The 142,952-nt window shown below is 47.5% G+C and overlaps 9 protein-coding genes and 1 pseudogene across 18 annotated transcripts in view; 4 read left to right on the forward strand and 6 right to left on the reverse strand.

Annotated features, from left to right (window-relative positions):
- The first annotated feature begins 16,016 nt into the window (after positions 1-16,016).
- On the forward strand, positions 16,017-22,822 carry LOC123120844 (receptor-like protein EIX2). Its single transcript, XM_044540831.1, has 3 exons — positions 16,017-19,116; positions 19,916-20,022; positions 22,771-22,822. The coding sequence occupies exons 1-3, from the start codon at positions 16,273-16,275 to the stop codon at positions 22,820-22,822; spliced, it is 3,003 nt and encodes a 1,000-aa protein (XP_044396766.1). The 5' UTR covers positions 16,017-16,272.
- On the reverse strand, positions 22,369-27,049 carry LOC123122472 (disease resistance protein RGA4). 2 transcript variants are annotated; one of them, XM_044542674.1, is made up of 3 exons: positions 26,111-27,049; positions 23,052-25,858; positions 22,369-22,938 (listed from the first exon to the last, which is right to left on the reverse strand). In XM_044542674.1, exons 1-2 carry the CDS (start codon positions 26,968-26,970, stop codon positions 23,722-23,724), a joined length of 2,997 nt encoding a protein of 998 aa, XP_044398609.1. In that variant the 5' UTR covers positions 26,971-27,049; the 3' UTR covers positions 22,369-22,938; positions 23,052-23,721. The 2 variants fall into 2 exon arrangements, with proteins under 2 accessions (XP_044398609.1, XP_044398608.1); XM_044542673.1 differs by having other exon boundaries at positions 22,369-22,944.
- Positions 22,975-92,800, forward strand: LOC123120845 (auxin-responsive protein SAUR36-like). Its single transcript, XM_044540832.1, has 3 exons — positions 22,975-23,166; positions 92,365-92,598; positions 92,795-92,800. The coding sequence occupies exons 1-3, from the start codon at positions 22,975-22,977 to the stop codon at positions 92,798-92,800; spliced, it is 432 nt and encodes a 143-aa protein (XP_044396767.1).
- LOC123122471 (disease resistance protein RGA5) lies at positions 81,283-87,702 on the forward strand. Of its 2 annotated transcripts, XM_044542671.1 has the most exons (6): positions 81,283-82,823; positions 82,987-85,233; positions 85,695-85,820; positions 85,922-86,146; positions 86,544-86,663; positions 86,778-87,702. In XM_044542671.1, exons 1-6 carry the CDS (start codon positions 81,319-81,321, stop codon positions 87,268-87,270), a joined length of 4,716 nt encoding a protein of 1,571 aa, XP_044398606.1. In that variant the 5' UTR covers positions 81,283-81,318; the 3' UTR covers positions 87,271-87,702. The 2 variants fall into 2 exon arrangements, with proteins under 2 accessions (XP_044398606.1, XP_044398607.1); XM_044542672.1 differs by lacking the exon at positions 85,922-86,146.
- Positions 89,128-89,940, reverse strand: LOC123122474 (auxin-responsive protein SAUR36). Its single transcript, XM_044542675.1, has one exon. The coding sequence runs from the start codon at positions 89,781-89,783 to the stop codon at positions 89,310-89,312; it is 474 nt and encodes a 157-aa protein (XP_044398610.1). The 5' UTR covers positions 89,784-89,940; the 3' UTR covers positions 89,128-89,309.
- A 610-nt stretch (positions 92,801-93,410) lies between the features above and the next one.
- Positions 93,411-95,885, reverse strand: LOC123122477 (uncharacterized). 5 transcript variants are annotated; one of them, XR_006460231.1, is made up of 5 exons: positions 95,756-95,885; positions 95,557-95,677; positions 95,123-95,248; positions 93,983-94,213; positions 93,411-93,854 (listed from the first exon to the last, which is right to left on the reverse strand). XR_006460231.1 is itself a non-coding variant. In XM_044542678.1 (3 exons), the coding sequence occupies exon 3, from the start codon at positions 95,201-95,203 to the stop codon at positions 94,628-94,630; it is 576 nt and encodes a 191-aa protein (XP_044398613.1). In that variant the 5' UTR covers positions 95,204-95,248; positions 95,557-95,677; positions 95,756-95,885; the 3' UTR covers positions 94,341-94,627. The 5 variants fall into 5 exon arrangements, 2 of the variants coding, with proteins under 2 accessions (XP_044398613.1, XP_044398612.1); XR_006460229.1 differs by lacking the exon at positions 95,557-95,677 and having other exon boundaries at positions 95,732-95,874; XR_006460230.1 differs by lacking the exons at positions 95,123-95,248; positions 95,557-95,677 and having other exon boundaries at positions 95,732-95,867.
- Positions 95,886-107,391: 11,506 nt separating this feature from the next.
- LOC123122478 (auxin-responsive protein SAUR36) lies at positions 107,392-110,198 on the reverse strand. The gene is made up of 2 exons (XM_044542679.1): positions 109,634-110,198; positions 107,392-109,539 (listed from the first exon to the last, which is right to left on the reverse strand). Exon 2 carries the CDS (start codon positions 107,966-107,968, stop codon positions 107,516-107,518), a length of 453 nt encoding a protein of 150 aa, XP_044398614.1. The 5' UTR covers positions 107,969-109,539; positions 109,634-110,198; the 3' UTR covers positions 107,392-107,515.
- A 51-nt stretch (positions 110,199-110,249) lies between these two features.
- LOC123122481 (auxin-responsive protein SAUR36-like) lies at positions 110,250-110,676 on the forward strand (annotated as a pseudogene).
- A 7,517-nt stretch (positions 110,677-118,193) lies between these two features.
- On the reverse strand, positions 118,194-120,840 carry LOC123122475 (uncharacterized). The gene is made up of 2 exons (XM_044542676.1): positions 119,652-120,840; positions 118,194-119,049 (listed from the first exon to the last, which is right to left on the reverse strand). The coding sequence occupies exons 1-2, from the start codon at positions 119,785-119,787 to the stop codon at positions 118,472-118,474; spliced, it is 714 nt and encodes a 237-aa protein (XP_044398611.1). The 5' UTR covers positions 119,788-120,840; the 3' UTR covers positions 118,194-118,471.
- A 17,690-nt stretch (positions 120,841-138,530) lies between these two features.
- LOC123122479 (auxin-responsive protein SAUR36) overlaps positions 138,531-142,952 on the reverse strand; it is a 10,331-nt gene continuing 5,909 nt past the window's right edge. For 2 of the 4 annotated variants that reach the window (XM_044542681.1, XM_044542680.1), the window contains 2 exons: positions 142,077-142,162; positions 138,531-141,389 (listed from right to left, as the gene is read on the reverse strand). In XM_044542681.1, the coding sequence (XP_044398616.1) occupies positions 140,842-141,294 (453 nt within the window). In that variant the 5' untranslated portion in view covers positions 141,295-141,389; positions 142,077-142,162 and the 3' untranslated portion in view covers positions 138,531-140,841. Of the gene's footprint in view, positions 142,163-142,952 lie in introns of all 4 variants that reach the window. The other 2 variants (XR_006460232.1, XR_006460233.1) reach the window with 1 other exon arrangement.

Here is a 142,952-nt window from a genome sequence, read left to right on the forward strand (position 1 = left end):
GAATTTGAGATGTCAAATGTGTGGAAGAGGTGTTGGACAACAGGACTGACTGGCTGCTCCAACTTCTGGGCAACAATGACGAGAGGGCCCTGATGATGACGCTTTGAAATAACGCACCACAAGAAAGTGTCACACCTGCATTACCAGTGGATGATGCGGTGGACGCATGATGGTGTGGACCCCCTCTGCCATGTGGCATGGACCCACCTGTAAGTCATCAGGACAAGTGGAGCGTTGGGTATTTAGCCAGCTGTAGCCAGTGGGCAGGCAATGCGAGTCTTGTATCGAATCTGAACTCCTCACCTAATCTGTACCTCTCCTTCCTTGCCAAGAAAACTCTCTTCCAAGTCTCGATCTCATCCCCTTCCCCTCTCCGATCCGATCCTGAGAATCCGGGTATGTGACAGTTGGTAATCAGAGCCTCCATTTCCCCACCAAATTTTTTCGCTGCCACTCATGCTCTCTCGATCGAGCCGTAACATCCACCGCTGTGGGTGTGGATCTTGCCTCGGCGAGATCCACTCGAAATCCCTAGCGGGGTTGGCCTGATTTGGAGCGAGTGCGACGGCGCCGCCGAGCAGACCCTCTGCTCAAACTCGTCAGATCATCGCCGCCATGTCGGAGTCCACGGGAGAGCTCAAATCGATGCTTCAGGCGCTCATGGCTCGGTTCGACGAGACCAAGCTCGCGGGCAACAAGCACCGCGAGGCCCAGATCGCGTTCAACACGCAAGTGTCCTCCAATCTGGCGCACCTCCGCAAGCAGCTGGACCTCACACAAGCCGACGTCGACGAGGTGCGACAGCAACGCGACCCACCACCATCGCCGACCGCCGTCGAGCGCCACCGACAAAACGACGCCGACAACCACGATGGCGAGACCCAAGCTTCTACAGTAACGTCCTTGGAGCACGCTCGCAGCCCTCGTCCTCAGGGCCCCGCCGTTTGCCTCGCCAACAACGGGTCGCCCTTGCTTCTCACGCGGCCCTCTCTGCAGTTCGCGGGCGCCGGTCAGACAACCGCGTTCATGGCGGGCCACAGCACACACCACGGGTCGCACGAGGAGTACACGGTCAAGCCACCCAAGCACGATTTTCCCCACTTCGACGGGAACGTGCCCAACCTCTGGATCGACCGCTGCATCGCCTACTTCGACCTGTACCGCATCCCATCGCGCAGCTGGGTGACCACGGCCTCGCTCTACATCGACGGGCACGCGGCGCACTGGTTCCAGGCGTATCGCCAGACGCACCTATCGCCAACCTGGGAAGAGTTCACCGTGGCCATCATCAATGAGTTCGGGCCGGACGAGTTTGAAGTGGAGATGCATAAGCTGCTACAGCTCCGTCAAACTGGCACCGTCTCTGAGTACAGGACGGCGTTCGAGGCCCACACGTATCACCTGCTCGCCCTGGACGCGACGCTCAACCCCAAGTTCTTCATCACCCGGTTCTTGCTGGGCTTGCGCGACGATCTGCGGGCCGCTGTCCGTCTCCAGGAGCCGTCCAGCATCACGCGCGCCGCGGTGTTAGCAAGGATCGTGGAAGAGGAGGCAGGCACGCAACGTGCTCGACCGCAGATCATTCCTGCGGGTCGACCACCACCACCACCTCCCCCTCTCCGATATCATCCCCTTCCCCTCTCCGAACCGATCCTGAGCATCCGGGTCTGTGACAGAAAGCCGCCGCCGATGGAAGCATCAAAGCGGTTTCTGTGTGGCTACATCAATTCCCTTTTATGCCTGGAACAATATCCAACGGGAGATGTTGGCCATGGCTGCTGGGACGAACCCTCCGGTGACACACGCCAAACCAGCCTCCGGCGACTCGAACACTGAACGGAAGAGACGAACTCTAGCACACAAGTTTTTGCGGCGACATACGCCCTGGATCGATCTCTCATGCTCACGAACGTGAGACGGAGCTCAAGCACACTGCAGAGACAAGTTATTTCTGGCAACGAATGCCGCGGCGCGCAAACGCCTATATCTTGGCTCTTATTGCTGGACTCGACTCACACAAACATACATGGGAGACAAGACAACACAGGCCCGAAGACTAACTCCGGCTACATCCTTCTCCTCTATCCTCTGGCTCTCACTTCTCTCCACACCGGAGACTCCTTAAAATAGGACACGGGCATCACTGGTAGAAAAAAGCCCTTTAGTCCCGATTCGCAACAGCCTTTAGTCCCGGCTGTGCAACCGGGACTAAATATGCGCGACTAAAGACCCTCCTTTAGTCGCGTCTCTTACGGACCGCGACTAAAGGCTTTAGTCCCGGTTCTTGTGGCTGACCGGGACTAAAGGCCCGTCCACGTGGGCGCCCGTGGTCCGTCGGGGCGGAGGACCTTTAGTCCCGGTTCTCGTGGCCAACCGGGACTAAAGGGCTCCTCCGCAGGTTTAGGGTTTTAGCCCCCCTAAACCTGGTTTCTTTTTAGTTTGGAGTGTTTTATTTCTTTTATATTATATTTTGTGTTTTATTTTAATTTTGATAAAGTTTCAGTACACATATTTTACGCTACTATATACATGCATATGAAATTTCAAACAAGAAGAATTCAAGAGGAATATATAATATATATTCAATCTCGGGTGACCATATACAACTTCGAACAAGTTTCCATACACAATTAGGATGGATGACCATATACAACTTCGAACAAGTTTCAATCTCGGGTATGCATATAAATTTCTTCGTCCTCGGTATAGTGTTCTCCTTTAGGATTGATGACTTCCCTCATGAAAAATCCTGCTAATTCTTCTTGAATTGGTCGAAAGCGAGCTTCTGGACTAAGCCTCCTCCGCACGTTATCCGTCGCGTTCCGCACGCTATCCGATGCCTTCCGCTCAGAGGTGTGTCACCGGATGTTCTCACAAACATAGTATCCACATAGATTGGTCCCCGGTGGCTGCTTATCCACATTAACTAACCTTCTGAAATCTAGCTCATGTTTGAATTCACCGACAATTTCTTCTGAGAACCGTCTCCAAACCCTACAGGGCAAAGAAAATTATATGAACAAGGGAGTTATTAGTTACTTGATATTAGGAAATGAACGAAAGAGACCGATCGATATAGAGCTCAAATGATTGAAAATAATTACTTTTGCAGCATTTTTCTCATGTCGGCCCAACGCTTTGGATCCGAATCCATAGAGTCCATGATTAGAACTCTGGAGGTGTGAAGTTCAATATTTAGCAGAATCCAGTGGAACCTGCGGACACGTTACATGCACAGTCATGCATAACTCATCGATTAGACATACCATGCATGGAGTAAACAAAAGAGAATGGGCACAAGAGAGAAACACTCACCCAAAATGGTAAGGAAATAGAATATGACTTTTGAGTTGATGCTTTCTAAGAAACTTGTACAGGTCTTTCTCCACTTCGGGGTGATGTTGTAACACATGTCCATTAACGATATGTGGGTCAATGAACCCAACATCATGGATGTTTCTTATTTTGCATTCCCAAATCTTCAATCTGCATAATAGCGTACGCAACAATATAGTTAGGACAATATATATATATATATATATATATATATATATATATATATATATATATATATATATATATATATATATATATAGTGCAGGCAATGAAGAACGAGATGAGGTAGAAATAAATCACTTACAGAACGTAGCAACTCAGCATAGATTTGTCGAGGTCGCGCAGATTGAACAGCTGGAACAATTCACTCATATGAACTTCTACAGAGTACCGTTTGGTGTGATGCTCATCTGTAACATCCGCATAAACATATTCTTTGTCGGCCCATGTTATGAATTGCTTGTACCAACGTAGCAGATTTCGCATTTGTGGTGGTAGACTCTTTTCCCGCGCAGGCTCGACGAGAGGCCCATTCCGCACATATTGTAATGCTATCTCACATACTGGCGCATCCTCAAGGCCTAAGAAGGCACGAAGAGTCAAACCCATCTCGGACGCTTGTTTCATGGCACCCGCTACAGTCAATCCAAGTGCTGCCGCAGCTGCTATGATCTCGGGGTCCTCTTCCGGACCGGCTTTCACTATGAGCGGGGGGATCGATTGTTTCTTCTGCATCCCGAGCTGGTCAACTTGTTTCCCGCTTTTTTTACTTTCTTCTTTCTCCTCCTTCAATATTTTTGCTTGCCTACGAAGTTCATGTCCATAGTCGTCAGGCATATTCAGCTCGGCTTGGGACGGTGTCGTCAAAAAATCCTTAGCCCACTTCTTTTGCTTCTCAGTGAATACTTGCTTGGGCTCAGGCTCTTTTTTCGCCTTCATATCCGCCTTCCATTTCTCATAATCAGCAGACGCGGCCAATTTGGTTTCAGCTTCACTAAGTTCCCCAGGCCTTGGGAGGAGAGGCTTCAGTGATGGCTCCGGTACCCTTGTGGTCTTAGGTACATAAGGGTCCGGGTTAATAGTCCAGGAGCGGGTTTCCTTGCTGTCCGCCTGCTTCTGCTTCTTCGCCGGAGGTGGATTGGGGGGCGTCGTACCCGCCGGAGGTTGTGGATCGGGGGACGGCGTCGAATGGCGTGAAGGAGGTGTAGGTGAACCACCACGACCACCACCACCGCCACCACCACCACCACCATCGGAGGGGGGTGGACTTGCTAGCCTTGGCGCCTCGCCTGGAAACACTATGTACTTCTTTTTCCATAGAATGAACTGGCGCTTGACATCTCCAAGTCTTCTCTCCCCTTCGGGTGTAGGTTTGTCAATCTCCAGGTCCTCAAACCCTTGGACTATGTCTTCCACCGTGACACGAGCATAGCCATATGCAATGGGGTTGTTGTGGTGGAGTGCTCCAGGTGTACAGGGTAAAGCACTGCCGCTAGCTACCTTCGTGGAAACGTTCCCCACGGGATAATGCAGATCACATTCTTTCATCTCCTTTACATCATCCACGGGGTAGTGAGGCTCCGGTGCACGAATCTCGATCATCGGTGCACTAGCACCAGGCGGGGCATCCGTGGAAGCCACGCTGCTTCTCCGCTGCTGGCTTCCGCGATCCGCTTCATGATCTTCATGCGGCCCTGCAGCCGATTTTTCTTTCACTAGTTCATGCACGGTCTGCTTCAACTCATGGAGTTCCGATGCAAACTTCGTCATAAGATCTGCATCCCGGTCCGTTTTCTCTTACGGCTTCTGTAACAGTACGGGTCATTGTCCTGGGAAAACCCTACTTTCCACGGAACTTTGCCTTTGCCTCGTACACGTCCTCCGTGTTCATCATTCCCGAGGGCTGTTGTCAGTGCGTCTTTCTCTCTGTTGAACTTGATCAAGCCCTCTTGAGCTTGGGTCATTGCGTCAATAAGGGCTTGGGTGGGAGCAAACTGTCTCTGCCGGTGAACACACTCCCCTGTCTCCGGGTCTAGCGATCCCCCATGCCCGTACCACCAGCTTTTGGCCCTTGGGTCCCATCCCTCTGTACCTAGAGGGATTCCTCGCACCCTCGGGTCCTCCTCCATCTTCTGCCACCTAGGCTCCGAAAGGCGGTATCCTCCTGGCCCCATAATATGATGGAACTTTTTCTTACTCGCATTATCCTTATTTTTTTTCGATATTTCCTTGAAATGCTCCGATTGCTTTGGCCTCACAAATTCTGGCCAATCATCTTTCAGTTTCTCACGTTGTCCATTGAAATCCGGAGTCTTGCCCTTGTTGACATAGTCACGGGTTAAATTTTTCTTGAAGTTCCGGAATGCTTCGCCCATCTTCTGAAGAGCGAACTCTTTAACTAGCCTCCTCCTCTGACGTCCACCCGGAACCTCGTTACCGAATTCATCGACTTTGTTGTATTCCGGAGGTAGAATGAAATGTTCCATAAGCTTTCTCCAGCAATCCTTTTTCGTTCTCTTGTCGACAAAACTGAAACCAAGACGTGCCTTCTTTGGCTCCTTCCATTCCTGGACGGTGATCGGGACGTTGTCTCTAACAACGACTCCGCATTGGTTGATAAACTTTGAGGTGTGCTGTAGGGGCTTGCCGGTTTCACTGACAAACTCAATGGCATATGTTTCTCCTGTTTTCATCGCCTTGGATTTGCCACGCTTTGTCGTACTCGATTCGGAGGGCTAAAAAAAGAAAGAGAGTCGCGCGCGTTAATACATATGTATTCACATTTCAGTAAGTTTGTATCACGAGAGGCTCTCAATGTATATATATACCTCGCCGGAGGTGGTTGCTACTTGCAATTCGAGATCGTCGGTTGTTGACGGTTGACCTCCGTCGACAATGTCCGTTCCTTCACCTTCTTGATCATCGACAATCTCTGTTCCACCGTCAAGGTTCAGATAAGAAGAGACTACATCCTCTTGTTGCTCATATTCTGAGCCCGGCACATAAGGAATCTCGTTGTTGATGATGCCCATTAAATAACGTTCAGCCTCCGGATCCCAAAGCGGCTCGGTTCTATCGTCCGCCATATGTCACTCCTGCATGTAGTAAAAATTCTTTAAGTATAAAGGAATTAAAAAATAAGATTAAGGGGACATAGAGGAGGAGGAATTAAAAAATAAGATTCTTTAAGTAAAAATTCTTTTTTCTTCTTCTTCCTTTCTTCTTCCTCTTTCTTCTTTCTTTCTTCTTCTTCCTTTCTTCTTCCTCTTTCTTCTTCTTCCTTTCTTCTTCTTCCTTTTTCCTTTCTTCTTCCTCTTTCTTCTTCTTCCTTTCTTCTTCTTCCTTTTTCCTTTCTTCTTCTTTCTTTCTTCTTCTTCCTTTCTTCTTCTTCCTTTCTTCTTTCTTTCTTCTTCTTCCTTCTTCTTTTTTCTTTCTTTCTTCTTCTTCCTTTCTTCTTCCTTTCTTCTTCTTTTTTCTTCTTCCTTTTCTTTCTTCTTTCTTTTGTTTTTCATTTGGTTTTCATTTTTTTCTTCCTTTTCTTCTTTTTCTTCTTCCTTTTCTTCTTCTTTCTTTCTTCTTTCTTTTTTTCTTCTTCCTTTTTCTTCTTTCTTTTTTTCTTCTCCCTTTGTTTTTCTTCTTCCTTTCTTTTTCTTCTTCCTTTTTCTTTCTTGTTTTTTCTTCTTCCTTTTCTTTCTTCTTTCTTTCTTCTTTCTTTTTTTCTTCTTCCTTTTTTTCTTCTTTTTTTCTTCTTCCTTTTTTTTTCTTCTTTCTTTTTTTCTTCTTCCTTTGTTTTTCTTCTTCCTTTTTTTTCTTCCTCCTTTGTTTTTCTTCTTTCTTTTTTTCTTCTTCCTTTGTTTTTCTTCCTCCTTTTTTTTGTTTTTTTGTTTTCTTTTGTTTTTTTCTTCTTCCTTTGTTTTTCTTCTTTTTTTTTGTTTTCTTTTGTTTTTTTCTTCTGTTTGTTTTTCTTGTGTTTTCCTTTTTTTCTTCCTTTGTTTTTCTTCTGTTGTTTTCTTCCTTTTTCTTTTTTTCTTCCTTTTTCCTTTTTTCTTCCTTTTTCTTGTTTTTCTTCTGTTTTTCTTTTGTTTTCTTCTTCCTTCTTTCTTCTTCTTCCTTTTTCCTTTTTCTTTCTTCTTCTTCTTCCTTTTTCTTCTTCCTTCTTCTTCTTCTGCCGGCGCGCGGAGGACGGCAGGCAGGGCCAGCGGGCGGCGGGCGGCGGGCGGCGGGCAAGGGCGCAGGGCACGGGCGGCGGGCAAGGGCAGGGCACGGGCGGAGGCGGCGCTCACTGGGGACGGGGACGGCGGCGCGCAGGGCTTCGGCGTCGGCGTCGGGGCAGGGCTTCGGCGTCGGCGTCGGCGTCGGGGCAGCGCTTCGGCGTCGAGAGAGAGGAGAATGGGAAGTGGCGAAACTGCTAAGTGCAGTATTTATAGACGCACCTTTAGTCGCGGTTGGGGAGGCGGACCGCGACTAAAGGTACCCTTTAGTCGCGGCTGGCCACACCAACCGCGACTAAAGGGTACCCTTTAGTCGCGGTCCGCCTCCCCAACCGGGACTAAAGGGTTTTGGCGCCGCTTTCGCTCCCGCGCAGAAAGACCCTTTAGTCGCGGTTGGGGACAACAACCGCGACTAAAGGGTACCCTTTAGTCGCGGTCCGCCTCCCCAACCGGGACTAAAGGGTCTGTGCTGGAACTGGCGCGGTGCGGTGGGATGTTTAGTCCCACCTCGCTAGCCGAGAGGCTTCGACAGTGGTTTATAAGCGCGGCTGCGCTCACCACTTCGAGCTCCTCTCAAATGCAGGCTTACGGGCCTATTCTGTCACTGTGTGCCTGTGGGCCTACTGGGCCTTCTGCGGGCCTGAATCCTGGCCCATTAATGGGTTTCTAGTCGTTTTCAGGCCGTGGTGGCCCAGTAGGTGGCATATTTTTTATTTTTTGCCTGTTTTTTGTTTTATTTATTTTGTTTTGTTTTTCTTCCTTTTTTCCTTTTTCCTTTTTTCTTCTGTTTTTTCTTCTGTTTTTTTCTTCTGTTTGTTTTTTCTTCTGTTTTTTTCTTATGTTTTCTTCTGTTTGTTTTTCTTCTGTTTTTTCTTCCTTTTTCCTTCTTTCTTTTTGCTTTATTTATTTTGTTTTTTTTTCTTCTTTTTTTTCTTCCTTTTTTCCTTTTTCCTTTTTTGTTCTGTTTTTTCTTCTGTTTTTTTCTTCTGTTTGTTTTTTTCTTCTGTTTTTTTCTTATGTTTTTCTTCTGTTTGTTTTTTTCTTCTGTTTTTTTCTTCCTTTTTCCTTCTTTCTTCTTCTTCCTTTTTCCTTTTAAAATCAGAAAAATAAAACTAATTCATTTTAAAATCTTAAAAATACAATTCATTCTTGTGTTGCTCGAAGTACGGAGCCACCAAGCTGGAATTTTGCAGAACTGTGTGGTGTGCTTCAGTCATAGAATGACCGTCCATACATATCGTGGATTCCCTTCCGATCTTGCCTTTTCCACTTAGTCTCCCCTCGTGCCGCGATTGAGGAATACCAATCGGCTTAAGGTCAGGAACATAGTCAATACAGAACTCAATTACCTCCTCATTTCCATAGCCCTTGACGATGCTTCCTTCTGGCCTAGCACGGTTACGAACATATTTCTTTAATACTCCCATGAACCTCTCAAAGGGGAACATATTGTGTAGAAATACAGGACCGAGAATGGAAATCTCTTCGACTAGGTGGACCAGGAGGTGCGTCATAATATCGAAGAAGGATGGTGGGAACACCAACTCGAAACTGACAAGGCATTGGACCACATCGTTCTGTAACCGTGGTAGATCTTCTGGATTGATTACCTTCTGAGAGATTGCATTGAGGAATGCACATAGCTTCACAATGGCTACTCGAACATTTTCCGGTAGGAGCCCCCTCAAAGCAATCGGAAGCAATTGCGTCATAATCACGTGGCAGTCGTGAGACTTCAGGTTTTGGAACTTTTTCTCCGCCATGTTTATTATTCCCTTTATATTCGACGAGAAGCCAGACGGGACCTTCATACTGCTCAGGCATTCAAAAAATGACCTTCTCTTCTTTGGTAAGAGCGTAGCTGGCACGACCTTGAAACCATTCCGGATGCCGGTCATCTGGGTCTTTCAAAAGTTGCTGGTCCTGCCGTGCTTCCTTTGTATCATTTGTCTTCCCATACACGCCCAAGAAGCTTAGCAGGTTCACGCAAATATTCTTCGTAACATGCATCACGTCGATTGCAGAGCGGACATCTAGGACTTTCCAATATTCTAGCTCCCAAAATATAGATTTCTTCTTCCACATGGGTGCGTGCCCGTCAACTCCCCGCGGAACTGATTGTCCGCCAGGACCCTTTCCAAAGATGACTTTCAAATCCTTGACCATATCAAATATCTCAGCACCAGTACGTTCCGCAGGCTTCGGCCGGTGATCTGCCTTGCCGTTGAAATGCTTGCCTTTCTTTCTTACGTTATGATTTCGGGGAAGAAATCGACGATGACCCAGGTACACGTTCTTCTTACAATTAACCAAACGTACACTTTCAGTCTCATGTAAGCAGTGCGTGCATGCATTGTATCCATTATTTGTCTGTCCCGAAAGGTTACTGAGAGCAGGCCAATCGTTGATGGTTACAAAAAGCAACGCTCGTAGGTCAAATTCCTCTCCTTTGTGCTCATCCCAGACACGTACACCAGGTCTGGCCCACAACTGTAAAAGTTCTTCAACTAATGGCCTTAGGTACACATCGATGTCGTTGCCGGGTTGCTTAGGGCCTTGGATGAGAATTGGCATCATAATGAACTTCCGCTTCATGCACAACCAAGGAGGAAGGTTGTAGATGCATAGAGTCACGGGCCAGGTGCTATGGCTGGAGCTCTGCTCGCCAAAAGGATTAATGCCATCAGTATTTAGACCAAATCTTATGTTCCTTGCGTCAGCTGCAAAATCTTTAAACACTCTGTCGATCTTTCTCCATTGCGTTCCATCAGCGGTGTGTCTCAACTCCCCGTCGGACTTACGGTCCTCTTTGTGCCATCGCAACGACTTGGCATGCTTTTTGTACATGAACAGACGTTTCAACCGTGGTATTATAGGAGCATACCACATCACCTTGGCGGGAACCCTCTTCCTGGGTTTCTCGCCCTCAACATCGTCACCAGGGTCATCGCCTCTGATCTTATAACGCAATGCAGTGCATACAGGGCATTCATTCAAATTCTCGTATTCACCGCGGTAGAGGATGCAGTCGTTAATGCATGCATGTATCTTCAGAACCTCTAAACCTAGAGGGCAGACAGCCTTCTTTGCTTCGTACGTACTGGCGGGCAACTCGTTATTCTTCGGGAACATATTCTTCAACATTTTCAGCAAATTTTCAAATGATGAGTCACCTACACCTTCCTATGCCTTCCATTTTAGCAAATCCAGTGTGCAGCCCAGCTTTTTCAGACTATTATCGCATCCTGGATACAACGACTTTTTGTGATCCTCTAACATGCGATCCAAATTCTCCCTATCCTTGTCAGTTTCGCAGCGTCTCCGTGCATCAGCAATGGTCCGACCAAGATCATCAGCGGGCTCATCATGTGCCTCTTCTTCACCTTCACCTAACCCTTCCCCACCTTCAGCATCATCCTCCATGAAAGTATCACCGAAATGATCATGATAGTTGTCATCGATATCATCCCCTTCTTCATCTTCTTCCATTCTAACCCATCTTTCTCCATGCTTGGTCCAACAATTATAGCTTCGCATGAAACCGTGCCGAAGCAGGTGCATGTGAACGTCTCTTGAGGAGGAGTAACCCTTCTGATTCTTACAGACAGCACATGGACAGATAATAAAACCTTGCTGCTTGTTCGCATTTGCCACTACGAGGAAATCTTTCAAACCCGTAGTGAACTCGCCGGAGAGTCGGGGACCGTACATCCATTGCCGATTCATCTGCATTATTATTATATAAAGTATATAATTAACCATCATGCATTTGTTAAACTAACTAGCTAGAAATAATACAAATTAAACAATGAACTACACACATGCATATTTTATCAATGACACATGAAAGGTTCAAGTTGCTAACCGCGATCGCGGAGGAAAAATAAATGAGAAAGCTCAAGTGTGGCTCGGACACTTCATATCATGTTTGTTTCAGGCTCTCGGGCATTTCATCGAACACCTTGTGTGCATAGGAGGAACCAAAAGCAAACCCACCACCCCCTTCTGAAAATTGTGAAGTGAGCTGAGTGAAGTGAAGTGAGCTGAGTCCTATATATAGGGATGGGCCTTTAGTCGCGGTTGGCCAGGCCAACCGGGACTAAAGCCCCTCCCGTCCGCCAGCTGGATGGGCCTTTAGTCCCGGTTGGCCTTGCCAACCGCGACTAAAGGCCTTCGGGGACCTCCAACCGGGACTAAAGCCCCTCCCGTCCGCCAGCTGTCGACCGAGCGCGCTGGGCCCAGATAGTTGGTCGCGGGTCTTCTCCCGAACCGCGACTAAAAACCCCTTTGGTCGCGGTTCGATTGTTTTGGGGACTAATGGGGGCGTATGGAAGCCTCTTTTTCTACCAGTGCATGCAGCCCACAACTGCCTGGCCGCATGTCCGGCTCCGCTCAACACGGCATGCACCAGCCCACAGGGCTTGAGAATCGGCCGACGCAGAGCTGCTACTAACAAACTTACTCCCTCCGTCCCATAATATAAGAACGTTCTATGCACACATGCAGGACCGGTTAGAACTCACACAACACGTACACATGCATGTGTATATCTAATGCCAAGATTATGGCTAACAATGGCAACATGGTCCTCACACGTGATATAATGGAGTAAAGAAGAAGAAAAGGAAGGTGAAGAGAGATGCAGGGTTAATGGAGCATTCAACGCCGAGTTGAGTACAGGGGGAGGTGACTCGGCCCTTCGCCACGAGCAGGACGCGATCGTGTTGTCCTCCTGCAGATACCTGCACATTTGTAGCGGTCCGGTGGAGGCTGAGTTAGTTGCATGCAGGGTGGGCAGCGAGCTAGCAGCTTTGGAGTGGAGCCTGAAGCCGTTCATCGTCGAGACAGATTCTCAAGTTGACACGAAGGCGATCATGCAAAAAGAAATAAAACGCTAATGCAAGATCATAAACGACACACCGAGGCATGATATTTGTTAACGAGGTTCACCGATATGGCTACATCCCCGAGGCATGACTACGGACGCTCCTCCCCAAGATACCGCAACATCGGCCGCCCAGGCGCCGGCACAAGCCGTCGGCTCCCCTGCGTACCTGTTGCTATCAAGTCGTCATGGGTTACAACATGTGGTGCCCCTCCATATATAAGTGGCCTAGGATACAAGTGTTCGACTCCTACACAACTCGTACCTAACCACACCAATTACAACTCTAAGTCCACGTAACCCTTTACGTACAGAATATTCGACACAAATATAACAAACTCCACCTTGGCGAATATTCTCCACCACCTAGAAGTCGTCCATGCTCGAACCTCCATGTACTCCGGACTTGGGTTGTCTCCTTTGTAGCTTACTGAGAGCTACCCGACGGGCCAGACCCGCCGCCACCGTGGGACTCCACTGCTACTCCTGCAGCTCCACTCTCCATGGCTCCACCTGCAATAGTGCTCCCTTGCAACTTGTAAAGATGGGAAGCCGTTCTCTCTCCTATCATCACAGTCATCCCATCTTCCATAATTTTCATGGTCTTCTTATCCCGATCAGACCAGAATTCCATATACCACCATCATGAAGAACACCAAGCGAAATTAGATTCCTCCTTAACCCTGACACATGCCTGACTCCTCGAAGATCCGCTCAACTTCGTCGACCATCTTGATTTTGATATCACCTACTCCAGCAACACGATAACCTGTGTCATCGCCCACATAGGCTAAATCAAACTCACCAGACTTGTACGAAGAGAACCACTGGACGTCGCATGAAAAGAGCAAGCTGAATCCAACATCCACGCTTCAGTTTTTGTTGACCGCCTGTTTTATACTACGAGAACATCACTATCACTGTCCGAGCCATCACCATGAGTAGCCGCATTAGCACTTGCACCACCCTTCAGTTCTGAGCATTCCCTCTTTATATGTCCCCAGTCCTTGCACCTGTAGCACTGCATCTTTTTCTTCTCCGCCTCTTGTCCCTTCCTGAGCTGATAACCTTTAACTGCCAACTCCAAACCTTGAGGTACTCTCCCTTTCTGCAGCATTTTTTTTGCTTCATCAACTCATGTCCAAGCAACGCTGCAGTGACTTCCTCATTATTGATGATTGTCTTTCCATGTGTCAATGTAATGACCAAATGCTCATAGGACGGTGGCAACGAAACAAGAAGAAGTAGTGCCTTATCCTCGTCCTCAATCTTCACATCCAGACACGCTAGATCCGTGACCAATTGATTAAAAGCATTCACATGCTCCACAAGATCCGACCCCTCCTGCATCTTTAGCCATAGAACTTTTGCTTCAAATACAGCATGTTGGTCGCCGACTTGAACATATAACGATTTGCCAACTTGTCCCAAATTCCCTTTGGAGTATCTTCGTCCATGACATGATACATGACCTGATCCGCAAGACAAAGCCGTATGGTAGCGGCCGCCTGCACTTGCATATCCTCCCACGCAGCGTTGTCAACCTTGGCTGGCTTCGTCTCCTGCAAACCCTTCAAGATTCCCTGCTGCGCCAGAATATCCTTAACTCTTGTCTGCCATAGACCGAAGTTACCCGTGCCATCGAATTTCTCCACATCAAATTTGGTGAACCCTGGCGCCATGTCGAGCCACAATCTAACCGACCTGTTGCCGCCGGTCTTACCGCCCTTGTTTTCCTCTACGACCTCCTCACGAAAAAGATCACTAAGCCCGTATTCCTCGTCTGAAGCCACGCCCCAGTCCGCGATCTACCAAAAAATATGACCCACACAACCTTTCTGTCTGCCCTTCAGAAAATCACTTGAAGCCTCTTGCCGCAACGCGCAGATTAATTCCGCCCACAGCAACTCGTCCGCTCCACTTTCCCCTGAACTCGCAAACAATTTCTGTTGTGCCTGCTAGCCTCCGTCGCCAGCCTTTTATTTCCGCTGGATCACCCGGGCGCTACTTTTCCTTGCCTGATACGGAAATCGAGTCTGAAATGTCACCGTTTACCAGGAATCTCCAAAAGTCCAAGCAAGTCCACCAGACCAGCACAGACCCGAACACGTATGCGCACATACTTCCAGATTTTAATCATAACTCTCGTGTAGGTAGGCTTGTCCCCTGGCCACACATATCTTTCCTTTTTTTTAACCGCTCATGCATGTATCCCCTGGACTCCTGCGCTAACACGTACTGCTGATTATCTCCTTCCTTGCGCGATGCATGCCATCCACGGAGACCTGCTGCTGCACGCAACCATGGCGCGTCTCTCGTATGCAGCACAGTAACTTTCCTTTTCTTGATCCGTTCACCTCGGAAAAAACTCGCCGTAAATTCCGACGAACAGCTCATGTCTTATCTCTGATCTTGATTCTTCGCCAGCAATCTGTTCAGCCCTGTCGCACGTACTCACCGACACCAACCCTGCCATAACAGTCGCCACCTCGCGCATCGTCCATGCACGAGCCGTGTCGTACCTTGGCCACCCGCGTCGCCGACACAATCCGTCCGCAGTGCCGCGCCGTCGCCCTTGTACAACACAGAGCGCATCATCTCGATGCTCTCACACTCCGATCTATCCGGCCATCCCCCACGTCTGGTCGCCGGTCCGATCGCAAGCCGAATCCGCCGCCTCCGCAACGTCTTTAACAGCCACTACGCCGGTCCGATCGCCACGTCTAGCCGATCCTTACCGACCGCAGCCCATCGAACGGTCCAGGCCTCCTGCCCAAAGTGTCCGACACCACCGACCGCCTCCGCGATCGCCGCCATGCTCCACCTTGCGCCAATCGGACGTTCCATGGCACCCTCGAGCATGATCCTCGTACCTCCGGATGATCTTCCGCATAGCCTTCTCGCAACCTTGCTCTGATACCATTTGTTAGAATAAAACGCTAATGCAAGATCATAGACGACACATCGAGGCACGATATTTGTTAACGAGGTTCATCGATATGGCTACATCCCCGGAGCATGACTACGGGTGCTCCTCCCCAAGATACCGCAACACCGGCCGCCCGGGCGCCGGCGCAAGCCGTCGGCTCCCCTGCGTACCTGTTGCTATCAAGTCGTCATGTGTTACAACATGTGGTGCCCCTCCGGATATAAGAGGCCTAAGATATAAGTGCCCGACTCCTACACAACTCGTACCTAACCACACCAATTACAGCTCCAAGTCCACGTAACCCCTTACATACAGAATAATATACGTGTTGCTGTACGATTAAGGTCTGGGCCGGAAGAGATTCAGCTCGTGTATCTATCATGATGATTTATGCCCCATGATGAAAATCTGTTCTTTCGCAAAAAGAATGGTGGCAGAGGTGCCGCTTGGTAGTATTTTATAGGAATTGCAGGCGTGGAATAAGTTGTAAATTACCTGCAGCTCAGGGGTGAGCCTTGAAATGTACAGTGTTGATGCTCCAAATTCCATCGTGATCCATAGAGACCTAACGATCCATTGAAATGTAGTACGAAGAGTGGCAGCGAGTGCTCTCCTGCAGTCACATCAAAGCCCAATTAGTGACTCGGAATTTGTGGTAACCGTTGGTCCAACAGAGACACTGCGTACCTTCCTCCGTTCTTCCACACCAGCACCAGCAGACTAATCTTTCAAACAGTAAAACTGATTGCTACCTACAGTAGTCTAGGCCCCAGCCTTCTTGACTGTTGATTTTTTCCAATGACAACAATTAAGGGAAGCACGGTGGAAATTTCCTCCCCTGCTAGTGTTGGAATATAGGTTGCCTCAGCTTGGCGCCCACACACACACACCAGGCAGAACAGAACAATACAATGGCCACAACTACGCGCCCCTCCTCGCACAGCTGCCTCTTCCTCATCCTAGCTGCAGCCTCCACCATATTCACCGTGCTCTCTGTCCATGCGAGCGATATACCCAACGGAGGGTGCATCGCCGCCGAGAGGGCCGCGCTGCTCTCCTTCAAAGCCGGCGTCACTAGCGACCCAGCTAATCGCCTCGTCTCATGGCACGGCCATAACTGCTGCCACTGGAGCGGCGTCAGGTGCGACAACTGGACTGGCCACGTCACCAAGCTGGACCTGCGCAACGATCTCTCCATGAAGGATTTGTATGGTTTTCCCAAAGCTCCTTCTCGTTCGCTGCGGGGGCAGGTATCTTCTTCATTGCTTGCTCTCCGACACCTCAAGCATCTAGATCTTAGCGGGAACTTTCTCGGCGGTGAAAATATGCCCATACCAGGTTTCATGGGTTCTCTTGACAGATTGGCATATCTCAACCTCTCCAACATGAATTTCTATGGCAGAGTGCCTCCTCAGCTAGGCAACCTCTCCAAATTGGTACACCTTGACATAAGCCCGGGCGATTCTTATCTATACAGCCTCCACTCCATGGATATATCTTGGTTAGCACGTCTCTACTCACTGGAGCATCTTGACATGGGCTCCGTGGACCTTAAAGGAGCGACTGACTGGGTCCATTCGCTGAACGCTCTTCCCAGTTTGGTTGTACTGAATCTCGATTGGTGTAACCTTCAAAATAATACTCCGTCACTTGTACACTACAACCTTACAGTTCTTGAGGAACTTGACCTTTCCTATAACTCTTTAGATAGCCTTGCTGCATCAAACTGGTTTTGGGGTGTAACTAGCCTCAAAAGGCTAATCCTATTAGAATGTGGATTATCAGGTTCATTTCCTGACGTGTTGGGAAACTTGACCTTGTTAGAGACCCTTGACCTGGGATTTAATAATATCAACGGGATGATACCGGGAACGCTGAAAAATATGTGTAAATTGAAGTCTCTAGTCCTCAGCTACAATAACATTGGTGGGGACATATCAGACTTAGTGGAGAGGCTACCGAATTGTTCTTTGAAGATTTTGCAAGAGTTTTGTTTGTCGGAGGCAAACGTCACCGGCACGACATTAAATTCTTTGCTAAACCTAACCAGCATAAGAATAATTCATGCCGGTTATAACCACTTGAGCGGTCCCTTGCCTGTGGAGATTGCCACACTGACAAATTTGACAGAAATGTTGCTTGGTGGCAACAACTTGAGTGGTGTGATATCAGAAGATCATTTCGCTGGTCTTACAAACTTGAAGATACTTGACTTGTCTTGCCCTAATTTGGAGGTCACCGTGGACTCAGGCTGGGTAACACCATTCAGGTTGGATACTGCACAGTTCGGGTCTTGTCAGTTGGGTCCCGAATTTCCTAAATGGCTTCGAGGGCAAAATGGCATTTCAGACCTTGACATTTCAAACACGGGTCTAATTACTAGGATTCCACATTGGTTTTGGACAACCTTTTCTGGCGCAGAACATTTGGACATGTCCTCAAACCAACTTAGCGGCAACTTACCCATCAACTTGGAGTTCATGTCAGTGATAACACTTTATCTGCACTCAAATTGTCTAACTGGTTTGGTACCAAAATTGCCAAGAACAATTGAAGTATTGGACATCTCTAGAAACTCTTTAAATGGGTTTGTGTCGTCAAATTTGGAAGCTCCACATTTACAGGTTGCGGTTGTCTTTTCAAATTCTATGACCGGCACTATTCCAACCTCGATTTGTCAATGGCCACAACTGCGGATCTTAGATCTTTCAAACAATCAGCTTGTAGGGGAACTTCCTGATTGTGGCAGAAAGGAGCTAAAGCAATGTAAAGCATCTAGCAAGAACTCTTCAAATGTCAGTTCCACATGTTCATCTAGTTTGGGAATAACTATCCTCCTTGTAAGCAACAACAGTCTTTCAGGTGGATTTCCTTTATTCCTGAGGAAATGCCGAGGTTTGCGTTTCCTCGATCTAAGTCGAAACAAATTCAGTGGAAACTTACCTACACGGATTGGTGAAGACATGCCTTTGTTGGTAATGCTACGGTTAAGATCAAACAACTTTTCTGGTCACATTCCATATCAGATAACGGAACTTCCTGCTCTTCGTATTTTAGATCTATCTAACAACAACTTTTCTGGTGCAATACCACAATCTCTGGATGACCTCAAAGCTTTGAGTGGCACTGCTAAGGCCTTAGATCCAGATTGGGACAGTCCTTTCGATGAAATATCTGAAAACGAGGGTGTGTCCAAACTTGAGAGACAGTCCGATGATAGCTTATCAGTGGTAATAAAAGGGCAAGTCCTTGACTACAAGGAGAATACCGTATATCTGATGAGCATTGATTTATCATGCAACAGTTTAACTGGAGAGATTCCAGAGGAACTAAGCTCTCTTATTGGTCTCATAAATCTGAATTTATCATCAAACTTGTTGAGTGGAATTATCCCCGATAAGATTGGTGATCTTCAATCGCTTGAGTCTCTTGACCTTTCGAAGAATAAGCTTGCTGGTGAAATTCCTTGGGGCTTATCAGATTTGACATATTTGAGCTATCTAAATTTGTCATATAATAATCTCTCAGGAAGAGTGCCCACGGGGCATCAACTTGACATCCTCAATGCAGATGATCCAACTTCTATGTACATTGGCAATCCTGGTCTTTGTGGATATCCGACTCCAAGGCAATGTCCTGGCCCTCCTGAAGACGAACCAACCCACGGAGATTCAGTAAGATGGCACAAAGAGGGTCTATCTCCAACGGATTTACTTCTTGGGTTAATTGTGGGATTTGTGGCAGGAGTTTGGATGGTATTTTGTGGACTTCTGTTCATGAAGAGATGGAGGCATGCTTATTTCATGCTATTTGACGAGCTATATGACAAGGTGTATGTCAACTTTGTTGTTACTTGGGGAAAATGGTTCAGAAACACGGGTGAAGAATAAGCAAGAACCGGAAAGGATGTTGTGCCATACAAAGATACTGTTACCCGGATATGGGGGTGAAGGACTTGATGCTATATTTTTTTTATCCAGACTTGCACCTTATGTATGTACTATCTGCTATCACTTTGTCATTTAGAATAGTAAAGTGTAAAGTTAATGTATCTCGTTGTTCCATACCCCTAGTGGAATGCTGCTTTTCATATTATTAGTTACAGAATTATTTAAATTTCTTATGTGAAACAGTAAATGCATGAGGTTACGCCTAAGTACATGTTTGGATCATGAGATATATGAATCAATTTGTGAACATGTTTTTATTACTTTCACTAAAATAGATTTTGTTCGCACGCGAACCCGTCATGTGTACCCTCGACACCGGGGATGATGCACCTCAGCTCACGTCGAAAGAGATCTGACCGGCAGCATGATAGGCAGGACAGCCGGCGGATGCTTTTGCAGACATGAAAACCCGCACACCCGGGAAGGACCCCGTCAGGGAGTGCGACGGCTATGGGCTGCACTTGGTCGAGTCGCTCGCCCCTAGAGCCTCAGGATTCGCGGCTCTCTAACACAAGGAACAACGAAGATCGGGAGAGAAAAATGATGGAGAGATAAAACATAGACGAAAAGTAGTATATTGATGTTTCAATTGTGTGTTGTTCAGTCGAACATCACCTCCAACATATATAAAAGGCGGCTGAACTTCCCTTACAAGAAAAGGACTCCAAATCTCATCCAAAATCTTTCAAACTTAACCGAACTCGGATTCAGGTATGCCTGAGACAACAGTTCGGTTTTTGGTTTTTACAGGCCATACTACCTCGGAAGGGGACATGCCCAAAAGCAAATTTAACCGTTTCGACGAGACGAACAACTTCCATGTTGAACACTTTTTAATTCGGGGCTATCTGGATGACTTTACGGGTCCATCTTCAACTTCTGGTCAGATTCGCTCACAGTAGTAGGATTTAGAATCCCACACCTCGGATTTTGACACCTCAGATTTTAACACCTCGCATTTCGATACCTCGGATTTCAACACCTCGAAATTTTGTGACCTTGGATCTTATATGACCTCAGATTGCATCCTAGAATTGCATAGGACCTCGGATTGCAAGGGACCTCAGATTGCCCGATGGAAATTTTCAGCCTGATCTTCGCATACGACTTTGGATTGAGATGATTTACATATCAAAATCAATCAGCTCGACGAGACGAAGGCATTTCATGCATAAAACTCTTTCAGCCAAGGTCATCTTGAAGGGGTAATCGGCCAAACAGTACTCCAAAACCCTGAATCTCAATACTCTGAGCTCAGGTTCGGCCCCTAAGATATGGTCGGATAACCATGACCTAAACATAAAAGTTGTTCACTTCAACAACACGGAACTTTTTCATGTTGAAAAATCTTTCATTCGAGACCATGTTAATTACGTTTACTGTTGTGCCAAAAACTGGCGTCAACAGGTTCTAAAGTTTCCAATTTGGTTATATCATAAATTAGTGAATGTTTTTTGGATAAACAAGACTAGGTGTGTGTATGTGTTGTAGCCATTCTTGCCTTCTACAATCCATTTTGTTTCCTTCGTTACTCCCCGTATGTGTATGTGTTATAGACATCCCTGCCTTCTCCAATCCATTTGGTTTCCTTTGTTAGATCCCTGTCTAGTTCATAGCTAACGAACACATAGTAAAAGAAGTTCTTATGGCTGAAGGATTGTGCTTTTGTGTGCTGCATCACATTGTCAGAATAATGTTTGTTGTGTCAGGATTTTGTACCTCCCAATCTCATATTAGTCAAGTGGTTAGAGCTATATGAGTAATTACAAAGGTATGTGAGTTATGTCTTCAGTGAATTTCCTCAGAAGCATGTAAGGTGTTTGATGAACCGGCCCAAAATATCTTTACTTCAGAAAGTAAAGAACATGCTAGCACGGAGCTGTGTGTGCCGAAGTCATGGCACACAGTTCTATTGATACAATCCGTGTGTGTGCAATGGCTAACTCATCACGCACGAGTCAGAAAAGTAAAACCGATGTCTTGCACAGGTTCACCAGACCTACGTTGTGCGATGAAGGGAACCATCGCACACAATTTGATTTACTAAATCGTGCACGGTTTAACAAAACAATTAAGAGATACACCGAATAACCATGAAAACCATAATGCCTACCTAGAGGAGACCAAGGGAGAGGAGTAGTTATATTGTACCTATGGCTGTGGAGTTTGGACCGAATTGCTTAGGGGTTCACCCTATCAAATTAACACATGAACCACCACCCCAAGCAATTGAACCACCAATTCTATCATTTTTGCCTCAAAAAGATCATAAAAACCAATTATATCATTTGCTTGCCCCTTGCATAGCCAGGCTTCTCTCGGTGTCCACCTTCTTGGGCCTTAGCAATCAATTTGCTTAGATCCCCTACAAAGTGGGGAATCTTCACTGCCTAAAAAATACTAAAGCAATGAGATATGTTTTACGGACAGATAAGTAACAATTTGGACGAATGTACTTCTATATGTCATTTGACCAGTACGGGCAAGGGTACTGCAGTAATGTTACAACTGAGATTGCTAAACCAAAATCATTGTTGGCCAGCTGGAGACGCACCCGTGACAACGACCTCCGTATATGCACCCAAACCGAAATCCATAAAAAACTGCATACCAGTTCACATTGCCCATGCCCAAGAGAAATCGGGTGTGGACCAACAGCAACCTCGGTAAATATTGATTTTATGTAAGTTTTCTTTAGTGATGCAGAGGGACATTTGTTTCGTCAGGCAGTGGGTTGTCAGTGTCTCTGATTCGTTTCGTGTCACTGTTTGGTTATACACTTAGACATAACAATTCAGAAGAACTATAAGATCAAATGATTCAGAAAAGGAATTACCTCTGTCCAAGAATGCTGGGCCACATGTATTAGTTCCTTCGGATATGTTCTTGTTGAGCTTTCTGCATATCATCCCTCCTGTTCTAGGCAGTCAAAACTTCAAAATATAAAACTGTAAGAAAATTCCTAACTTGTCATTACCAGTTCACTGATCATCATCTAGTCAATACTCAGTAATAATTAGTTGCATTGGATATCACTAATCAAGGAGACCATCAAATAAAGGAAGATTTTCGATCAAGCAAGTTGCTCAACAATGATTTGTGATGGGAATGAAGTCATGAACAACTGTCAGACTAGATATCTCCATCTCAGGGGCCACTCTATATAGGACTTCTTTTAAGGGACCGCTAAATATTGTACTTCTTATCATTATGATATTACCAAGCACCCAAAAAAATTAGTTGGTATCTCATTGCACAATCACAAACAGAACTGGACACAATCTACACATGGTCCCCACATTCCATTATATGCTTCTTATGCTTGCCACTAAATCAGGTGAATATGGCAGCATACTGTATTGTCCAAGCATAGCCAAAAGCATCGTTCACAACAAGTGGCAAACAGATGGCCCCAGAGAAATCTAATCAAGATCACACTACTTGCCCTTGCACTTACAGCATTGCATTTTCTGAGCTCATGGCTCTGTACCTTCCCAACTTGTCATGGTAGCTGGACCTAAACTGCATTGTTCTCCCTCGCCTATAAATTCATCAGCTTAGCACCACGGCACCACCATCACTTCATCACTTCAGTTCATCCAGAAAGCACAAGCTAAAGCGGCACCACTACATCTAGCCAAGAAAGGAGGAGCAAAACAAAACATGGTTAGTGCCAAGAGACTTTCAAAGATGGCAAAGAAGTGGCAGAAAATAGCGGCCATCCAGAGGAAGAGGCTCACCCGGACCACGACAGTGGCGAAAGGAGCAGCCAATGACGAGTACTGCGCCACATCGCCATCAGTGGCAATGAAGGACCACTGTGTTGTGTACACCGCTGACAGGGTGTGGTTCGAGGTGCCGCTAGCATACCTTGGGACATTGATCTTCTGCGAGCTGCTGACGATGTCCGAGGAGGAGTTCGGCTTTGCAGGCGGCGATGACAGGAGGATCATGCTGCCCTGCAATGCCGCTGTCATGGAATACACCGTGTGCTTGCTCCAGAGAGATGCCTCCACGGAAGTCGTGAAGGCATTCATGAGCTCTGTCGCAAAGCCGTGCAGTTGGTGCTTTGGAATACAAAGCGGGGGGAAACCCTTTTTCGGTAAGGCAGTGTAGTGGGCGTAGGACTTAACCAGCAAGTAGCTGTTTGTTAGTTTCTGAAGAACAGACGCTATAATGCTAGCTTTTGCCCTGTTCTGTTTCTTGCAAGTTGTGGATATACAGTTGCAAGTGGTGGATCAGACATGGAAACAAAGATTATGTTACAATTTGCAGCATGGTGAACTTTGTAACAATAGAAAACCACACAATACACCGGCAGCTCATCATCTATTCTGTTTCTGATTTGTGTGTCCAGACTGAATCATCACTGTAGCAGTTTGCTTCACTGAAGTAGCACTGCCATCTGCCTCAGTGACCAGATGAGGAAGTGGACTGAACAATCACTTGAAGCCGCGAAGAAGAATCTGATGAAAGTCTCATCTTCTTGAGACTGGAATCCAGTCCCTCATCCGAACTTGGTTGGACTACACATATTTTCCGCTTCTCCCTCACAGCCGAAGCTTCTTCATTCCCCGGGCCTTCGGTTTCCACTCGAACACCACTTTTGTGCAACACGAGTCTCGGCCTATTTGGGTGGTTCTTTGTTGCTTGCTCCCAGTCTTGTCGTGTTTGATCAGGCACTCCAGAGTCAACCATGACCTCCTTGAGATGTCTGAGGTGTCTGATTTGGATGCCGGAAAGACCAACTAGACCTGGGCAGAGCAGATGGAGTGAGACAAGGTTCGGCAGAGCTCCTTGTTCGATTGCTGGCAGAGATGAAGCGAAACTTTGCACTGCAAAGCACAGACGCCGCAGGCTTGGGAATGCCCCTGATTTCATTTCAAATTTCTCAAGCTCACTTGCGATCAACTTGAGATAAAGCAAGTTTCTCAAATTGATCAGAGACGATAGAAGATTCCGTGTCAGAGTAGCTGATGAAATACACAGTTCAGTGAGACCTGACAGCAAGGTAACAAATGGGGGTAACTGGAGTAGCTTGCCACGTAGCTTCAGTGACCTTACATCATATTTGGAATCTTCAGGGCATGGCTCAAAAGCAAGCGAACTCAGCAAGTCTTGAGAACATTCTTCTGAATCAAGTGATAGAGAACGGGCACCCACATTGTCCATGGGGACCTTGGTGAATTCCTGAATGGCCTTGGAAAGATCACTGGCGTAGTTACTTCCATTTGCAACTGGCCCACACCATATCTTGACCTTCCTCAGATTTCTCATGTGAACCATCAGTTGAAGAAGCCCTCGCATCTCTTTTGCGACAAATCCAGCTAAAGTTTTCAGGTTGCTCTTGTTTCCGGACAAGAACTTCATTGCTTTGCTCATCTTGTTTGCATTGTTCAGATCATCTTTGTCAACTGTAAACTTTCCGAACAGATGAGCTAAGTGGTACAGAATAATGGCCTCTATGGGCAATGTCTTTATCTTGGTTCTCCTTAAATCCAGGGTCTCTAAGCAATGCAGTCCATCGATGCTGCTCGGAAGCTTCGCAATACTGCCCCCAACACTTAGATATTTTAGATGCCATAGCTTGCCTATGTGTTTGAGGTGACTATCTTCCAGATCATTGCATTCTTCCAGATCCAAGACTCGTAGCAGTTTGCACTTACGAACATAAGAAATAGCATCACCTGCTTTTCCAAAGACTGTCAGAGACCGAACACGAGATAAATCCTCGTCGGAGGCCTCACTATCTGTCACATTGCCACCATGGATAGAAAGGTGGCAGGCATTATTAACATAGGCATGGGGTCTTGGATGATCACGAGACGATGTCGCGATGAACCCCTGTGACACGGACTTGTGCAGCACGAACTCGTGCATGATGCCATGAGTCATGCACGTCTTCACTTGCGCATTATTCCTTGTATCAATGGACTGTATGATATTCCGGTCGACAAGTGCCTTGAAAGTCTCGTCCGCAATGTCGTCCTCGCTACGAAGAGAATCACTCCGTGCATATCCTTCGGCTAACCACCTCCTGATAACAACTTTCCTTTTGAGGGGACGGTTGTTTGGGAATACACCAAGATATAGCAAGCAGGTCATAGCATGCACAGACAAACTGTCATAGTTATGCATCAGCACCTTTCTTAGCTCCGCGAAATTGTCATGGCCATACTTCTCTCTCAGATGAGAACCCAGGTTACGGCATAGCTCTGCGCATCGCTCCCCCGTAGGCTCACCTGAGCATTTCAGGAAATCGGAGACACTGACGAGAGCAAGTGGAAGACCACCACATTTCTGCAGCAGCGTCATGGACCCCTGCTCCAGCTCAGGTGACCGTACCTCCTGAAGAGCAATTTTCTTGGAGTCCTCTTCACCAAGTGTGTTCATTTGGTACACATAACCGTTGCCATGGCTGCAGATATTAGCTGTTGACTGAATAGTTGTGGTCAGTAGGATTCTGCTGCTTTTGCTATTGTTTTCAAAGATGGAATTTATAGTGCTCCATTGCTCCCTCCCAATGTCATCTATGACAATTAAATACCTAGAAATAAAATTGGGAGATGAAAAACAGAGGTTAGAAGATGAGTAGTGCATATGCAATTCAGAAGAAATTTCAAAGAAATTAGATCCCCAAATTATGATATTACTAAGAACAATCTAAAATTATTTGGGAGTAGCATATGAAATTCAATAGTGAAGATCCCCAAAATTCACTAGATCCCCAAATTCAGATTTCACTAAGAACAATCTAAATTATTTGGGAGTCGAAGTAAAGAGTAGGAAAGATGCACACCTCTTATCCGTGAGGTATTCCTTGAGCAAGGCTTCAATACGTTGGCCATCATCAGCAACAACAACATCCATGGCGTCTTTGGGGCGAACTTGCTGGAGTACATCGCGCAGGATCTCAGTGACCCCGTCGCCGGTGACCTCCGGCGACCACCGACCGGCGGCAACCCAAGCACGGCAATGGAATTTCTCCACGGCGTGAGGGTCCTCGTACACCGCCCTCGCGAGGGTGGTCTTCCCCAGGCCGCCGAACCCCACCACGGAAATCACCCTCAGCTGCTCCGGCTCGCCCTCCACCTCGTCCAGCATCGACAGGAGCTCCTCCACGGGCCTCTCGATGCCCACCGGATTGCGCGCGAAGCGACACGAGGGCGCCGCCGCGGCAATTTCGTGGCAGCAGCTGGCGGCGGTGATGGGGATGCCGACGACGCGCTCGTGCGCCAGCTTGAGGCGGGCCTTGAGCTTGCGGATCTCGTCGGCGAAGCCCGAGCGGCTCTGGACCTTCCTCAGCTCGTGGGCGACGGCGGCGACCCGGCGGATCAGCGCCGCTCCTCCTCCGCCTCCGCCGCCGCCAACGCGGGGCCTGCAGGTGAGGCGGTGGACGATGCGGTCGATGCAGTCCTGGGCGTCGTGCGCCAGGCCGAGCATCTCCTCGCTGTAGAGCCTGGCGACGGCGGTGCGGCGCTCGCCACGACCCAGGGCGTGGAGGCGGTCGTCCATGGCGGCGGCGATCATGCGGACGTCCTGCTGGATGGAGAGAGTGTCCTGCCTGAGGCCCTTCTGCTTGTTGTACTCCTTCTCCAGCACCTGGAACAGCCGCCCCATCACGCTCTTCAGGAAGGCGCTCGCCACCGCAGACTCCATGGTTCTGGTTCCAAAGCTGGATCCGCTCTGCTCCACCACCGTTGACTCAGTGACTGACGGCTTTGTGGAGGGGAGAGAGTGATGGTACGGACAGATTAGAGCATCTCCAGCCGATCTTTCTTTTAGTATTATAGTGGAGTAAAATTTTCAAGCTTACTTCAGTGAACCGCATCTAATCGATCCCCTAAATTCTACACTACACTAATGTAAAAAACGTTCTTATATTATGGGACGGAGGGAGTAGATAAGTGAGCAAAATTTTACTCCTCTACCGCAATCCCCCATCACATCACCTCCACGCACGGCCGAAAACTCGTCCGGACTCTTTTTGCCGCACGCGCGGCTACTTCCTTCCCGCTGATGTCACCCCATGTGTCGCCGTCGCCACCGATGACATTCCCGGTCACCGCAATGTGTAGACAAGACCCTTCCGACACCCCGCCAACAACTCTGTCATCTTCATCAACACCTGCAGGCAATGTCCTATGGTAATTGGTGAATTACTACGATTGGTTTAAATTGCATGTGGTTATGTTGTTATTCTTTGGTGTACATCTATGAGCGCGCGTGTGGATCACACCTAGGGTTAGTTGTATGTTGACTATGCATTAGAGGACAAGAGTGATAGAAGTTTCTTCCTAACATAGAAATTGATTCATACGGGATTGAAGGGGGGCCAATATATCTTAATGCTATGGTTTGTTTTACCTTAATGAATGTTAGTAGTTGCAGATGCTTGCTAATATTTCCAATCATAAGTGAATAGAATTTCAAGTAAGGGATGGCATGCTAGCAGTGGCCTCTCCCATATAAAATCTTGCTACCGGTCTAGTAAACTTAGCCAATTTCTTAGGGACAATTCCACAAATCATACCACCACTTTTCCACACTTGCTATACTAACCTAGTTGTACTTTTATTAGAACAACACCTAATTTTTATTTTCATGTTCTTTATTATCTTGCAAACTTATCCCTTTACACCTATAAAGTACTTTTAGTTTTATTCTTGTTCTAGGTAAAGCAAATGTTACGTGTGCGCAGAGTTGTATCGGTGGTCGATAGAACTTGAAGGAAATATAAATTCTACCTTTAGCTCCTCGTTGGGTTCGACACTCTTACTTATCAAAAAAGGCTACAAACGATCCCCTATACTTCTGGGTTATCAGCCACTTACTCACAAACGGCTCGTTTTCTAGGCTTGCTATATATATACCCCTCTACCAATCCGGTAGAGGGTTGACCACTCAATCCAAAAAACCCTAGAACACCCAAGTGGCTCCCTCTCACTTCTCCTACACCAAACTTTAGATCCCGGAGAGATTCGTGAGAGTTCTTGAGATACTTTCCAATCAAGTGATAGATCCACTCCCTCTCCCTCTTGTGACTAAAGGAATTCGTGATTTGAGCAAGTCTTGAACATTTCCCCCTCGATCGTATTACTCTTGAAGGTTGGAGACTCCTAGGCAGTAGGAGTACTCCGGTGAGGAATCAACTTGTGATTTATCCCTCGGAAAGTTTGTGAAGGTTTGGAGGCCGCCTCAAGGTCTACCACTAGTGGTTGGGAATCGCCTTTGTGGTGTTACCTCAAGGAGAATATGATGAGCCTTCATAGCGTTGGTGTGCCTTCATGGTAACATCCACCTCTCCAAACGGTGACTAGATTCCCTTCAAGGAAGTGAACCTCGGGATACATCCTCGTCTCCGTGACTTCGGTTATCCCTAACCCTATCTCCTTACTTGTGGTTTACTTTGGTCACTTGACCTTGCATTCACTATACCTTGATGTCCTCATTATATTGTGTTGGCTATTTCTTTGTAGAGATTACTTAGGCCTACACTTTATATTCCGCAATTCATACTTGGTACTATTGATACATCTTATGATTGGTGTGAATCGCTAACTTGTATCATACGCTTTCATATCTTGTGATATTGCTCAAATAAGATTGTGTGACTTACTTGTGCTAGTTAGTATCCTTGTTGTGCTCATCTTGTTTAGATTAGGTTGTTGGTGCACTTAGTCGAGCCTAATATATTTAGGATCTGTGCTTGAAAAGTATCCTCTTAGTTTATTTCCGTATTAGGATTAATCCAATTTCGTAGAAGTTTTTAAAACGCCTATTCACCCCTGCTCTAGGCGGTATCTGTTGGAAATATGCCCTAGAAGCAATAATAAATCGGTTATTATTATATTTCCTTGTTCATGATAATCGTTTATTATCCATGCTAGAATTGTATTGATAGGAAACTCAGATACATGTGTGGATACATAGACAACAACATGTCCCTAGTAAGCCTCTAGTTGACTAGCTCGTTGATCAATAGATGATTACGGTTTCCTGACCATGGACATTGGATGTCGTTGATAACGGGATCACATCATTAGGAGAATGATGTGATGGACAAGACCCAATCCTAAGCCTAGCACAAGATCGTGTAGTTCGTTTGCTAAGAGCTTTTCTAATGTCAAATATCATTTCCTTAGACCATGAGATTGTGCAACTCCCGGATACCGTAGGAATGCTTTGGGTGTACCAAACGTCACAACGTAACTGGGTGGCTATAAAGGTGCACTACAGGTATCTCCGAAAGTGTCTGTTGGGTTGGCACGAATCGAGACTGGGATTTGTCACTCCGTGTAAACGGAGAGGTATCTCTGGGCCCACTCGGTAGGACATCATCATAATGTGCACAATGTGACCAAGGAGTTGATCACGGGATGATGTGTTGCGGAACGAGTAAAGAGACTTGCCGGTAACGAGATTGAACAAGGTATCGGGATACCGACGATCGAATCTCGGGCAAGTAACATACCGATAGACAAAGGGAATTGAATACGGGATTGATTGAATCCCCGACATCGTGGTTCATCCGATGAGATCATCGTGGAACATGTGGGAGCCAACATGGGTATCCAGATCCCGCTGTTGGTTATTGACCGGAGAACGTCTCGGTCATGTCTGCATGGTTCCCGAACCCGTAGGGTCTACACACTTAAGGTTCGATGACGCTAGGGTTATAGGGAATAGATATACGTGGTTACCAAATGTTGTTCGGAGTCCCGGATGAGATCCCGGACGTCACGAGGAGTTCCGGAATGGTCCGGAGGTAAAGATTTATATATGGGAAGTCCTGTTCTGGTCACCGAAAAAGTTTCGGGTGCTATCGGTAACGTACCGGGACCACCGGGAGGGTCCCGGGGGACCACCAGGTGGGGCCACCGGCCCCAGAGGGCTGCGTGGGCCAAGTGTGGGAAGGGACCACCCCCTAGGTGGGCTGGTGCGCCTCCCACAAGGGGCCCAGGGCGCAGGAAGGGGGGAAGGGGGAAACCCTAGGCTAAGATGGGCCTAAGGCCCACCTAGTGGTGCGCCCCCCTCTCTCCCCCCCTTGGCCGCCCCCCAAGTCCCATCTAGGGCTGGCCGCACCCCTTGGGGGGGGAACCCTAGATGGGGGCGCAGCCCCTCCCCCTCCCCTATAAATAGTGGGGGTTTTGGGGCTGCCATACACATGAGACTTCCTCTCTCTTGGCACAGCCCTACCCCTCTCCCTCCTCCTCCTCTCCCGCGGTGCTTGGTGAAGCCCTGTAGGATTGCCATGCTCCTCCATCACCACCACGCCGTCGTGCTGCTGCTGGACGGAGTCTTCCCCAACCTCTCCCTCTCTCCTTGCTGGATCAAGGCGTGGGAGACGTCACCGGGCTGCACGTGTGTTGAACGCGGAGGCGCCGTGGTTCGGCGCTTAGATCGGAATCAACCGCGATCTGAATCGCTACGAGTACGACTCCTTCATCCGCGTTCTTGCAACGCTTCCGCATCGCGATCTACAAGGGTATGTAGATGCACTCCCCTTCCCTTCGTTGCTATATTACTCCATAGATTGATCTTGGTGATGCGTAGAAAATTTTGAATTTCTGCTACGTTCCCCAACAGTATCATGGTCATTTCAGCGATGTTGCCTGAACTGCAGGCACCCCAATAGTAATAGTTAGTAGCTAGTAGCTAGATGGCTTCTTCTTTCTCTTCGATCTTCAATACAAAGTTCTGCATGATCTCCATCGAGTTTTATCCGATGTAATTTTTTTGCCATGTGTTTGTTTGGATCTGATGAAATGTGAGTTTATGATTAGGTTATTCATTGAAAGCAATTAAGTCTTTTTTGAACTTTATTATGCATGATTGTTATAGCTTTGTATTTCTCTTTGGTCTATCCGTTTAGTTTTGCCAACTAGATTAACTTATCTTCAGTGGGAGGGATACTTTGTAATGGGTTCAATCTTGTGGTGTCCTCAACCAGTGATAGAAATGATAGTGAGGCACGTATTTTTATTATTGCCATTAAGGGTAAAATGTTGGGGTTTAATCACATTGCTTTGTTTTATTCTGTCTACATCATGTCATCATACTTCATGCATTACTCTGTTTGTTATGAACTGAAGGAAATATGCCCTAGAGGCAATAATAAAGTTATTATTTATTTCCTTATATCATGATAAATGTTTATTATTCATGCTAGAATTGTATTAACCGGAAACATGATACATGTGTGAATACATAGACAAACAGAGTGTCAGTAGTATGCCTCTACTTGACTAGCTCGTTGATCAAAGATGGTTATGTTTCCTAGCCATAGACATGAGTTGTCATTTGATTAACGGGATCATATCATTAGGAGAATGATGTGATTGACTTGACCCATTCCGTTAGCTTAGCACACGATCATTTAGTATTCTGCTATTGCTTTCTTCATGACTTATACATGTTCCTATGACTATGAGATTATGCAACTCCCGTTTACCGGAGGAACACTTTGTGTGCTACCAAACGTCACAACGTAACTGGGTGATTATAAAGGTGCTCTACAGGTGTCTCCGAAGGTACTTGTTGGGTTGGCGTATTTCAAGATTAGGATTTGTCACTCCGATTGTCGGAGAGGTATCTCTGGGCCCACTCGGTAATGAACATCACTTAAGCCTTGCAAGCATTGCAACTAATGAGTTAGTTGCGGGATGATGTATTACGGAACGAGTAAAGAGACTTGCCGGTAACGAGATTGAACTAGGTATTGAGATACCGACGATCGAATCTCAAGCAAGTAACATACCGATGACAAAGGGAACAACGTATGTTGTTATGCGGTCTGACCGAAAAAGATCTTCGTAGAATATGTGGGAGCCAATATGAGCATCCAGGTTCCGCTATTGGTTATTGACCGGAGACGTGTCTCGGTCATGTCTACATAGTTCTCGAACCCGTAGGGTCCGCACGCTTAAAGTTCGATGACGGTTATATTATGAGTTTATGTGTTTTTATGTACCGAAGGTAGTTCGGAGTCCCGGATGAGATCGGGGACATCACGAGGAGTCTCGAAATGGCCGAGACGTAAAGATCGATATATTGGACGACTATATTCCGACTTCGGAAAGGTTCCGAGTGATTCGGGTATTTATTGGAGTACCGGAGAGTTACGGGAATTCGTATTGGGCCTTAATGGGCCATACGGGAAAGGAGAAAAAGGCCCCAAAGGGTGGCCGCACCCCTCCCCATGGACTAGTCCGAATTGGACTAGGGAGGGGGGCGCCCCCTTCCTTCCTTCTCCTTCTCCCTTCCCTTCTCCTACTCCAACAAGGAAAGGAGGAGTCCTTCTCCTGGTGGGAGTAGGACTCCCCCCTTGGCGTGCCCTCCTCCTAGGCCGGCCGCCTCCCCCCTTGCTCCTTTATATACGGGGGCAGGGGGCACCCCAAAGTGACAACAATTGATCGTTTGATCTTTTAGCCGTGTGCGGTGCCCCCCTCCACCATAGTCCACCTCGATAATACTGTAGCGGTGCTTAGGCGAGGCCCTGCGTCGGTAGAACATCGTCGTCGTCACCACGCCATCGTGCTGACGAAACTCTCCCTCAACACTCGGCTGGATCGGAGTTCGAGGGACGTCATCGAGTTGAACGTGTGCAGAACTCGGAGGTGCCGTGCGTTCGGTACTTGATCGGTCGGATCGTGAAGACGTACGACTACATCAACCGTGTTGTGCTAACGCTTCCGTTTTGGTCTACGAGGGTACGTGGACACACTCTCCCCTCTCGTTGCTATGCATCACCATGATCTTGCGTGTGCGTAGGAAATTTTGAAATTACTACGTTCCCCAACAGTGGCATCCGAGCCTGGTTTTATGCGTTGATGTTATATGCACGAGTAGAACACAAGTGAGTTGTGGGCGATACAAGTCATACTGCTTACCAGCATGTCATACTTTGGTTCGGCGGTATTGTTGGATGAAGCGGCCCGGACCGACATTACACGTACGCTTACGCGAGACTGGTTCTTCCGACGTGCTTTGCACAGAGGTGGCTGGCGGGTGTCAGTTTCTCCAGCTTTAGTTGAACCGAGTGTGGCTACGCCCGGTCCTTGCGAAGGTTAAAACAGCACCAACTTGACAAACTATCGTTGTGGTTTTGATGCGTAGGTGAGAACGGTTCTTGCTAAGCCCGTAGCAGCCACGTAAAACTTGCAACAACAAAGTAGAGGACGTCTAACTTGTTTTTGCAGGGCATGTTGTGATGTTATATGGTCAAGACATGACTAAATTTTATTGTATGAGATGATCATGTTTTGTAACCGAGTTATCGGCAACTGGCAGGAGCCATATGGTTGTCGCTTTATTGTATGCAATGCAATCGCCCTGTAATGCTTTACTTTATCACTAAGCGGTAGCGATAGTCGTAGAAGCATAGATTGGCGAGACGACAATGATGCTACGATGGAGATCAAGGTGTCGCGCCGGTGACGATGGTGATCATGACGGTGCTTCGGAGATGGAGATCACAAGCACAAGATGATGATGGCCATATCATATCACTTATATTGATTGCATGTGATGTTTATCTTTTATGCATCTTATCTTGCTTTGATTGACGGTAGCATTATAAGATGATCCCTCACTAAATTATCAAAGTATAAGTGTTCTTCCTGAGTATGCACCGTTGCGAAAGTTCTTCGTGCTGAGACACCACGTGATGATCGGGTGTGATAGGCTCTACGTTCAAATACAACGGGTGCAAAACAGTTGCACACGTGGAATACTCAGGTTAAGCTTGACGAGCCTAGCATATAACAGATATGGCCTCGGAACACGGAGACCGAAAGGTCGAGCGTGAATCATATAGTAGATATGATCAACATAGTGACGTTCACCGTTGAAACTACTCCATCTCACGTGATGATCGGACATGGTTTAGTTGATATGGATCACGTGATCACTTAGAGGATTAGAGGGATGTCTATCTAAGTGGGAGTTCTTAAGTAATATGATTAATTGAACTTTAATTTATCATGAACTTAGTCCTGGTAGTATTAGCATATCTATGTTGTAGATCAATAGCTCGCGATGTTGCTCCCCGTTTAATTTTTATATGTTCCTAGAGAAAACTAAGTTGAAAGATGTTAGTAGCAATGATGCGGATTGGATCCGTGATCTGAGGTTTATCCTCATTGCTGCACAGAAGAATTATGTCCTTGATGCACCACTAGGTGACAGACCTATTGCAGGAGCAGATACAGACGTTATGAACATTTTGACAAAAGCTCGGTATGATGACTACTTGATAGTTAAGTGCACCATGCTTTACGGCTTAGAACCGGGACTTCAAAAATGTTTTAAACGCCACGGAGCATATAAGATGTTCCAAGAGTTGAAATTGGTATTTCATACTCATGCCCGTGTCGAGAGGTATGAGGCCTCTACTTTGCCTACAAGATGGAGGAGAATAGCTCAACCAATGAGCATGTGCTCAGATTGTCTGAGTACTACAATTGCTTGAATCAAGTGGGAGTTAATCTTCCAGATAAGATAGTGATTGACAAAGTTCTCTAGTCACTATCACCAAGTTACTAGAACTTCGTGATGAACTATAATATGCAAGGGATGATGAAAACAATTCCCAAGCTCTTAGCGATGCTAAAATCGGCGAAGGTGGAAATCAAAGAAAAACATCAAAGTGTTGATGGTTGACAATATCACTAGTTTCAAGAAAAAGGGCAAAGGGAAGATGGGGAACTTCAAGAAGAACGGCAGGCAAGTTGCTGCTCAAGTGAAAAAACCCAAGTCTGGACCTAAGCCTGAGACTAAGTGCTTCTACTACAAAGGGACTGGTCACTGGAAGCGGGACTGCCCCAAGTATTTGGCGGATAAGAAGGATGGCAATGTGAACAAAAGTATATTTGATATACATGTTATTGATGTGTACTTTACTAGTGTTTATAGCAACCCCTCGGTATTTGATACTGGTTCAGTTCCTAAGAGTAGTAACTCGAAACGGGAGTTGCAGAATGAACAGAAACTAGTTAAGGGTGAAGTGACGATGTGTGTTGAAAGCAGTTCCAAGATTGATATGATCATCATCGCACACTCCCTATACTTTCGGGATTAGTGTTGAACCTAAATAAATGTTATTTGGTGTTTGCGTTGAGCATGAATATGATTTGATCATGTTTATTGCAATACGGTTATTCATGTAAGTTAGAGAATAATTGTTGTTCTGTTTACATGAATAAAACCTTCTATGGTTACACACCCAATGAAAATGGTTCGTTGGATCTCGATCGTAGTGATACACATATTCATACACTAGTAGGAAATGGGGCTTTTACCCCGGTTTGTAAGGGCCTTTTGTCCCGGTTTTCAAACCGGGACTAAAGGGTCGTTACTAAAGCCCTAACCCTTTAGTCCCGGTTCTTACACGAACCGGGACAGAAGGTCCTCCACGTGGCCGCTGCTGCCAGCCCAGGCAGGGGGGCCTTTGGTCCCGGTTGGTGCCACCAACCGGGACCAATAGGCAGGGCCTTTTGTCCCGGTTGGTGTCACCAACCGGGACCAATAGGCATCCACGCGTCAGCATTTCAAGGGCTGGGGTTTTTGTTTTTTTAAAGGGGGGGGGGTTGGGGGGTTTTGGGGGGTTAATTTAGGTGTTTCATATATTGTGTTAGCTACCTAATTAATAGAGAGAAGTGTCCTCTCTTATCTCCGTGCTTGGTCGACGCTACATACTATATACGTATGGAGAGGACTAGACACGCTAGCTAGTAATCAAATGAAGGAAACGGAAGATCGTCATGAACATATGCATACAGAGAGAAGTGATATCGACCACCTCTCCTTCTCCGAGAGATTGGTCGAACAACAAGTTCTCGTTTATCTATCCGACACTACCGGCTACATATATATAATAATTATCTCTTACAATACAATCTCCTAATTAAATTGTAAGAACACAGGGTCCACATAGTATTCTCCGTTTTCATCGATCACGTGGTCAAGGAAGAATGCCGCCAATTCCTCTTGAATTGCTCGCATACGATCTGGTTCTAGGAGTTCATCCCGCTTCCGAAACATGTAATTTGAAGAAGGGGGTCAATACATATATATATGAATAAACGAAACTCAACAGAAATGACGGTAATAAAATAAAATTGTGAATATTATTGCTTACGCACTTCATATTGTTCGTCAGAGTAGCCTCGCTCACAGGTCGTGTAGCGGATGGACTCGCAAACGTAGTATCCACAGTAATTATTCCCGGCTTCCTGCCACAACCACTTTACAAGAAATAGAGGTCAATCAAACTAATAAGCAAGCATGCTAAATGGTATTGATGAAACTAGCGCTTGAATCACTAGGAGATGCGCGGAACATGCTACTATAGTACTTACTTTCGGGTGTTTAAATTGCAGCTTCTTCGGCAGTCCGGGAGCTTTTGTGGTGAATTTTCTCCAAACCCTGCCAGACAAAGAAAACAATTACTTGATATCAGGAAATGAACAAAGTTGCTGATATGGTGGATAATGATCGATTTAACTTACTTCTCGAGCATTTGAGTCATGTTCGCATAGTCTTGGGGATCTTTTTGTCTCGAGTCTAAGACGGTTACTACTCCCTGCTCAAGCTTAATCTCTAGGAGAATATAGTGGAAGCTGTGCATGCATGCATAAGTCATCAATTACATTACCATAACCTGGACTAATAAGGGAAACCGAATATGCACAAGACAGTAACACTCACTTGAAGTTGTAAGGAAAGAGTATTATATCTTTGTTTTGATTTAATACCAAGGATCGTAGCAAGTTGGCCTCGGCTTCTTTGGGATGTTTTTCAACCGTATATGCATCTATGAGATTTGTGTTAATGAACCCAATATCACCGATTTGTCTTTTCTTCAATTCGGCGATCTTCAATCTGCATAATATAGTGAGGATAATTATAAATACATGCAATGAAAGAGCTGACCTATATAGAGAGACTTAATGACAGAAGTAGTACTACTTACAGACAATAGCAAGTGATCGTTGTTTTATCGAGGGCCTTTTGATTGTAAAACTGGAAGAAATCCTCAAATAGAACATTCAACAGATCAATTCCAACGAGGTCATGCTCCGGTTTAACTCTCAGCGTCAAAGTACTCATCCCATCAGACTCTCTGCAGGTTTTCATGTACCAATCATGTAGTCTTCGCATCATCGTTGTTAGAGATGTTTCATCTTTGACGAGAGGCTTCCCGTAATGGTATTTGTGTTCATCGACCTCCATGATTTCATAATGTACATCGTCGGGCAGGTAATCTCCAAGATTGCTATAACCGGGCACCATCCTCGGATCATTAGCGACGATGTCTTTTGGCACCTTGAGCGGGGGGCACGATTGGTTCGCTTGTTCGCCGAGCTGGGCAATTTTTTCCCAGCTCGTCGTTCTTTTAACCTTTGATCACCAACAGTACTTCCCGACCGCTCCGCTTCGGCATATGTCTTTGCAAGAATGCGCTCATAGTTGCCTCTCGGCGGAGACTTTGGTGGTTTTGTCAGGGCAGCCAGAGTGCGCTTTGCTTTCACCGGATCTACCTTCTCCTCCGGAGGTGGATGTTTCTTTGCTTTCACCCCTTCAAAGAAGTTTGTCACTTCGGCTCGCACGATCTTCCTGGTTTCCTCCTCGGTCCTCTCGTATGGTAACTTCTCTGGAGTCTTCAGAGAAGGACCGAATCTGTATTGCCTCCCGCCTCTGGCAGCTGTACTGCTAGACGCCGGCAGAGCAGACGGAGCGGCTGCGGTTGTCTTCTTTCCTTGCTTACGAGGTGGAGGAGAAGGACTACGACGCGCCGGAGCAGCCGCAGCGGCGGCGGGTCTCTTCCGCCCTTGCTGACGAGGCGGAGAAGGAGGAGGCTGGTTGCTCTGGCGCGCCGGTGCAGGCGGAGAAGGAGGCGGAGTGCTGCCATGCGCCGGAGAAGGAGGCTGAGTGCCCTGATCACTCGCCGGAGGAGGAGGCGGAGTGCCCTTACTCGCCGGAGCCGTCCAGTTCGGAAGCTTGATGAGCTCCTTCCGCCATAGGCATGGAGTCTTCAGAGCTAAACCCAGCCGAGTCTCCCCTTCACCGGTAGGGTGGTCAAGCTGGAGGTCCTCAAATCCCTCCGTTATTTCATCCACCATCACCCTAGCATATCCTTCTGGAATCGGCCGACAGTGGTAGGTTGCGCCGGGTTCAGGAGGTAAAACAGAGCCAACAACCGCCTTGACTTTGAAGTTCTGCCATTCCGCCATAAGGTGGCAATGTTGAGACTCCGTGATAGCATCCACGGGGTAGCTAGAAGGAGCCGTCAAGACATGCTCCAGCTGAAGCAGCTCGGTGGAAGCCACGCTGCTTCTCCGCTGAGATGGTGTGGTAGCTTCGGGGGTAGTTTCGGCATGTCGATTGCCGTCTCGTTCCTCTAGCGCTTGAACCCTTTCGTGCAGCTTCTGAATTTGGATCTGCTCCACTTTTTTCCTCCTCTCCTGGCTTTTGTAACCGCCCGCGTCCGGAAAACCAGCCTTCCACGGAATGGAGCCTGGCGTGCCTCGTGTCCGTCCAGGGTGCTCAGGATTCCCGAGGGCCATTGTGAGCTCGTCGTTCTCTCTGCCTGGAACAAACGTCCCTTCCTGCGCTGCATCGATATATTGCTGAATCTTCTTGACTGGTATTCTCAAAAGCTTGTTCGTCCAAACGCACCTCCCTGATACAGGGTCCAAGGTTCCGCCAGCCCCGAAGAACCAAGTCCGGCAACGGTCTGTCCAGTTCATTGTCTGTGGTTCGATCCCTTTTTCAAGCTGATCATTCTCAGCCTTGGCCCACTTAGGCCGGGCTTTGAGGTAGCCACCTGACCCCGTGCGATGGTGAAGCTTCTTCTTCGCAGCATTCTTCTTGTTTGTCGCTGACATCTTCTTACTCTTTTCCGATGTCTTGTGGGCCACAAATGCGGGCCAGTGATCTCTGATCTTCTCATACCGGCCGATGAATTATGGTGTCTCTTCTTTGTCGACAAACGTTTTCAGCTCATTCTTCCACCTCCTGAATAGGTCTGCCATCTTCTTAAGAGCATGAGACTTGATTAATTGCTCTTTAACTGGCTTCTCCGGATCCTCCTCTGGCGGTAGGGTGAAATTTGCCTTCAGCTCAGTCCAAAGATCATCTTTCTGCATATCATTGACATAAGACACCTCAGGGTCTTCCTTCTTAGGCTTATACCATTGGTGGATGCTGATCGGGATCTTGTCCCTAACTAGAACCCCGCACTGAGCAGCAAATGCATCCTTTGTCCGGATGGGTTCAATCGGTTGGCGTCGCGCGCGATTGCTGTGATCTCAAACCTTTCATCCGAGCGCAACTTTCTCTTCGGGCCTCGTCTCTTTACCGCAGTTGTGCTCGATCCGGAGGGCTAGAAAAAAGAAGAAAGACGAGTGTTAATTAATATGTGTACATACCAAAACAATGAATGCATCAATTAGCTAGTCAGCACAGGCTTAACTAATATATTTACATGGCCGGACTCTGTTCGGTCACCGGAGCCGTCACCACGGGCTCCTTCTTGCACCAGCATTGGGTCACCGGAGCCATCATAATCATGTCTTTCCTCCTCCACTCTTCGATCACCGTAGCCTGCTTCTTCACCCTGTTCTTCCAGACCATCATTGTCGTTAAGATACGACAAGATATCACCTCCGGCTAAGATTATGTCCCCCAACACCTCTTCTGCTTGCTCGTCTCGTCCGTGCTCCATTGTTTCTGCAAATATTACAACATGGCAATTATTACACAAACATGACAGCAGGTGGTTAGTGCAAACGTAGACCTAGCTTATTCCGGGTTTGGGGTGGCCTCAGCAACGCTTCAAGGGTAGGGGCGCGGCGGGAGGGGGTAGGAGACCGACATCGTTTTTTTCTACGGTTTGGGTGTCCTCGAGAGTTTTGGTCGAGCGAGAGGGCCGGGGGGTGCTCCCGTGGTATAAGTTATCACAGTCGAGAGGGGGTATAAATATCGACCGTCCATCATGTCGAAGTTATCTGGGAGGGAGTTATATATATCAACAACGACGACATACATACATGGGAAAATAATGTTATCGGGGAGGGGGTATATCGACCCCCCCCCACGTGTTGAAGTTATCGGGAGGGGGTTATATCGACAACGACAATGAACGTACATGGGAAAATAATATTATCGGGGAGGGGGTATATCGACCCCCCCCTCGTGTTGAAGTTATCGGGAGAGGGGTATATCGACGACGACAGACCCGATAAAACATAAGAAAACGAAGAAGAAACAAAAAGAGAAGAAGAAGAAGAATAAGAAAGGAATAGAGGAGAAGATCGAAGAAAAAAAGAAGAAAAAAAGAGGAGAAGAAGAAAGGAATAGAGGAGAGAAGAAGAAAAAATAGAATTTTTTCTATTTTTTCTTCTTCTCTTCTATTCCTTTCTTCTTCTCCTCTTCTTTTTCTTCTTTTTTCCTCTTCTTATTTATTTCTCCTCTTCTTCTCCTTTCTTCCTCTTCTTATTTTCCTTTTTCCTCTCATTCATAAAAAAATGTTCAAATAGAAAATTTCGGAAAAAAGTAAAGGTTTTGCCTAATGCATTGTTCATATGAATATACAAACATTGCATATGCTACAATAATTAATATCACCAAAAAAATCTATGAACATAAAAAAATCCTAACTTTTCTAAAAATCTATCTTTTGCATATATACATGAACATATATATACACAGAGAACATATATACATACATATACACAGAGAAAATGCAAAAAAAGATCTAAAAAAAGGACATATAAACAGATATACACACATACATATACTCATACATATACATATAAGCATATAAATGTGCAGAAAAAACAGGGAGGAAGGGGGCAGTGCCGGCCCTGACCAAGGCGACGGCGGCGCGTCGGGGCAGAGGCGACGGCGGCGTGGTCGGGGCAGGGGCAGAGGCGTCGACGGCGAAGGGCGGGGCAGGGCGACAGCTACGACGGGGACGGGCCGGGGCGGCGCTCGTTGGGGCAGGGGCGCGGCTGACAGCTAGGGCGCGGGCAACAGCGACGGCGACGACGGGCACGGGCGACGGCGAAGGCGGGGGCGGCGGGCGGCGTCGGGGCAGCCTGGCGGCGTCGGGGCGGCAGGCGGCGTCGGGGCAGCCTAGCGGCGTCGGCGTCGTCGGGGCGGCAACTGCTAGGTAACTCTGAAAAATTCCTAAGTGTGAACTTATATAGCAAAGCCTTTAGTCCCGGTTCGTGGCACCAACCGGGACTAAAGGTAGGCATTAGTCCCGGTTGGTGCCACCAACCGGGACCAAAGCCCTCTTTTCAGCAGCGCAAAGGGCGGGAAGCGGCGGCCTTTGGTCCCGGTTGGTGGCACCAACCGGGACCAAAGGCCTCTTGCTGCCCGCGTCGCGGCCAAAAGTTTAGTCCCACCTCGCTAGTTGAGAGGGGCTCGGAGTGGTTTGTAAGCCCCGCTGCGGCTGCTGTCTCGAACTCCTCTCTATAGCAGGCTTCTGGGCCTAATTTTGGCGCGCTGCCCGTTGAGCCCTTTAGCCCTTCTGGGCCTATATTTGCAAACCCGAGGGTTGGAGGTCCCAGCGGGCAGTGCCCCAACAAATTTTTTGCTGTATTTAGTTTTTTTGTTTTCTTTTTTGATTTATTTATTTTGTTTTGTTTCTACTTACAACAAAAAACTTATTTTTTTTTTCTAATTACTTATTTATTTTACTTTATGATAATTCTTTTTGCTATTGAAGTTTCTATCAAAAAAAGTTCTTTATGAAAATTCTTTTTGCTGTATTTAGTTTTTTGTTTTCTTTTTTGCTTTATTTATTTTGTTTTGTTTCTACTTACAACAAAAAACTTATTTAGTTTATTTTATTTTGTTTCTAATTACTTATTTATTTTACTTTATGATAATCCTTTTTGCTATTAAAGTTTCTATCAAAAAAAGTTCTTTATGAAAATTCTTTTTGCTGTATTTAGTTTTTTTGTTTTCTTTTTTGCTTTATTTATTTTGTTTTGTTTCTACTTACAACAAAAAACTTATTTATTTTATTTTATTTTGTTTCTAATTACTTATTTATTTTACTTTATGATAATTCTTTTGCTATTAAAGTTTCTATCAAAAAAAGTTCTTTATGAAAATTCTTTTTGCTGTATTTAGTTTTTTTGTTTTATTTATTTTGTTTTGTTTCTACTTACAACAAAAAACTTATTTATTTTATTTTATTTTGTTTCTAATTACTTATTTATTTTACTTTATGATAATTCTTTTTGCTATTAAAGTTTCTATCAAAAAAAGTTCTTTATGAAAATTCTTTTTGCTTTTAATGATTTTGAACAGAAAATACTTCGATAATTTTAGTTGCATCAATTTTATATGATTTTAGTTTCAATAATAATAGAGGTTTCTTGTAATGTTTTGAACAGAAAATACTTTGTTAATTTTAGTTTCATAAATTTTAATAAAGTTTATTTTATTTTGTCGGAACACAAGAAGTCCGGAGTTGTAATAAGTTATTAAAAATAAAAAAGAGGCGCAATGCTCGTTGATTTGCTTCAAGCCTTTCGGAATAGTGTAGACTGCACTGCACATAGCTCCATGCAGTCTACCTTATTCCTCAAGGCTTGAAGCTAAGCAACGTGAGCATTGCGCCTCTTCTTCATCGTCTCTGCACTCAGGGCTTATAAACCGCTCCTAGTGCCTCTCAGCTAGCGAGGTGGGACTAAAAAACTGCTTAGTAAGAAACTCTAGTACCGGTTCGTGCCACGAACCGGTACTAAAGGTGCTCGTGGGGCCACAGCCTCATTAGTACCGGTTCGTGGCACCAACCGGGACCAAAGGACGGAATTGGTCCCGGTTCGTGCCACCAACCGGGACCAATGGCCTTGCACAGCGGCGTGGTGGTGAGTTTAGTCCCACCTCGCTAGCTGAGAGAGAGCCGCACCTGTTTATAAGGTGCGGTGCGCCTGAGCTGTCGAGCTCCTCTCTAAAGCAGGCTTACGGGCCTAACCTCTCTGTACATGCCTGTGGGCCTACTGGGCCTTCTGCGGTCCTGAATCCTGGCCCATGGATGGGTTTCTAATCGTATTCAGGCCGTGGTGGCCCAGTAGGTGGCATAATTTTTAATTTTTGGCTTGTTATTTTTCATGCATTTACTAATTATTTTGAGCTATAAGACCCTAAAATTGAAAAGCATTTCAAATGAACTCTGAAAAGGTTGAAAGTTGGCATGGTATCATCATTTCATCCACATAGCATGTGCAAGAAAGTTGAGAGGGTTACGGCAAAAACTAGATGCACTTCTTGTACAAAACGGACAATGGTATCATACTCGTCTGTTACAAAGTTGGCATGGTATCATCATAATAGTTGCGGGAGAAAGTCTTCACTTTTTCTTCGCTTGTGTCATTTGCTTATTGCGCCGTAACCATGGATAATCTTCATCGTTTATCAGGATGCTTGGGTCAGCCTTGACTTTGAAGGGAGGAATTTCATGAAACTTTTCATAATCTTCAGACATGTCTGTCTTGCCCTCCACTCCCACAATGTCCCTTTTTCCTGAAAGAACTATGTGGCGCTTTGGCTCATCGTATGATGTATTCGCTTCCTTATCTTTTCTTTTCCTTGGTCTGGTAGACATGTCCTTCACATAGATAACCTGTGCCACATCATTGGCTAGGACGAACGGTTCGTCAGTGTACCCAAGATTGTCCAGATCCACTGTTGTCATTCCGTACTGTGGGTCTACCTGTACCCCGCCTCCTGACAGATTGACCCATTTGCACTTAAACAAAGGGACCTTAAAATCATGTCCGTAGTCAAGTTCCCATATGTCCATTATGTAACCATAATATGTGTCCTTTTCCCTCTCGGTTGCTGTATCAAAGCGGACACCGCTGTTTTGGTTGGTGCTCTTTTAATCTTGGGTGATCGTGTAAAATGTATTCCCATTTATCTCGTATCCTTTGTAAGTCAATACAGTCGAAGATGGTCCCCTGGACAACGAGTACAACTCATCACAAACAGTGGTGTCACCTCTGAGACGTGTTTCCAACCAACTGCTGAAAGTCCTGATGTGTTCACATGTAATCCAGTCGTCACACTGCTCCGGGTGTTTGGAGCGCAGACTGTTCTTGTGTTCATCGACATACAAGGTCACCAAGGTAGAGTTCTGTAGAACTGTGTAGTGTGCTTGAGACCAAGAATATCCGTCCCTGCATATTATTGAGTCCCCTCCAAGCGTGCCTTTTCCAGTCAGTCTCCCCTCATACCGCGATTTAGGGAGACCTATCTTCTTAAGGCCAGGAATGAAGTCAACACAAAACCCAATGACATCCTCTGTTTGATGGCCCATGGAGATGCTTCCTTCTGGCCTAGCGCGGTTACGGACATATTTCTTTAGGACTCCCATGAACCTCTCAAAGGGGAACATATTGTGTAGAAATACGGGCCCCATAATGACAATCTCGTCGACTAGATGAACTAGGACGTGCGTCATGATATTGAAGAAGGATGGTGGGAACACCAGCTTGAAACTGACAAGACATTGCGCCACATCACTCCTTAGCCTTGTTATGATTTCTGGATCGATCACCTTCTGAGAGATTGCATTGAGGAATGCACATAGCTTCACAATGGCTAATCGAACGTTTTCCGGTAGAAGCCCCCTCAATGCAACCGAAAGCAGTTGCGTCATAATCACGTGGCAGTCATGAGACTTTAGGTTCTGGAACTTTTTCTCTGGCATATTTATTATTCCCTTTATATTCGACGAGAAGCCAGTCGGGACCTTCATACTGAGCAGGCATTCAAAGAAGATTTCTTTCTCTTCTTTCGTAAGAGCGTAGCTGGCAGGACCTTCATACTGCTTCGGAGGCATGCCGTCCTTTTCGTGCAAACGTTGCAGGTCCTCCCATGCCTCAGGTGTATCTTTTGTCTTCCCATACACGCCCAAGAAGCCTAGCAGGTTCATGCAAAGGTTCTTCGTCACGTGCATCACGTCGATTGAAGAGCGGACCTGTAGCTCTTTCAAGTAGGGTAGGTCCCAAAATATAGATTTCTTCTTCCACATGGGTGCGTGTCCCTCAGCGTCATTCGGAACAGCTAGTCCGCCGGGACCCTTTCCAAAGATTACGTGTAAATCATTGACCATAGCAAGTACGTGATCACCGGTACGCATGGCGGGCTTCTTCCGGTGATCTGCCTCGCCTTTGAAATGCTTGCCTTTCTTTCGACATTGATGGTTGGTCGGAAGAAATCGACGATGGCCCAGGTACACATTCTTCCTGCTTTTGTCCAGGTATATACTTTCAGTGTCATCTAAACAGTGCGTGCATGCGTGGTATCCCTTGTTTGTCTGTCCTGGAAGGTTACTGAGAGCGGGCCAATCGTTGATGGTTACAAACAGCAACGCGTGCAGGTTAAATTCCTCCTGTTTGTGCTCATCCCACGTACGTACACCGTTTCCATTCCACAGCTGTAAAATTTCTTCAACTAATGGCCTTAGGTACACATCAATGTCGTTGCCGGGTTGCTTAGGGCCTTGGATGAGAACTGGCATCATAATGAACTTCTGCTTCATGCACATCCTAGGAGGAAGGTTATACATACATAGAGTCACGGGCCAGGTGCTGTGATTGCTGCTTTGCTCCCCGAAAGGATTAATGCCATCCGCGCTTAAACCAAACCATACGTTCCTTGGGTCAGCTGCAAACTCAGCCCAGTACTTTCTCTCGATTTTTCTCCACTGCGACCCATCAGCGGGTGCTCTCAACTTCCCGTCTTTCTTACGGTCCTCACTGTGCCATCGCATCAACTTGGCATGCTCTTCGTTTCTGAACAGACGTTTCAACCGTGGTATTATAGGAGCATACCACATCACCTTCGCAGGAACCCTCTTCCTGGGGGGCTCGCCGTCAACATCACCAGGGTCATCTCGTCTAATCTTATACCGCAATGCACCGCATACCGGGCATGCGTTCAGATCCTTGTATGCACCGCGGTAGAGGATGCAGTCATTAGGGCATGCATGTATCTTCTGCACCTCCAATCCTAGAGGGCATACGACCTTCTTTGGTGCGTATGTACTGTCGGGCAATTCGTTATCCTTTGGAAGCTTCTTCTTCAATATTTTCAATAGCTTCTCAAATCCTTTGTCAGGCACAGCATTCTCTGCCTTCCACTGCAGCAATTCCAGTACGGTACTGAGCTTTGTGTTGCCATCTTCGCAATTGGGGTACAACCCTTTTTTGTGATCCTCTAACATGCGATCGAACTTCAGCTTCTCCTTTTGAATTTCGCATTGCGTCCTTGCATCGACAATGACCCGGCGGAGATCATCATCATCGGGCACTGGTTCCTCTTGATCTTCAGCAGCTTCCCCCTTTGCAGCATCATTGGGCACATCGTCTCGTTCCTCTTGATCTTCAGCAGCTTCCCCCGTTGCAGCATCACCGTATTCAGGGGGCACATAGTTGTCATCGTCCTCTTCTTCTTCGCCGTCTTCCATCATCACCCCTATTTCTCCGTGCCTCGTCCAAACATTATAGTGTGGCATGAAACCCTTGTAAAGCAGGTGGGTGTGAAGGATTTTCCGGTCAGAGTAAGACTTCGTATTCCCACATATAGGGCATGGACAACACATAAAACCATTCTGCTTGTTTGCCTCAGCCACTTCGAGAAAATCATGCACACCCTTAATGTACTCCGAGGTGTGTTTGTCACCGTACATCCATTGCCGGTTCATCTGCGTGCATTATATATAATTAAGTGTGTCAAAAACCATTACAGAACATCATGAATAGATAATTAAGTGACCAAATTAATAGAAGTTCATCATCACATTAAAACCAAAGTACATACATAGTTCTCATCTAACAACATATATGTAGCTCTCCAGAGCATCTAATTAATTAAACCATACATTGAAACTATGTAAAACATTTCAATGCAAAAACAAATGCGATCATAATCGCAACCAAGGTAACAATTGATCCAACGGCATAATGATAGCAAGCCTCGGTATGAATGGCATATTTTCTAATCTTTCTAATCTTCAAGCGCATTGCATCCATCTTGATCTTGTGATCATCAACGACATCCGCAACATGCAACTCCAATATCATCTTCTCCTCCTCAATTTGTTTATTTTTTCCTTCAAGTAATTGTTTTCTTCTTCAACTAAATTTAACCTCTCGACAATAGGGTCGGTTAGAATTTCCGGTTCAACCACCTCCTAGATAAATAAAATCTATGTCACGTTGGTCGGTATATTTATCATAAACAATAAATGAACCAAATAGTTATAAAAAGATAATGTATACCACATCCGAATCATAGACAGGACGAGGGCCGACGGGGGCGGATACCAAAACCATCACACTATGTAATAAGAAGGAATAATAAAAGTAACAAAATTAGACAAGTAACTATCTAAAGTAAGAATTTTTTCCTTTCAGAAAGAAGATAAGAACAAGAGGCTCACCACGGTGGTGCTGGCGACGAGATCGGCGCGGGCGATCGACGGCGGTGAAGACGGGGACGGGACGTGACGGACCGCTAAACCTAGACAAATCTCAGGGGAAATGGAGCTCGGAGGTCGAGTTTCGAGAGGAAAAAGATTAACTAGTGTGGCTCAGACATTTCATCGAACACCTCATGTGCATAGGAGGTGAGCTAGAGCACCCAAATGCCCTCCCCTCGCCGGCCAGAAAAAATAGAGCACTGTGGAGTGCTCTGCTGTGGCGATGGGGTATATATAGGGAACTCTTTGGTCCCGGTTCGTGGCACCAACCGGGACTAAAGGCCTTTGGCCCCGGTTTGTGGCACCAACCGGGACCAATGCCCCCTTTAGTCCCGGTTGGTGCCACGAACCGGGACCAAAGGCCTTGTGCTGCCCCGCGTCAAAAGTTTAGTCCCACCTCGCTAGTTGAGAGGGCTCGAGAGTGGTTTATAAGCGCTGCTGCGCCCACCCTCTCGACCTCCTCTCAACTGCAGGCTTTTGGGCCTAACCGTTCTCTTTGCCTGTGGGGCCTACTGGGCCTTCTGCGGGCCCGAATCCTGGCCCACAGACGGGTTTCAAGTCGTATTCACGCCGTGGTGGCCCAGTAGGTGGCATAATTTTTTTTCTCTGTTTTTTGTTTTCTCTTTTGCTTTATTTGTTTTGTTTTGTTTCTACTTACAACAAAAAACTTATTTATTTTATTTCTAATTACTTATGTATTTTACTTTAATTATTTTATTTTTATGAATTTTACTGCTGCTTTTTGTATTTAATTTATTAAGATTTATTTATTTTAGTTACTATAGTTTATTTTATTTTACTTTATTAAGGTTTATTTATTTTTATTTATTTTATTTACTATAAAAACCTATGGCCGAGGCATAGGGAATGACTTTCATTCTCTTTCTATCTTTTGCCGTGGTCGGGCTTTGAGTCTTACTTAATTTCACACCTTGTAACATAGCAAGAACTCTTTCTTTGACTGTTCCATTTTTAACTACTTCAAAATCTCGTTAAGGTATGTACTCATTGAAAAAACTTATAAAGCGTCTTGATCTATCTCTATAGATCTTGATGCTCAATATGTAAGCAGCTTCACCGAGGTCTTTCTTTGAAAAACTCCTTTCAAACACTCATTTATGCTTTGCAGAATAATTCTACATTATTTCCGATCAACAATATGTCATTCACATATACTTATCAGAAATGATGTAGTGCTCCCACTCACTTTCTTGTAAATACAGGCTTCACCGCAAGTCTGTATAAAACTATATCCTTTGATCAACTTATCAAAGCGTATATTCCAACTCCGAGATGCTTGCACCAGTCCATAGATGGATCGCTGGAGCTTGCATATTTTGTTAGCACCTTTAGGATTAGGAATGCAGTTTTGTTTATCCATTTGCCAGATTTCATAAAATGCGGCAATTGATAACATGATTCGGACAGACTTAAGCATAGATACGAGTGAGAAACTCTCATCGTAGTCAACACCTTGAACTTGTCGAAAACCTTTTTGCGACAATTCTAGCTTTGTAGATAGTAACACTACTATCAGCGTCCGTCTTCCTCTTGAAGATCCATTTATTTTCTGTGGCTTGCCGATCACCGGGCAAGTCAACCAAAGTCCACACTTTGTTCTCATACATGGATCCCATCTCAGATTTCATGGCCTCAAGCCATTTTGCGGAATCTAGGCTCATCATCGCTTCCTCATAGTTCATAGGTTCGTCATGGTCTAGTAACATGACCTACAGAACTGGATTACCGTACCACTCTGGTGCGAATTTCATTCTGGTTGACCTACGAGGTTCGGTAGTAACTTGATCTGAAGTTACATGATCATCATCATTAGCTTCCTCACTAATTGGTGTAGGAGTCACAGGAACAGATTTCTGTGATGAACTACTTTCCAATAAGAGAGCAGGTACAGTTACCTCATCAAGTTCTACTTTCCTCCCACTCACTTCTTTCAAGAGAAACTCCTTCTCTAGAAAGGATGCATTCTTAGCAACGAATATCTTGCCTTCGGATCTGTGATAGAAGGTGTACCCAACTGTCTCCTTTGGGTATCCTGTGAAGACACATTTCTCCGATTTGGGTTTGAGCTTATCAGGATGAAACTTTTTCACATAAGCATCGCAACCCCAAACTTTAAGAAACGACAGCGTAGGTTTCTCGCCAAACCACAGTTCATATGGTGTCATCTCCACGGATTTAGATGGTGCCCTATTTAACGTGAACATAGCTGTCTCTAATGCATAACCCCAAAACGATAGTGGTAGATCGGTAGGAGACATCATAGATCGCACCATATCTAATAAAGTACGGTTACGATGTTCTGACACACCATTACACTGTGGTGTTCCACGTGGCGTGAGTAGTGAAACTATTTCACATTGTTTTAACTGAAGGCCAAACTCGTTAACTCAAATATTTTACCTCTGCGATCATATCGTAGAAACTTTTATTTTCTTGTTACGATGATTCTCCACTTCACTCTGAAATTCTTTGAACTTTTCAAATGTTTCAGACTTCTGTTTCATCAAGTAGATATACCTATATCTGCTCAAATCACCTATGAAGGTCAGAAAATAACGATACTTGCCGCGAGCCTTAACACTCATCGGACTGCATACATCAGTATGTATTATTTCCAATAAGTCAGTTGCTCGCTCCATTGTTCCGGAGAATGGCGTTTTAGTCATCTTGCCCATGAGGCATGGTTCGTAAGCATCAAGTGATTCCAAAAATCCATGAGCATGGAGTTTCTTCACGCGCTTTACACCAATATGACCTAAACGACAGTGCCACAAACAAGTTGCACTATCATTATTAACTTTGCATCTTTTGGCTTCAATATTATCACTAGTAGAAAACTAGGCTTTGGTCACAGGGCAATATTCACATTAGTCCCGGTTCAGTCACGAGCCGGGACTAATGTGAGCATTGGTCCCGGTTCGTGCGGCCAGGGGCCTGCCGGGCCTCGTGGGGGCATTGGTCCCGGTTCGTCCGGACCCTTTGGTCCCGGTTCGTGGGACAAACCGGACCAATGGGCCACGCTCCTGGCCCACCACCCTTTAGTCCCGGTTCATACCACAAACCGGGACTAAAGGGCTGGTCCTAGTTGCGGCCAGTGTTTAGTCCCACCTCGCCAACCGAAGGGCGCTCACACCAGTTTATAAGCCCGTCCCTCTCTGCCTTGTTGAGCTCCTCTTAAAGTGAAAATAGATGCCCTTATACAAGAAATTTGACCTAAATTCACAGTAAATTTCATAGAATATTATGAATTTAGGTTGGATTTCCTCTATAAGCGCATCTATGTTCATTTTTTTATAAAGTATGCCATGCTGTGTACCAGATCTATTGTATACCCTACACTGATTTTGGCAAGGGAGTACAATAGTGATCTAGGAGTAGATCACTGGATAGCGGTCAAAATTATCCTTAGTGGAATAAGGATATGTTTCTTGATTATGGAAGTGACAAAAGGTTCGTCGTAAAGGGTTACGTCGATGCAAGTTTTGACACTAATCTAGATGACTCTAAGTCTCGGTCTAGATACATATTGAAAGTGGGAGCAATTAGCTAGAGTAGCTCCGTGCAGAGCATTGTAGACATAGAAATTTGCAAAATACTTACGGATCTGAATGTGACAGACCCGTTGACTAAAATTATCTCACAAGCAAAACATGATCACACCTTAGTACTCTTTGGGTGTTAATCACATAGCGATGTGAACTAGATTATTGACTCTAGTAAACCCTTTGGGTGTTGGTCACATGACGATGTGAACTATGGGTGTTAATCACATGGTGATGTGAACTATTGATGTTAAATCACATGACGATGTGAACTAGATTATTGACTCTAGTGCAAGTGGGAGACTGAAGGAAATATGCCCTAGAGGCAATAATAAAGTTATTATTTATTTCCTTATATCATGATAAATGTTTATTATTCATGCTAGAATTGTATTAACCGGAAACATGATACATGTGTGAATACATAGACAAACAGAGTGTCACTAGTATGCCTCTACTTGACTAGCTCGTTGATCAAAGATGGTTATGTTTCCTAGCCATAGACATGAGTTGTCATTTGATTAACGGGATCATATCATTAGCAGAATGATGTGATTGACTTGACCCATTCCGTTAGCTTAGCACACGATCGTTTAGTATTCTGCCATTGCTTTCTTCATGACTTATACATTTTCCTATGACTATGAGATTATGCAACTCCCGTTTACCGGAGGAACACTTTGTGTGCTACCAAACGTCACAACGTAACTGGGTGATTATAAAGGTGCTCTACAGGTGTCTCCGAAGGTACTTATTGGGTTGGCGTATTTCAAGATTAGGATTTGTCACTCCGATTGTCGGAGAGGTATCTCTGGGCCCACTCGGTAATGCACATCACTTAAGCCTTGCAAGCATTGTAACTAATGAGTTAGTTGCAGGATGATGTATTACGGAACGAGTAAAGAGACTTGCCGGTAACGAGATTGAACTAAGTATTGAGATACCGACGATCGAATCTCGGGCAAGTAACATACCGATGACAAAGGGAACAACGTATGTTGTTATGCGGTCTGACCGATAAAGATCTTCATAGAATATGTGGGAGCCAATATGAGCATCCAGGTTCCGCTATTGGTTATTGACTGGAGACGTGTCTCCGTCATGTCTACATAGTTCTCGAACCCGTAGGGTCCGCACGCTTAAAGTTCGATGATGGTTATATTATGAGTTTATGTGTTTTTATGTACCGAAGGTAGTTCGGAGTCCCGGATGAGATCGGGGACATCACGAGGAGTCTCGAAATGGCCGAGACGTAAAGATCGATATATTGGACGACTATATTCCGACTTCGGAAAGGTTCCGAGTGATTCGGGTATTTATTGGAGTACCGGAGAGTTACGGGAATTCGTATTGGGCCTTAATGGGCCATACGGGAAAGGAGAGAAAGGCCCCAAAGGGTGGCTGCACCCCTCCCCATGGACTAGTCCGAATTGGACTAGGGAGGGGGCGCCCCCTTCCTTCCTTCTCCTTCTCCCTTCCCTTCTCCTACTCCAACAAGGAAAGGAGGAGTCCTTCTCCCGGTGGGAGTAGGACTCCCCCCTTGGCGCGCCCTCCTCCTAGGCCGGCCGCCTCCCCCCTTGCTCCTTTATATACGGGGGCAGGGGCACCCCAAAGTGACAACAATTGATCGTTTGATCTTTTAGCCGTGTGCGGTGCCCCCCTCCACCATAGTCCACCTCGATAATACTGTAGCGGTGCTTAGGCAAGGCCCTGCGTCGGTAGAACATCATCGTCGCCACCACGCCTGCTGACGAAACTCTCCCTCAACACTCGGCTGGATCGGAGTTCGAGGGACGTCATCGAGTTGAACGTGTGCAGAACTCGGAGGTGCCGTGCGTTCGGTACTTGATCGGTCGGATCGTGAAGACGTACGACTACATCAACCGCGTTGTGCTAACGCTTCCTCTTTCGGTCTACGAGGGTACGTGGACACACTCTCCCATCTCGTTGCTATGCATCACCATGATCTTGCGTGTGCGTAGGAAATTTTGAAATTACTACGTTCCCCAACATGAACCTCATACGTAGAGAGGCAAGCATAGAAGCGCTCCCGAAGTGGAGTAATAGTAGTAGATGCGGAATCATTTTGGTCTACTTGTCACGGATGTGATGCTTACATACATGACCATTACCATAATAATGTCATAACTATGCGATTTTCTATCAATTGCCCAACAATAATTTTTCTACCCATCGTATGATATTTATTCGAGAGAGAAGCCTCTATTGAAAACTATGGCCTCCGGGTATATTTTTATCATATTATTAAAACCAAAAATATCTTGCTGCAATTTATTTACTTTTCTTTTGTTTTGCAATTTATCTATCTATCACTACAAGATTTGATCCTTGCAAGTAACGAGTTCAAGGGGATTGACAATCATCTTGCCCGTGTTGGGTGCAAGTATTTGCTGTTGTGTGTGTAGGTATTGTTCACTAGGATTTGCGTGGTTCTCCTTTTGATTCGATAAACCTTTGTTCTCACTAAGGGAAATACTTATCAGCTACTATATTGCTTGAAGGAAATATGCCCTAGAGGCAATAATAAAGTTATTATTTATTTCCTTATATCATGATAAATGTTTATTATTCATGCTAGAATTGTATTAACCGGAAACATAATACTTGTGTGAATACATAGACAAACAGAGTGTCACTAGTATGCCTCTACTTGACTAGCTCGTTAATCAAAGATGGTTATGTTTCCTAGCCATGGACATGAGTTGTCATTTGATTAACGGGATCACATCATTAGGAGAATGATGTGATTGACTTAACCCATTCCGTTAGCTTAGCACTTGATCGTTTAGTATTCTATTATTGCTTTCTTCATGACTTATACATTTTCCTATGACTATGAGATTATGCAACTCCCGTTTACCGGAGGAACACTTTGTGTGCTACCAAACGTCACAACGTAACTGGGTGACCATAAAGGTGCTCTACAAGTGTCTCCAAAGGTACTTGTTGGGTTGGTGTATTTCGAGATTAGGATTTGTCACTCCGATTGTCGGAGAGGTATCTCTGGGCCCTCTCGGTAATGCACATCACTATAAGCCTTGCAAGCAATGTGACTAATGAGTTAGTTGTGGGATGATGTATTACGGAACGAGTAAAGAGACTTGCCGGTCACGAGATTGAACTAGGTATTGAGATACCGACGATCGAATCTCGGGCAAGCAACATACCGATGACAAAGGGAACAACGTATGTTGTTATGCGGTTTGACCGATAAAGATCTTCGTAGAATATGTAGGAGGCAATATGAGCATCCAGGTTCCGCTATTGGTTATTGACCGGAGACGTGTCTCGGTCATGTCTACATAGTTCTTGAACCTGTAGGGTCCGCACGCTTAAAGTTCGATGATGGTTATATTATGAGTTTATGTGTTTTGATGTACCGAAGGTAGTTCGGAGTCCCGGATGTGATCACGGACATGACGAGGAGTCTCGAAATGGTCGAGACGTAAAGATCGATATATTGGACGACTATATTTGATACCGGAATGGTTCCGGGTGAGATCGGGATAATACCGGAGCACCGGGAGGTTATCGGAACCCCCCGGGAGGTATATGGGCCTTAATGGGCTTTAGTGGAAAGGAGGGGAAAGGAGCAAGGGAGGGGGCGTGCCCCCAAGCCCGATTCGAATTGGGAGGGGGGCCGGCCCCCCCTTTCCTTTCTCCCTCCTTCCTCTTCCTTCCCTCTCCCTCTCCAAATAGGAAAAGGAGGAGTCCTACTCCCGGTGGGAGTAGGACTCCCCCCTTGGGCGCGCCTCCTCCCCTTGGCCGGCCCTCTCCTCCCCCCTTTATATACGGAGGAGAGGGGCACCCGATAGACACAACAATTGATCTCCTGGATCTTTTAGCCGTGTGCGGTGCCCCTCTCCACCATAGTCCACCTCGATAATATCGTAGCAGTGCTTAGGCGAAGCCCTGCGTCGGTAGCAACATCATCATCGTCACCACGCCGTTATGCTGACGGAACTCTCCCTCAAAGCTCGGCTGAATCGGAGTTCGAGGGACGTCATCGAGTTGAACGTGTGCAGAACTCAGAGGTGCCGTGCGTTCGGTACTTGATCGGTCGGATCGTGAAGACGTACGACTACATCAACCGCGTTGTGCTAATGCTTCCGCTTTCGGTCTACGAGGGTACGTGGACACACTCTCCCCTCTCGTTGCTATGCATCACCATGATCCTGTGTGTGCGTAGGATTTTTTTTGAAATTACTACGTTCCCCAACAGTGGTATCAGAGCCAGGTTTTATGCGTAGATGTTATATGCACGAGTAGAACACAAGTGAGTTGTGGGCGATACAAGTCATACTGCTTACCAACATGTCATACTTTGGTTCGGCGGTATTGTTGGATGAAGCGGCCCGGACCGACATTACGTGTACGCTTACGCGAGACTGATTCTACCAACGTGATTTGCACACAGGTGGCTGGCGGGTGTCAATTTCTCCAACTTTAGTTGAACCGAGTGTGGCTACGCCCGGTCCTTGAGAAGATTAAAACAGCACTAACTTGACGAACTATCGTTGTGGTTTTGATGCGTAGGTAAGAACGGTTCTTGCTCAGCCCGTAGCAGCCACGTAAAACTTGCAACAACAAAGTAGAGGACGTCTAACTTGTTTTTGCAGGGCATGTTGTGATGTGATATGGTCAAGGCATGATGCTAAATTTTATTGTATGAGATGATCATGTTTTGTAACCGAGTTATCGGCAACTGGCAGGAGCCATATGGTTGTCACTTTATTGTATGCAATGCAATCGCCCTGTAATGCTTTACTTTATCACTAAGCGGTAGCGATAGTCGTAGAAGCATAAGTTGGCGAGACGACAATGATGCTACGATGGAGATCAAGGTGTCGCGCCGGTGACGATGGTGGTCATGACGGTGCTTCGGAGATGGAGATCACAAGCACAAGATAATGATGGCCATATCATATCACTTATATTGATTGCATGTGATGTTTATCTTTTATGCATCTTATCTTGCTTTGATTGACGGTAGCATTATAAGATGATCTCTCACTAAATTTCAAGATAAAAGTGTTCTCCCTGAGTATGCACCATTGTGAAAGTTCTTCGTGCTGAGACACCACGTGATGATCGGGTGTGATAGGCTCTACGTTCAAATACAACGGGTGCAAAACAGTTGCGCACGCGGAATACTCAGGTTAAACTTGACGAGCCTAGCATATGCAGATATGGCCTCGGAACACTGAGACCGAAAGGTCGAGCGTGAATCATATAGTAGATATGATCAACATAGTGATGTTCACCATTGAAACTGCTCCATCTCACGTGATGATCGGACATGGTTTAGTTGACTTGGATCACGTGATCACTTAGATGATTAGAGGGATGTCTATCTAAGTGGGAGTTCTTAAGTAATATGATTAATTGAACTTAAATTTATCATGAACTTAGTACCTGATAGTATTTTGCTTTTCTATGTTGATTGTAGATAGATGGCCCATGCTGTTGTTCCGTTGAATTTTAATGCGTTCCTTGAGAAAGCAAAGTTGAAAGATGATGGTAGCAATTACACGGACTGGGTCCATAACTTGAGGATTATCCTCATTGCTGCACAGAAGAATTACGTCCTGGAAGCAGCGCTAGGTGCCAGACCTGCTGCAGGAGCAACACCATATGTTATGAACGTCTGGCAGAGCAAAGCTGATGACTACTCGATAGTTCAGTGTGCCATGCTTTACGGCTTAGAACCGGGACTTCAACGACGTTTTGAACGTCATGGAGCATATGAGATGTTCCAGGAGTTGAAGTTAATATTTCAAGCAAATGCCCGGATTGAGAGATATGAAGTCTCCAATAAGTTCTACAGTTGCAAGATGGAGGAGAATAGTTCTGTCAGTGAGCATATACTCAAAATGTCTGGGTATAACAATCACTTGATTCAACTGGGAGTTAATCTTCCGGATGATAGCATCATTGACAGAATTCTTCAATCACTGCCACCAAGCTACAAGAGCTTAGTGATGAACTATAACATGCAAGAGATGGATAAGACGATTCCCGAGCTCTTCGCAATGCTAAAGGCTGCGGAGGTAGAAATCAAAAAGGAGCATCAAGTGTTGATGGTCAACAAGACCACCAGTTTCAAGAAAAAGGGCAAAGGGAAGAAGAAGGGGAACTTCAAGAAGAACAGCAAGCAAGTTGCTGCTCAGGAGAAGAAACCCAAGTCTGGACCTAAGCCTGAGACTGAGTGCTTCTACTGCAAACAGACTGGTCACTGGAAGTGGAACTGCCCCAAGTATTTGGCGGATAAGAAGGATGGTGTTGAGGAGATAAACCTTAGAGTCACCCGCCAGGAGGGGCCGGGTTACTCCTAAGAGTCATCACCTGAAGCCCGGCGCCAAGCTTGAAGACGGTGGGCTTAAGACCCGGATATGGCTTAAGGCCTGTAGTTGTAACCGTCATTATGGTAGAACTTGTAGTATAAGGAAAGAATAGTTGAGAGTCCGAGCCGGACACTCTTATGAGCCGGCCGGGACTCTGAGAGCTGCTGGGCGTCAACCTCTCTATATAAAGGGGCGACCCGGCGGCGGTTTAAAAAAAAAGAAAGATCTCATCGAGAGCCAGGCATAGCGGTTAAGCTTCCTGGTCATCGAAACCCTAATCAATACCACCTCAACTGGACGTAGGCTTTTACCTTCACCGTAAGGGGCCGAACCAGTATAAACCCTTGTGTTCCTTGTCCCGTTTAACCCCTTCAAGCTTCCTAGCAGCGATGACTCCACGACTAAGTCCTAGCTTGAGGACATCTGCCGTGACAATTCCACGACAGTTGGCGCCCACCGTGGGGCTGGCGCACGGTGGATTTGAGTTCTTGAAGGGCAGCTTCGAAGGGCTCAAGGGATACGCTGTGGGCCGGATGACCAAGAGTCGTCGCGGCAAGCTCTACATCGACGATGCAAACTGGGGCCCCGATGCCGGCTCAATTGAGTACAGATACCGGGTCCCCTTCGGCGGAATTCATGTTTTCATTGGCAAGATCGGTGAGTCGGGCCCTGAACCGGATCTCTGCGCCGATCTCATCGAAACGGCTCAGCGCGCACGACCCGCCCGGGCCCTGCCTGCCTTGAAGCATGCTTTTGTGGGATATATCCATGGAGGGCTCTCTCATGGATCTGGATCTGGTGATGAGGCGGCCGCCGGCTCTGACGGCGAGTCGTCCACAGATGAGTCAAACTCGTTGTATCAACTTCAAGATGGCAGGCTCATGGGTTGTTCCGATGGTGACAGTATTCCGGACCCGTTTGAGCCGCCGAGCCGGGTTGGAATCTTCATGGCCGGTGCGCAGCCTGTTCAGAACCCTGCTGCTGGGGCAGGAAACCCGGTGCCCTCGCCGGCTCAGGTGCTGATGGATCTCACGGACAAGATGACGGCCCTGTTAACCGCCACGGTTGACCCGGCGGATCAAGCCCAGCATGACGCGGAGGTGGCACAGTTAAAGTTAGATCTAGCGAAAGCCAAGGAGGATCTAGCAGCGGAAGGGATCAGGATGGCCGCGGAGAGGGCGGCTCTCGACGCCCAGACCGATTCAGGCGCAGTCCTTCCAGCTCACGATGGATCAGAACGCGTCCAATGAGGTCATGAGAAGGAGGCATCAAAAGGCCCAATCTCGACTCCCTCCGGTCTACGATCCTCGGAACCTCTTCAACACGCCGGGTGCAGGGACTAGTAACCCGCCGGGAGTCGTAGTGCCCGGGTCTGGGACCCCTGTTATGGGGCCTCCCCGGGTGAACCCTGCCCCGCCTTAGTATGTGCCAATACCACCGGGTCATTATGCTAACCCGCTGGAAAACATGGTCGCCGCAGCAGCACGGCTGGCAGCTCTCCCAATCGACAGCGACTCTCCAACGGCTATTGAAACCCGCCGGGTCAGAGAACTCCTTCAGACAGCGCTGGCGCAGCAAGAGGCGTACTCTTACAGCCGGGACAGGATCCACTCGACCCCTCGTCCAGGCCGGAGCCCGAGTTATAGCAGGCACATGGTCTCAGCGACCGGCTCAAGTAACATCTGACGCCATGACCCGCCCCCTGGCCATGGCCCGGTTCATAACGGAGCTTTTCACGCAGCAGACCAAGACAGAGCGCGGCAAGAGGCGGAGCAGGTGCCTCAGTTGACGGCTTACCAGACTCCCCCGGCTTATCCGACGACTTCCGTCGACGTGGGTATCCCTACCAGGACTGGAGGTGTCCCTTGTTTAGTGCCAGCTCTCCGCAATGAGCGTCTACCCAAGGATTTCAAAGGCCCTAGGAAGGTGCCTAATTACACGGCTGACTTACAACCCGCAGCCTGGATCGAAAGTTACGAGATGGCCATGGAACTGCTGGAGGTCAGTGAAGCGGCGATGGCCAAGTACTTCACCATGATGCTAGATGGGACTGCCCGCACTTGGTTGAAAGGGCTACCGCCGAATTCCATCGGGTCTTGGGCTGAGCTAAAGGCCCGATTCATACAAAACTTCAAAGACACCTGTAGGCAGTCTATGTCCATTGTGGATTTGACTAACTGCAAGTAGCAGGAGGGTGAGTCTACGACATATTGGGTTCACCGGGTTAAGGAGATAATACATTCATCTGATAAGATGGATGCCGGCTCTGCAGTCTTAATGTTGGAGCAAAATTGTCGCTTCGTGCCCTTGAAGATGAAACTCGGGCGGCTTAAGCGCGACTGCAATGATATGGGTACGCGATGGCGGCTCTTGTCAAGTATGCCGACTCTGATGGTACCAAGGACCCCGCTTCAGATGATGAAAGGACAGGGAAGGGAAAGAAGAACGGCAATGGCAAGGGTCCTCAGCATAACCCGGGAAGCCAAGGAGGTGGCAAGCGTAAGGCGGACGGCAGCCTAGAGTTCGTGGCCAACACCAGCTCACAGGGGAATAATCAGCGACGCAAGGGGAGGCCACCTCCCCGAGCCAGCGGGTCAGGCCCGACGCTGGAGCAGCTGTTGAATGAGCCTTGTCCAAGGCATGGCTCTAGGGAGAAGCCAGCTACTCATCTTTGGAAGGATTGCGCAATCATGAAAGCCTTTAAGAATTCTAATGCTTTTAATGGCAACCATGGCCCGGGCGGCGGCTCGGGCGCTGGCGGTTTTCATGGCCCGGGCGGCGGCTCAAGTTCTAATCCGCAGAATGGTCAAGGGGGCTTTAATCAGCAATCTGGCCAAGGTCATCAACAGCAGCAGGGGGGTTATCAGACCAATCCAAAGCAGCTTAACGGTGGCCAGTATCATGTGTTTACCACCAGTCTGTGTAAGCAAGATCAGAAGCTTCATAAGAGGGCTGTAAACGCTGTTGAGCCGATGGTTCCACGTTATTTAAGATGGTCTGAACAGCCTGTCGTGTGGAGTAGGGAGGATCACCCTCCCCGGGTTGACAACCCGGGTCATTTGGCCTTGGTGGTGGCTCCTCAAGTGGGAGGATATAAGTTCACTAAGGTGCTTATGGATGGAGGCACCAGTATTAACATCCTCTATTATGAGACTTTCCGTCGTATGGGGTTGATTGATAAGGACCTCCGCCAGTCAAACACTGTTTTCCACGGTGTGGTGCCTGGTAAATCGGCTTATCCAGTTGGCAAAATCGAGTTGGAAGTGGCCTTCGGCGACGAGTACAACTACAGGGTAGAAAAATTGACCTTTGAGGTGGTCAAGATAAGAAGTCCGTATCATGCCATATTTGGGCGGCCGGCTTACGCCAAGTTCATGGCACGGCCGTGTTACGTGTATTTACAGCTCAAGATGCCGGGTCACAATCGGACCATTACGGTTCACGGCAGCCGGAAGGTGGCTTTGGAGTGTGAGGAAGGCGATGCGGCTTACGCAGAATCTGTTTGTGCAGCAGAGGAGTTGAAATTCTACAAGGACAATGTTGACCCAACAGACATGACCTCTCTGAAAAAGCCGACTACGGAGCATGAGCCGGCAGTGAAATTTAAGTCGGCGGATGAGACTAAACTTGTTGATTTCGTTCCAGGTGTTTCATCTCAGCAGTTTAGCATCAGTGCCAATCTGGATCCAAAATAGGAAAGCGCGCTCATCGAGTTCATCCATGAGAATAGGGACATTTTTGCATGGAAACCTTCTGACATGCCAGGTGTACCTAGAGAACTCGCTGAGCACACTCTCAATGTTGATCCGAAATTTAAGCCGGTCAGGCAATTCCTTCGGCGGTTTAATGAAGAGAGGCGGAAAGCTATTGGTGAAGAGGTGGCCCGGCTCTTGGCGGCCGGGTTTATTGTTGAAGTCTTTCACCCAGAGTGGTTAGCTAACCCGGTGCTCGTACTCAAGAAGAACGGCACCTGGCGGATGTGTGTGGACTACACGGATTTGAACAAGGCGTGTCCGGCTGATCCTTTCGCCCTTCCCCGTATTGATCAAATCATAGATGCTACGGCGGGTTGTGAGCGACTAAGTTTCTTGGATGCTTATTCCGGATATCATCAGATTAAAATGGCAGTTGAGGACCAGGAGAAGACGGCGTTCATCACTCCCTTTGGAGCCTTCTGCTATGTGTCTATGCCTTTTGGACTCAAGAGTGCACAGGCGACTTATCAGCGTTGCGTGCAGAACTGTCTTCATAACCAGATTGGGCGCAATGTTCATGCTTATGTGGATGATATTGTGGTTAAATCCAGGAAGGAGGAAACCTTGATAGATGATCTGAGGGAAACCTTTGATAATCTCCGGGTCTACAAAATGATGCTTAACCCGGCCAAGTGTGTTTTTGGTGTTCCTGCAGGAAAGCTTTTGGGTTTTTTGGTTTCTAACAGAGGCATTGAAGCTAACCCGGAGAAGATCAAGGCCATCACCTCCCTGGATAAGCCGGCGTGTATAAACGACGTCCAGAGCTTGGCGGGTCGTATTGCTGCTTTAAGCCGGTTTATAAGCCGTTTGGGTGAGAAGGCCATGCCATTATATCAGTTGATGAGGAAAACTGATGACTTTGTCTGGAATGATGCAGCAAATACTGCTTTTGAGGATTTGAAGAGGCAGCTGGCAGAGCCCCCAGTCCTTGCTGCTCCGGTTGACAAGGAGCCTTTATTGCTGTACGTGGCTGCTAACACACGAGCCGTCAGTGTGGCGGTAGTGGTGGAGCGCAAGGAAGAGGGTAAGGAGCATCCGTTTCAGCGGCCGGTTTATTACGTCAGTGAAGTGCTCATCGAGTCCAAACAGCGGTATCCACATTGGCAGAAGCTTGTTTATGGTGTGTTCATGGCAAGCCGGAAGCTTAAGCATTATTTCCAGGGTCACCCCATCACTGTGGTCAGTTCTGCCCCCCTTGGAGATATCATCCAAAACAGAGAGGCCACAGGGAGAGTGGCTAAGTGGGCTATAGAGCTCGGACCTCATGGTCTGAAATACGTCCCACGCACTGCTGTTAAATCTCAAGCCTTGGTGGATTTCATCAACGATTGGACAGAGTTACAAGTGCCCGAACAAAAGCCGGACAACACATATTGGACTATTCACTTTGATGGGTCCAGGCAATTGGAGGGCTCGGGGGCTGGAGTCGTGTTGGCTTCCCCTAAAGGTGACAAGTTACATTATGTGCTGCAGTTGATGTTTCCTTGCACTAACAATGCGGCTGAGTACGAGGCCTTGCTCCACGGTCTTCGGATGGCTAAGGAGATGAGCCTGAGCCGAGTAAGGTGCTTCAGCGACTCAGATTTGGTGGCTCAACAAGTATCAGGCAAGTGGGACTCCAAGGACCCTCTCATGGCGGCTTATCGCCGTGAAGTCGATGCTATTGCTGGACACTTTCAGGGTTACCAGGTAGAGCACATCGATCGCAGGAAGAACGAGGCGGCTGACGCTTTAAGCCGGCTGGGCTCTCAGCGAAAACCGGTGCCGCCTAATACTTTCCTGGACGTCTTGCATAACCCTTCTGTTAAGTTGCTTACAGAGGAAGACTTGGCTGTCCCTGACCCGGAGGCACAGTTGGTGGCGGCTCTCCACATCACCCCGGATTGGACGATGCCTTACTTGGCTTACATGACCCGGGGAGATTTGCCTGAGGATGAAATTTTAGCCAGACAAATAACCCGGCGGTCTAAGTCAATGGTTGTTATCAATGGTGAGCTGCATCGCCGCAGTGTTACGGGAGCATTCCAGCGTTGTGTCTCCCCTGAGGAAGGTCAGGAGATCTTGCGTGAGATTCATGAAGGGGTGTCACGACCGGTTTTTCAATAAATTATTTATTGAGAGACCAATCCCTTTTACGGACCAGTAAAGAAGAATACCTTCTTACTGGTAGACAATATCTTGGTCACAGAAGACAAATACCAGGAGTACTGAACATAATACAAGGTTGAGCGGAGACTGCTCAACAGTTTATTACATGCACGTCGATAAAACATAACGGCGGATAGGGTGGCATAACTACTAACTCACGATAACAACGGTGGTGGAAATATCACAGCAGAGCGGGTGATATGACTCCTGAAGACTACAGCCCATCGAGCGTCGGAGTGAAGCTCGAGGAGGTTTATTGCGGGTGGCGGAAGCGTATATAATACAAGTGACCAATATCCAGGATCGCACGGGACTGACTGGGACTCCTCTAGGCGTCGGACTCGCTATCAAACTCTTCATCCAAGAGATCGCCTTCGTCAACATCTGGCCAAATCAACAAGCCAGGTGAGTACTATGAAAGTACTCGAAAGACAGTTCGGACATAAGATATAACAAATGTAAACATGAAGCTTAAGAACGGAATAACAAGTGCGTTCTGACATAGAGACACTAATGTATGGGGAAAATAACAGAGAAGTCGGGCGGTAATCCTCCCGAAATCCCAAAATAAAATACTGGGTGCCAAACGAGTGTCTGAATGACTCCTCGAGAGGAAAATGCAAGGAATACAATGCCGCAAAAATACTGGGTGCCAAACGAGTGTCTGAATGACTCCTCGAGAGGAAAATGCAAGAATAACAATGCCGCAGTCGGGCGTCAATGCGACACCACATAAAGGGCTTAACAGAAAATAATAGACAAACATGCCACAGTCGGACGTCTGAGCGACATCACATAAGGGGCTTATACCAGAAAATAAAAGACAAACACGCCACAGTCGGACGTCTGAGCGACATCACATAAAGGGCTTATAGTAAAAGTAAATAACAAACATGCCACAGTCGGACGTCTGAGCGACATCACATAAAGGGCTTATAACATAACTCAATAATTCAATCGCCTGAAAATTATTACAAGTACGAGACAAAATATAAGGTTAGTCCATCCACAGAATTAACAATTAAACTGGGTTTACCACTTGAGTTTGTTCACCGGGGATAAGTTTCCACGAGGATAGATATGGATATACTGATCACTTTACTTGATCAAGGATACGATGACTCGGAAGGATTTGACTCTGCAGAGTTTGTACTTTAACCACAGCCAACGGATTTCAGTAGTCACGGGGACTAGTTCCATTTATGGTGTTTTGGAAGAAACACATCTAACCAGTACACACCCATTCAACATTCCGAAGCCAGGAATCACCCTCGGCAACGTTCAAGAAAAACCTTGAGACGGGGAGGCTACAACCTCGCGTAGCATGGGATCAAATTTCTATACGCGCGCTCTAAGGGGTGCCCCCCTCTCGGTCCCAACCGGAAACACCCATGCCCCCTGACCGGATGACTGGCTTTAATCCAGGGCCATGGAACCATCATCCCGGCCCCTCTGTTTGGTGTGTACACGGAAAGAGGTTACCAACTTACTAAACCGCATTCTGGCAGAAAACATGTGGTAGCACGGAAGGGGAAGAATGATAACGTGACTCCGTTCACGTTAACGTCGGAATTTGTCGGATGACGCAAGGCTGGTATGCTACAACAGTACCACCTTGCTGCCCTTCATGTCACCACATGATTAGGCCATCTCTCACCAGAGATCATCGCAACTTTGGAACATGCGGGTCGTTGCCTCACAAGCAACGAGGTACTCACTGACACTCATATGCCACGCACGACCTCTCACGCAAACATGCAAAACATCTATCATATCAAAGGTTCAAACATGCTTTCCTAGTTCGGAGAAGTCGGAGTCTAGCTCGGCGAAGTTCGCGGCTCCGTCACCTCTCCCGGAACCTACGGCATAACGAAAACGGGCACTAACGTGAAAACCAACGCGTGCATAAAAACTTCTCCAAAAAATTTCCAAATAAATCCCATAAAAAAACTAGACAAAATTTTAAGACTGTCAGAAAAAGAATCACTCAAAAATCACTTTTTATTAAAAAGTTATAAGAGTTTCTGTCCAGGGACTCATCTGTAATGAAACAGAAAAGTTCCAGGGGTTAAACTGAGAAAACAGAAAACGCTTCAGAAAGAAACCCGCCAGCTCTAAGGGAAAACGTATTTGCCCGAAGGCGCCAACAGAAAACGTTTCGGGGGAGAAGAGAATAGAGGCTGACAGGGGGGTCCACATGTCAGGTTTAAAAAGTTCGCCGGCGCCCGAAGACTGCGGTGGTCGTAGGCGTCGAACCACGGCGAGACATGGAGATCGGAGTGTACCAAGAGCTTCAGCGTGTCCTTCCGCGTCGGTGGGTGGTGGACTTGGGCGTCGGAGAGCACCACGTCGACGGCGACACTTTCTCCGGCGGACGGCGGCTCGGGCGATGGTGGGGATCTCCGGTGGAGTGCTGCAAACTTCGAATTGAAGCGCGGGTCAGAAGGAGGGATGCATTAGAGGGTTACTGGCAAGAGATGGGAGGCAGGGGTGCACGCACGGGAGCGAATCGAGCTGGATCCCGTGGCGGGTCGCGGCGGCCGGAGTTGAGGAAGGCGACTTCCCCGGGGCTCTCCCAGTGGCTAGGCAGGGTCTAGGTGGGGTGTAGAGGTGGTGTGGGCACTAGCTGGAGCTCGGGGCCTCTATTTATAGGCGATGCGAGGGGATGGCCGTGAACGGGAAATCTCCGGCGAGCGATTACGGCGAGGCAGTGGTTGAGCAGGGGGTTTGAGTGGCCAGGCAGCATCAGAGAGGTTTACTGGTGCCGTTCCACTGCTAAACTGGGTCGGGCTTGGCGTAATGGCGCCGGTCCACGGTGGGGTGGCCGCACGGGAACGACGGCGGCAGGGAGCACGCTCCGCGCCCAGCGGTTCACGACGAGAGTGGCAGCACGTTCTGGGGAGTGGAAGACCACGCGGCGATCTCCGATGGCTTGGGCGGCGCTGGGTGGCGCCGTCTGCGCCGCGCCTCTCTCTGGCGGCCGCAAAGCCGCCGCTGGCGTCGGTCACGGGGCGGCGCACCACCTCCTGCTCGTCGCCGACGTCCGCAAGGCTCCAGGGGATCGTGCGGCGCAGGAACAAGGGGGAGGGGACGGGGAGCAAGGCGACACCAGGGTACTGGCGAGATTGAGATCGGACACTGAAGAAAACGACAGTGCACTGAAACTGTTCTCTGAACTTAACTGAACAATGACAGCAACAGTGTCCAGTAGGTGTTCGACGAAATGATTTGGCATGAAGAAAAATTTTCCTAGGGCTGGGACTTGGTGAGGTGACCTCTCAATGCACCCAGAGGCTGCCTGATTTTTCCCAGAATTTTTGGAGAAGGATTTGAATGAATTTCATCAAATTTGGCAAATCTGGTCAAAACTTGCAGCAAGTATAGTTTGAAAATTTTGAACTGAAGACTAGTGGATCTTCATGGATCTAGGTTGAGGGTTCAAAGGACTAGGATGGGGAAAAGGTTTGGAGGCAAAAATCAAAACAGAAATGGTAGCTCCTTTGTAAATCTCCAATAGCTAGAATGGAAGGCAGAAATTGTTTTGATAAGATTTAAATGGAAAAATAATCATATGGGGAGGTTCAACTTGCTGGATTTGATGCAAATCTTGATCCAAAGATGAGGGAAGGTTTGTGGGAGTGGATTTCCACTTAGGTCATGGCAAGAGAGATTTTTGAAAGAGCAAAAGATCACTTCAAAATGCCATGGGGCTATTTAAAAGATTTTTCAAAAGAAATTTCCCAAGTGAAAAGCATTTGGTTTTGAGTCCAAATAAAAGGAAAAACCAAAATCAAGTCTTGGGTGAATCCAAATAGAACACTTGCCATAAAAGAAAATTTTTGAGAGGGTGGTTCTTTAGAAGAAAATTTAAATACCCTCCTCAAATAAAAAATTAAAAGTTTGAAAAAATCCAATTAAAAATTTTGGGTGTCACAAGGGGATTGTGGCCATCATGCCGGCTCAAAATCCCTTGTGGCCAAGGCTTTTCGTCATGGTTTTTATTGGCTGACGGCTCATGCTGATGCGGAGGACTTAGTCAGTAAATGTGATGGTTGCCAAAGGTTCTCGCGACGGGCTCATGTGCCGGCTCAGGAGCTGAGGATGATCCCAATTACTTGGCCCTTTGCGGTCTGGGGGCTTGATATGGTTGGACCTTTTAAAAGATCCAAGGATAAGAAGACCCACCTCTTGGTGGCAGTTGACAAGTTCACAAAGTGGGTTGAGGCAGAGCCAGTTAGCAAGTGTGACGCAGCCACGGCGGTTCAGTTCATGAAAAGGGTGATCTTTCGCTTTGGTTTTCCACACAGCATTATAACTGACAATGGTACCAATCTGTCCAAAGGCGCCATGGAGGAATTTTGTCAACGAGAGCATATTCGCCTTGATGTTTCATCCGTGGCTCACCCTCAATCCAATGGTCAGGCTGAGAGGGCTAATCAGGAGATTCTGAAAGGCATCAAACCCAGGCTTTTGGTCCCTTTACAACGGACGCCGCGTTGTTGGGTGGAGGAGTTACCCTTCGTGTTGTGGAGCATCAATACTACTCCTAACAGGTCTACGGGTTTCACGCCTTTCTTCATGGTTTATGGAGCGGAAGCAGTCCTCCCCAGTGACATCCGTCATGACTCGCCTTGAGTGGCGGCTTATGTTGAGGCAGATAATGAACAGGCGCGCCAAGATGCTCTTGACTTGTTGGATGAACAGCGTGATATGGCAGCAGCTCGCTCAGCGATTTACCAACAAGACCTGCGCCGTTACCACAGTCGCCGGGTTAAATCCCGGGTCTTCCAGGAAGGTGACCTGGTGCTCCGGCTCATCCAGGATCAGACAGATACACACAAGCTATCCCCGCCTTGGGAAGGACCCTTTGTGGTCAGCAAGAACTTGCACAACGGGTCATATTACCTTATCGACGTTCGGGAGCATAAAGATTCACGTAAGTCGGAGGAGGAGACCCGTCGGCCGTGGAACATAGCTCAGCTTCGGCCTTATTACACTTGAGCCGCCGGCTCTCGTAGTGTACATATTTCTCTAAGCCATGTATATATTATGATAAGTAATAAAGCAGGACCTCTGTCCTTTTTTCTCCTCCAAAGATAAATGTGTTGTTTCTATTACAAGATCACATGGTAACTTGGAGGTGGATCCGGCCTATGATCGTATTCGAATCTAGCCGTACGCAATATAGTCACTTGGGGGCTTCCTGTTCAAACATAGGTCGTATTCGAACCAAAGAGAACATAGCTGTCGATACCCATTTGATTGGCAAAGTGTCGAGCTCATTGGGGAGTTTTCTTTGATCATATTTGAATCATAGTTTAACCCCTTTGGGAACCGACGTGGATCATATTCGAATCAGCATCGTTAAACAACTCCTAAAGTCATTTGGGGGCTTCCTATTCAAACATAGGTCGTATTCGAACCAAAGAGAACATAGCTGTCGGTACCCTCTTGATTGGCATCGCCACACCCACTGGGGGCTATATGATCGCATTCGAATCTTAGCATAACCCCTTTGGGACGGGTCTCTGGTCGTATTCGAACCGGAAGCCCCTAAGCTTTTTTGATTTACAAAAAGTTCTTCTGATTATTTCAATAGTATGCACGGCGGGTCTCACTTTGCCGGCTTAACTTTGATTCACAGTGCTAGTCGAACATAATCGGCGTTATCGAGACTGGTAAACCGGAATTGAGGTACCAACCTTGCTATTCCGGGTTATATAAACCGGAAGTGTACTTGAAGGCCGGTAAGTGTGTTATTACGGCTATACCAAGGGTATGATTGAGGATCAGTCTTTCATGACTTAACTTTTTATTCCGGGTTATATTTACGAGACTATGATTCTCAGTGCGGTAAACCGCCTAGAGACTTGTGATTTGTTTTTCTATGCAGGATAGTTAAAGGCAACTATTTGAGCTTAAGAAAAATGAATGATCGATTATGACCCGGGGAAATATGAAGGAGACAACTTCAATGGACTTCAACATTCAACGCGTGCATGATGGCACGGCAAAGTTAAAGTGTTGGTCCTACTCTATTACAAGACTCATCGAGTCCAAAAGGGTGAAGCATTGTTTAATAAGCCGCCTGTAGAGTTACGATGCCTGCTGGGCTGAAGTCTCCGGCTCATCCCTCTCCTCTCCTCCGGCTGTTCCCAAGACCTGGAAAGTTGATGACTTCCAGTCAATGCCGCTCAGAGCTTCAAATTGAGCTTCCTCGTCAATTAACCCGGCCGGGTCAATCTCCGGGGCGAAGGTGTGATTACGAGCTGGCGGGACTAAGCTGATAGCTTCATAGCGCGGAGTGGGGATCCTCTGATTTCTGCATTGTAACCCGGCTGGTACTTGGTTAGATCTGTGTCGTTTCCAATGAGGGTGGCCACCGGGCGCACGATCTTCACGCAGGCTGCAAAGTCCCTTTGGTCAAAAGGTGTGTCGTCTTCCTTCAAGCTGGGATAGCCGAGGGCAATGTCCGCCGGGTCTAACTCTGGAAGGAACGCCTTGGCTCGGCTCAAAGCGGTGATAGCTCCGGCTCTTGCAGAGGCCCGCTACAGCTCTTGGACACGTTGGGGAAGAACGGCAAGCCGGCGAAGAACTTCCGCCAGATGAGTTGGCACCTCATTTGATAGGGCCACCACGGCCAAGGCGCGCTGTGACCCGGTGTAGAGTTGCTCCACTAGGGTGTACACGGCCTTCAGCTTGGTCACCACACTTTGGTTGAGGTTGGCGCTTCTGGGACCTGTTTAACAGAGTAAGATAAGCCGCCGGCAATGGTGGGTTACGAGGCATAAAATTATAAGCTGGACGAAAGCCGGTGAAATGACTTACCGAAGATTGCGGCAACCATCTGGGACACTTGGCGCTTTAAGCCGGAGAGTTCGGCGGTCTTCTCTGTCAGCGCCTTATCCGCCTGTTCGGCCCGGTTCACCAGAATAGCCTTTTCTTTGGCCCAAGCCTTCCGTTCAGCGTCAAAGTCCGTCTTCAGCTTTTCTTGCGCAGCAATACTGGACACAAATTTGGCATTTGCTTTCCGGGTCTCAGTTTCTTGCGTCTTCAGACGGGTTTTGAGATCGGCGATGTCAGCTTCAAACTTCTTGCCAGCAGCCTGCATAATTTCCGGGTTATAGTATGAACAGTTATTATACAATTTTTCAAGTCCCAAGCACTTTCCAAGCAAAGACACTTGGCACTTGGGGGCTAATGCATATCGAACGTTTTCTATTCACAAGTTACCGGTTCAAACGAGTAAGCCGGAACTTAAGTCTACAACATATTCTATCATAAGTAGTAGACTTGGGGGCTAGAGCATGGTAAGAATAACAAGATAACTATGCAGTAAGTGAGAAGAAAGAAGAGTGATACCTCAGACTTCTACTGAATCTGGTTCACCATGGCAATCTCTAAGTCCCGGCTCTTGTGCACCTGACTGACGTAGCCGGAGATGATCTCTCTGATGCTCAGATTGGCATATTCGGTGAGGTCCAGATTGGCCCGGCGGTGCGCTAGCAGCTCCTCCTTAGCAGAGCACTTGGCCAGTGCAGTAGGTCTCCCCGGCTCAACAAACTCCGTCCGGGTGATTACCACGTCCGGGTCATTGACCGGCTGAGCTGAGCTGGAGGCCTCCGGGTTAGCAGAAGCTTCTGCTATTGGCTTGTCTGTTGGAGCAGTGGCTTCAGGAGCGGAGGCAGCTGGCGGTTCTTGAGCGGCTACCTCCGGTTCAGGCAAGTCCGGCTCTTCGACCGGCTTGTTCTTCTTCGCCCTTTTGCTGAGTTTTGCCTGGGCACTGAAAAGACAAAAAGGTTAAGCACAAAAGTGTAAGTAAGGACAAGTATAACATGAGATGATCATCATTACCCGGGCACGGTCTTGAAAGCCGGCAGGTTCGACTGCATAGAGTCGCCAGAAGATGGGGAAGTTTCCTGATAATTTGAGTCAGAAGAGTTGAGCGGTTGACGTATAACACCCGCCAAAGGATGAAAAGGGTACAAGTTTGAGATCACCTCGGTCCGGCGTTTCCTCGACGCGTCGGGTAAACCGGAAGAGAGGTCGGCGTCCTTGTTGGTCCGGGTGTGCCGCCGGCTCTCATGAATCTGTTGCTTCAAAAGAAATTGAGGATCTTGATAAGCTAAAGGATGTGAAAATCTTACTTTTCGGGTTACCCTTCGGACTTTCAGCCTTGGCAAGGGCTCCGAGTCGGAGGAAACTATCGTTACCTCTTCAACCACCGGGTTACTGGCTCCGGTGTCATCCTGTTGATGAACAGTATTGATAAGGCGGACAGAAATAAACAACAAACACAACAAAAGCTTACAGGTTCAGAGGTTACCTCTGACTCGGAGCTGTCGCTTAGTTGCAGCAGCTCTGAAGCAGTAGGCCTGCTTCCTTTCTTGCGGGGAGCGGCTCTCTTGGCGGCTTTCTTGGCTTTCCTGGCCTTCTTGGCCGCCTCATGGTCATATTTGACCTTCCAGAATTTGTCATCAGCCTGAACAATACAATGATGATTTCTTAAAGATTCAGATAAAAGTTATCTACAGAAGAAGATAAAATGTTCAGATCAGCGGCTTACTGCTGGGGCTGGATTGGTCTTGCAGAAGGGGGCTAACCCGGTCCTCCCGCAGTCTGCCAAGCTCTCGTTCAAGAGAGCCTTGGTCATGTCTTCAGCAACGTCTTCAGGAAGATCGTTGCGGCTGTGTCGCAGGGGGTCATCTTTCCGGCCTGTGTACTCACACATTAAGCCGGGGCGGCGGCTCAGGGGGATCACCCGCCACGAGATCCAGACCCGGACCAGATCAATTCCGTTGAGACCATTGCCCAGGAGAGCCTTGATTTTGTTGATGGTGGGGAGCAGAGGTTGGCGCTCCGCCTGAGTTAACTTGTCAGACAGAGGGTGAGTCGGCTCCAGACGTGAAGGGCGAAAGCCGGGCAGCGGGCTCTCGTCAGCCGGCGACGTGTCTTGGCAATAGAACCACGTCTGGTTCCAGTCCTTTGGGTGGCTTGGCGGCTCGGCGTAAGGGAAAAGGCAGTCCCTCCTCGCTGGATGGAGATGCCACCAAGTTCCAAGCTTGGCCCGTTGGCGCACTCGTTCTGACGGTTCAGGTAGGAGAGCTCTCTGAAGAGCAGCAGGCTGGGTTCTTCTCCAAGGTAGACCTCGCAGAACACTTGGAAATTGCATATGTTGGACACCGAGTTGGGTCCTATATCTTGTGGCCGCAGGTCAAAGAAATTCAATACATCCTTGAAGAACTTTGAGCCGGGCGGTGCAAAGCCCCGGCTCATGTGATCCGCAAAAATCACTACCTCCCCGTCCTTTGGCTGTGGTCTCTCCTCTGACGGGTCAGGGGCACGGTAGGACATGACGTCCTTCTTAGGCAGGTAACCTGACTTGACAAAATCCGCTAAAGTCTCGTCGGTGACATTGGACCTCATCCAATTGCAAGTGATGGATGCTTTAGGAGCTTTGGGAGGCATGGTGAAAGTCGGCAGCCTATGATAAAAGGAAACGTCCGGTTTAATTATAAGCCGGAGGAAATTTACAGTTCAATGTTAAAGTGGCGGCTTATGGAGGGGACTAATGATATATGTCTAAGCGCATCGGGTTATCTAAGCCGCTGGTGTGCTTTAGAGTAATTCAAATCGTCTACAGCCTTGTTGTAAGAGAGCCGGAAAATCTTACGGCGCGTGGTTTCCTTTGAGCCGGAAGGTTCTACGGCGCGTGATTTCTTTAAACCGGAAATGTAAACCGCCATGACTCAACGAGTGCAATTTTTACTAAGTATGGTAAAAACAGGTTTCAGACATTGCAGTAAATAATTTGGATCAAAATGGTCGGTCAAAAGGAAAGTTCCTAGACCTAAAAACAGACGCAGGGGAAGTTCTTGGGCTCGAACAAGGCCTTTATGCAGTAAAAAGAGGTCTACTTGCATTTGAAATGAGTACTAAACAGCCGCCGCATTGGTTCTATACTATCCTAAGATCAAGAAGAGGCAGTAAAAATCAAAACTACCGAGGGCCGCGAAGAATGGCGAAGAACATGGGAAGAACAGGAAGAAGCTCCACGGTGGATCTGTTCTACGGGGCCGCAAGAACTTACAGGGGCTGGTGAGTCGCGGAAGTCGCCGCCGTTCTCTGGACACAACAGGTTGATGCAGCGGCCGGAGTCGGTGAGGACGAGAAGACCCGCGGCGGCGACGGCAATAGAGCTCGAGCGGAAGAACAATGGTGCGAGGAGGAAGACGGGTGGCTCAAGGCCCGTCGGGCCGGACTATTTATAAGGGCGAGCTCATAAGTGGGTGCGAGAAACGAGGAGGCCATGGCGCGGTTATCTCGCCCGAGAGGCGCCTCGATTTTCGGGATAGCAGTAAAGATAAGATCCATTGCGGATCTGGTGGAGTAAAAAATGGACTTAATGGAAGATGACGTCACGGCGGATTACCCGAAGTCCAGAGGATGACGTCACGCCGGGTTATGGCCTTCACACAATTGTAAGCCGGAGGTTTTCTGTCGAAAGAATTGAAGATTGACATGAGCCGGCTCAAATCAATCTGGGGCCTAATGTTGAGGATATAAACCTTAGAGTCACCCGCCAGGAGGGTCCGGGTTACTCCTAAGAGTCATCACCTGAAGCCCGGCGCCAAGCTTGAAGACGGTGGGCCAAAGGTGGGCTTAAGACCCGGATATGGCTTAAGGCCTGTAGTTGTAACCGTCATTATGGTAGAACTTGTAGTATAAGGCAAGAATAGTTGAGAGTCCGAGCCGGACACTCTTATGAGCCGGCCGGGACTCTGAGAGCTGCTGGGCGTCAACCTCTCTATATAAAGGGGCGACCCGGCGGCGGTTTAAAAAAAAGAAAGATCTCATCGAGAGCCAGGCATAGCGGTTAAGCTTCCTGGTCATCGAAACCCTAATCAATACCACCTCAACTGGACGTAGGCTTTTACCTTCACCGTAAGGGGCCGAACCAGTATAAACCCTCGTGTTCCTTGTCCCGTTTAACCCCTTCAAGCTTCCTAGCAGCGATGGCTCCACGACTAAGTCCTAGCTTGAGGACATCTGCCGTGACAATTCCACGACAGATGGCAAGGTGAACAAAGGTATATGTGATATACATGTTATTGATGTGTACCTTACTAATACTCGCAGTAGCACCTCAGTATTTGATACTGGTTCTGTTGCTAATATTTGCAACTCGAAACAGGGACTACGGATTAAGCGAAGATTGGCTAAGGACGAGGTGACGATGCGCGTGGGAAATGGTTCCAAAGTCGATGTGATCGCGGTCGGCACGCTACCTCTACATCTACCTTCGGGATTAGTTTTAGACCTGAATAATTGTTATTTGGTGCCATCGTTGAGCATGAACATTATATCTGGATCTTGTTTGATGCGAGACGGTTATTCATTTAAATTAGAGAATAATGGTTGTTCTATTTATATGAGTAATATCTTTTATGGTCATGCACCCTTGAAGAGTGGTCTATTTTTGTTGAATCTCGATAGTAGTGATACACATATTCATAATATTGAAGCCAAAAGATGCAGAGTTGATAATGATAGTGCAACTTATTTGTGGCACTGCCGTTTAGATCATATTGGTGTAAAGCGCATGAAGAATGTCCATACTGATGGACTTTTGGATTATGAATCACTTGGTACTTGCGAACCGTGCCTCATTGGCAAGATGACTAAAACGCCATTCTCCGGAACTATGGAGCGAGCAACAGATTTGTTAGAAATCATACATACAGATGTATGTGGTCCGATGAATGTTGAGGCTCGCGGCGGGTATCGTTATTTTCTCACCTTCACAGATGATTTAAGCAGATATGGGTATATCTACTTAATGAAACATAAGTCTGAAACATTTGAAAAGTTCAAAGAATTTCAGAGTGAAGTGGAAAATCATCGTAACAAGAAAATAAAGTTTCTACGATCTGATCGTGGAGGAGAATATTTGAGTTACGAGTTTGGTCTACATTTGAAACAATGCGGAATAGTTTCGCAACTCACGCCACCCGAAACACCACAGCGTAATGGTGTGTCCGAATGTCGTAATCATACTTTACTAGATATGGTGCGATCTATGATGTCTCTTACTGATTTACCGCTGTCATTTTGGGGTTATGCTTTAGAGACGGCTGCATTCACGTTAAATAGGGCACCATCAAAATCCGTTGAGACGATGCCTTATGAACTGTGGTTTGGCAAGAAACCAAAGTTCTCGTTTCTTAAAGTTTGGGGTTGCGATGCTTATGTGAAAAGGCTTCAACCTGATAAGCTCGAACCCAAATCGGAGAAATGTGTCTTCATAGGATACCCAAAGGAAATTGTTGGGTACACCTTCTATCACAGATCTGAAGGCAAGACTTTTGTTGCTAAATTTGGATCCTTTCTAGAGAAGGAGTTTCTCTCGAAAGAAGTGAGTGGGAGGAAAGTAGAACTTGATGAGGTAACTGTACCTGCTCCCTTGTTGGAAAGTAGTTCATCACAGAAACCAGTTCCTGTGACACCTACACCAATTAGTGAGGAAGTTAATGATATTGATCATGAAGCTTCAGATCAAGTTACTACCGAACCCCGTAGGTCAACCAGAGTGAGATCCGCACCAGAGTGGTACGGTAATCCTGTTCTAGAGGTTATGTTGCTAGACCATGACGAACCTACGAACTATGAAGAAGCGATGGTGAGCCCAGATTCCGCGAAATGGCTTGAGGCCATGAAATCTGAGATGGGATCCATGTATGAGAACAAAGTGTGGACTTTGGTTGACTTGCCCAATGATCGGCAAGCCATTGAGAATAAATGGATCTTCAAGAAGAAGACTGACGCTGGCAGTAATGTTACTGCCTACAAAGCTCGACTTGTTGCAAAAGGTTTTCGACAAGTTCAAGGGATTGACTACGATGAGACTTTCTCACCCGTAGCGATGCTTAAGTCTGTCCGAATCATGTTAGCAATTGCCGCATTTTATGATTATGAAATTTGGCAAATGGATGTCAAAACTGCATTCCTGAATGGATTTCTGGAAGAAGAGTTGTATATGATGCAACCGGAAGGTTTTGTCGATCCAAAGGGAGCTAACAAAGTGTGCAAGCTCCAGCGATCCATTTATGGACTGGTGCAAGCCTCTCGGAGTTGGAATAAACGTTTTGATAGTGTGATCAAAGCATATGGTTTTATACAGACTTTTGGAGAAGCCTGTATTTACAAGAAAGTGAGTGGGAGCTCTGTAGCATTTCTAATATTATATGTGGATGACATATTGTTGATTGGAAATGATATAGAATTTCTGGATAGCATAAAAGGATACTTGAATAAGAGTTTTTCAATGAAGGACCTCGGTGAAGCTGCTTATATATTGGGCATCAAGATCTATAGAGATAGATCAAGACGCTTAATTGGACTTTCACAAAGCACATACCTTGACAAAGTTTCTAAGAAGTTCAAAATGGATCAAGCAAAGAAAGGGTTCTTGCCTGTGTTACAAGGTGTGAAGTTGAGTCAGACTCAATGCCCGACGACTGCAGAAGATAGAGAGAAAATGAAAGATGTTCCCTATGCTTCAGCCATAGGCTCTATCATGTATGCAATGCTGTGTACCAGACCTGATGTGTGCCTTGCTATAAGTTTAGCAAGGAGATACCAAAGTAATCCAGGAGTGGATCACTGGACATCGGTCAAGAACATCCTGAAATACCTAAAAAGGACTAAGGATATGTTTCTCATTTATGGAGGTGACAAAGAGCTAGTCGTAAAAGGTTACGTCGATGCAAGCTTTGACACTGATCCGGACGATTCTAAATCACAAACCGGATACGTATTTACATTGAACGGTGGAGCTGTCAGTTGGTGCAGTTCTAAACAAAGCGTTGTGGCGGGATCTACGTGTGAAGCGGAGTACATAGCTGCTTCGGAAGCAGCAAATGAAGGAGTCTGGATGAAGGAGTTCATATCTGATCTAGGTGTCATACCTAGTGCATCGGGTCCAATGAAAATCTTTTGTGACAATACTGGTGCAATTGCCTTGGCAAAGGAATCCAGATTTCACAAGAGAACCAAGCACATCAAGAGATGCTTCAACTCCATCCGGGATCAAGTCCAGGTGGGAGACATAGAAATTTGCAAGATACATACGGCTCTGAATGTTGCAGACCCGTTGACTAAGCCTCTTCCATGAGCAAAACATGATCAGCACCAAGGCTCCATGGGTGTTAGAATCATTACTGTGCAATCTAGATTCTTGACTCTAGTGCAAGTGGGAGACTGAAGTAAATATGCCCTAGAGGCAATAATAAATTTATTATTTATTTCCTTATATCATGATAAATGTTTATTATTCATGCTAGAATTGTATTAACCGGAAACATAATACTTGTGTGAATACATAGACAAACAGAGTGTCACTAGTATGCCTCTACTTGACTAGCTCGTTAATCAAAGATGGTTATGTTTCCTAGCCATGAACATGAGTTGTCATTTGATTAAAGGGATCACATCATTAGGAGAATGATGTGATTGACTTGACCCATTCTGTTAGCTTAGCACTTGATCGTTTAGTATTCTGCTATTGCTTTCTTCATGACTTATACATGTTCCTATTACTATGAGATTATGCAACTCCCGTTTATCGGAGGAACACTTTGTGTGCTACCAAACGTCACAACGTAACTGGGTGATCATAAAGGTGCTCTACAGGTGTCTCCAAAGGTACTTGTTGGGTTGGCGTATTTCGAGATTAGGATTTGTCACTCCGATTGCCGGAGAGGTATCTCTGGGCCCTCTCGGTAATGCACATCACTATAAGCCTTGCAAGCAATGTGACTAATGAGTTAGTTGCGGGATGATGTATTACGGAACGAGTAAAGAGACTTGCCGGTCACGAGATTGAACTAGGTATTGAGATACCGACGATCGAATCTCGGGCAAGCAACATACCGATGACAAAGGGAACAACGTATGTTGTTATGCGGTTTGACCGATAAAGATCTTCGTAGAATATGTAGGAGGCAATATGAGCATCCAGGTTCCGCTATTGGTTATTGACCGGAGACGTGTCTCGGTCATGTCTACATAGTTCTCGAACCCGTAGGGTCCGCACGCTTAAAGTTCGATGATGGTTATATTATGACTTTATGTGTTTTGATGTACCGAAGGTAGTTCGGAGTCCCGGATGTGATCACGGACATGACGAGGAGTCTTGAAATGGTCGAGACGTAAAGATCGATATATTGGACGACTATATTTGGATACCGGAATGGTTTCGGTGAGATCGGGATAATACCGGAGTACCGGGAGGTTATCGGAACCCCCCGGGAGGTATATGGGCCTTAGTGGGCTTTAGTGGAAAGGAGGGGAAGGGAGCAAGGGAGGGGGCGCCCCCCCCCCCAAGCCCAATCCGAATTGGGAGGGGGGCCGGCCCTCCCTTTCCTTCCTCCCTCCTTCCTCTTCCTTCCCTCTCCCTCTCCAAATAGGAAAAGGAGGAGTCCTACTCCCGGTGGGAGTAGGACTCCCCCCTTGGGCGCGCCTCCTCCCCTTGGCCGGCCCTCTCCTCCCCCCTTTATACACGGAGGAGAGGGGCACCCCATAGACACAACAATTGATCTCTTGGATCTTTTAGCCGTGTGCGGTGCCCCTCTCCACCATAGTCCACCTCGATAATATCGTAGCAGTGCTTAGGCGAAGCCCTGCGTCTGTAGCAACATCATCATCGTCACCACGCCATCGTGCTGACGGAACTCTCCCTCAAAGCTCGGCTGGATCGGAGTTCGCGGGACGTCATCGAGTTGAACGTGTGCAGAACTCGGAGGTGCCTTGCGTTCGGTACTTGATCGGTCGGAACGTGAAGACGTACGACTACATCAACCGCGGTGTGCTAACGCTTCCGCTTTCGGTCTACGAGGGTACGTGGACACACTCTCCCCTCTCGTTGCTATGCATCACCATGATCCTGTGTGCGCGTAGGAAATTTTTTGAAATTACTGCGTTCCCCAACATTGCTTCCCCTTCCTCTTCGGGGAAAATCCCAACACAGCTCACAAGTAGCAACCATCTTGGGCTACCGCGAATCTTGGTAGGAGTCCGGCCGGTTGGTGACCTAATCATCTCTTCTCTGAGCTCCCCAACAACATAGAGTACTTTCTTGAAGTACCTGGAGATGGTCTCCACTGATCTCCTGAAGGTGTTGCGTACAACACTGACCTCTGGTTATTACCAACAACATGGAGTAACATGGCCACTTGCTCTTCCACGATGGTGTGGATGCTATCTTCTAGCAATCCTCTGCTCCTGAACGTCTGAACAAGCCTGATGAAAGGTGCTCTTTTCATTCGAAGCATCCACAGAGCCTCTGTGTTGTTACAGTGGTAGATGTAGTTCAGAATTGCTATCCTCTCATGATCCCAGATTAACATCGGACCATACCGGATGAGAGGTTTGTAATTCCGATGAACAACTCTCTTATGGACTAACAAGATATGCCTGAACCACAGCTATCAGCGCTGCTGCCTGAACTAAAAGCTTCGTCTGTTCATCGACAACCTAAGCGACACCCATGATGCGGTCAGTAATGGCGCAATCGACCCTAAACGCTCATACCGAATGACCTAACAGAGGAGGGGGAGGGGTAGCTTACCAGCTTCGGGGGCGGTGGAGACATGGCCGATATGAGGTTGGTCGGACGGAGTCGAAGAAGAAGGGGAGAAGCAGCTGCCGCTGCCGGGGACTGCTGCTGCAGCCACCAACGCCGCCGCCGCTGCCGTCGTAGCTGCAGATCTGAGTCGTCATCGTTGCCGGTGCCAATAACAAAGGAGAGCTTGTCCTATAGCCAGGGGTGAGCGAGTAAAAGGGTTGGTGAGGGTATATTTCACGCCATCCCGCCTCCGCCAATTCCCCCCCCCCCTCCCGCCATCTCCAATCGAATCCCCCCTACACTGCACCTATGCTGCGTCTTCCTTTTGCGCTCGCTGGAATCGGCCAATTCAAGCGGCCCGAGCGAGCCAGACTCTAGGGTGCTTTAAGTTCCATACCGATGCAAAGCCTTGCACGCAACCAAACGATCCATTTTCATCCCACCCCAAATCTGACTGGGCTGTATACAGCCTACCAAACAACTCGTCCACTCCTTCTTATCTTGCAGTAAAGGGCATTAACAAGAACGCCAGGGGCACCTATGGCACGATCATTCATGAGATCAGGAAGAGGGCAGAGAGTTTCAACACCCATATCTTGTATGAAGGGCGCCGTTCCAATAACGATGCGCATAGCTTAGCCAAATACTCCCTAAGACTAGATCAGGGGCGCCATGTGTGGCTTTTACACCCCCACGATCCAGCATGTATCCCACAAACTGTGGTTTTTGATGAATAAAATTTATGTTCATCCCTCCAAAAAAAAAAACTCCTTCTTATCGTCCAGACCAGAAGCGTGAACCATAACGGCGAAGGTCGTTGACGGCGTCAGCGACCGGCTCCGGTCTACTACGAAACCATCACGCTGCAAACACACAAGCGAAGCTAGCCCGCACAAGCTAAGCTCATTGACTTTTCCACCTCCCATCCCCTCCCCTCCCCTCTCGATTTGCCCTGCCAAGCTCGTGGTCCCACCCCCCCCCCCCCCCCCCCCCCCCCCCCCCCCGCCGCACTCGGAGCGCCGGCCACCGGGCCCGGCCGCGGATGGACGCGCCTTCGTCTCCGAGGAAGCTGCAGGGCCCGCGACCGCCGCGGCTCAAAGTGCGGCAGGAGTCGCACGCCATCAAGAAGCCCTCCGGGGCGCCCGAGCAGTCCCAGGCGCAGGGGCATGGCCGGCGGGAGCAGCAGCGAGGGCAGGAGGTGCGCGTCGACGCCAATCGCAGGAACTTCAGGGAGGTTGTGCAGTATCTGACCGGTGGCGTTCCAGCCTCCGACTCGATTGTGCAGCAGCTAGTGGGTCAAGGGTCTGCATCTCAGACCCAGGACTTCCAGATCGTCGAGGCCGTGGAGGGGCTGCCGCGGGAGCTGCTGCTCTCGCCTTCCGCTGCAGTGTCCCCGGCGGCGAGGCTGGCATCCATCGAGAGGTCCGTCCGGCCAGTGCCCGCACAGCAGCCGGAAGTCATAGACTTGACGGACGACAGATTCGATGACGGCGGCCTCGTGGCGGTTGTCGATGATGACTGGCTCAGTTTGAGGTGCGCTTCGCCGCCGTCGCCGCCGCCGCCAGAATCGACCTCGGGGCAGTTCTCACCGCAAGGTCAGAAATCAGCCAAGCAGCGTTCGCAAACAGTCAGTGATATCAGCCATTCACAGGTCAAGCAAGCGCGTCAGACCAAGAAGAGAATTCAACAACTACAGGCTCCTGTCTGCGCTATGGCGGACGCCATGTTCAGGCTCCCAGAGAAGCTGGACGGGTTACTGTCCAGCCATGGCCAAATGCTGCCCCGGGGCGTGGAGGAGGAGATACCTCTCATCAAGCAAGATCTGGAGAAGATGGTTGCCATTCTCCAGCAGCACGATGACTCCGGAGCAGAGGACTGTGCTATGACGGCCAAGTGCCTGGCCAAGGAGGTGCGCGAGCTCTCATACGACATGGAGGACAGCGTCGACCAGTACGAGCAGGCCGCCACCACCAGTAGATGGATAGCTCCCCGCCTTAAAAAGCACAAGTTTGCTCGTCGTAGAGTTACACGGCTTCCGGAGAAACTCAGGTGGCGGCTATGGATGGCCAACAAGATGAGGGAGTTCAGCTTGCGCTCGCAGGAGGCGCTTCAGCGGTACAGCTTGTTTAACCACCATGGTGACAATGGCATCAGAGCTGCTGCCATTGGTGGCACTGGCAGCAGCACTCCTCCTAGACATGATACGTGTTTTGGCTCTTGGTACCCCACGCCGTATGAGGAGCTTGTTGGTATAGGTGAACATGTGAATAATCTTGAAGCGTGGCTGGGTAGGGATGGAGAGCAGAGGCTCAAGGTGGTGACTGTTGTTGGATCTGGAGGGATTGGTAAGAGCACGCTTGTCAAAGAGCTGTACCGTAGAATCAGAGGGCAATTCGAGTGCCGGGCATTTGTGAGGACGTCCCGGAAGCCTGACATCAGGAGGCTTCTCATCAGCATGCTCTCACAAGTCCGGCCACACCAAACCTCTCACACTTGGAAATTGCATAGTCTAATTGCCGACATCAGGACACATCTCCAAGATAAGAGGTATACATGTTTCTCTATTGATTCATATAAGAATTGCATTTTCTGGACTTCTGTGTATGTAGCTATGCGGGGCCACTTTCTTTTTCTTTCTAGTCCAGTAAGGATAGAATGACAGAGTTCTGATTTGCTATTAGGCTGACAACTGTGCTAAAACATTCCTCAGGTACTTGATTGTAATTGATGATGTATGGGCTACGCAAACTTGGGATATAGTTAGCCGTGCCTTGCCAGATGGTAATCTTTGCAGTGGAGTACTTATAACTACAGAAATAGATGATGTAGCTCTGAAATGTGGTGGTTATGACTCTAAGTATGTTCTTCCGATGAAACCACTTGGTCACGATGATTCAAGCAAATTATTTTTCAGAACAGCTTTTGGTCCACAATATGAATGTCCTCCAGAACTCAGTGATGTTGCAAATAATATAATAAGGAAATGTGCTGGTTTCCCATTAGCAGTGGTTACTGTTGCTGGTCTTTTAGTAAACCAGATGGGCAAACCAGAGCAGTGGGATTTTGTGAATAAATCCTTAGGTTATGGTTTGAGGAAAAATCCTGCTCCAGAGGGGATGAAACAAGTACTAAACCTTAGTTACAACAATCTTCGTCTGCATTTGAAGGCATGCCTGATGTATCTCAGTATATATGAAGAGGACTACATAATTCAGAAGAATGATTTGGTAAAGCAATGGATAGCTGAAGGATTTATCCATGCGACAGAAGAGAAAGATATGGTGGAAATATCAAGGATATGTTTTGATGAGCTCATCAGTAGCAGAATGATCGAACCTGTACATATAAATGACACCGGTGATGTTTTGTCTTGCACAGTGCATCACATGGTACTTGATTTTATTACACACAAGTCCTTGGAAGAGAATTTCGTCACTGCAATAGATCATTGTCAGACAACTGCACGACTCGCAGACAAAGTTCGTCGGCTGTCTCTTCACTTTGGTAATGCAGAAGCGACGCCACCAACAAATATGAGACTATCACAAGTTCGCACTCTCGCATATTTCGGGGTAATCAAGTGTTTGCCTTCCATTGTGGAGTTTGGACTTCTTCAAATTCTAATCCTGCATCTTTGGGGCGATGATGATAGCATCAGTTTTGATCTCACTGGAATATCTGAGCTTTTTCGGCTGAGATATTTACACGTCACATGTAATGCCACCTTGGAAGTACCACAAACTCAGATACGAGGTCTACGATATTTGGAGACACTGAAAATAGATGCAAGAGTAAGTGCTGTTCCATCGGACATTGTTCATTTGCCGGGCTTATTGCACCTAAGTCTTCCTGTTGAGATAAATCTGCCCAATGGTATTGGCCGCATGACATCACTTTGCACACTTGAATGTTTTGATATAAGTGTTAACTCAGTAGAGAATGTGCACAGCCTTGGTGAGCTGACAAATCTTCATGATCTTCGACTCACCTGTTCTACAGTACATTCTTGTTATCTAACGAGCAAAATGGATAGTATGTGTTCCATTCTGACGAAACTCAGCAACCTCAGGTCTCTAACTCTGGAGCCTTCAAGTATTCTGGATGTTGGACCTTCAAGCATGAGCATTTCCTGTGACGGGTTGAGCAGTGTATCCTCTCCTCCAGCGTGTCTTCAGACGTTTGAGTGGTTGCCGCGCATTTGCACCTTCTCCAGCCTCCCCAAGTGGATTGGACGTCTCAGCAAGCTCTGCATTTTAAAGATTGGGGTTAGGAAACTAGCGAACAATGATTTTGATATTCTCAGAGGATTGCCTGCACTCACAGTTTTGTCGCTGCATATCCGAACAAAGCCTGCAAAAAGGATTCTCTTCAATAAGATAGGATTCTCAGTTCTCAAGTACTTCAAGTTCAGGTGCCGTGCACCTTGGCTGGAATTTGAGGTGGACGCAATGCCTAATCTTTTGAAACTCAAGCTACGTTTTGATGCCCATGGAGTAGATCAACATGGTACTATACCTGTTGGCATCGTGCACTTAACAGGCCTGAAGGAAATGTCTGCAAAAATTGGGGGTGCTGGTGCCAATGACCCTGATAGAAGGGCTGCAGAATCAGCTTTGATTGATGCTATTAAGATGCATCCGGCATGTCCCACCTTGAGCATACATTGTTTAGATGCGATGTTCAGTGGTGAAGATGATGATATCAAGAAGGAAGACTCAATTGAACACATGACTCTGCAAAAGCAATACGATGTCAAGAAGGAAGACTCAATTGAACACATGACTCTGCAAAAACAATATGGTATCAAGAAGGAAGACTCAATTGAACACACGACTCTGCAAGAACAATATGATATCAAGAACGAAGACTTAATTGAGCACATGACACTGCAAATACAAAATGATATCAAGAAGGAAGACTCCTATAAACAGCACGGATTTCTTCAAAAGGACTACAGGTACGATGCAAACAAACATGCTGTCATCAGGTATTGATTTTTGTAAGGAGATCTGTCAGTTTAATCTCTAAGTAAAGCTTAAAAAAATCTAATGCGGTGTAACTATTTTGCATGGACATTAGTTTGCACCTAAATATACCTAAATAACTTCTACTAATTAGTTGTTGAAGATAAATTAGTTTGACGACGTACATTTTCTATGGTATCTTCTGTTTCGGAATAGTAGTAGAAAATGATTTCTAGATAACATCTGTTGCACAGACAACTGAATATTCCTTCAGTTTCGGTCGATTTCCATGACCCTTGATTCCCACAGTATGACCTTATCTATGATCTCAGAAAGCAATTCTGAAATTTGAGACGACTGACCGAAACCTAGTATATAGTAGGCAATTGTTCATTAGTGACTCTGTATCTCATTTATCTCTATGATCTCATGAGCACAACCATAACGAGTGTAGGAAGACCCTGCCCAAGTGGAGCACACAGGTAAGGGTGAGCTCCTTGCAGGATATTGAGGGTCACGATGATGGCTTCAGCTGGAGGAAGTATGGTCAGAAGGATATCCTCGGCTCCAGGAACCCAAGGTCAGCAATGCTCACACTGATCTCACATCAAAAGCTCATTCTTTGGTTGCCTGTCCATAAATTGCCTGTCCATAAAGGAAGGCTGACCCGAGCTCTCGCAGAGGTTACTACCGATGCACGCACCATAACACACGGGGCTGCCAAGCATTGAAGCAGCTGCAGGCCACAGATGGCGACCCACTCTTATTTAATGCCATCTATGTCGGGAACCACACATGCACTCAGGGCGCGAACTCGCAGCCACAGCCTGGGTATGAGCAGAGCTCCATCTCTGTGGGGGACAAGGCTGAGGGGAGCATTCAGAGGCTTGAGAAGATGCCGCCACGGTAGGTTTGAAGGATGGAAAAAGGAAAATTAAAATATGTCACGTGTATCTTGCTTTGAAATTTCGTGATGTAGGACGTGTCTTGGCCTTGCATCCAGTTTTTGCAGTTCTTATCTCCTCTTGCCTACACTAATAATCACTATTAGTGTCAAGAGCCATTTTTGTAGAAAGTCCTGTGTATTTTGCTTTTTGTTATAGTGACTGTAACACTTACAATATTAGGATTAGGATTCATGAAACTAAAACCAGATGCCTCTTCTGCTGCATGAATTTATGGCTCTCCTTGTCTCTTAGGAACCATATATAAGATAAAATAGTAATAAAAGAAGATTTCTGGCTAGCATCAGCATATATTCTTTTAACCTCTGACCTCATGAGCACAACCAAAATCAATGTAGGAGGTCCAAGCGAAGCATACAGGTGAGGGTGAGGTCCATGCAGGACGACTATCCGGCAGATGACGGCTATAGCTGGAGTAAGTACGGCCAGAAGGACATTCTCGGGTCCAAGCACCCAAGGTCAGACTTAACTCACCTCAGAGCACACGACATTCTTAATTTCCAGTTACTCTGTCACCGCATATGTGCACGACAGAGTCTAACCCAAGCTATTGTTAAACTAAACTCTCACAGAGGTTACTACCGGTGCGTGCACAGGCCCGAAAAGGGCTGCGAGGCAACCAAGCAGGTGCAGCGATCGGACAGCGACACACAGCTCTTTGACGTCGTGTACCACGGGGAGCACACATGCGCTGAGAATGTGCATTCGCGGGGTGAGAGTGCGCGTTCACTGCCGCATCATGTCTCTGTCTCCGCGGGGGTCATACCTCCAGCGACGTCTGAGAGCCAGGTTACCTATGAGGCGGTCAGCAGCGGAAGTACAGCCGGGATCCACTTCATGTCCCCGGCAACGTCTGCGGGTAGCCAGGTTACCTACGAGAGTGGCAGCAGAAGTACGACAACGGGTCGATTCATCTCCCCGGGGATGTCAGAGAGCCAGGTTGCCTACGCCGAATTTTGGACTTGGCCCAATAATGTTGACTTTATGCTGAACTCCCCGATAAACGAAAGGCTGGACCTGAATGCTGATTTTGTGGATGAAACTGGCCCTTCTGACTTTGACTGAATATGCTAACACCGGTCCAAGGACAAATATAACAATGCTTTCTGGGAAATTCCAGATTTCCTGAGCAACGAACCGAGGCTGGAAAACCTATATATGTTGCCTGCTTTTATCCGAAGCTGTCTGTCTGATGACAGTCAGGAATTCAACAACCAATTCAAGCTGCAGGAGGTTTGATGTGCGAATAACTGGATTCCTATACCTGAAGCTGACATAGGACTGCAAGGTCAGCTTTTTATTTGCATATATACTCATCTTGCCCGTGCTTTCCGTAGGTGCTAATTGGATTATGATACTCTTACATACATTGTACCAGCTGTAAACTTAGTTATTCAGGACTGAACATATGTATTTTGTGACATTCTCTGTAAGTTAATTCCCACTTTTCTAGTACAAATGTAATAATGATATTTAAGTGTTAAGACACTTCTCTCAGAACGTGCAATGCTGCAAGTGTATGCCATCTGTTTGGTACTCCCTCCGTTCACAAATACCCCCTCTCCCTCTGTCTCAAAATGTAAGACCTTTTTAGTGTCAAAAAGCGTCTTACATTTCGAGACGGAGGGAGTATTAAGATGTTTTGGATTCAATATGGACTACAACGGACTGAAATGAGTGAACGAACACACTAAAACGTGTATATACACATCCAAATCAGAAAAAGGTTATAACATCTTATATTTATGATCGGAGGGAGTACCTTTTTATTGGATAGTAATAATGATCTGTTTGCTACTTGGCTGGATAATCAGCCGTTACTGAACGAAGACCAAAACCCTACCGCTACCTACAAGATTTATTAACTATAGGTGGATCAGTGAGCTGCTAATGACATTATATAAACTTTCCTTTAGTTTTTTTTCCCATTTGGAAGTTCTAACTTTCCCAGAACGAGAGATGTTGTACAAGTTGTAACCATTCATGCAAGGAAAACGTTCTAAATCAAGCGGTTGATTTCTCCATCGCGCAAACCGCCTCGCGTTCCAACCACGTGTCCCTCTGTGGCCCACATACCGCTCGCTCTCTTCCCACCTTATCTCTTCCATAGCCGCACTCTTCCTCGCTTGCTCCCTCTCCTGCGTTTCATTCCCTCCGCCCACGAAGCAGCCGCCAGCGCCGCTGCAATCCGCTGTCGTGCCGCAGCAGCCGTCCCCGTCGACGCTGCATCGCCGCACCCCGCCATAGCCGACGGCGCTACACTGCAGCAGCATCGCAACTTTCCGTCGTCCTCGCCACAGCTTCCGCCGTGGGCGCCGTGTTGCGTCGCGGCACCCGTCATCGGCATAACTGCACCGCGACATCTGTCATGGCCGTCGGTTCTGCATCTTAGCATCCCGCATTGCATCACAGCTTTCGCCGCAGCTTCGGCCATGGTCGCAGCACCTGTCGCCGCCGATAGAGCTTTGTTGGGGGCCATCGATGTTGCGATGAAGCTCCGTCGAGGTCGTCCAGTGTTGCAATGGAGCTTCATCTGAGGGCCACCCGTGATGCAATGGAGCATCACTAGTGGCCGCCGGGATTGCGATGAAGCAGCATCGAAGCGGCTTGTGCTTCAATGGAGCATCGCCGGCGGCGTCGGGAGCTGCGATGGAGCGCCGCGGCGTCGATGTTGTCGCTGCATGAAGCAACGCCGGTCGCTCCCCGGGCTCAGGTGCAGCCCTCGTCGGCAGCTCCCGGTGATGCAAGATCGAAGGAGAGAAGGAGGGCTGATGTGCGATGCGGGGAGGAGATCGTGCAAACTGGCGGTGGGGAAGGATCCGACTGTTGGTGGGGCTGATTAAACGGTCAGCGAGGCGGTTTAAATCTTCACGACAACAGCCGGTTGATTTGTAGCACCGGCCTTCATGCAAACGTTAACTCTACAACAACAAAAGAAACCTTTTCTGTGGAAAAAGTTACCCTACTTTTTCTTCTTCTGAGAAGCTTTACCCTGCTTGAACTTGCCCCCATACCAATACCACTCTGGTAGGTGATGTTCTCTCTCTTGAAATAGTTAGTGTGACTGCGCGAACAAGCATGCCAGACTGACCATTCTCCAGAATCTAACAAGCAGCTACTTCATGACCAAGCCCTACGCATGGCGCCACCGCGCCGCCTTCAAAGCTGCTGCATGGCCTCGCGACGGAGCTCATGAACACTCTCATGACTTCCACGGAGGCATCTCTCCGGAGCAAGCACATGGCGTACTCCAGGACCGTGGCATCGCAGGGCAGCATAATCCTCCCGTCATTGCCGCCTGCAAAGCCGAACGCCTCCTGGGACATGGTCAGGAGCTCGCTGAAGAACGCCGTGCTGGGGTATGCCAGCGGCACCTCAAACCGCGCACTGTTGTCGGCCGTGTACACCACACAGTGGCCCTTCATCGCCACCGACGGCGACAACGCTGTGCTGCACTCATTCTCTATGATGGACCCTTTCGCCGCTGCTGTCGTGGTCCGGGTGAGCCTCTTCCTCCCCATGGCCGCCATCCTTTGCCAGTTCTTTGCCATCTGAGCAAGTCTCTTGGCACTGACCATGGCTGTGTTTCCTCCTCCTTGTGTTTCTTTCTTGGCTAGGTGTGGTAATGCCGCCTTGGCTTGTGGTGGTGCTAATCTGATGGATTTATAGGTAGGGGTGAGGGAGAAAGAAAAGAGAACAAGTCAGTTTAGGTGCAGCAGCTATCCTGACAGGTTGGCAAGGGACATGGCCATGAGCACAGAACATGCAATGCTAACTGCAAGAGTGCAATGTGATCTTGATTTGATTTGTCTGGGGCCATCAGTTTGCCACTTGTTGGACAGAACTAGCAGTGTAGTCTTTGGGTATGCTTGGACATCATATCATAGCATGCTTAGGCGTATGACTGATATGGAGACCATGCATAAATTGGGTCCATTTCTGTTGTGATTGCACAGGCACATATCTTCAATGGTTTACCAAAAAAGAAGAAGAAAAAAAACTATAAGTATAAGAAGCATATGACTGATATGGAGACCATGTGTAAATTGGGTCCATTTCTGTTTGTGACTGCGCAACCACATACAAACTAATCAATTTAGGTGCCTGATTAATCATATATTACGAGATGAAATGTATAGAGTGGCCCCTGCCGAGATGGAGATATTCAGTGTGAGCTGTTCATGCAACAAGATAAAACCTCTTCAATGGTCCACACACCTAGCTAGCTACTCCCTCTGTAAAGAAATATAAGAGTGTTTAGATCACTACTTTAGTGATCCAAACGCTCTTATATTTCTTTACGGAGGGAGTACAAGATTACAAGTAGCTCATGTTTGGTAGCTGAACTATTGTTTTGACATGATTTATTTTCAAAAAGAAAAAAATGCGAGGAAAAGGGAAAAAAAATCTGAACATAACAAGATCGATGTCCTGTGGAAAAATTCTAAACATTTTTGCACGAGTGGACTTCACTTGATCACGGTTTCATAATATATCACTTCGGCAAATCAGACTCTTCTGGCGACAATCAGACTCTGGGTGACCTGACCGGGAGCAGTAACCACAGAAGGTGTCACGGCGCGAGGTACCCTTCTCAACATAAGGAGGGTGACTCACCCCCCCCCCCCCTCTTGAAGGAGTAGGCAGGAGCGGTGAGGCGAACAGATGGCAAAGGAGCTCGGGCAGCCAAAACTGATGGAACCACAAGTAACCCAGCAGAGCGAAGGCGGGTCTCCTCAGCACGAAGCTCAGCAAGCACCTCCGAGATAGGAACACAACCACGAGCAAGCAGGTGAGCACGTCGAGGCTCGAACTCAGAGCGGAGACGAGATAAGAACTCATGAACCCGCTGAAACTCCAAATCGGACCGTGTAGTCTGACAGCAACGGCAAGTTCCACAAACGACTGTCCGAAGAGAGTCAAGTTGATGCCAGATGGCAGAGCACTGTGAATAGAACTCATCAACAGAGGAATCACCTTGCTGGAGTGCGTGCTCCTAACGCACCACAGATAGGTAGAGAGCATCACCAGAGGGCTGATAGCGCTGACAGAGATAAGACCACATCGCTACAACTGTGCCAAGTCCCATGAACTCCGAGGCAAACTGAGGGAGGACACTCGCAGTGAGAACAGCAGCAACACGAGCATCATCATTGCACCACTGAGTGTAAGCAGACAGATCATCACGGTAGGCAGAAAGGGCATCCGAATAAGCTGACATCCGCTGATCATAAGCATCAACTGCAGCATCATCGAGAGCCTTGGCTGCATCTCGATCGGCCTGAGAAGCATCAGCAGCAAGAACCGGCGGTGCTGGCGGGGTAGGAGCCACAGGAGCAACAGGGCAAGGCGGACATGGGACCTCGCCAGAGAGAACACCCCACAGAAGAAGACCATGCATATGGATACGCATAAAACCCGCAAACTCGGCATAGTTGGTGCCATCGAAGATCACCGAGCACCGAGGAACGACGACATAGCCCGAAGAAGACATGAGGAGCCCTCTTTTTTTTTGGAGTCAACTGCTACAGTGCGCCGATCTGGATCGGGCAGACCCGCTCACGAGGGGATCGAGCGGGGAAGGAAGTAGCTTACGTGAGGCTCGAGTGAATCGAGTGGACGAGGTGGCGGATCAGGGCGCGGCCAGGAGAAGAGCAGTAGCGTGAGCTGCGGGACCCGTCCAGGCGAGAGCAGGGGAGCGCCCGCGGCTGGCCGGCAGGAGGCAGCTGCGGCCAGGCCTAGCCTGTCAACGGAGAAGGCCGGGGCGGCCGAATCCGTACGGGGAGGAGCGGCAGGAGGCGGCTGCGGCCGGGCCGAGCCCGGCAGCGGAGCAGGCCGGGGCGGCTGGATCCGCGGCAAGAAGGACCGGGCGGCCGGATCCGCGGCAAGGAGAGCCGAGCGGAGCTTGAGGCGAGGGCGGGGACGACCGGGCCGGACCTGGCAGAGAGCAGCGACAGCCACGGCAAGGGAAGAGCTAGCACAAAGTTGCAGCGTGCGGGAGAGAGGGGAACCTAACATCTGATACCATGTTGGATAAACAGCAACTGACTTTACCGAGGGCCAAAAACCAGAACATGTGATAAAGTACAGAAAAGCCCCTTATAAAATGAGGATGTACAAGAGAAACTATACACATCTAACAGGATACACCGGTTTAAGGTGCCACTAGAGTACCTCAGCACAGCGGTCTTCGGTGAGCTCCTGAGGATGTCTCAGGAGGAGTTTGGATTCGCGGGTGGAGATGACGGTCGCATCACGCTGCCCTGCGACACTGCAGTCATGGAATACGCCATGTGTTTTCTCAGGAGAGATGCCTCCACGGAAGTAGTGATGGCGTTCCTGAGCTCCATTGCAAGATCGTGCTGCTTTGATGGTGGTGTGATGGTGCCATGCGTAGGTCTTAACCATTATGTAGGTGTTTGTTAGCTTCTGAAGAATGGCAGCAAGCCAGGATCCTTGTTCTAGGCACTATTGTTTGCTCAGTGGAAGATGTAAATAAGGAAGTTAGAAGATTAGAAATGGAACAAAGTTTTGTGATGGAATTTGCAAAATGTTCAGTTCAACTGTCTGCTTTGGAGTGTGTATGCAGCGATAAAGCTTTAGTAACACAATTATAGTTGTGTGTTAACAAAGCGAGTAAATGTGTACACTTTGAAACTACATTAACGATAAAAATAACGCGTGCTGCTCTTTTAGAAAAAAAAAAACTCCAAGTCCCGCACATGTTTTTCTTGAAGAATGAGGCAGGAGCTTTGACTTTACAAGCAAACGCTCATACATTCAGGTATGCATGCATATGAGTTAGCAGCTTAGAATTACACAAAAGAAAACTTTTATTTAACAGCAAGTTCAGCTGAATAATTAATGAACACCTGCAGATTTAGTAACAGTATGACTGTATGAGAACTAGTTATCAAACACTTATATAAGAACTAAAGTTACAAAATATACCTCTGAAAACAGAGTACCTTTTTTAGCCCTTTCTGCATAAGTGAAAATGGGGGAAGCAACAATGAAATGGAGACCAAACGAGATGCTGGACTGGAGACTGGTCATGCACAGACAAGACCATGATCTGAAGAAATAACGACGTAGGTCGAAAAAGTTGATTCAGGCAGAAGTACAGCATCTGAGATCTGCCTGAACAACAACCAATCTAAGACTGAAAGTTTAGCGGCGACCGATCACGGCCATTAACGAATTACTGACCTTTTAGTCCTACGTGCCTTTTTTCATTTCAGCAAGACAGGAGTCAAATCAAAGTTTCAGATAGCAACATGATCATTGACACTGATGATATCTAAACCCAACCCATCCATAACAGAGTCACAGAACAGATCATGGCATTGTCCCTCACCAGCTTGCCACACTGACAGATTAAATGAGAGCAGACCCATGTTTTGATGCTCCAAACATTTGGCCCCATCACAATCTAATCCAAAATAATCATACTACAACACTGCATTTGATGATCCCATGGCCTTGTCCCCTGCCATCTTTTCTGATGACAACTACACTTCACCGTCACAATGTCCTTCCTCTTGGCTATAAATTCAGCAAATGGCTAAGCTCAATAGCACCACTTCATCAGCTCATCCACCACCAACAGAGCATTATAACGTCCATCGCTCACTTCTCCGAATTCCTAGCTGAAAAACAAGACCCGGAACCAACCATGGTCAGCACCAAGAGACTAGCTCAATTGGCAAAGAAGTGGCAGAGGATGGCAACAATTAAGAGGAAGAGGCTCAGCCAAAGAAGATGAAGAGTGCTGCACCTCAATAGCAGTCAAGGGCCACTGTGTCATGTACACGGCCAATGGGAGGCACTTCGAGGTACCATTGGTGTACCAGGAGCTCCTGAGGATGTCCCAGAAGGATTGGCTTTGCAAGCGATGGCAAGATCACATTGCCTTGTGATGCCAGCGTGATGGAGTATGTAATGTGCTTGCTCAGGAGAAATGCCTCTGCCGAGGTTGAGAACGTGTTGCTGAGCTCTATGGTGACATCTTCAGAAAATAAAGGAGGGGAAAAATATATAGATGCATGGTGCATGAAGTAAAATATAAGGCAGGTAATGCAACACAACAAAAGAAACATATAGACTATTAATAACATAACTTGGTGGCAAACAAATTCCATTGTACGAAATTAATTATAGCAGGCCAAGCGCACAAGGCACAATTTGATAGAACTATTACATCCATTTGAGCGACAAGTAATATGGTGGAGTGAGTACTATTTAAGAGACACTCGATCGCTGACAAGTAGCATAATACATACATAAGTAGTTGTTTTTGTTCTTGGCTTGATAACGAAATGCAGCAAACTACAGAAGGAAGCCAGATAAGGATCCATCAATGACCCTCCTGGCCCCTTCATCTTACTTTCAGCTAGCTAGCTTAACTATGGCAATCAAGCTTTTACTTTGCTTCGCGAGTGGTTGCACGTGAAGTGGCAGCGGCGTCGGCGAGGTCAATGTGCTCTTGCACGAACTTCTCCAAGGTTTTTATGTGGTCCATGAAGACCATGGAGTTAAACTCATCGACCGCCCTAGCGTCCTCACAGAGGTGGATGAAAAGGTCGAGGTGGTCATGCGTTATGAGTCTCTGTGCGGCGAGAGCGGCCTCAAGGCAGAGCTCCACAGGCGCGGTCATGGGCAGGTGCAGGGCCATCAGTGCACGGAATAGATCATTTCCATGTAGGCCAGCGAGCTGGGCAGTGGGGGAGACATCATGGCGGCGGCCTTTAGGGCTGCGCGTGGCCTGGAGGCGAGCAGTGAGGTTATCCAGCTCCCTGATGTCATTGCCGAAATTGCGAACGAAGTTGGCCAACATCTGTTTTAGACAAAAGGCGTAGATGGGGGGGCTGGAGATGCAACGTGTCGCAGCAGCGCCCAGCACCTGCCGGAGGCGTACCAGAGCATCAGGATGTGGGTGGGTGCCCCCGGCCATCTCAATAAGATGATTGCTGCTTGCCAAAATTGCCTCCATGTCCATGGCCGGCCACACAATTGACTTGAGCGATCTCCCTCACTGGTCTTGCTGCCAAGGTGATAGAAATAGGGGGGGTTAACAATCACATCAACGTAGAAATGATGATTCACAGGAAAAAGCATGGCTATTTCAGGCATGAATTTACAGAAAGAGGCCAAAGTTACAACTTCACAAAAGCTAGTTCAGGTTGTGAAACTTATGAACTGGGCCAAAGACCATGAGCCTTACAAGATGAACTAGCATTAACTGAACCCTTAAAAATATCACAAAACTGGTGTGGACTGAGTCGATTGCAAACTAGGAATAATAATAATAAATTGGCTGAAAGCCGCACAAGAATAGAGGAAGCAAATCACATCTGGATTTAGGATATAATGGAGATGGGGGCGGAGGGGCTGTCCGGCGGTGAGTGGCGGGGTTCGTGGCGGAGGGGCTGTCCGGCGGTGAGTGGCGGTGAGTGGCGGTGAGGGGCGCGCACTGCAGAAGAAGCGGTGAGGCGTCAGACGGGTGGAGAGCGAGGCGGATACATACCAGCTTTGAGGCAAATGCGAGCACCGCGGGCGGCCTTCGGCGATGAGGGGAGGCGGCGAGCGGAACTCCGGCGGCGGCGGCGGCGGACTCGAGAGTGGAGTTTAATTTGGGATGCTATTCACCCAGTCACGCAGATCACACGAGAGCCAACTACTGTTTCAACACAAATAGCAAAAAACACCCCATAAACAAAGAAATATACAGATAGAGCCCTGGGAGTATGGGAGGTCATCCAGAGTACAGCTGGCCAAACGGGCCGGTTTTTTCGGCCCGGCCCAGCAGCACGGCACGCGACGGGCCCGGCCCGGCACGGGCTAATCGGGTCGTGCCAGGCACGCATCACGCATTGGGCCATGTCTGGGCCGCCACCCTCAGCCCGCGTGCCAGCCCGGCACGATAGGACTAATCGCGGGCCGGCACGTGGCACGGCACGACACGCGGCACGGCCCGATAGGCCCGCCTCGATCGATGGGGGAGCGGGACTGCGGGAGCGGGGGAATCGGCCGGCAGGCGACAGGCAACAAGGGGAGGGGGAGCGGGGCCCAGGCGCCCAGCGCCTCGATCGATATGGGGGAGCGGGATGGGGATAGGGGGACTAGGGGAGCCGTTGGGAGGGGTTTAGGGTGAGGTTAGGGTGGATGCAACGAGCGCGTCGAGCTCGATAGCTGTGCAAACTCCGCTCTCCTTCAACCCTGATGGTACGATACGCAATTTCACCTATGATGCTAATGTTCAGCGAGAAGGTCTATGTCGTCTTATTGCTTCTAATGATTTACCACTAGGCTTTGGTGAATCTGACGGTTGGTAGAATATATTCAAACTTGTCATAATCCTAATTATAGACCAGTTTCTAGACAAACTACCAGTAGGGATATTAAAAAAGCTATACAAAACTAGTAAAGAGAAAATAAAATGAAGAACTTTCTACATGCACTTTTTCAGTGTTGTTAACATCTGATATCTGGACTGGTCAGGCAAAGCAAGACTACATTAGTGTGGTAGCTCATTATGTTAACCAACATTAGCATCTACAAAAAAGAGTCATAGGATTTGAATTAATTGATGTATCACATAGTGGTCCAAACATTGTTGAACTTGTACGAATGATTTTAATCTTGCCGGACAAGGTTTTCGCAATAACCTTGGATAATGCTTCAGCAAACACTAGTGCAATGAATACCCGGACTCCTATATTCTCCGTATATGTTGCATCCTTTTTAATTCATCAATGTTGTGCTTGTCATATCATTAATCTTATGGCTAAAGGTGCGTTACATTTATGTGAACCACACGTTGAAGTCATATGCACTGCAATATCTTATTTTTCGCCTTCAACTCAACGAATTACAAACTACAAGGATATATATTGCCTTGATCTAGGCTGCATTCCACATAAGTATATTTCAGACATGCATGTTATATGGAACTCTACATATATGATGCTTAAGGCAGTTATCCAAGACAGAGTTCCGTTCAATGGTTTTATTCATGCCAAATGTGGGGTTGAACCACTAATTAGCAAGGAAACTTGGCATGTTATTACATCATTGACTGCATTTCTTGAGTTGTTCTATGATGCAACAATTACTTTGTCTGGGGTTTATTACCCGACATCTCCTTTGATGGTGCATACCCTATATTAGACATTGCTGGCATCGGAAAGCATATGAAGGCGATGGATTATTACTTAATGTTGTTGCTGACATGAAAACCAAGTATTTAAAATATTGGCAACAAATTCCACCATTGTATGCATTTGCATTTATTTTGGATCCTAGAGCTAAACTTGAAGGGTATCATAGTGCACTCAATGTACTTTATGTATCCCTAAGTTTAGATTATACTTATGACTTCAATAAGGCTCGTGAGAAGTTTTTGCTAAGTATGAGGAAAAATATGCCGGAGTTCGAATGCAACTACCTCCACCAGCACCAACTACAGGTAAAAAGAGAGGAGCATGGAGCAAGATCTTTGGTTCTTTGTCCTCCTCGACCGTTGGAAGCTCTTCCACATCAACATCTGTTCTTCAAGGTGGCGGGGAGTTAGCGAAGTACCTCAAAAGTGACAAAGTCATGTACAATTTAGATAGTGAGGAAGACTTCAACATACTACAGTGATGGCAAGAACACAAGCTTACATTTCCGGTGCTTTCCGTATTAGCACGTGATGTGTTATCGGTGCCTGTCTCTACGCTGTCATCGGAGTCTGCTTCCAGCCTTGCTGGAAGAATAATTGAGGAGAGAAGAACTAGTCTCACCCCTGATATGGTGAGAACACTGATGTCCGTGAAAGATGGCAAGCTATCAAGAAGGAGAGCGCAACACACTGCAGAAACCACATAACTACTAGCCATGTTTGAAGAAATGAACATTGAAGAACAAGACCCAGAAGAATAGTTTAAGACTTGTAGTGTAGTCCTTTTCTTTTTATTTTGTAATTTTCTTATCTTTTTGTAATTTTCTTTCCCTTTTGTAATTCTAGAGCGTGGCTTTGTACTCTTTTACTTTCCAGGGATGGAAGGTTTTAATGAAGCAGCCACTAATAAAGCTCAAGATTTATCCCAGATGATACATTGCCTCAAATTTTATTTTATGCAATGTTGCGGTGCCTAACTTGCCTTACGTGCCAAACGTGCCAACTTTTCTCTATAAAAAGGATGCCCACTTTCTCATTTATCACACTCAAACTCCATCTCATTTTCCACACACAAACATGGCTGATCCAAATCAAAACGTTCTTCAGAGACGAGCTCCCATCTGGAGGTACTACGATGAAGAATTCGTTACAGATGACGATAGTCCCACCGACCTTTTTGCAAAGTGCAAACAGTGCCGGGCTGGTACCCACCCACCGACGCCCTGCCTACCCACATCCCGGACATCTTTGTCCCGCACGGGTTGGTGTACAACGTCAGCCACTTCGCCTTCGCCCATCTCAACACGGCTATGGTGGTCTCCAGTCGGTGGAGTTCCACTTCGCAGCCGCCTCCGGCTGCTCTGCGCTGCTGGTCTTCGAGACCGCGGCAGGTAGGGATGAGGCTGTGGAGTTCTTCCCCACCACTTACATGGGAATCAAAGTGGAGCTCCTCCGCCTCGGAGACGCCAACAACATGGCCACCACGGTCTACAACCGCCTCGTTGAGGTCGACGCTGCTGGCTACCCCCTCGAGCTGTGGCACCACGAGGGGGGCCAACTTCGTGTTTGGCCACCTGGAAATGCTCTGCTGCATAGACCGGCGCTTCCTCCACCCTGGCGATTTCTCCACCATGCGCGCGTTCGTCCAGGTGGAGTCATCTGCAAGCCTTCCCGACCGCTGCATCCTGCGCCTGCCGCTGGCGCAGATCGTCGACATCGGTCTCTCCATCATCAAAACCTAGGAAGTCGTTGGGGGGGGCTCACTATCCCACTTGACGGTGACCACACGACGAGCCGGAGCACATCCCGCACGTCCACGGGGTCTGGGCGGACAACACTCAGCCGCGCCCATGCAACAGGGTCCACCACGACGACGACTACATGCCTCCTCCCTCACCACCCGCGGGCGACAACGGCGGCGTCGGTGCCGACATGCAGTCCCTGCTCTTCCACGAGTCCCACACGCCCATCCTCGGCCACGACGATGCCGTCATTGACATCAGCAGCGACGACGGTAGCGTCAAGTCCATCACCTCCATCTCGGACGGCGTTACGGTGGAGAACTCCTTCTCTGCCCTGGCCGTCGACGATGAGGACGATGAACCACCCCCGGATAGCATGCCGGGTACGAATAGACACCCTCATCCTCCGTTAATAGTGTTTCACTCCTTCCTACATCTAATGTGCCTGCATCTCCCATCCCACGACCAGCCGGTGATGAATGAGAGCACGAGATCGTTGCTCACCGCCTCTGGGCCAGCGACAAGCGCGACCTCACACAGACCCTGCGTCGCAGCCGCCGCATTGCTGGGATTGAGGGGCCCGCCTTCATTGACATGACGACCAAGGCCATCAGGGCTAAGGCCAAGAAGATCGACATCTCACCTGCATCCAGCGGCCTCGCCACGGCCATCAACGCTGCGGGACTAGCTGATCCTGCGAGCATCCCCTCTGACGACACGGCGGCACCGTCACTCATTGCAGTTCAGTGTGGCGCCACGGCGGAGGATGTCCGTGAGATTGCTGCGGTGGCCACCCCGGAGCCATGATCTGCTGCTACAGCCTCCCTGGCCGATCGCCATCACGCACGCTTCCCTTCGTAGTTCAAAAACTAGAGGACCCTACCATCGCTAGCTCTCTTTGCGTTGCCGAACCGTGCCCATGCAACAGTTTCCATGCTTAGTTTGCGCTAGCTCCTCTAGTCTTCTTTTTATGCTTTCTATAACCGCCAAAACAACCATTTTTAATTTCAATGCGATCGGCCGTTTAGCTTAGTGTTTCTCGCTGCGTCGCTACGGTGTCCCTACGTGCAATGGTTAACACGAAATTCACGTTTTGCCGCTGGAACGTACGGCCGGGGTCTTGGCGAAACGCAAAAATGCTCGGACGTGCTTGCTGAGCTAATTTCCATCAGACCACATGCATGTTTCCTCCAAGGAAACAAAACTAACCTCTCCCGACGCTCGAAAAACTAGGTCATTCCTACACAGCCGATGATTTTGCGGACGATGCATGGACGACACAGGCTAATAATCGTTGGATTGAATCCCTCCATACCTAAGCAACGTCAGATCCTACCATCGTCCACCTGTCGTGCATAAATGGTCGTGTGTGCAGCTATTCCGCTCATCGGGTGGGATGATGGCCTCATGCTCATCCTCGCTTTTTCCGCTGTCACGTACACTCAATCCCGTTGTACACAAACAATTTCCTTTTCCTCTTTAGCTTCACCACATCCTTTAACTATCACCAACGTATACGCCCCCACGGACCACTCTCCTCTCTTAAACATGACTTTCTCATGGATCTTGAGGCGGCTGCCCCCGGCCAAAATCTGCCTTGGATGATTAACGGCGATTTCACCTAATGAGATATGCCTCGGACAAAAACAATGACTCCTTCCAGCAAAACGAGGCTGACCTTTTCAATCAATGGATAAATAACTTGGCCCTTATTGAGCTACCTCTACTGGATAGGAGGTTTACCTGACACCCTGGAACTCCTTGACCGTGTCCTCGTAAACGTCTCTTGGGATCAGATTTTCCCGAAATCATCAATCTCGAGTCTCACACGCTATGTCTCTGACCATGTGCCTCTGATCATTTCGATTAGCATTTCCTTCCCCTGCCCCGCATTCTTTAGATTTGAACTTGGATGGGCCTAAAGCCCGGCTTGTCGGACGGTTGTTGCTTCCTCCTGGGCTTCGGCCCCTCTCACGTTTGCCCGGGCCCTGAAAAAAATGTCGCCTTGACCTCCGTGTGTGCCGCAAAAGTGTCATCCCTCTTAGTACACGTGAGACAAAATATTCAAACAAACCCGTGAGACAAACTGCAGATTAACAATCAATCTCCTCGACTTGATAGAGGAATGCCATTTCCTTTCCCTTCTTGAGCTTGCCCTTAGATGGGTGGTCATAAAAGTGCTACACAAAACGATGCGAGAAAAAATGATTTACTGGAGTCTTGGTGCAAAAATCAAAAGAACTATCGACGGAGACAAAAACTCTAGATTCTTCCAGGCCTCGGCATCTCAGCGTCGCCGCCACAATAAAATTCACTCTATCTCGCTTCATAACCAGGACTTCACTGCCCATGACACTAAGTGCCAAATACTAACGTCCTATTACACATTCATTCTGGGGACACCATTCTCCCCAACATGGAACTTCTCGCTGCAGTCCCTCTTCCCGCATCACACCCCACAACTCTTGCAATTAGACTCTCCTTTTTCGGTGCAGGAAATCTATGATGCCTTTACGGACATGAACACGCTGGCCAGCCCCGGTCCGGACGGCATTGGGCCGGGTTTTTTCCGAAAGTACTGGCCCATTCTGAAACAGAAAATAACGGACCTATTCCACTGCTTTTACGACCAGTCTGTAGACATATCATGTTTGAACAAAGCCTTTATCATCCTTCTCCCTAAGGCTCCAGACACTCCTACAACGGACGCATTCCGACCCATCTCACTTCAAAGCTGCCCGGTCAAAGCCATAGCAAAACTTCTCGCAAACTATCTTAAGCACGTCATCCTGCTTCTGGTCCACCCTGACCAAACAGGGTTCTTATCAGGGCGCACTATCTCCGAAAATTTCTTGCATGCGGCTGACATCCTCCACGTCTGCGCTAGAAGAAAAGCCCCCACCATGGTTATCAAGCTGGATTTCTCGAAGGCTTTGGACTCTGTCTGCTGGCCCTCCCAGCTTACCATTCTAGCTGCCACGGGCTTCCAAAACAAATGGATTAAATGGATTGAATCTTTGCTTGTTACCGGCAAAACAACCATCCTTCTTAATGGAATCCCTGGCCCGTGGATACAATGTAAAAATGTGTTACGACAGGGGGATCCGCTATCCCCGTTTCTCTTCATAATAGTTGCAGATGTACTTCAAAGAATGATCATAAAGGCTTGTCAGCAAAATCTGCTTGCACACCCCATCTCCCCAGATCTTCCGTGCCCGGTCCTTCAATATGCGGACGACACCCTAATTATCGTTAAGGCTGATGCTTCTGCGGCTGCAAATCTCAAATGTATCCTCAATGACTTCTCGAGCACCACTGGGCTAGCCATTAACTTCTCTAAAACCACTTTCGTCCCCCTAAGTATTGCGCCGGAAATTGCCTCCTCGATGGCGGCCAGACTTGCCACCTCTGTAGCCTCTTTACCACAAAAGTATCTTGGCCTCCCTGTTGAAATATATTGCCCGCCTCCCTCCATCAGTTCGGGCTTTTGGATGAGTTGGCTGGTGCATGAATACAATATGGTATCTGAGCCAAGAGGTATTGAGTTCAAGACCTTGTCAACGCAGTATTAAATAAAACGATCCTGTGGCCTACATCGATCCCACGTCTAAGGACTAAAATAGTCTAGACGTGAGGGGGGGTGTTGAAATATATTGCCCACCTCCCTTCATCAGTTCGAACTTTTGGATGAGTTGGCTGGTGCATGAATTTAATATGGTATCAGAGCCAAGAGGTCTTGAGTTCAAGACCCTGCCAACGCAGTATTAAAGAAAACGATCCTGCGGCCTACATCGATCCCACGTCTAAGGACTAAAATAGTCTAGACATGAGGGGGAGTGTTGAAATATATTGCCCACCTCCCTCCATCAGTTCAAACTTTGGATGAGTTGGCTGGTGCATGAATTCAATATGGTATCCGAGCCAAGAGGTCTTGAGTTCAAGACCATGCCAACGCAGTATTAAATAAAATGATTCTGCGGCCTACATCGATCCCATGTCTAAGGATTAAAATAGTCTAGACGTGAGGGGGAGTGTTGAAATATATTGCCCACCTCCCTTCATCAGTTCGAACTTTTGGATGAGTTAGCTGGTGCATGAATTCAATAACTTAAACATAATTATACTTCTAACACTCCCGGCCCCTCTCTCCCCACAAACTGCCCCCTCCGCATTCCAACCAGTAATAGATCGTTGCGATGTGTATCTAGCTGGGTGGTGTGCCCTTCTGCTCTCTTGCGGTGGTTGTCTGATTCTGCTGTCAGCTGTTCTTGATAGCCTTCCCACTTACTTCATGATGTGCTTCTCCCTACCCATAGGCGTTCTGGAGGAAATCGATAAACATAGACGGATTTTCTTTTGGTCAAACGGAGACTCCTTCTCAGGGGCTAAGTGCTTGGTTGCATGGGATAGAGTGTGTATGCCTAAACAGGTAGGTGGTCTATGCGTTAAAACTTACGAGCACATTTTTTTTGCCTTATGTTGAAATTTGCATTCAAATTCCTACACTTGCCCCCTCCCCTTCCTTTTGCCTTGGAAGGATTGGATTATAAACCACTCCCCAGTCCATATAGGTCTAGGGAAAATGCCTCCTTCCTCGGCAAGGCTATCTTCAAGCATATACATACACTACGAGAGATCTCCCAGGTTAGGATAGGAGATGGCTCTTCCACTTTCTTCTGGTTAGATCGCTGAATACTTTTGGAGTCTCTCGCCACCACCTTCCCAACCCTGTTTTCTCACCACACAAAGCCAAATGCATTAGTCAAAAATATTATGATGGATGGGATTGATCTGGGCTTATGTAGCCGACTAACCTTAACTACTTCCAATGAACTTGTTTCCTTGAGACTGTTATTGCAGGACATGCACCTCACGGGAGATCCAGACGAAAGATCGCTGCTCAATGGGGCTGACTTTTCCACCAAAGGCGCCTACGACGCTCTTGCCTCTTAGCTGGCCAACCCCAACCTTGCTCACATATGGGATTCGAGGGTTCCCAACAGGGTGCGGGTGTTTGGATGGTTGTTCTATCTCGACAAGCTTAGCACTCGAGCCATTCTACACCGTAAGACCATCATCGACTCGTCGTCCTGTCCCTGTTGCAACGGGGCGCAGGAAGATCATGCTCACTTATTCTTCGCTTGCCCCGCTGCTATTGCCATTAGGGATGCACTTGGGTTGCAGCCATGTTCCTCATCTCTTGTGGAGCTGTGGAACTCGCCATGCCACCCCACCCTACCGCAGACGGTGTGGCCTTTCGTCGTCCTGTTGCTGCTCTGGAAAATTTGAGATGTGCGAAATGCGATGACCTTCGGGGGGATAAACCAAACCCCAAATGATGTAATTAGAGCCGTAATCTCCGACCTCACTCTCTGGTCACACCGCCTTACAAAGGCGGACCAAAAAATCCACGCCGGATTGTGGCGGGATTTTTTTTCTCCTCTCGTCTTGCATAAACCTTGTTGATGAAGTTTTGTTGAAATATATTCAGGTGGGGAGCCTTCCCCCTGGTGACAGTTAAAAAAAATCATCATGGTCATTTGGCGTGTGTGGCAGCTACGAACAGACCAAACACATGGCAAGGCTGTCCCGCCGGTTGAGGCTACAGTGGACTTTCTTACAGCTCCTACAAATCGATCAAAGCTTGCTGGACGTTTTACTACTGACGAGATACTGAAGGGGAAAATGCAAGTCGGGTCTGACCTGAAGGTTCCGGTGGCACAAAGGAGCCCCTCCAATGCTCCTTCGCCAGCGCCTAAATCGGGGTCGGCTGCCCTGTCCGTTGATGGTTCCTTCAAGAAATCAGATGGGTCAGCGGCTGTCAGCATGATGCTCAGGGATAGTGAGGGTAGAATCATATTTGCAGCTTAGCGGGTGATTTTTCACTGTAATGATGCATTGGAGGCGGAAATTCATGCAATTATGCAAGGGATGGCCTTGGCTATCCAACACACGTCACGTCCAGTGGTGGTTCAGGTGAACTCTTCTGAGGGACTCTCAATCCTCTCAAGCAATGCCTTGACTCGATCGGCTTATGGACAGTTAGTTCTAGAAATTAAAGAGTTGATGTGTAATATGTAGTTTTTACCACAGAAGATTCATCGTACTCAGAATAGAGTTGTAGATCTGTTGGCCAGTTATAGCCGCTCCGAGTGCGCCACGGTTGTGTGGGTGAACTTGGTTCCACTTTGTACTGAGATTTGTGGCCTCTTGACTGTAACACTAGCTACAACTATGCAATAAAACTCCCTTTACCCTGCAAAAAACAATTCTAGCTAAATGCATCAGAATTCTAATTTGATTTCGTTGAACCAAGATAATCGGCCCAGCCATAAAAGCGGTGAGCAGCTGTCATGAAAACCCATAAGGAAGATGACCTCTCCTCGCCGTCCAAGAGATGTACCAGCTCCGTGTCATTGTATAACCGGACTAGGCGATGCACATTAGAGACATTAACATCATCGACCTATCATGAGGAGTGTGGCCACTTGCGGCTGCACAACGCAGGACTGCTCGTCCAGATTCCTGTTGCCTCACATTCCCATTCAGTGCGGTCATGTAATGAACGTAATCCTCATCTATAGCATGGATAGTATTTCTCATGGAGTACAGGTATGACAAACAACCACAACCACACGCGTGAATATAGCTAGCTAGCTCGGCCAAAGAAAATACCTGCTGATAACATAAACGAGTAGATTTATAAAGGCACTCCTGAGACCAGCTGGTGTCTCGACATGTAGTTATGTGACAGTTATCTCCAAGCTAGGTGCATGAATGTGAGGTGCAGTATGTTCTAAGATCATCACAAAGGACAAAGCTTGTCCTTGGACCAACTACCTTATGTATGTAGCTAGCTTGATTCACCTGCCTTTTTTTATGTCGTTTATGTTACGCACTTCCATCTTTGATGCAGCTCGCCATGATGTATATATACTAGGGGTTGAGGCACGCCGATATATGCGCACCTCCTGAAGCGACTGTCCGCGGTGCTAGTTGGACAAGCGCCCATTCCAGTACCTATTCTCTAATTACTGGCAAACATGCACCATTTACTCATGCGCATGGCTGCTTTGTTCCCTGATTTCAGTCGTATGCATTATGCCGTGAGGGAGAAGCAAAAAATGTGTCTAGTATAACCAAGTTGGATGACAGACTAGATTCTTGTATCAAGAAGATGAGACTTTCATTAGACTCTTCTTCATGACTTCAAACCACTGAAAAAAATAGCGCGCTATAGCGTCGCTAATAGCACGCTATAGCGTATTGAGAATTGTCTCGCTAAATATATCGGTGTACAATGTCTCGCTAATAGCACGCTATAGCGTGATATAGCACGCTAATAGCATATTTTGAGGTCGGCGCTGTTTTGTTGTAGCGCGCTATTTTTTTCATTGCTTCAAACTATCGTCCATTTTTTCAAAATGGCAGGATTATTGCATTCATTAAGAAGAAAAGAGTTGCCCGGATACTTAGAAGAAACCGAGCGAAACCAGATTGCCCAGTTAATTAGAGAAAACCCGGTGACAAAATCATCACAACTGCTGAACGGCCCATATAATATACCCACTCACACCATTCCGAAGAGTGCCTCGCCGAGACAGCGCGCTGGCGTCATTGTTATCACTCCTACCCTAGAGGTGTCATCGACACCCCTAAACCCCGAGCAAAACGACTCTGACTTTGCCGTAGGTGATCCTTGACTCAACCCACACCGTAGAGGCCCAATGGAGCTATATGAAGATCCGCGCCATTCGAGTCCCTCTATGCAGCTATGATCGGGTCACTGTGTCAGCATTCAACTATCATCATATGCTGTTAGACTTGTGTTTATATCATCATGAATTTTTCCAATAACTAGTGTAGCTTGTTAAGATGGTTACATTCGACATGGTTGAAGCTGCAAGCTGGACCTAACTTCAGCGAAGAAAACAGCTATCAGCTTCCCTGAATCATTACATCAGACAGAAGAAATGATACACATTTGGTACCTCTTGCCAACAAGATATGTGTGCTTAATTTCTTATAAGGAGTATCGCCACTATCATTGTTTTAAATAGCGAGCTAAACCAAATAGCGGCGCTCCTCCAAATCAGCTATAGTGAGGCTATAGCCAGCTATTTCAGAACTTTTTCGCACAATTGTACATAAATCATATAGCCTTTCATTTAGTGGCACCCTGCTCAAAGCGCTATAGCAGGGCTATAGCCGGCTATTTAAATTTTGATATGTATACCCAAGGTTTTCTTTATTGGAGTTACAAAAGTTCACCATGTCGAGAAGTGCGAGGTAATCTTCATAAATTTCCTTGTCCAATCTGCAACTTGCTACAGTATATTCATATCATGAAATTAACAGAGCAGGGCTAAATCTAGCTCCTCTACAGCTGCATGCCTTTCTTCAGAGGCTAACAAACTACTGCTTGCTTGTTAAGCCCTACGCCCACCACACTGCCCTCGAAGCTGCACGGCCTCGCGATGGAGCTCATGAATGCCATCACGACTTCCGTGGAGGCATCTCTCCGGAGCAAGCGCAGGGCATACTCCATGACCGTGGCATCACAGGGCAGCATGATCCTCCCATCATAGCCACCTGCAAAGCCGAACTCCTCTTGGGACATTGCCAGGAGCTCGCAGAAGACCGCCGTGTCGAGGTATGCCAGCGGCACCTCAAACCGCACACTGTCGGCGGTGTACACCACACAGTGGCCCTTCATTGCAACCGACGGCGAAGTTGCACATCGCTCGTCATTGGCTGCTCCTTTGACCGCTGATGTGGTTTGGGTGAGCCTCTTCCTCCCGATGGACGCCATCCTCTGCCACTTCTTTGCCATCTGAGCAAGTCTCTTGGCACTGACCATGCTTCTTTTCCTCCTTGTATTTCTTTCTTGGCTAGGTGTAGTAACGCTGCTTTGGTCTCTGAATGAACTGATGTGGTGCTGGTGGTGGTGCTAATCTGATGGATTTATAGGGGTGAGGGAGGAAGAGAAGAGAACAATGCAGTTTAGGTGCAGCAGCTATCCTGACAGGTTGGCAAGGGACATGGCCATGGGCTCAGAACATGCAATGCTGAAGGAGTAGAATGTGATCTTGATTTGATTTGTCTGGGGCCATCGGTTTGCCACTTGTTGGACATAACTAGCGGTGTACAGTAGTTCTTTTTGGGTGTGCTTGGACACCATAGCGTGCTGCCATACTCATCTGTTTTAGTGACAAATATAAGAAGCACATGGAGACCGTCTGTAAATTTGTACCATTTCTATTTGTGATACAAATTAATCATTTGGGTGCTTGATGAACCATGTCTTACCAAATGAAATGTGATCTACTCCCTCCGTCTTACATTATGGAACAGAGGGAGTAGATTTAGTTTGTCTAGGGCTATCGGTTTGCCACTTGTTGGGCATAACTATTCGGTTCCTTAAAGGCACCTGCCTTTGGGTCACTGACATGTGGGCCAGCCATCTGTTGGGCCCACATGTCATAGACACAAAGGTAGGTGCCTTAAGGCACCGAAGCATCGTCCAGCGTGCTGCCATACTCGATCTGTTTTAATGTCAAATATAAGAAGCACATGGAGACCGTGTGTAAATTGGGTCCATTTCAGTTTGTGATACAAACTAATCATTTTGGGTGCTTGATTAATCATATCTTCACTAATGAAATACTCCATAGAGTTTGACACCTGGTTCATCAAGGAATATATTTTCATATGGCATATATTCGGTATCGTAAATGTTCATATTTTTTCCTATAAACTTCATCAAATTTTACAAAGTTTGACTGTGACCAAATTTTATATGCACCGTAATTTGGCAAAGAGAGAGTATATACGTACTTGTTTGGTGTACTAATTAAACGCACGGCTGAAAAGTAGAGGCAAGGGACAGACAGAACATGCAATGCTAACTGCAAGTGTAAAGCCAAGATGACAATGTGGTCTTATCAGAGATCAAAAGAGTGTGTTGCCATGCTGGCCTGACCAGAATGCTAACTGCAAATGTAAAGCCAAGATAACAGCATGCTACATCAGTATGGCCTTGCCACACAGACAGAAGATGTAAATATGAAGCTATTAGATTGGAAATGGAAAAATAATTGTGATGAAATTTGCAAGCTTTGATCAGGCTAAGTGTTCACTGTTTGTTTCAGACTCAGTACGTAACACAGCTATATTTGTGTGTTAACAAACCGAGTCAAGGCATACAATTTAAAACTACAACTAATGTGCGCTAATATTTTAGAAACTATAAAACTAATGAGTCCTGCACATGTTTTCCTTGAAGAATGACACAGGAGCTTTGCCTATCATTCAACGGAAAAACAGAGGGTGTACATTCAAGTATGCATACCACATGAGTTTAACAAATCTTACCTGCCTAGAATTAGATGAAAGAAAACTTCCATTAACTGCTGAATAACTAATGGACACCTGCAGATTGAGCAACTCAGAACTAGTTACCAAACACTTGAATAATCCTAGATAAAAATCTCAGTTTTGTGAAGAATTAAGTAGTGAAATATACCTTTCAGAACAGAGTTTGTATTTCTTTCTTTCTGACTTAGAAGTCAAACTGGGGGGAAAGAGTGAAATGGAGACCACATGAGATGCTGGACGTGGATCGGATCACAAGCTGAAAAAACAGTGACATCTGTTGAGCAAATGGATTCAGGAAGACGAACGCATCTGACCGATCAACAACCAATCTGAGGCCGAAAGTTAAGAGGCGACCGATCATTGACACTGATGATATATAAACCCGATCCATCCATATCCAAATCACAGAATAGATCATGGCCTTGTCTTCACCAGCTTGCCAAACTGACAAATGATATGAGAGCAAACCAATGGTTTAATGCCACCGCTATTGGATCCAGCACGTTCCAAACATTTGGGCCCATCACAATCAAATCCAAATGAATCATACTACAACACTGCATGTGCTGATCCCATGGCCATGTCTCTTGCCATCTTTTGTAATGACAACTACACTTCACCATCACCATGTCCTTCCTCTCGGAAATAAATTCAGTGGACGGCTATGCTCAACACCATCAGCTCATACACCACCAACTAAGCATTACAGCATCCATAGCTCACTTCTCTGGTGTTCAGCTGAAAAACAAGACCCGGAAACAACCATGATCAGCGCCAAGCGACTTGCTCAATTGGCAAAGAAGTGGCAGAGGATGGCAGCATTTAAGAGGAAGAGGCTGACAACAACAGCCAAAGAAAATGAGAAGTGCAGCATCTCTGTAGCAGTCAAAGGGCCACTGTGTCATGTACACAGCCAATGGGAGGCGCTTTGAGGTAGCATTGGTGTACCTCAGCACGACGATCTTCAGCGAGCTCCTGAGGATGTCCCAGGAGGCGTTTGGCTTCGCAAGCGATGACAAGATCACACTGCGTTGTGATGCCGGAGTGATGGAGTATGTCATGTGCTTGCTCAGGCGAAATGCCTCTGTCGAAGTCGAGAACGCACTGCTGATCTCCATGGTGACATCTTGTCACTACACTGGTTGCGCAATTCCAACTGTTGGAGCCAGCAAGCAAATTGGTTGTTTGTAGCTCCTGAAGAACATGCATGCAGAGCCTGTTCTTGTTCTCTGTTTTCTGTAGTTTACCTGGATAGCGTAGATAGTTAGATATAAGCAACGGAGAAGGAAAATTGCTGTGTAATGCACTATAATCTTGCAAGCAATCAAGCAGCAACGCCAGTAGATGCAGTTGTTTTTCTTGTAGATATACATTGCATTCAGTGAATAAATAATTGATGCAACTGTTCATTCAGATGCCAATAATTCCATAGCCAGGTTATTAGGGGGGAAAGAATGATGAAATTTTGAGAGAAGCTATTAAAGGGCCATCGGGACTTTGAGATAAGAAATAAGCAAGTAGTACATAAATCACAAAAGAAAAGATAAATTAGTACTTACCAGTGTATGGAAGATTTTATTCTTAAAAAGGAAATCATCAACGTTTAAACGTTACTGAACAACTGGACACCCCTGAATCCAAACAACTTTGCATTAGGCAGTTGGCAGCCTGAAAATACTCAAGGACAATTACGCCACCTGGCATGTGTTTGTTACTCATAATCTTCAGCTTCATTTGAAACCATGGTTAGCAGGCTTGCTTGCAGGCTTGGAAGATCAAACACTTGTGAAACAAACACTCAAGACATTTGTTAATCAATGTCAATTTGTTCATGTCAGTGTGTGAACATTTGTATGTATCTTCATCAAACTAAAGGACATGCAAAATATATAGATGCATGGTGCATGAATTAAAATAGAAGCCATGTAATACAGCACGACAAAAGTAACATTCATATTATTACTAACAGAACTTGGTGCCAAACAAATTACGTTGTACAAAATTAGTTATAGCGAGCATGCACACAGGGCACACCTTGATAGCAACTATTACTACTACTCACGAGTTAAGACAGACTCGATCGCTGACAAGTAGCGTAATACATACATAAGTAGTTGTTCTTGGCTCGACAACAATGATGCAGCAAACTACGTAAGGAAGACAACTAAGGATACATCAACTACCCTCCTTCGTCTTTTCAGGCAATTGAGCTTTTACTCTGCTGGGCTGGTAGGTGGATGTTAAGTGGCAGCAGCGTCGGCCAGGTCAATGTGCTCTTGAACAAACTTCTCCAAGGTTTTCCTGTGGTCCTTGAAGGCCATGATGTTGTACTCCCTGATCGTCGTAGTGCCAGCCCCGAAGACAGTCTTCTCAAAGAGGTTGATGAAAAAGTCGAGCTGGTCATGCACGATGAGGCGCTGTGCAGCGAGGGCGACCTCCAGGCAGACCTCCGCAGGTGTGGCCACTGGCAGCTGCACGCCCATCAGGGCGCGGAAGAGATCATCTCCATAAAGGCTGGCGAGCTGGGCAGCGGGGGAGATGCCGCGGCGGCGGCCTTTAGGGCTGCGCGTGGCCTGGAGGCGCGCGCTGATGTGGTCCATCTTCCTGGTGAAGTTGCTGAATTTGACAAGGAAGTCATCCATCATCCTTCTGAGTGAATCCGCGTCATCGGAGAGACAATGCATCATGACGCCCAGCAGCACCCGCTGGAGGCGTTCCAGAGTGTCAGGGTGTGGGTGGGTGTCCCGAGCCGCCTTGAGAACACGATTGTGGTTTATACCAAGTGCCGCTATGTCTATGCCAAGGTAGGAGTACACATAGAGGGGTTAATAACCACACACAGTTCTCATTTAACAAACATAAATGTGCAGAAACAATATGTGATTCACAAGAAGATATAGTAAGAGGCCAAAAATTACAACTTCACAAAAGCTATTCAGGTTGCGAAAATTATGGTGGATATCCAGCTCCCAAAGATGGCCGCTGCTGTTTCAGATTGAAAAATAAATGAATAACAGGTTCCAAAAAGCATGAACCTTTACAGGATGAACTAGCACTAATTGAACCCTTGAAATATCCCAAAACTGGTGTATGAGCTAACTGCATACTAAAATCTGCACAAGAACAGAGCAAGCAAATCACATCTGGGCTTAGGGTTCAATGGGGATGGGGGACGGAGGGGATTTACCGCGTTCAGTGCCGGACATGGTGAAGCCGGCGTTAGGGCCCGTACTGCAGAAGAAGCGGGGAGGCGCATACATACTGGCGGTGAGGAAAATGCGGGCGCGGCGGGCGGCGGGCGGCGGGCGGAACTCCGGCGACGGGGCGGCGGACTGGAGACTGGAGACGGGGTTTGATTTGGGTGCGAATCTTGCCTTTTTTTCCTTTCTTTTGACGAGAGGTGGCCACGTGCCATTCACCCAGTCACGCACACCACACCAAAGAAACCAGAGGGGCTATGGTTTTTCTTTTTTAAATAACCACATATATTCTTTTTTAAATAACCACATATACATATATATATATATATGATTAAACAAACATATTACAAATAAAACACATGTGGTCATTACAAAGAGACATACATAGATGTCTTGCAATATTGCATCGAAGACTCTGCAAGAAGCAAAACTAAAATTCCACCATGACGGATTCTGGCGCCACGCCGAAACGTCGTCCATCATCGTTCTCCGCCGCCACCGAGGCAACACTGAAGAAAGAAAGAAACCGCTTTCATACCCAGATCTAGAGGAGCACCTTCAGATACAATGATGCTTTTCGAGCCGATGAACCGGACCACCGCAAACGACGAGGCCGAGGCTTTTTGGCACGTCGGCTGGGGTTCTTTCCCGTGTCCGCTAGATCCTAAAGTCTTCAACTTCATCCAATGTAATCGAAGAAGAGGAAGGCCACTGCTTACCGCCATCCATGCACCCTACTGCAAGACACCAAACACAACTGAGACAGTCGACACCAACACCACCTGGGAGAGTGCCATGGGCCGACCATCAAACACAAATCTCACCGGATTTGAAGACCGGCAAGAAGACTGAGCCACCTGCTCCCTAGCGCCACCCATTAGAGCACCACCAAGATGGGGGAGAGCAGAAGCAGATTATTTCGATGAGGCGTCGTCCCCACCATTGATGCAGCACCTCTGAAAGCAAACTATGCCAATTCTATCTCCCTACTGGAGAGAAACTGCCAGGGTCCCCATCCGCTCCCACCGCCGGAGCGGCCGCCGGGGAGGATGAGGACCCACGGTGTTGCCATTGTCAAGAGAAGCAGGCAAGAAGCACCTCCCGATCACCGCTTTGAAGCTGTCCAGGAGCAGCAAACGAAGCGGTAACCAACAGCCGCGCACACTATGGTTGAATAGTTAGGAGAACAGTAGTATCACCACCCAATCAGATTTCAAGTCCTAGATTTGACACTGGTGCTCGCACTTTTTTGCATTTTTTCTCAGACTTTTCAGCGATGTACATTCACTAGGAGAAGACGCTCCTGTCGACTATGAAGGCGTCTGTGGCGACTTTGTCAATGTCATGTGCTAGCTCGGTCTCTCGGAGGTGCTCATAGAGATAGGATGTGTGTGTATGTGTGTGCACGCGCGTCCATAGAGGTGGGTGTATGCGTGCATGTATGAGTGTTTGCGTCTGCATTGTGTTAAAAAAAGCCATTGTTCCAGCCCAAACAACAAAGAGCACCCCACATAAAGAAATATACAGATAGATCCTTGAGAGTGTGGGAGGTCGTCCTCCATCGGGACCAAAGTGGCAGCCGGCAGAAGAGGAGACGAGATTCACCTGTTCAAAAGTTGTGGCACCATTGCGAGGAAGCTTTGCGAGCGGAAGAGAGCATCTATAGTGGATGACAGATCATGTATCATTGTGGCGCATCAATAAAGCCACCAAACTCACTTGTCTACAAGCACCGACCTTGTTCTAGTATTTTTTTTTGACACCCTATATATCGTAGCCCCTCTAAACAAAAAAGGAAAAACCTAGCCTCACAGATGGACAGTCCAGCGAGGAACACAAAGACTGTGCTTCTTGGCGCCTCTATTTGGAGGACCACCATCAAGGGAGGGAGCCGAGAAGGCCTTATGTGAAACGGCTTCACCACCTCCTTTTAGCACTGCTGTTAGAAAAATCCTAAACTATCTACAAGTCGGACACGAGGCACTCGGTTCCCTACCTCTTCGCCTCTGGAGCAACATTTGAAGGAAGCGAGGACTCATGGGATCGCCGCCGATGGTGGATGATGGGGACCTTGTCGCCTCCTCCATAAGCAGAGGAAATGGGTAGTTAGAGCATCTCCACTAGCCTCCCCAGGACGCCCCCCAGTACACCTTTTTAGGCTCGGTTTTAGGCTCGGACGGCACTTTTCGCCGAAAAACGGCCCAGCCACGCCCCCAACGCCCCCCAGGACGTCAAAATAGCGCCGGCAAACCCAGGCGAAACCCGGCGCGCTGGGGGTCTCTTGGGGGCGCCGGCGGAAGTTTCGGCGAATCGTGTCTCACCACATGTCCTTTTTCTTGGCCCACTTAATCATTCTCCTCACAAACTTTTGCTTGGGGTGGGGTATGACTGGGAAGATGCCCTCTTTATTTCGCCGGATTTCACCGGATGACCCCTAAGACACCAACTTTTTTGGTTCGGTGATGTTCTTGGGGTTGCCAACGGTTGGAGATGCTCTTAGGTTTACCTTCCTACCCCAACTTTCTTTCATGACGCTGATATATCTCCTTATTATAGGTAACAGAGAGGGCTTGCTCATTGGCATACGCCCCATGGGCTTAAGGTAGCTTGCTATTTTTATTTTTTTCTTTGATTTTCTTATTTTCATATTTTTAATTTTCTTATTTCGATGCTATTTCTCACTTTTATTTTTATTTCCTTTTAAAATTTTGTTTTGGGGCCCTTCACTCCACCTCAAAGAGCACCCAACGCATAGGGTTTTTCTCCTCCTGCCATGCAGCCACCGGCTTGCCTCGTCTCCAATGGTCTTAATTAGGTCCATGGAGGTGCGGTGGATCTCGATCCTTACTGGCGGGAGGGCTTCATTTTAGGTGTTTTTCTATAGTTTTGGTAAGGTACTTAGGAAGGCGAGGTTATAATGACTCCTTGAGAATCGAATAAGATTTTCCCCGCCTAGCCCCCGTCCATGCGATGTTTAGCACATCGTCGGAGGGCGTGTGAAGGTTTGTCTTTCACGTATCTCACATGATTCAATTGGCGTTTTGTCTTTGGTGGATCCTCATGGATTTAGTCTTTGTTCGTCTACATTCATGTGTCTATAAATGGGATCTTCCGATCTACTCTTCTCTTCATCAGCAACGATTGTTGTTCTGGTGCGCTAATCCCGTGGGTTCTTAGCACAACGACTTCACGTCTGTCAACTACAACAAGGTTTGCCTAATATCGACGAGGGAGGGGCGATGACGGCGACAGGACTTTGGCTTGCTCCAGTGCTTGTAATCGTCGCTAGGTGATAGTGATACACAAACCTGGATGAAAATTTTCACTTCTCGTGTTCTTTGTACTAAGAAATATTTCTGGGTTTACTATATTTTGGTAACAAAAACCTTCTTAAATAGATGAACATTTTTTCTGGGTTCTACATCGTAAGTTTTTTTGTTAGCTATTATTATTTTGGTGTCCATAGTGGAATCTCTACAAAGACTTATATTTAGGAACGGAGGGAGTATATGAGAACTAGTCACCAAACACTTGAATGATACACCAATCTCAGTTTTGTGAAGAATCAAGTTATGAAATTAAATATACCTTTCAGAACAGAGTGTGTACTTCTTTCTTTCTGACCTAGAAGTCAAAATGGGGGGAAAAGGAGTGAATTGGAGACCACATGAGATGCTCGGCGTGGAGCAGACCACAAGCAGAATAAACAGCGACATTTGTTGAGCAAGTGGATTCAGCCAGATGAACGCATCTGACTGATCAACAACCCATGAACGAGTTCCTGATCATTAGTCCTACACGTTTTCCTTTCAGTCGGTTCAGAGCTTCAGATAGCAGCATGATCATTGACACTGATGATATCTCAACCTGATCCATCCACATCCAAATCACAGAACAGATCACCGCCTTGTCCCTCACCAGCATGCCAAACTGACAAATGATATGAGAGCAAACCAATGGTCTATGCTATGTTGGATCCAGCATGTTCCCCCATCACACAACACTGTATGTGCTGATCACTGGCCATGTCCCTTGCCATCTTTTGTAATTACAACTACACTTCAACGTCACGATGTCCTTCCGCTTGGCTATAAATTCAGCAAACGGATATGCTCAAAACCATCAGCTCATACAGCACCAACAGAGCATTACAGCATCCATACCTCACTTATTCAAATTTCTAGCTGAAAAACAAGACCCAGAAACAACCATGATCAGCGCCAAGCGACTTGCTCAATTGGCAAAGAAGTGGCAGAGGATGGCAGCAAGCGGAAGAGGCTGACAGCAACAGCCATAGAAGAAACAGAGTGCTGCATCTCTGTAGCGGTCAAGGGCCACTGTGTCATGTACACGGTTGATGAGAGCCGCGTCGAGGTACCATTGGTGTACCTCAGCACGACGATCTTCAGCAAGCCCCTGAAGATGTCCCAGGAGGAGTTTGGCTTCGCTAGCGATGGCAAGATCACACTGCCTTGTGATGCCAGAGTGATGGAGTATATATATCATGTGCTTGCTCAGGAGAAATGCCTCTCCCGAGGTTGAGAATGCGTTGCTGAGCTCTGTGGTGGCATCTTGACAACACACTGGTTGCGCAATGCAAACCGTTGGAGCCAGCAAACAAATTTGCTATCTGTAGCTCCTGAAGAACATACATTCAGAGCCTGTTCTTGTCCTCTGTTTTCTGTAGTTCACCTGGATAGTGTAGATAGAAAGTTTAATGTAGGCAATAGGAGAGGGACAAAATTGTGTTTTACAATCTTGCAAGCAATCAAGCAGGAACACCAGCAGTCACTATTGTTCTTCTCTTACATATACATAGCATACATTGAATAAATAATGGATGTGTCTGTTCAAGCTAGATGCCAATAGTTCCATACTGCTTTCGTAATGTTGAGGGGGATTCCTCAAAAAACAAAAGCTAAGGGAAAATACACTAATTTTTATTACATCGATCATCTAAGCCAGGTTATTAGGAAAAGAAAGAATTAAGTGACATGACCAGGTGATACAATAGCCATTTTCAGGTGAGGATCCTCTGAGAAAAACTATCAAATGGCCATCGGGACTTCGGCATAAGAAATAAGCAAGTAGAACATAAATCACAAAATAAAACAGAAGATAGTAATAGCAGTATAAGAAAGGTCTCTTCTTAAACTAGAAATCATCAACATTTAAATATTACTGAACAAATGAACACACCTGAATCCATACAACTTTGCATAGCATAAAGCAGTCGGCAGCCTGAAAATACTTGAGGGCAATTATGACAGCACATACTTGGCATGTGTTTGTTATATAAAACCATGGTTAGCAGGCTTGGAAGATTAAACAGTTATGAAACAAACACTTAAGACATTTGTTCATCAATGTTAATCTGTTCATGTCAGCGTGTGAACATTCGTTTATACCATCATCAAAAAATAAAGGAGAGCATAAATATACAGATGCATGGTGCATGAAGTAACATAGAAGGCAGGTAATGCAACACAACAAAAGAAACATATAGACTATTGATAACAGAACTTGATGCCAAACAAATTGCATTGTACAATATTAATTATAGCAGGCCAAGCACACAGGGCGCAGTTTGATAGCAACTATTACTAGTACTTCAGACAGACTCAACCGCTGACAAGTAGCATAATATATACATAAAGTAATTGTTCTTGCTCTTTGGCTCGATAAAGACGATGCAGCAGACTACATACGGAAACCAACTAAGGATCCATCACGACCCTTCTTTGTCTTACTTGCAACTAGCTAGCTTAGTTATGGCAATCAAGCTTTTACTTCGCGTAGGAGAGTTTAATGTGCTCGTGAATGAACTTCACCAAAGTTTTCCTGTGGTCCATTAAGGCCATGAGGTTGTACTCGTTGACCGCCATAGTGTCACCCTCCAAGATGACCTTCTCACTGAGTTCGATGAAAAGGTCGAGCTGGTCATGCATGATGAGGCTCTGCGCAGCGAGTGCGGCCTCCAGGAAGAACTCCGCAGGCGCAGCCTCAGGCAGTTGCAGGGTCATCAGTGTGCGAAAGAGATCATTTCCATGGAGGCCGGCGAGTTGGCCAGCTGGGGAGACGCCGCGGTGGCTGCCTTTAGGGTGGCACGTGGACCGGAGGCGAGCAGTGATGTTGTCAACCGTCCTTGTGAAGTTGTCAAGTTTGTCAACGTGGACAATTAAGTCGTCCAACGTCACTTTGAGCCAGTCGGTGAAGGTGGCGTCAGAGATGCAACGCGCCGCGGCGCCATCCAGCACCCGTCGGAGGCGTCCCAGAGCGCTGGGCTGCGCATGGGAGTCCGTGGCTACCTGGAGAAGGCGATTAGTGCTCGCGAAAATCGCCTCCATGTCAATGGCCTGCCACACTGATTTGAGCGAATCTTCTCAGTCAGTCTTGCTGTGAATGTAGGAGTAGATATAGAGGGGTTAACAATCACACACGGTTCTCCATTTAACAACCATCAATGCAAAAACAATGATTCACAGGAAAAAGCATGGCTATTTCAGGCATGAATTTACAGAAAGAGGCCAAAGTTACAACTTCACAGAAGCTGGTTCAGGTTGCGAAAATTATGGCGTCAAAAAGATGGCTAATAGCCAACTCCCAAAGCTGTTGGCTGCTTATTCAAGTTGGAAAATTGAATAAGTTCCACTATGAAGTATGAACTGGGCCAAAGACCATGATCCTTACAGGATGAACTAACATGAATTGAACCCCTAAAAATGTCCCAAAACTGGGGTACATTGAGTTGATTGCATACTAGGAATACTATTATTTTTTTGCCTGAAAGTTGCACAAGAGCAGATCAAGCAAATCACATCTGGGCTTAGGATTCAGTGGGTTGGGGATGGGGTCGGAGAGGATGTCGGGCGGTTTGTGGCCGAGATCGTGCAGCCGCCGTTAGGGTGCGTGCTGCAGAAGAAGCGGTGAGGCGTTGGACGGGTGGCGAGCAAGGCGGATACATACCGGCGGTGAGGCAAATGCGGGCGCCGCGGGCGGCCTTCGGCGATGAGCGGAGGCGGCGGGCGGAACTCCGGTGACGGGGGTGGGCGGCGGCGGCGGACTGGAGGCTGGGGTTTGATTTAGGTGCGAATCTCGCCATTTGTTTTATTCTTTTTTTATGAGAAGGTTGCCACGTGCCATCCACCTAAGCTGAACACACCAAAAGACACAAGAGGCACTCCTCCGGCAAAAACACACACACACATACACAAAAGAAATATACTACTCCCCTCAAAAACAAATATTTCTTGTTCCTAAATATACGATGTTTTGGCGGTTCAAATTGAACAGCCAAAACGTCATATATTTAGGAATGAAGGTAGTACATACAAAGCCCTAGGAGTGTGGGAGGTCATCGCCAATGGTGGACGGCAAGGTCCATGTTGCCTCCGCCGCATATAAGGACGTTGTCATATAGGTAAATTATCTGGGACACCTAGGTGCTCGGGCACCTTGCTTGTTTTAGGTAGGTATCGCTGCACAATGATTGTTTGATTTCTTTCCTAACTATTCTTCATGCAAGGCTTTCCATTCTTACATTTTGTTTCCATTTTTAAATATTTGACATGCAAGACTTGTTATACAATAAATCGTATTATTGTTTTTTTTCTGACCTACTATGGGTATCTAATACACATATTTTTGTCTTCTAACTACCTTATACGGGTATCAAATACTTACTAACGAAATTATGCACATAAGCGGGTATTATATACCCAATAAATTATTTTCTGAACTACTATGTTCTTTTTTTGTTTCCTAACAATTCAATATGAGTATCTAATACGCGGGTATGTATATAATAAATTATTCTATGTTCTAGCTAGTAACGAAATTATATACATACACGGTATGCATATACCTACTAACAAAATTATATACATACGTGGGTATGCATATACCTACTAAAAAATTTATTTACATACGTGGGTATGCATATACCAAGTAACGAAATTATGTATGTATGTGGTTACCATAAAAACAGTATATGTACGAGTATGTATATACCCAATTATGTGGTGTGTATGTCTATGCCTACTACTGAAATTACGTAAAATACACGAGTATTTACATACCTAGTGACTTATTCTACGAAACAATAAGTGCTAATTTTTATTCAGTATGGTATTTTAATCTCCTTCCTTTTCTATGAGGTGACATGCATGCATGGGATGGTTAAAGAATTAAAGCCTGTCAAATTAACTAGTAATTAAGGCATTTACATTTGTTGCCAAATCAGTCGCTGAACACGATCCAACGACGGATAGGCAAGGTGCCCGGGCACCTAGGTGTGCATCATATATATATTTGTGTTTGGCACTAGTGTGCATCATTGTGCACCTTGTCACCAAAGCTTAAAACATGAAAACCAGAGCAACGACATGCTTCGATGCCAAATTGGGCTGGACATTTCACTCTCCCCTTCTATGTGTGGAGTAGATAAAAAGCTCAGGAGAGAGAATTGTTTATACTTCATCAGTTTTTACTCGCATAACAGCTTGGTCTTGAATCAAACATTCTAAACTTTAACCAAGTTTATACATAAAATTATTAATATCCACAATACCAAATCAATACCATTAGAATCACCATTCGATATATTTCATATCATATATATTTGCTAATGTGAAAGTTTAGATTGTTTTCCATAAACATGGTCAAACTTTATAAAGTTTGACTTAGGTCGAAGCTAATATGTAGAGTAAATAAAAACAAAAGGAGTACTAATTTGTGTCAATAAAGCCCAGGGTGCAAGAGATGGGTAACATGCTATACTGGAGAGAAACATGAAATTAGGCACCTCTGCCATATGTCCTTTTAGATGACCTATGCCATATGTTGGTTGTGTGTCAGAAGGCTTTGGCCACATTGTTAATGCCCTACAAGAAGCATATGGGTTTCTATTCCTAGCCGGCTACCCCAATGCTTTAACCCAGCCTGAATGCCTCCCTTTTTCGTTGGATTTTTCGCACGAATCTTGAAGCATAGGAAGTCTCTACGTGAGCCCACGAACTTGTTCGAGTTGAAACCAACTGAACCGAACGCTGCCAACTCCTCTGTCTCACGCTTTCCGCAATCCCTATGTTCCTTTTCTTGCCCCCTCTGTTTACCCCCCCCCCCCCCCCACACACACACACACACTCTGGCACTTTGATGGCAAGGTGTGGGGGGGGGGTGTACATGCTACAGTAACTCCCTGTGATTAAGCTAATCATGTTGCTAAACAGGGCTGATCACATTTGAATCACCTTCCTTTTCAAACTCCTAGTTCAAACTTCAAATATAATTAAAGTGAAAAATAAAAGTTTTCAAAAACTCAAATAAAAATGTTCAGTGGGTGCCAAATATTACACTGGTAATTATAATGGAGAAAACACATTTTTATAAAATACCTAAATACTTTTAAATGAAATAAAACAGAAAAGAAAATAAACAAATAAAGAGAAAACAGAAAACAGAACACAGTCAGAGAAAAGAAAAAAAAGGAGAAGCCCACCCCCCCACTGGACCCGTGGCCCACCTGGACCGAACCCCCGGCCCAAACTGGGCCGCACCCCCGACCCCCCGGCCCAGCCCACCTCTCCCCCGCGTCCCCTTCCCTGTTCCCCCGACCGGGGTCGGAACAGGGGCGCGCTCCCGCCCGACCACCTCGCCGGCACCGACGCCGGAGAGGATAAGGGCGCCAGCTTCCCCCCCGCCTCCTCGGGCCTCTCTCCCACTCGCCCCCGCTCACCCCTCGGCCTTTGCGCCTCTCCCCCGCCAGATCCACCTCCCTCTCCCCTTCGATCCCCTCTGCCCGCGCGTGCTCGCCGCCGTTCACCGTCGAACTCGCGGCCACCGTGCCCCGATTGCCCCGACGACGTGCCCGAACGCCTCCCCGCCGTCGACTACGTCGACTACGCCATCGGGAACGAGCCGAGCGCCACTGCACCGACCTCCCCGAGCGTGTCTTCCCCGCACGGCCGCCGTCGATCGTCGCCGATTCCGGCTACCCCGCGCCCTCCCCGAGCTCACTGCCACTCCCTACGGCTCCGCTGTGAGCTCCCGCTTCTCCTCCCCCTCTCCGTTAGCTCGCCCGCGTTCCGTAGCGGCTCCCCCACGCGCGCCCGAACGCCGCGCCGCGGAGCTCGCCGCCGCCGGGTCTCCGGTGACCAAATGGTCACGGGCGTAGGCCCGCTAGCCCGACCGCACCGTGCCGCACCCGCCTAGCTACTTAGTTCGGCCGTTCGCGCGCTCTAACGCAGCCTCCGTCGGACGCCCGTAGCACCTCGCCGCCGGCGAGCTCGTAGCGGTCGTCCCCGGCCGTTCCAGCCCCTCCGACCACCGCAGTTGGACGCGCGACGCCGAGCCGCGTCGAACGCGCCCAGCCACGCCCCCGAAGACCCCCTGTACGTGAAACCCGTACCCCTCCCGAGCCGCGCCGCCGTGCGTTTGGTCGCCGGCGTTGCTCCGGCGCCGGCCGCCGACGTGGCTGGCCTGGGGCCACCCCAGTGCCCCTGCCAGTGGCCCCCACGGGCCCCAGTTGACTGGGTTGACCCAGTCAACTGCTGACTGGGCAGGCCCAGTCACTGACATGCGGGCCCCACCGCAAAAATATAAAAAAAGAAAAGAAAAAGAAAATGTTTTATAAATAAAAATAATTAGTTTAACTAAACACTCACTGACATATGGGGCCCACCCCTCTAATTATACTGTTAGATTAGTTTAAATAGATATTAGAATAACAGAGACTGACATGTGGGTCCCACTGGACCCACCTGTCTGGTTTGACTGGTCAGCCGACCTGTTGACCTGCTGACGTCAGCATTACCTCATGCTGACGTCATAATTCATTTTTTGCTGAATATAAATAATTCCAGAAATTCAAATAAACTTTGAAAATTCATATCTTTTAAACCGTAACTCGGATGAAAATGTTTTCTATATGAAAGTTGCTCAGAACGACGAGACGAATCCAAATACGCAGTCCGTTCATCCACCACACCTCCCTAACCTATCGAACTAGCAACTTTCCCCCTCCGGTCCGTCTGTCCGAAAACGCGAAACATCGGGAATACCTCCCGGATGTCCCCCCCTTCACCGGTACCACCTACTGTCGCGTTAGGACACCCCTAGCACCGCTCACTGTCATGTCACGCATCGTCATGCTTATGTTTGCATTGTATTTACTGTTTCTTCCCCCTCTTCTCTCCGGTAGACTACGAGACCGACACTGCTGCTGCCCAGTTCGACTACGGAGTCGACGACCCCTCCTACTTGCCAGAGCAACCAGGCAAGCCCCCCCCTTGATCACCAGATATCGCCTATTCTTCTCTATACTGCTTGCATTAGAGTAGTGTAGCATGTTACTGCTTTCCGATATCCTATCCTGATGCATAGCCTATCCTTGCTACTACTGTTGTTACCTTTACCTGCAATCCTACATGCTTTGTATAGGATGCTAGTTTTCCATCAGTGGCCCTACATTCTTGTCCGTCTGCTGTGCTATACTATCGGGTCGTGATCACCTGGGCGGTGATCACGGGTTTATACTTATATACTATATACATGACACATGTGATGACTAAAGTCGGGTCGGCTCGTAGGAGTACCCGCAAGTGGATCTTTGTGGCGGAGCGACAGGGCAGGTTGAGACCGCCTAGGTGAGAGGTGGGCCTGGCCCTGGTCGGCGTTCGCGGATACTTAACACGCTTAACGAGATCTTGGTATTTGATCTGAGTCTGGCCATTTGGTTATACGCACTAACCATCTACGCGGGAGTAGTTATGGGTATCCCGGCGTCGTGGTATCAGCCGAAGCCTTCGTGACGTCAGCGACTGAGTGGCGCGCGCCGTGTTGGACCGCTTTGACGTAACCGCCGTGATCGTGTGGGTTGCTAGGTCTGCTCGCGGCCGCGTTCGCAACGTGCAGGTGTGCATAGGGCGATGGGCCCAGACCCCTGCGCGCTTAGGATTAGACCGGCGTGCTGACCGCTCTGTTGTGCTTAGGTGGGGCTGCGACGCGTTGATCTTACGAGTCCGGGCATGACCCAGAAAAGTGTGTCCGGCCAATTGGGATCGAGCGTGTTGGGTTATGTGGTGCACCCCTGCAGGGAAGTTTATCTATTCGAATAGCCGTGTCCCTCGGTAAAAGGACGACCCGGAGTTGTACCTTGAGCTTATGACAACTAGAACTGGATACTGAATAAAATACACCCTTCCAAGTGCCAGATACAACCCGGTGATCGCTCTCTAACAGGGCGATGAGGAGGGGATCGCCGGGTAGGATTATGCTATGCGATGCTACTTGGAGGACTTCACTCTATTCTCTTCTATATGCTGCAAGATGGAGATGTCCAGAAGCGTAGTCTTCGACAGGACTAGCTATCCCCCTTTTAATTCTGGCATTCTGCAGTTCAGTCCACTGATATGCCCCTTTACACATATACCCATGCATATGTAGTATAGCTCCTTGCTTGCGAGTACTTTGGATGAGTACTCACGGTTGCTTCTCTCCCTCTTTCCCCCCTTCCTATCTACCTGATTGTCGCAACCAGATGCTGGAGTCCAGGAGCCAGACGCCACCGTCGACGACGACACCCACGGCACTGGAGGTGCCTACTACTACGTGCAGGCCGCTGACGACGACCAGGAGTAGTTAGGAGGTCCAGGCAGGAGGCCTTGCCTTTTCGATCGTTGCTACTTTTGTGCTAGCCTTCTTAAGGCAAACTTGTTTAACTTATGTCTGTACTCAGATATTGTTGCTTCCGCTGACTCGTCTATGATCGAGCACTTGTATTCGAGCCCTCGAGGCCCCTGGCTTGTATTATAATGCTTGTATGACTTATTTATGTTTTAGAGTTGTGTTGTGATATCTTCCCGTGAGTCCCTGATCTTGGTCGTACACATTTGCGTGCATGATTAATGTACGGTCAAATCGGGGGCGTCACAAGTTGGTATCAGAGCCGACTGCCTGTAGGAATCCCCCTTTCCACACTCCTTGGCCGAAGTCGAGTCTAGACATTACAAAACTTTTACTAACATGGCTGTGTGTCTTACGGGCCCACGTCGCCATTGGGTGGTACTAGTATCTTTTACTCCTCGACCTTTACTCTGGGACTCTGAACTCTCTTCTACTCGGGTTAAACGAATTTACTAACTTTAACACTAGGATCCCGTGACCGTGTTCACCCCAAAGATGGATAAGCCATAGTTGTTTCTCAGAATAGTATTTTGAACAATTCACACACTGTCATTTGACTCCTTTGAAACGTCTTCTGCTTTCAGATGGAACCCACGAGGCAGGTCGTTCGCCACACGATGGCCATTGGTGCCTCGGGGTCACCTACGGTGCTAGCTGAGATGATGACCTATCTGGGTTATCGCTGGCACCCTGAGTACACCGTCTACGAGGAGTACCTGGACTTTAACCAGGAGCAGTACCGTGCCATCGTCCACCTCTACTCTCGGGAGTATGACTCCACTGCTGTGCTGCACACCGCCCACGGTGTTGGTGTGACCATCGATATGGCTGTCCACGATGCTGCCTATGCTGCTCTGACACGTCTTCGTGGAGAGTATCGGGAGTTAGACACCTCCCCTTTTAGGCATATTGCTATCGCCTCTGATGTTGGTGCGGAGGGATACTATACTGCTGCCTACTCCACTGTCACCCGAGAGCCCTTCTACCATCAGCACCTGGTTCTGCATGCTGATGGGCTGGATCGAGCTAACCGAGCTCTTCGCCACGAGATGTACACCACCCGTCAGCACCTTTACCGTGCTCTGACGCTGCTGCACCCCTTTGTCCGATCTGGACAGGTACCGCGTACTGCGATCTACCCAGCCAGGACCGTGATGCCCCACGGTGTCGGTTGGCCAGAGGTGGGAGGCTACTCTCCCGCACTTGGTCCTCTTCTGCCACCTGAGCGTCGGGCTCTACACCTGAGTATCCGCGGCTCCCAGTCTGCTGACGTGGAGGGCTATCCGTTGCCTCACTACCAGCTGTCGGGCTACGATTACCTCCACAGTACCTCTTGGGACTGATGTAGGCTTGCTTGTAGTATTAGTTGCAGTCGCCGCGAGCCTGTGTGCCGCCTATGATGTTTTAGTCTATGTACTGAACTCTGTGTACTGAACTCTATGCATGACCCCTTTTGTAAGCTATGCCGACTACTATGTAGTAGCTATCGTGCTCCTTTCATTATGCATGTTTCATCATGAATGATTCTTGTCATTGCAAATTTTCTCAATGCTAAACTACCCCTGTTATATATTAGCAGGATGGTTAGACCAGGTGGTCGTGGTCGTGGTGGCGATGCCCCACCACCACCTGAGTACATGGCTGGTATGATCCAACAGTTTGAACTGAACCGCCAATTCATGGAAAATATGATGGCTCAGTTTCCTCGCCCCAATATGAACCAGCAGCCAGCCCAAGTGACTCTTCAAGATTTCATACGCCTCAACCCAACCATCTACCGCAGCTCAACTCAGCCTCTGGATGCTGATGACTGGCTCCGTGACATCACCTATGAGATGGAGTCTGCTGATGTAGCCCCTGCCAGCTATGTCAATTTTGCTTCCTTCTTCTTGAAGGGACCCACAGCTCAATGGTGGGACAGCCACATGCGTACTCTGCCAGCTGGAACAATCATCACATGGCCAGACTTCCAAGCAGCTTTCCGTGCCCGCTTCATTCCTCAAGGAGTCATGGACCGGAAGAAGCGTGAGTTCCGCAACCTCACCCAAGGCAACAAAACCGTCGAAGCTTATCAGCGGGAGTTTCTGGACTTGTCCCGCTATGCTGAAGAAGACATTGCAACTGATGCACACAGACAGGAGAAGTTCCGTGATGGACTACAAGCTGACATCAAGCTCGCACTTCTAGTGCATGACTTCGCCGATTTCGCCACCTTGGTGAATAAGGCCATCAATGTCGAGACTGGTCTGCAGGAATACCAGAGCTCTCAGAGACGCAACCGTGACACGGGCTCATCTTCGGGCTCGCCCTCACAGAAGCGTAAGATATGGATCCCGAACAGGATGTATCGTCCAAATGCACCTGCTCCCAGGAAATCTTATGCTGCACCGCGTCTGCCTCCTCCACCATCTAGGCAGTCAAAGCTACCAGCTCCCCCACCTGGGGCTCCTGTTCCCACTCCCGATAATGGTCTGTGCTTCAAGTGTGGTCAACCGGGTCACTTTGCCAGGAACTGCTATCAGAACCAGAATCAACTGGCCCTTCCAGCAGCTGGCCGTAGTAACAACCATCCCCGCAACAACAATGCTAAGTCTTATGGTCGTGCTCATGCTAACCACGTTGATCTCAGCGAAGCTCAAGACCAGCCTGCTACTGTGATGGGTACACTCCTCGTAAATTCAGTACCAGCATCCGTTTTATTTGATACAGGAGCATCCCATTCATTCATATCAGCAGATTTTGCATTCCTGCATGGCATTAATTACGAAGAGATAAACACTCCGCTAGTGGTACACACCCCTGCGGGCCAATGTCAAACCACTATGGTTAGTCACGATGTTACTGTTGAAATTGAAGGACTGGAATTTCTTGTCTCTCCCATCGTACTGAAGTCCTGTAGCATTGATCTCATTCTGGGAATGAATTGGTTAAAAGCGTATACTGCTTCAATCGTTTGCACCACTAAGACCGTCCATCTGCTACACCCTTCAGATGAGATAGTTACTTACCAAGCCCATCTGGTGCAAAATGCCGAGGCAAGGCTCTATGCATTGAATGCATTGAACGCTGCACCACTCGAGGGCATTGAAAACATTCCCGTCGTGCGTGAATTCCTCGACGTCTTCCCTGAAGAACTTCCGGGGATTCCCCCTGCTAGAGCTGTCGAATTCATCATCGACTTGAAACTAGGCACCACTCCTATAGCCAAGCGACCCTACAAAATGCCGCCGCATGAACTCCTTGAGCTTAAGGAGGAAATCGACAAGTCTCTTCGCAAAGGATTCATTCGCCCAAGTTGCTCTCCTTGGGGAGCACCTTCTCTCTTTGTCAAGAAGAAGGATGGGACAAACCGGTTAGTTCAAGACTACCGTCCTATAAACCAAGCTACCATTCAGAATAAATACCCTCTTCCTCGGATCAATGATCTGTATGATCAACTGGCAGGTTCGTCAGTGTTCTCTAAGCTCGACTTGAGGTTGGGCTACCATCAGATCCGTGTTCGCGAAGAGGATATCCCAAAGACCGCCTTCGTGACTCGCTATGGTTCATACGAGTACACCGTCATGTCTTTCGGTTTAACCAATGCTCCAGCCACCTTCTCTCGTCTGATGAACTACATATTCATGGATTACCTCGACAAGTTCGTTGTGGTTTATCTGGATGATATCCTGATATTTTCCAAGAACGAAGAAGAACATGCGGAACATCTTCGACTTGTGCTGGAAAAGCTACGAGAACATCAACTATATGCCAAGTTCTCCAAATGTGAATTCTGGCTACCGGAAGTAACCTATCTTGGGCATGTCATCTCTAAGGATGGTATTGCCATCAACCCTGAACGAGTTCAGGCTATTCTTGATTGGACTCCTCCCAAGAACGTTAAGCAAGTCAGAAGTTTTCTCGGTCTCGCCAGCTATTGCCGTCGATTTGTCGAGAACTTCTCCAAGATCGCCAGGCCTCTGACTAACCTGTTGCATAAGGGTGTCAAGTTCCAATGGACAGACAAATGTCAGGAAAGTTTCCAGGCACTCAAAGACAAGTTGACTTCTGCCCCAGTTCTAGCTCCACCTGATACTAAGAAGGACTTTGTCATTTACTGCGACGCTTCCCGTCAAGGATTAGGCTGTGTCCTAATGCAAGACCGGAAAGTGATTGCTTATGCCTCTCGACAATTGCGCCCTCACGAAGAGAACTACCCGGTTCACGACCTCGAACTTGCTGCTATCATTCATGCGCTGAAGCAGTGGCGACATTACCTTCTCGGTAATCGTTGCGAGATCTTCACTGACCACCAAAGTCTGAAGTATCTGTTTACTCAGCCAGATCTGAACCTCCGTCAGCAGAGATGGATGGAGCTTGTTGCAGACTTTGACTTGGGTATTTCCTATACGCCAGGCAAGGCTAATGTAATGGCTGATGCCTTGAGCCGCAAGTCTTACTGCAACCACCTTCAGGTTCACAAAGTTCAGCCCTCGCTTGTTGAAGAATTCAGGAAGCTGAACCTCCATATTGTTCCTCCGGGTGCACTCGCTCCCCCTCCTTAGGAGTTTGGCAAGGTGAACCTCCACGTTGTTACCCAAGGTTCCCTCAATACCCTAGTTGCTAAACCAGATCTCGAGGACAGCATCAAAAGGCTACAGAAGTATGACTCTGAAGCCCACAAGATTAAGCGCTACCTCGCAGAAGGAAAGCCCTCATTCTTCACCATTTCTGAAGATGGCACCCTATACTTCAAGGGCCGCCTAGTGGTGCCATGTGCAGAGAAAAACTTGGATATGACACAGGAAGTTATGAAAGAAGCTCATGATACGCCTCTGTGTATCCATCCTGGTAGTACAAAGATGTATCAAGACATCCGACAGAGTTTCTGGTGGTCTAATATGAAGCAAGACATTGCTCGTTATGTTGCTGAGTGTGACGTTTGCCGTCGTATCAAAGCAGAACATCAAAGGCCTGCTGGAACTCTGCAACCTATCTCTATTCCTGAATGGAAATGGGACCATGTTGAGATGGACTTCGTCACTGGATTTCCCAAATCACAGAAAGGTAATGATGCTATTCTTGTCGTCATTGACCGGCTTTCCAAAGTTGCACATTTCCTGGCAGTCAAAGAAACGATCACTGCTAGCCAGTTGGCAACGCTCTATATGTCCAGGATTGTTTCACTCCACGGTATTCCATTGGTTATCAGTTCAGACCGTGGTAGCTTATTCACTTCAAGATTCTGGGCAAGTTTCCAAGAAGCTATGGGAACTCATCTGTCATTCAGTACTGCGTTTCATCCTCAATCGCAAGGACAAGTTGAACGCGTCAATCAAGTTCTCGAAGACATGCTTCGAGCTTGTGTTATTTCCTTCGGCAAGAAATGGGAGGAATCTCTCCCGTATGCTGAGTTCTCTTATAATAATAGCTATCAAGCTAGTCTGAAGATGGCCCCCTTCGAAGTGTTATATGGACGAAAGTGCCGAACCCCTCTGAACTGGTCAGAAACTGGGGAATGTCCACTCTTCGGTCCGGATATTATCCAAGATGCCGAAGAACAAGTCCGCATTATTCGCGAGAATCTCAAGACTGCTCAGTCACATCAGAAGAGTCAGTATGACCGTCATCATAAAGACATGGTCTATCAACCTGGCAAAAAGGCTTATCTTCGAGTCACACCTATGAAGGGTGCTCACCGCTTCGGGATCAAGGGCAAACTAGCTCCTCGCTATATTGGTCCATTCACTATTCTCGAAAGGCGTGGAAAAGTGGCATACCAACTGGAGCTACCGCCGAACCTTTCTCAGGTTCACGATGTGTTCCATGTGTCACAGCTCCGCCGTTGCTTCAAGGATCCAATCCGAGCTGTGGATCATGAAGTGCTCGAATTGCAGCAAGACCTCTCCTATAAGGAGCATCCGGTCCGCATTCTCGACCAAGCTGAACGCCGCACACGTCAGAAGGCGATCAAGTTTCTCAAAGTCCAGTGGTCGCACCATTCTGAAGATGAGGCCACTTGGGAACGAGAGGATCGTCTGCGCGAAGAATACCCCGCACTGTTTCCTTCTACCTCCTAAATCTCGGGACGAGATTTCTTGTAGTGGAGGAGATTTGTAACACCCTGGGAATCATGCTACAGTAACTCCCTGTGATTAAGCTAATCATGTTGCTAAACAGGGCTGATCACATTTGAATCACCTTCCTTTTCAAACTCCTAGTTCAAACTTCAAATATAATTAAAGTGAAAAATAAAAGTTTTCAAAAACTCAAACAAAAATGTTCAGTGGGTGCCAAATATTACACTGGTAATTATGGTGGAGAAAACACATTTTTATAAAATACCTAAATACTTTTAAATGAAATAAAACAGAAAAGAAAATAAACAAATAAAAGAAAACAGAAAACAGAACACAGTCAGAGAAAAGAAAAAAAAGGAGAAGCCCACCCCCCCACTGGACCCGTGGCCCACCTGGACCGAACCCCCGGCCCAAACTGGGCCGCACCCCCGACCCCCGGCCCAGCCCACCTCTCCCCCGCGTCCCCTTCCCTGTTCCCCCGACCGGGGTCGGAACAGGGGCGCGCTCCCGCCCGACCACCTCGCCGGCACCGACGCCGGAGAGGATAAGGGCGCCAGCTCCCCCCGCCTCCTCGGGCCTCTCTCCCACTCGCCCCCGCTCACCCCTCGGCCTTTGCGCCTCTCCCCCGCCAGATCCACCTCCCTCTCCCCTTCGATCCCCTCTGCCCGCGCGTGCTCGCCGCCGTTCACCGTCGAACTCGCGGCCACCGTGCCCCGATTGCCCCGACGACGTGCCCGAACGCCTCCCCGCCGTCGACTACGTCGACTACGCCATCGGGAACGAGCCGAGCGCCACTGCACCGACCTCCCCGAGCGCGTCTTCCCCGCACGGCCGCCGTCGATCGTCGCCGATTCCGGCTACCCCACGCCCTCCCCGAGCTCACTGCCACTCCCTACGGCTCCGCTGTGAGCTCCCGCTTCTCCTCCCCCTCTCCGTTAGCTCGCCCGCGTTCCGTAGCTGCTCCCCCACGCGCGCCCGAACGCCGCGCCGCGGAGCTCGCCGCCGCCGGGTCTCCGGTGACCAAATGGTCACGGGCGTAGGCCCGCTAGCCCGGCCGCACCGTGCCGCACCCGCCTAGCTACTTAGTTCGGCCGTTCGCGCGCTCTAAGGCAGCCTCCGTCGGACGCCCGTAGCACCTCGCCGCCGGCGAGCTCGTAGCGGTCGTCCCCGGCCGTTCCAGCCCCTCCGACCACCGCAGTTGGACGCGCGACGCCGAGCCGCGTCGAACGCGCCCAGCCACGCCCCCGAAGACCCCCTGTACGTGAAACCCGTACCCCTCCCGAGCCGCGCCGCCGTGCGTTTGGTCGCCGGCGTTGCTCCGGCGCCGGCCGCCGACGTGGCTGGCCTGGGGCCACCCCAGTGGCCCCCACGGGCCCCAGTTGACTGGGTTGACCCAGTCAACTGCTGACTGGGCAGGCCCAGTCACTGACATGCGGGCCCCGCCGCAAAAATATAAAAAAGAAAAGAAAAAGAAAATGTTTTATAAATAAAAATAATTAGTTTAACTAAACACTCACTGACATATGGGGCCCACCCCTCTAATTATACTGTTAGATTAGTTTAAATAGATATTAGACTAACAGAGGCTGACATGTGGGTCCCACTGGACCCACCTGTCTGGTTTGACTGGTCAGCCGACCTGTTGACCTGCTGACGTCAGCATTGCCTCATGCTGATGTCATAATTCATTTTTGCTGAATATAAATAATTCCAGAAATTCAAATAAACTTTGAAAATTCATATCTTTTAAACCGTAACTCGGATGAAAATGTTTTCTATATGAAAGTTGCTCAGAACGACGAGACGAATCCAAATACGCAGTCCGTTCATCCACCACACCTCCCTAACCTATCGAACTAGCAACTTTCCCCCTCCGGTCCGTCTGTCCGAAAACGCGAAACATCGGGAATACCTCCCGGATGTTCCCCCCCTTCACCGGTACCACCTACTGTCGCGTTAGGACACCCCTAGCACCGCTCACTGTCATGTCACGCATCGTCATGCTTATGTTTGCATTGTATTTACTGTTTCTTCCCCCTCTTCTCTCCGGTAGACTACGAGACCGACACTGCTGCTGCCCAGTTCGACTACGGAGTCGACGACCCCTCCTACTTGCCAGAGCAACCAGGCAAGCCCCCCCCTTGATCACCAGATATCGCCTATTCTTCTCTATACTGCTTGCATTAGAGTAGTGTAGCATGTTACTGCTTTTCGATATCCTATCCTGATGCATAGCCTATCCTTGCTACTACTGTTGTTACCTTTACCTGCAATCCTACATGCTTAGTATAGGATGCTAGTTTTCCATCAGTGGCCCTACATTCTTGTCCGTCTGCTGTGCTATACTATCGGGCCGTGATCACCTGGGCGGTGATCACGGGTATATACTTATATACTATATACATGACACATGTGATGACTAAAGTCGGGTCGGCTCGTAGGAGTACCCGCAAGTGGATCTTTGTGGCGGAGCGACAGGGCAGGTTGAGACCGCCTAGGTGAGAGGTGGGCCTGGCCCTGGTCGGCGTTCGCGGATACTTAACACGCTTAACGAGATCTTGGTATTTGATCTGAGTCTGGCCATTTGGTCTATACGCACTAGCCATCTACGCGGGAGTAGTTATGGGTATCCCGGCGTCGTGGTATCAGCCGAAGCCTTCGTGACGTCAGCGACTGAGTGGCGCGCGCCGTGTTGGACCGCTTTGACGTAACCGCCGTGATCGTGTGGGTTGCTAGGTCTGCTCGCGGCCGCGTTCGCAACGTGCAGGTGTGCATAGGGCGATGGGCCCAGACCCCTGCGCGCTTAGGATTAGACCGGCGTGCTGACCGCTCTGTTGTGCTTAGGTGGGGCTGCGACGCGTTGATCTTACGAGGCCGGGCATGACCCAGAAAAGTGTGTCCGGCCAATTGGGATCGAGCGTGTTGGGTTATGTGGTGCACCCCTGCAGGGAAGTTTATCTATTCGAATAGCCGTGTCCCTCGGTAAAAGGACGACCCGGAGTTGTACCTTGAGCTTATGACAACTAGAACTGGATACTGAATAAAATACACCCTTCCAAGTGCCAGATACAACCCGGTGATCGCTCTCTAACAGGGCGACGAGGAGGGGATCGCCGGGTAGGATTATGCTATGCGATGCTACTTGGAGGACTTCAATCTACTCTCTTCTATATGCTGCAAGATGGAGATGTCCAGAAGCGTAGTCTTCGACAGGACTAGCTATCCCCCTTTTAATTCTGGCATTCTGCAGTTCAGTCCACTGATATGCCCCTTTACACATATACCCATGCATATGTAGTATAGCTCCTTGCTTGCGAGTACTTTGGATGAGTACTCACGGTTGCTTCTCTCCCTCTTTCCCCCCTTCCTATCTACCTGATTGTCGCAACCAGATGCTGGAGTCCAGGAGCCAGACGCCACCGTCGACGACGACACCCACGACACTGGAGGTGCCTACTACTACGTGCAGGCCGCTGACGACGACCAGGAGTAGTTAGGAGGTCCCAGGCAGGAGGCCTTGCCTTTTCGATCGTTGCTACTTTTGTGCTAGCCTTCTTAAGGCAAACTTGTTTAACTTATGTCTGTACTCAGATATTGTTGCTTCCGCTGACTCGTCTATGATCGAGCACTTGTATTCGAGCCCTCGAGGCCCCTGGCTTGTATTATAATGCTTGTATGACTTATTTATGTTTTAGAGTTGTGTTGTGATATCTTCCCGTGAGTCCCTGATCTTGGTCGTACACATTTGCGTGCATGATTAGTGTACGGTCAAATCGGGGGCGTCACAGGGGGCAACCGCAATTTCCTGGTGCGGTGCTGGCGTCGTTTGTGCGGGGAGTAGGCGCGGGGGAGCAAACTCGATGGCGGGGACAGCGACGGGCATGGACGGCCGATGTGCCACCATTGCTCGGTGGCTTGGGAGTTGGGGGTGGATGGAGGTAGCGCAATGGGAGCACGTGGCGGCTGAGGTGCGGGGGGAAGCAACGCTGGGTGGCGGCGCCGCAAGTGCGAGGAAGCGTGCGGGAGCGGCGGCTCTGAGGCCAGCGAGACTCAGGCGAATCTGTGCCCTAGTCACCGTCGTCCATTGGGTCTATTCATTGGGTGAATCATCACCGGAGATGAAGGTATGGAGGTGATGGTGGAGGTGGAGGTTCGGGGCGGCCTAGAACGTGCTGGAGGAACTAGGGTAGGGGCTCCATGCATGATTTATCACATTGCATCTTTTGCAGAGTGTCCTCGTATATGAGGTTTAAACTACTGCCACCATTCATTAAGACTTTATGTAGCCGAGATCCGTCTACTATAGGGTCGAGGACTGAGGTTGCCGCTCCTCGGCTCGGGCCGAACTTCGGCACGAAAGTGATAGGCATGCCTGACCATTGATTCGATGTCGCTACGTGACAATGTGGCCCATCTCTCGAAGGGCTCTTTTTCGTTTATTCTTGAAGGATGAGTTTCTTAGATCATTAAGATCTCGCACTTGTCGGATGATATTGTCGGACGTTTGTTACGTGATTCCGTGGTGTTGAGGAGGTATTCCCCTCCCTTTGCCACCTGCTTAACCATCCAGCAAGCTCTGAGGTTATGACTTAGGTTTGCGTTCAACATGACTGAGTGAATTTGACATGGTTGATCCAGGAGTGTATCGAGGGCGGTTTTGGATCATGTTACATGCCTCTTTCTTTTTCGCGATGGCTCTTCTGCCTTAGAGCGTCGAAGGCGTTCGTTTGGTTGTGTATGCCTATCGTGGTTCGCTGCTTCAACATGAATTGAATCCCTCTATTCTTTTTGAGCCAACTAGGTGTCCTCCATGATGCAGAATCTTGATACCAAGTCCGATAGTTCGGAAAACGTATGAACTCTTCGGCGGGCGTGGGTGTTCAAGATGCCCTTATCTTAGCAATTGTGTCGAAAAGCCGCCAAGACTTCTAAGTCACAACAATTTGGAATTTTGATCTTGACGAACAAAAATTTCATTTAGAATTGCCGAACTGTCTCGTAAGGTTGTTGTTTAACGTAGATTAGGTCCCAGACATCGGGTGGCCCTGAACTACTCGGGCAGTACTCGATGTGGGGGGTGGGTGGGATAAAAAATTTGACCCTGATCTGTTGTAGGCTTGACGCTCCGAGATGCTCCTCCCGAGATCGCTGTGCCAAAGCTGAACCAACTGGACTGGCTTTGGGTCTGAGCCCCAGGCTCCTTCCAATTGGTTGGGTTAGCATCTTGGACATGAAGATCCTCGGTCAAGTTAGGAGAAAGAGTGTGAGGCTTGACCAAATTATCTACCATGCATAAAATAATTGGAATTTTTTGAATTTTTTTGTGAATTTCTTGTTGATCTGCAGATGAGCCTGGGCTCAGAAATGGATATTCGGGAGCTCCAATAATATTATGGATGGTATCTTTTACAATTCATATATATTGCTACACACACACTCCACTAACAAAACAAAATTAATATGCAAAAAATTTCTGCCATTCCATATCTATTTTCGTAAATCCTGGGGATCTAGCAAACCTTGGAGTTTTATCTACTCCATCAAGAGGCGTATCGACTCCATGATGCCGACATCCCTCGTCCACTATGGTCTAGATGGAAATGTTTTCTCGGCCATTTTACGCCAATTCTGGTTTACACTACTGGACCGTTCCGTTCCTCCTGCTTTTGAGTCCCTATTGTCTCTCAATCCCATATGCAACGCAATGCCTTCTCCAGCTCGAGTATATTTTTTCCCTCCTCCAGCTTCGAGAATGTTTTCTCCCTCCTAAAGCACCGGGCAAAACTAGTTTGTCCCACTTTTATAATGCCACACGCGTAGGCATCTGTTATGCATGTGACCTTCTCTGAAATCCTAGATAAAAAAGCAGCATGTAGCCGACCCCGTCGGTCCCGCTTTAGCATTGAGAAGCTAGCTTCATTCAAACCAGCCCGTCCATTTATGTTTGTGAGTGTGCAATGAGGTACAATATAATAAGTCTGGGTGCTTGTATGATGACATCCTAATGAAATGGAATACGTAGAGTGGCCGCTGAGATGGAGATATCTAGTCTGACAGTTGTTCATGGCCATGATGTCATGATAGACTGTTTGCTAAAGAACCAGATTGAACCTATAGGGAGCAACTTGAAATGGCCATCTATATTCATTTTTTTTTTCTTTAGGAGTATATATAGGTGGGTGCCACCGACAACATGTTTCTATATACACTCCAGAACAAGGTTGATAATCTGTGAGAGATTCTAATCATTCGTGCTTCCATGTCATTTTAGTGATTAGTACTGTATTCCTTTTTAGGGACAATTTGGAACCATGAAAATTTTCTTCGAATCTTTGGTATACATTTTTTTTATGTTTTTTGACCGGAACTGGCAGGAGCTCTGCATCTTTCATTATAGGAGAGGGAAAGCTGTACAAAGTTTCTAAGCAATAGAAACAGGATGAGGGGGGGAAGCAGAGGGTAAAATTACAGGGATCCTTGGTGTACTTAAGCGCATCATATATACATGCCATGGCTCCCATTCTCTGCCACGTTCTCAATCGCCATCTGAGCAGGCCTCATGGCACTCACCATGGCTGCTTATCCTTCTTATTAATTTCTTGATTCAAAGTTGAGAGAAACTTCTTGTTCGGCTGGTATTCAGATACAGGTGTGTTATACTGATGCTTATCTTGTGGACGAACTGATGAAGCAGCGGTGTCCAATTCGGGATTGCGCAACGAGGTTCAGAATAGCTACTTTTGTGTGCTGGATATTTTTCGCGTGGCGGGGCGGACTGTGACGCCCTAGAGCGGGGCGGGGCGGCTTCCGTCCTCAGAGCTCTTCTGTGGCGCCCTAGAATGGTAAAACGTCAAGAGAGCTAATCTTAATCCCAACCTAATTCTCTTCATGGCCTTACCATTTTCCCGTATTTTTACCGCACAGTGGCCATTTTCTGGCAGTACAAGGTGTTCTCTGATTACAGGCAGGTGAGGGCTAGATCCGTGCAGGATGGCCATTTCCTGGCTCGCGAAATTCTTAATGTGTTCAATTGTTGATTGCTTGGATTGCATTCGTCTGTGTGCTGCGAGTATACTGTATATACCTCTAAGTTTTAGTTCAGAACTGAACATATATACTACCTATGTCTCATAATATAAGGCGTTCTTTTTTTTTTTACACTGTCAAAGTGTCAAAAAACATCTTATATTACGATACGGTGGGAGTACTTGTTTTTCCTTTCATTCTCTTCAATAAATTCCAGTGCAATGTATTGCGAGTAATTTCCACTCGTGACAAGCTGGTGCACATGTACTTTGTGAGACCTTGAACTGAATTTTCTGACGCCCGTGCTATATGCTGATGGACATATAGGCAAGGGAGAAGAAGAAGAATGCAGTTTAGGTGCTGGTAATCTGTGACAAGTTGGCAAGGGACAGGACCATGAGCTGAGTACCAACTACCAACTGCAGTAACTGCAAGAGTGCAGTGTCATCTTGATTTGATTTCTCTGGGGCCATAGACTGCAAGACTGCAGGTTAACCTACCTCTATCATCTGTATTCACAGCAAGCTCTGGTATATATACACACACATATAAGCGCGCGAGAACTAAAGGTCCTTTTTGTAAAATTCTAGCTAAAAGTATCAGGATTCTAATTCGATTTCGTTGAACCAAGATAACCTCTAGGCCCAGCTATAAAAACAGTGAGTGCAGCTGTCATGAAAAACCATAGGGAAGAAGAGCTCCTCACTGTCGAAGAGAGTGTGTCAGCTCCGATTTATTGGCAAATTGGACTAGGTGATGCACATAAGCGACATTAACATCGTCGCCCTATCATAAGGAGTGTCACCACTAGCGGCTGCGCAACGCAGGACTGCTCGTCCAGATTCCTGTTGCCTCCCAATCCCATGCAGTGTGGTCATGTAATGAACACCTACTCCTCTATAGCATGGATAGTCTTTCTCATGGAGTAAAGGTATGAAAAACAATCACAACCGCATGCGTGAATATAGCATAAACGTGTTAATTTATAAAGGCACTCTTGAGACCAGCTGGTGGCTCGACATGTAGTTATGTGTCAGTCTCCAAGCTAAGTGCCTGAATGTGAGGTGCAGTATGCTTTAAGATCATCACAAAGCTTGTCCTTAGACCACCTACCTTGTGTATGCACCTAGCCTTATTCACCTGCCTTTATATTTGCCATTTATGTTACACACCTCCATCTTTGACGTGTCTCGCCATGATGTATATATAGTATATACTAGGGGTTGGGGTGCGCTGATATATGCGCGCCTCCTGAAAAGTGGCCCTCTGTGGTGCTAGCTGGAAAAGCGCCCGTTCCAGTACCTTTTGTCTAATTACTGGCAAATATGCACAATTTACTCATATGCATGGCTGCTTCGCTCCCTGATTTCAGTTGTATGCACGATCATTCGTATATGCTAGTAGCTCAGATCCAGAACGGAAGAACTTGAATATGATTCACTTGTACAAAAATGGAGACTTGTGCTTTACAAATCAAATGCTTTCAAACTTGAGGACATGCGTTTCAATGGAAAGTTGGACCCATTTACAGATGAACTATCCGTTCAGTTACAATTTACATAGATTCACCTGAAGTGTTATGCTGGCTAGCTCGTTTCCATCCATCCATATGCTACTTTTTGAGAGAAACTGTATTAATTGGCAATATAACTGCATATGAGTCGTCAGGTGAAACTGTGTTGGCAATATAACTGCATATGAGTCGTCAGGTGAAACTGTGTTGGCAATATAATGGTTGACTCTGGAGTGCCTGACCAAACAAGACAAGACTGGGGGCAAGCAACAAAGAACCACCTGAATAGGCCAAGACTCATGTTGCACAAAAGTGGTGTTCGAGTAGAAAGCGAGGGACCGGGCATTGAAGAAACTTCTGCCGTGAGGGAGAAGCGGAAAGTATGTGTAGTTCAACCAAGTTTGGAGGACAGACTGGATTCTAGTCTCAAGAAGATTAGAGTTTCATCAGACTCTTGTTCGCGATTCCAAATGATCGTCCATTCGAGTCCTTCTATGCGGCTATGATCGGGTCACCGAGGCAGTAATTGACTATCATGACATGTTGTTGGAGTACTAGTATTTATATCTTCATGACCGTTTCCACAAACTAGTGTAGCTTGTTAAGATGGTTGCATTCAACATGGTGGCAGCTGCAAGTTGGACCTATAGTGCAACTTCAGCTTGGACCCTGAATCAGAGACAGCAGAAATGATACACATTTGGTACCTCTTGCCAACAAGATATGTTTGATTAATTTATTTTCTATATATCCATGGTAATCTTCATAAATTTCGTTGTCCAATCTAGAACTTGCTACTGTATATTAACATCAGGCAATGAACAGAGATGAACAGAGTAGGGCTCCTCTACAGCTGCATGCCATTCTTCAGAAGCTAACAAACAGCTACTTGCTGGTTAATCCCTACGCCAACCACACTGCCTTCAAAACTGCACGGCCTTGGGACGGAGCTCATGAATGCCTTCACAACTTCCGTGGAGGCATCTCTCCGGAGCAAGCACATGGCGTACTCCATGACCGCGGCGTCGCAGGGTAGGACGATCCTCCCATCATCGCCGCCTGCAAAGCCGAACTCCTCGTGGGACATCGTCAGGAGCTCGCTTAAGATCGACGTGCCGAGGTATGCCAGCGGCACCTCGAACCGTGCCCCATCTATGGTGTACACCATGCAGTGGCCCTTCATCGCCACCGACGGCGACGTCGCGCAGCACTCGCCATTGGCTGCTCCTTTCGGCACTGTCGTGCTTCGGGTGAGCCTCTTCCTCCCCATGGCCGCCATCCTCTGCCACTTCTTTGCCATCTGAGCAAGTCTCTTGGCACTAACCATGTTTCTTTTCCTCCTCCTTGTATTTCTTTCTTGGCTAGGTGTGGTAATGTTGCTTTGGTTTCTGGATGAACTGATGTGCTGGTGGTGGTGCTAATCTGATGTATTTATAGGGGCGAGGGAGAAAGAAAAGTGAACAAGTCAGTTAGGTGCAGCTATCCTGACAGTTTGGCAAGGGACATGGCCATGAGCACAGAACATGCAATGCTAACTGCAAGAGTGCAATGTGATCTTGATTTGATTTGTCTGGGGTCATCAGTCTGCCACTTGTTGGACAGAACTAGCGCTGTAGTCTTTGGGTATGCTTGGACATCATAGTGTGCTGCCATACTGATATGTTTCAGTGGAAAATAGTATAAGAATCATACGACTGATATGGAGACCATGTGTAAATTAGGGCCATTTTTTTTTGTGATTGCACAGCTACATACAAACTAATTATTTTGGGTGCCTGATTAATCATACCATTACGAGTCAGATGGAGATATATTTAGTGTGGGAGTTGCTCATGCAACAAGAAGATGTAATCTCTTCCATGGTCCACACACCTAGCTAGCTAGTACAAGATTACAAGTAGCTCATGATTTTTGGTTTAGACCTGTTCATACTATATCATTTGGCAAACCTTTGTTGTGCCTATGACATACGTAATCCGAGATGCATCCTCTACTCTACATGGGCGACAAGTTAGCATGCATGAGCTTCAGAACATGCAGTGCTAATAGCAAGTGTAAGGCCAAGATAACAATATGTGTTCTTATCAGAGACAACAGCAGTAGCAGTACCTGGGGTGACTGGAGAGATCAAATCAGCCTTTCCAGCGAGCTTGCCACACTGAGACAACCAGACAGGTGCATGCACAGCTTCTCACCTACAGATTAATCCAGGTATTGCAACAGATTAATTTTACCATCACATCATCAGTTTCAATCCCAAATTAATTGTTAATCCAGGCAGATTGTACTATGATTTTGAAGTGGTCAAAAGATCAACGCAAGAAAGGCCTGCTGAGACATATATGTTCTCTAAACATATATGAGAATAATTCATATATGTTTAGAGAACATGTTTCAGCAGGTCTTTCTTGCATTGATATATGAATCATTCTTATTGTCGTCTGCATAAGTTCCTCAAAACCAAGAGGACTACAGAAAGCCGGAAAATTAAAAAGGCTGAATACGTCTGTCCACAAGGAATAAATCCCCTTCTGAATCATTCTTATTTATTTTTGGCTGTATGGTCGCGTCGAAGAAAATCAAATATAACCGAAAAGATCACAATTTCAAATATAATACATGCATAAAGGTTATATGGCACTTTCACAGGAAACAAATAAAGGTGGCTGATTCACAATAAGTCTTATTCTAGTCATGTGTACTCCCGTATCCGAGAGATAAGAAATGCAAGAAGCAGCAGTCACCGCATGAGATGCCGAAAATCAAACAGATCATGTGGTGGACCAGCACAAACTTTCAACTCAATGTTCAGAGAGAATAGATTGCTACGAGCCTGAACAATTGCGTGTCTGCAACTCAGGGCCCACTCTATATACTTATAATCAGTAGGACTGTAGGGCATCATTACCACCCACATGATCAATTGGTATCTCGTCGCGCAAGCACAAACAGAAATGGACCAACTTTCAGGTGGTCCTTGGTCAT

This window comes from Triticum aestivum, chromosome 5D, assembly GCF_018294505.1.
Source record: "Triticum aestivum cultivar Chinese Spring chromosome 5D, IWGSC CS RefSeq v2.1, whole genome shotgun sequence".
Lineage (NCBI taxonomy): Eukaryota > Viridiplantae > Streptophyta > Magnoliopsida > Poales > Poaceae > Triticum > Triticum aestivum.

Excerpts from the sequence above, each read along its gene's own strand:
- LOC123120844 (XM_044540831.1), top strand. The coding sequence starts at position 16,273 with ATGGCCACAACTACGCGCCCCTCCTCGCACAGCTGCCTCTTCCTCATC. Across the intron at positions 19,117-19,915 it reads TTGTGGCAGGAGTTTGGATG|TCGAACATCACCTCCAACAT; the intron begins GTATTTTGTGGA and ends TGTGTTGTTCAG. Across the intron at positions 20,023-22,770 it reads TTAACCGAACTCGGATTCAG|CATTGCATTTTCTGAGCTCA; the intron begins GTATGCCTGAGA and ends TTGCACTTACAG.
- LOC123120845 (XM_044540832.1), top strand. The coding sequence starts at position 22,975 with ATGGTTAGTGCCAAGAGACTTTCAAAGATGGCAAAGAAGTGGCAGAAA. Across the intron at positions 23,167-92,364 it reads CTGACAGGGTGTGGTTCGAG|GTGCCACTAGAGTACCTCAG; the intron begins GTGCCGCTAGCA and ends CACCGGTTTAAG.
- LOC123122472 (XM_044542674.1), bottom strand. The coding sequence starts at position 26,970 with ATGGAGTCTGCGGTGGCGAGCGCCTTCCTGAAGAGCGTGATGGGGCGG. Across the intron at positions 25,859-26,110 it reads GAATACCTCACGGATAAGAG|GTATTTAATTGTCATAGATG; the intron begins GTGTGCATCTTT and ends TTTTATTTCTAG.
- LOC123122471 (XM_044542671.1), top strand. The coding sequence starts at position 81,319 with ATGGACGCGCCTTCGTCTCCGAGGAAGCTGCAGGGCCCGCGACCGCCG. Across the intron at positions 85,821-85,921 it reads CTCGGCTCCAGGAACCCAAG|AGGTTACTACCGATGCACGC; the intron begins GTCAGCAATGCT and ends GAGCTCTCGCAG. Across the intron at positions 86,147-86,543 it reads CTTGAGAAGATGCCGCCACG|GAGGTCCAAGCGAAGCATAC; the intron begins GTAGGTTTGAAG and ends AAATCAATGTAG.
- LOC123122474 (XM_044542675.1), bottom strand. The coding sequence starts at position 89,783 with ATGGTCAGTGCCAAGAGACTTGCTCAGATGGCAAAGAACTGGCAAAGG.
- LOC123122477 (XM_044542678.1), bottom strand. The coding sequence starts at position 95,203 with ATGGACATGGAGGCAATTTTGGCAAGCAGCAATCATCTTATTGAGATG.
- LOC123122478 (XM_044542679.1), bottom strand. The coding sequence starts at position 107,968 with ATGGTCAGTGCCAAGAGACTTGCTCAGATGGCAAAGAAGTGGCAGAGG.
- LOC123122475 (XM_044542676.1), bottom strand. The coding sequence starts at position 119,787 with ATGGCGAGATTCGCACCTAAATCAAACCCCAGCCTCCAGTCCGCCGCC. Across the intron at positions 119,050-119,651 it reads CCGCATTTGCCTCACCGCCG|TGTGGCAGGCCATTGACATG; the intron begins GTATGTATCCGC and ends CGCTCAAATCAG.